The sequence below is a fragment of the Haemorhous mexicanus genome, chromosome 19 (genome assembly GCF_027477595.1).
Source record: "Haemorhous mexicanus isolate bHaeMex1 chromosome 19, bHaeMex1.pri, whole genome shotgun sequence".
Taxonomy (NCBI): Eukaryota; Metazoa; Chordata; class Aves; order Passeriformes; family Fringillidae; genus Haemorhous; species Haemorhous mexicanus.
Genome location: NC_082359.1, coordinates 2,882,354 through 3,004,300, shown reverse-complemented (window position 1 = coordinate 3,004,300; position 121,947 = coordinate 2,882,354). Strand labels below are relative to the sequence as shown.

Genomic DNA, 121,947 nt, shown 5'->3' with positions numbered 1-121,947 from the left:
GAAGAAAGAAAAAAAAAAGAAAATAAGCATTTTAAAGGAATCTGGTTAAAACCTGCCCTCAGAATTCGGTAACGTTTGAGAGAATACGTGAGGGCTGCCCCCCCCGCCCCACCTCCCCACCCTCCCGCCCTTCCCTCAGTCCGGAAAGCGCCGTAGCTGATTGAATACTACGACCTCCAATATTGAAAACTGCTAACAGCAAACACAAACCCAAAAGTTAAAACAGCCTCTAAACAACTCCACTTCTCCCTTCAAGGCAAAAGAAATAACTAAATAATCGAAGGCGCCGTGTGCCATTACCGAGCCCCCGCTCCCGCCCCTCAGCGCCGGCCGCCCCTCAGCGCGCGCGTGCCCTGGTTGCCACAGCGCCCGCTCTTTGCGTACGCGCCTCTTCGTGAATAGCGACTAACGCCGCCGAGCCCCGGGTCCTGCTGCGTCACCAGCGTGAGCACCGCGTTTGACAGCGCCCGCGCTGAGGGAGTTACGTCAATGGCGTAGTTGGCAGCGGGGCGCGTGGCGATGGCGCGGCCGCTGAGGGGACCCGTGAGGGGCCGGAGGTGCCGCCGTGAGGTCCCGCCGGAGTGGCGGCCGTTCTGCCTCGGTTCTCCGCTGAACTGTGGAGTCTCTCTCATCGCTCCCTGTTCTCAAAGTAGTTTTACTTGAACAAAATCGAGGAAAATACCGAGCGAACAAAATGGTGGTCGAGTTAAGGGCAGAAATAGAGCAGGCGAGTGCCTTGGGGTACAAGGGCTGAAGGGACCCCAGTAGTTTTGCACTAGATTTTCTTTCCTAATCTTCTCCAGAATGTCACTATGAACAGTTAGAATGTGTAGGGAGGGTTTCCATTAATTAGTTCCATTACTTAGTTTCAGACAAAGGTACACGGGAAGAACGGATCATTGCAATGTTGTGGCACAATTTAAGGGTGTTCTGGATTGTCAGATGTTATCTGGCATCAGGAAAAAAACTCTGAACAGCTTGTGCTATAAAAGGATAGTGCAGATAGTGAAGTCATTGAGATGTTTTTCATTATGTCTGAGTAACAATTGTAATAATCAAAGTTCTTAAAAAGGATTTTACAAATCCAAAGTAATTCTGACCAGCTGGATTAAAATGCATCACAGGAATAGGTTCTGGTTTGTTGATCTTCAAAATCCATAAAAGAAAAATTGTCACTTTAAAAAGGGAAGGATTCATCTTTCTGCAACCTTTTAGAGCTGATTATTTACTTTACAGGTGATTTACCTGAATTAGATTACACTTCCACTATGTACATGTGGAAGTTCACCTGATTTCCATAGGAAGAACATGAACTTTTCTCAGCATTGAAAGAGCAGGACCAAACCAGAGACTTGTCCCTCAGTGTTACCTCTGTTTTTGGTGGGAGTTGTTCTGTCTTGTCCTTCTCTGCAGCTTGGAATACTGATTTTGTTAGTGGTCATGACGTTAACATTTTATGTATGCCTTCCTCATATCCTTTGTCTATCCACAGAAGCTGCTGGCACTACTGTTCTTGCAATGTTGAGATAAGGAGGGTTGTGATGCCATGGAGACGCTGTGTTCCCAGCCCTCCCTGCTGACTGAATCCCCTTTCAGCTCTTTAAGAAGAGAAAATATGCATCATTCTCAGTATGGTTAGCAGCTTTTTATTTCTTAAATTCTTGTCCTGTAATGGTGTGTCTTATTTGTTAATGTGGTAAGTTGGGATGTGCTTATGTGTGCGTGAGATTTAGATTAAATACATCAAGCATAAGTGAAGATGGCCTCTCAATTTTGAAATAGATCTATGTGGTTGCTTTGGTCCCTCCTGTACTTTGCATTCACTGAGATGGTTGAACTGTGATTTTTGTAGCTTAGTTTGTGAAAGAGCTCTAGGAGAGAAGCACTGAGTCAATCTGTGTACACATGACAAGTGTTTACCATGCTTAGGAGGTGTTGAACTACAACTAGAACATGCAGGAAGCAAGTTAGTGTTTGAAACTCTTACCAACTTGTGGAGTTCTTGTTTTCAGAACTATACTAATAGTTCTGACATTATTTAAGGCATTAGTAGTGCCATTAAATCATTCAAGCTGGCCAGAAGGGCAGGAGCACACCATTACAAGGGTCTAGGCGTCTCGAGGTTTATATGGTCACAGGTAGCATAAGTAGAACTCTCCATATGGTAATAGAAAAATACTGTAATGTTCCCTTCTTTGGTGAATAACCATCAGCTACAAATCTGGGTTCTTTGTGGGGAAGTGTCTGTCTTGGTACAGTTGAGGTCATATTCGTGCCTGAAGTGGTTTAAAAGCAATTTCTTCTCATGGAGAAGAATGTAGGGGGATAGACTATAAGAAAATATAGTGTAGAAAGTAATCTTACTCCTAAGGAGTTGCAGCTGGGCCAATTATCAAAGATCAGGAACAGGTCTGACTTTACCAGGCCACAGCTGTAAGCAATGAGAAGAAGAGTGCTGTGAAAGAGTGGGGTGGCTGGTTGGGAAGGGATCTGGAGCTACTTGGCTCCTCTTTGTGAAGAAGAAAGAGTCAGTGCTCTGAGGAGCTGCTCATGAGAAACACCAAGAAGGTGTGAAACTTTTGTGAAAAGGAGAGAACAGTATGGAACCTTTGCAGTAAGATGACAACAGGAGAATAAAACATTAATTCTAGGTTGTGGACTAGTGATTTTTCTTAAGCATTATTCTTTATGTGTGCTTGTAAGACACAACTCTAGGTTTTTTTCTTCTGTATTTGCTCACTGTTTAAAATTATTGGTCTGCTTTGATGTGCCCTTTAACATTTTTAATCTGCTGTAGGAATGGGAGAGGTTTGTCTCCTGGTTCAAAACCTCTTCCTTTATGAAAATATGACTGTTAGAATAGGAGAGCTTTGTTTTCTCCTGAAAGTTGAAAATTTAAATCCTAATAAAATACCTAGCAAAATCTTTTAGCATCCTAAGTTTCACTCTGGCTTACTAAATACTGTCTAAATTAATGAGATAATTGACAAAACTTAGGTAATGCAAAATGGCTGTGTAGTTTCTTATTCCTTGCCTTTGGTGTTTTGTACATTAGAAAGCAAGATTATTAATGAGCAGAAAGACATTTATATAATTCAGAATGTCTCATTGGTGGCATGCGCATTCTGACTTTAAAGCTGAGATGAAATCAAGTTGAAATGTTGAAAAAATCCCTTGGGAGTTTCTTATAATTGCTGCTATGCTTAATATTAGCACTGTAACAGTTCCCCACTCCATGGGTTTCTTGTCTAATAGGTTAATCCTGCTCTTTGTATCCATATATACAGCGATCTTTGAACAAAATGGAACTGTTGCCTTACTCAGGATTAGGGACCATTGGGTTTATTGAGGAGCAATTTCTGGTCAAAGGAATCTGTATGACCACTAAAACGAGTTTGTTGTTTTAAAACTACTGCTCTGTGTATAGTTCAATTACTGCATCTCCCCCTCCCGGGCTGTGGAAGAAGGGGAGGAAGGGAATTGTTGCAAACCTGTTGCTATGGCCACGTAGCAGGGGCTGGGCTGCTTGTGCGGCTGGAATCCTCTGCATCAGCTGCCGCTCGGTGAGTCCTTCCTTACACTTTGCTACATGATGAAAATGCTCTCTTTAGAAATGTTCTTTTGAATGCCAGTAAGAAATCAGTACCCTAATAAGGGTCCCCTCCCCCAGCAGCCCACGAGGTTTCCTTACATAACCAGATTGATGTAGCTCAGGTGAGACATCTGAATGCATTTGTGATTTTCATGTGAACATTATTCTTTTTTTCATGTCAGACAGATTTCATTCTTTCTGAGCTGATCTTGGATGAAAGTTTGATGTTGTGCCAAGAAATGTGGCAGCTTCATCTTTCCTCCTTTCTTCTGACCACACGAAATCTGGGATCCCTAACATTAATTAACGCCTTAGTGCAGAGGTGTTTGAAACAGTGATGAGCAAGATTTTTAAATTAAACACTGCAGAGTCCTTTGAGGGCTAAACTGCAAGCACTTGGCTTGAATTAAGTCAGTAATTCTCTGCTTTCCCAGGGATTTAGAGTTGGTGCCTTGTAGTTTCAGAAGGCCACTGTTTGCTGCTACAGCTGTGCACACTGAGGTGGTCCTGTGTACATGAGAAACAGCTTTCCCTCCTCACAAACTGAGTTGAAGAACCACCAGTTGTACCAAAAGGAAAAAAAGACAAGACTTGTTTAGTCTTTATGGAGGTAATTCCTAAATGTCCCTGTATTGAGGTAATTTCTGAATATTGTATTTCTCTTTACGTATTTTCAGACTTGTAGAATTTAACTGAACTTGGAGAATGAAGTCCAGCCTAATGCATTTGGTTCCCCCAATGAGTAGAGAAAGAATAATCTCCCAGTTTCCCAAGGTAAGAATTTTTTATCCCTTTGGTCACAGTATGTAGCCCCTGCCACGCTGGTCTATCTTTCCATTGTGCTAATATGGTATTTTAATTTAATTTAGTGTACACTTGTTGTCTTCTGTTAAAATTGCAAATTATTTAAGATTCTTTCAAAGTTTAATGTGACCTCATAGTCCCATTCAGTGCTGATCTCTGTAATAAAAATCCTCATTCTTGTTTCTAACCTTTACAAAAAGTGACTCTTGTGACAGAAGTATTATCTTACAATATTTGGTTTTTCAGCAAAACAGTTATGATTACATGCATAAGAGCTCCAACACTGAGGGCAAAGAGGAACCAGAGCTGACATTAAATTTGCCAAAAAATCTAATTAGAAGTCCTTGGTTAAAGAATTTGAGTCAATTTTCATTTCTGTTTGTACAAGAACCTTCACCATACAGTAGATCAAATGCAGTAGGCAGGCACTGTAGAAGCACAGACAAAATACCTTTGATGTCCCCAAAGACTTCTGTATTTGAAGTATAAAAGAACGGTTAAGGACAGGGAAGGGCAAGGAATTACCACTTGGGTTTTTTTCAGTTGTTCAAAAATCCTTTTAAGAGAGTTCACTTTTTTTCCCATTCGTGATCTCATCCACATATTTTACTTTTAATTTTATGAAAAGTACCACAGGTATTTTAAGCAAATGCAAGGTAAAATATATTTTCCTCATTTTTAACTAATTCCCAGTTAAAGGGCTAGTAATAAAAACAGTGCTTCACACTTATAAGATTGAAAAAACTTGATAGTAATAATGACTTGCTGGTGGTATCCTCCCATCTGTGTTTGTCTTGTGTGTCTTAGATTGTTGGGATAATTGAAGGCACTTCCAGTGGCACAGAATGATGAGCAAATGGATTTGGCCATGAGTGCTGAGACAGTGCTGGACACTGACACTCAGGTGCTCAAAGGATGGTGCTGTTCCAAGAGTTTTAACAAACACAGCTCTGGGGAAACCTTTGTGCCTTCTCACCCAACCTACCCCTTATGCCAGGATAACCCTGTTCTTGATATACCCTGTGAACAATCATTTTATCTGTTTTTCCTTGCCAGTTTGACTTCTTGCCAAGTAGCCATCACTGTTTGTCCCAGCTGCTGTTCTCTCTTTTCAGTGGTACACCCCTGAAGCCTGTCTGCAGTTTAAAGAGCACTTCCATGCACAGGTCAGGACTGCTTGTCAGCAGAGCACTGGAACAGCTGGGTAAGTTTGTAATAACCCAGGTATGCAAGGAACAAAGTATTTTAAATTCTCTGTAGCCTCCTTTCTTCATTGGCTTTCCTCCCCTCATTCCTCCTATTCCTCACTCCAGTATGTTTCAAGGCAGCTAAGCCCCTGCACAGGGCACTTCTCTGACCTGTTCCACAGTACATGAATCAAGTGCCTCTTCTTCTGCTGGGATAGGTAGCATTGAAAAAATGGTGTGGTAGTTTAGAAATGAAAAGGTTTTTAACACCCTTTAAATAAACACTTTGTTCAAAAGATCTTACAGATCCAGCCTTGCTGTGTTCTCTGTAGGTGTTCCAAAGGAGCAGGTAATAAAGGCTTTGCAGGGATATAAAGGCAGCAGCTCTAAGTTTCTTGAAAAATCTGGGAATCTGGTTTTTGTTATTTTGAAGTATACATGCTGAGAAGTTCTCTTGAGAGGTTCCCTAAAACTGGAGCAAAATTCTGGTAAATACATAGCATTTAAAAATCAGAATAAGCTGATTTAGACTCTACTAATAATCTTGAAGTTGTTTTTCTTTCTCTGCATTATCTCTCTACCAGAATTGTTACTATTACTCATTTAATCTCTGAAGCAAGGCAAGAAAGCTAAACTCTGTTGAAATCATCACTATTCAGTTAAAATAAATAGCTGTACATTTTAGTGATAAATGCTTCTGGTTTCAATGTGAAGGATCCTCCATAAAGTGGAGCTCCTATGAATACTGACAATTAGCTCACTATTCCTCCAGCTCTAGAGTTGCTGACATGAGACTTGTCATGATATCCATCTTTAAATGCAACTTATATTCATTTCACTAGGGAGTCTTGCTAAAAAAAAAAAATTAACTGAAAATATGTCACCCTGAGAGACATCAGTGACTCTGTTCCTTTTTTAGAAACACAGTCACTATCTTAGTTTCATGTAAATTTGTTACAAGTGTCTGGACAATTTTCCAACGAAGACATGCTTTATTGAATTGAGGTATTTTTCCCTTCCATTTCCAAGCTGTATTCATTTGGGATTTTTGTTTTTAGGGGTTTTTTTTATTTCTATAGTAAACCAACTCTCTATGTAATTTATTCTGGTAACAGAGTACAACAGAAAAGCTGTATGTTTTGTCTTTATGAATAGAATTAAACTACTTCTCTGTGACTGCTTTGTAGATATGACTATTAATTGGTCATTTAGGTAATTTCTGGGTGGAATGGGGGTAGGAACAGCAGCCAGAGTGTTTTGTACAGTACTTGTAAAGCTTGACAGGAATAACCATTACCTTTTCCTTTTCCATTACCCTAACTAATAAAATATTTCTTTGTCCTGTGGAAAGCTAGTCTGATAAATTCAGCAGCTAATGGCTTTATTAAATACTTTCCTGACAGTCCATCATTGTGTTAAATGGTCTGATCTAGGGAGTTTTCCCCCCCCAGTACAAATTAATGGAACACACACCTCTAAACTATCACTTACTCCTTGGCTTTTCCCTTAAGGTTGCTGATTTTATTCAGTATTTTCTCAGTAACAGTAATCAGAAGCACAGGGGTCTGTGGTCACCCAGTTAATGTTGACTGGCACATACAACTTTTTTTTTCTTTTTTGGACATGTTAGTCATGCAGTTTACCAATCAATTTTTCAGCTATTTAGAAGAGAACTTGGAATCAGCATCACATGAAAGTTGATGTAACCAGAAATAGTATTCAATAGAAGATTAACTCCTTGGTCAAAAAGCCATTCCTTGATATAAAAGAACATTAAACCTCTTAAGCCATTTTTGTACCATTTGCACAGGAGATGTCAATCCAAGTTTAGGTCAACAAATGAACTTAAATTCACTTATCCACCTGGATCTCCTAAAAGAGATAAAGTTTCAATTTTAAGAATGCAGGCTGAGTCACCTAAAGCCCATCTGCTGTATCCTCTGGGAGGACCCAGAGCAAAGAGGATTATTTGCATGAAGCCAGGTTCAGATTAATATTATTCCAGGTAGTCAGAAAATGTATTGGCTCTAACCTTGTGGGTTGTTTTTCCCAGAGGCACATTCTGCAATGGGTTCTTTTATTATCAGCAGTTTCTTATTTCTGCACTTAGGACTTTGTATTGTTAAAGTCAATGAGAAACTTGGGATAAATTGGAATGCAAAGGATGCAGATACACTATGGTCTTATGTGTGAACTTATGTAAAATTATGCCAAATGCATATATTTAAAGTAATTTTAATAGAATAAAATTTGTTCCACTGAATTGAAATTAAGAAAAAAAAAAAAAAACCACCAGACTAAGAAATGGATTATTTCTGCTCTGGAAGGGTTTGGTTTCTTGGTGGCTTTCTTTCTCACTCAGACTGTGCAGATAAACTGAAGTCACCGTTTCATGTGCTCCTCACTTGCAATTTAAAAATCTAAATCAGAATTTTTAGAAGAAGACTGAAATTACTACTAACACTATGTAATATTTTCAAATATTTATAACAGGCTGAAAATATCCAAAGTGGTTGTGGTAGGAGACCTGCATGTTGGGAAAACCAGTCTTATCAACAGGTATGGTATATCTCAGCTGATGTTTGATTCTCCTGTTTCTCAGATAAATGTTATAACATTTCCATTGCTGGCTTTAGAGTAGTGCTTCATGGTTCTGGTTTGAACCTGAAGCAGTACTTTGTGGTTTTGTTATTAAATGAAGACAAAATGAAGTCAAGAGTATGAGACAGTCTCCATACATCAACACAGAAAGTTGTGCTCTAGCACTTCCATCAGTATATGTTACATTCTTAGGTATTTTTATCTAGTCAAACATGATACAGTATTTTCCTAATGAATCCAGTCTAAAGGCTAAACAATCAGTAAACAATTTCAGTGTCTGAGTCTAGGTTTCATTTAGGTCATTATTTACGACCCAAAATATATTCCCTTGTAACTAAAACTGGAAGATGCTTTACCTCCCTTGAGAGCTCAAAAATGTTTTATTCTGAGTCTCATATTATCCTGAGCACTTCCTAGATATATGTGCTTTCTAGTTTGTTAAACAGTGTCTCCTTCTCTTTTTTGTTAGTGTCTTTATGGTTTTGTGTCTGCTTCTACATTATATAGCAAATCCACAGTTAGTTTTTTCTTCATAATTTGCCCTAGACAGTGTTAGTTTTGCAGTTATTTGTACTTGTCTTGCTAGTTTTTCATCCTCTTTTTTTCCATTGCAGATTTTGCAAAGATAATTTTGACCGAGACTACAAGGCAACCATTGGAGTAGATTTTGAGATTGAACGTTTTGAGATAATTGGAATGCCATATAACCTCCAGATGTGAGTTGAAAGAGCATGGTTAAGCATTGCACAGAGTACAGATTGCTGCAGGCTGTAGTGGAATAAAGATTTTTAAGCTATAATACAATTGCACAAAGAATAATGTGATCTGAAGAAAAGATTCTGTCTCTGGACTTGCAGTTTTAGTAGAAATTTTACTCTTGGCTTTCTCGTGCCTAAAGTATTACAGGCTTGTAAATGAAAATTAATCTTGAATGTCTTGCACTATTTCAATGGAGTTCTGTCACTTTTACTCAACATTCAGGAAAGAGAAGTGGAAGCTTTTGTCACAGCCACCAGTGCTGGTGTAACCCCAGTCTGTGAGCAGTGAGCACTGAACTTGGCTGTACTGGGGGTTCTATTCCTGCAGTCATTGAAATTAATGATAAGGGTGTCCAGTGATTTCAACATTAATTATCCATAAATCATAGGCTGGAGTGGTTTTATTAGAATGTCAACCTATTTTTGATTTTCAACTTTGCTTGTCAGACTAGTGGGAATCCTGCCCTTCTTCCACCTGCTTTGGATCTGTGGAGTGGTGTCCCTTTGTGTTTCTGGTGGCCAGCAACATTGTTCTGTAGAGGGCATTATGGAATCATCTGTAGTGTGACCTAGAGCAGAAATAAGATGCTTTGCATGAGATATTTTAGTGCATGAATTTTAAAACCCTTTTTACTTAGGAACACTTTTTTTTGTTGAGATCACAGATGTAAATAGATGGCTCGTAGTATTTATTGAAAAATCCATTTCCCACTGATTTCACTGTAATTGTGTTTGGGAAGTTTTGCCAGGTGCTATCCTTTTGGAACTTGAGTCCCTCTAGAAATCCAGACTCATGCATCAGCATTTTGCAAACTGAAGCAATAAGGTCAGGTTGCATTATCTGCAGTCTTCAGAAGCTGGGTAGAACATTTCCATATGATAAGCACTAGTGCCCCCTCTTGCTGAGAGATTTCCACACAAGATATATTTGCAAGTATCCGTGACTGGCAGTACGAGGCTGCACCAAAACCCAAAGCTCTGTAGTGCTGGCAGTAGCTGAAGGCACTGCATATCATGTTCATTAATGAGAAGGACATTCTTGATTTTATTTAATGGTGTCATTAGTACCTGCTAGACTGAGCTGCAGGTCTCTAATTTATAGTGTAGAGACAGAGATCTTAACTAGCAGTTGCAAGATTCTAACATGGGCTAATACACGACTGAGCTAGTATTAGCACAGAAAATTTACAAAACTAGATTGCCCTAGAAATACATGCAAATTACATAGGTGAAAGAAAAAAATGTTTTAAGGAAAAGACATTACCATGCAGAATACAAATACTTGAATTGTCTCCAAAATGATTAGTATTTTTTAAGAAAAGGTAAAAATTATGTTTGCATGTCTTCATTGCCTAATAGAGCTTTACTGTATTTCTCTCAGTAGTTAATGAATAACATGTTCCAGATGGTGACACCTCCCTGGTATCACATTCTTCTCTGCCTTGTACCAGTCTGCTGCTTCATTAACTTGTTTACTCAGGTTACCCTGGGTTTCATTAACCTGAAATTTCTTTTTTCCCCCCGTTGCACAGATGGGACACAGCAGGTCAGGAGAAGTTCAAGTGCATTGCATCTGCTTACTACCGAGGAGCAGAGGGTGAGAGCAATATTAATTTGATCCTGCTTTTGTTGGGAGGCTGTATTGTGTACAGCAACCTATATCCATATATGCTCCTGAGGAAGGTACCTATAGACACACTGTGGTGGAATGGATTGTCCATTGTTGCAGGGAAGAAGGGATGAAGAAGTTCATGACTTGATGTGTTGTCACATCTGCAAGCTCTGAGTGTTCTGATGGTGCAGTGATAGAAAGTGGCACTTGTGACTAGGGGGAAAGAATTTGAGGTTGGGTGAGATTAATGCTGGAGTTGGAAGTGGATATTTCTGGCTTTCCCTTTGGTAAAAGACAATCCTGTGGTAATTTGTGGTCCCAAAATGAAAGGGTTGATAGCACTGTAGATAAAACATTGAAGACTAAGGACTTAGGTCTTATTGGGTGCTAGAAAAAGAAAAGAAATGAGCAAATGGATAGTCTTCCACTTCCTATGTGTTAAATATGTTCTTACACCTTATACATAAACATTCTCTCTGTTTAACAAGACCGGTTGGAGAGACTTCTGATACAATTTCTAATTTAATTACCTTTTTTTCTGGTCTTGTCTTTTATTGCAGTTATAATAACAGTGTTTGATCTGGCTGATATCCAAACTTTGGATCACACCAAGTAAGTTTCTGTGTTTTGGCTTATCTTTTAAAGCTTTTTACAGCAGGTTTAATTGCCTTCCATATGTAGGTGTTAAGAGCTTGCTGGATCATGAGTGTATTTTCTATTGAGCTAAGAAATTAAAAATGACAGTTACTACTTTGGATTACATAGGGAGGGATTTTTCTAAAGAAAATGCAGAGCATAGATTTGAACTGCTTACACTTGACTTCCTTTAAAGTCAGTGCAGAGAGAGAGGCACTTCAGTAAAAGCTTGATGCTTCCAATGCTAGACATGCGGCAAAAGATGAAGTGCACTCCAAAAGCTCTTTTTTTTTTTTTTTTTACTTTATTTGGTATAAATAGAATAACAAGCTGGAATCTGATGTAAATGATAAAATTGATGAGATGCATCTCATGCATAATGGCTCATTTTTTAGGTGCGCTGTTATCCCAGATTTTTTTCTCTAGTTTTTGTGATTCTGATGGGAGATGGGGTTTTAATTGTCTCTCCTCTTTTTGACAGCCTAAGTATGTGTAGATACAGCTAAACGTACTAGTTCAGATCTGTGTAATGATTTGGTTACAACAAAACACTAATTGTTATGAGTAAACTCAGTCTACTTTTAGTGCAGGCTGCAAAACCCTGCATGGATCTATGATCCACACTGCTGTCACAGCTCAGAGTAGATGTATTTCTAACGTGCTGTTGTGACTGTAATGCAGGTACAGACTTCTTTACAACCTGTACTCTGTCTTATTTGAATGTGTACTATGGTGCTTAGCTCATTTACATAGGACTTTGTAAAATAATATATATATTAGTGTCTCTGCTTGGCTGAAAGTAATTGAAGCCTGTGAACCTGATTTCCCACACACGCACACACTCCCTTCCCTCCTTGACTTGTGTTGGATGACTCAAGAGAAACTTGATTGCCAGAGTAACAAGAATATAAAAGCTTGTGAGACAAGAATCATACAGCCTTCATAGGAGCTGTTTTATAATGCTGAATAGATTATTGCACTCTTTATTCCCCTTTGTATCTAACCCACTATGTGGTTCATACCTTTTCAGTTGCTTCTTGCTTTCTTATTCCTTATCTTGCACCAGGCTTTGCCCTCACCCTTACACTGGGAAATATCCTCTCTGGGTGCTAAAGTGATTGTTGAATTTGTAGTCTGCCATGAGTATGATTTTTCTTTAGTGGGAGACATGTGTTCAAAGGAGTTGGAATAGCTACTGCTCTCTCTGTCTAGAAAAAAAGGCTTTTGACACTCTCACATAAGTTCTTCCACTCACTTTTCTTGTGACCCTTTTATCTATCATATTCTCCTGTACTCCTTGTTCCCTCTGACTGATTTTTTTTTTTTTTTCCAGACAGTGGTTAGAAGATGCATTGAGGGAGAATGAGCCAGATTCCAGCTTCATCTTTCTGGTTGGAACAAAAAAAGATTTGGTGGTGAGTAAATTGAGTGCAGATAAGGAAATCAGATTTTTCCCTAGCTCCTCAAGTGACTTCCTTTGTAAGTCATGCACAATGTCATTGAGATAAAGACCTTGAGTGAAAAACTTAAAAGGTAAATTGAACACCCCACTTGAAATCAATTAACGAAGAGACTCTGAAAAAAATGGGTAGTTAGTGAAATATTTCTTGCATAATGTTTTTCAAGTATATATATAATGTAAACAAACATAGTGGTCTTGAAGGTTTTGTTGTTCTGTAACAACAACATGAAGTTCATAGGTTTTCTTCTTTCTCTCCATTTAAAATAACTGCAGTATGAAATTTAGAGCATTATATGTATTTTTGTTATGCCAGCAAGCCTGATATGCTGGATCTGAATCCTAGAAATATGGAATTCTAAGCTAGATACTCACAACTGAGTATTAGAGTTCAGAGAGCTGTTGGAAAAATTAGAGGGAAATTGGTTTTTAAGGAATGGTGTGTTCATTACTCAGGAACAGGGAAGGTTTCTTACTTAATTGAATATCACATAATTTTCAAAAGAACAGGGTGAATGCAGTCTCTCTATACAATTCTCAGTCCTGTGTTTATCTTTCTGTAGAAAAAAGATTTTTAAAGCTTTGAAAACAAACTTGTTTATTCTTTTACTAGTTGGTCCCACAACTCTTCTGCTGACAGTGATAGGCTGGCAAGGATTTAAAGACCATTAACTGGGCTGCTGACTTGATAGTCCTTTACCAGGGAATGTGTTAGATACAAGGGTCACTTGTTAACTCTTGTTTTGTTTCAGTGCTGTGGGAGCTGAGTGGAGACTTCCATCTAAAGCCAGTACTAAATAGCTGAACATTCTTGCAGCCATGTCTGATTGCCCAACTCGAGGCAGGGTCAGAAAGGCCTCTGAGAAAACTGGAAGCATTGCAGTGTAGGTGCTCTGGCAGTGCCTGTGTGCTGTTACCAGCCCAGGCACACTTGTGTTCAAGCTGTCCCATGTTGTTTGCCCAGTCAGATGCTGTGTGTGAAAGGACAGAGCTGGATGCCATCCGTTTTGCCAAGGAGATGCAGGCAGAGTACTGGTCGGTTTCAGCCAAAACAGGTAAATTACTGCCAAGGATGTAAAAATAGCATAACCACGAGGGCTGATGTTGGAGTTGGAGGAACTTATTATCCCCCCACTGCCAGTTTTTTGTTGTTGTTCTTGTATTTTGTTGCTATGAGAAACTTCAGGCTTATTAATGGCAGATTTTATTTGAGGGTTTGTATGTGTGCTTTCACTGTCGTGTATGCAGAAAGAAATAATCAAGCTGCTTTGCAGTATCTGAGCATGTATAATTCATAGATAGTTACATAAATACACATGTGCACTACTACTCAACGTTTGCAATGGAAAAAGATTACACCACAAAATGAATTCTCTCTGTTGCTGGCTAAAAATAAAGGTGCAGCACAGGGTACAGTATTCCAAAGTAAGAAAATTAGAAATTCTTTCTGCAATGATCAGAATGGGAGACAGATTGTTGGAGAGGCCTGTTCTGTCCTAATATTGAACAGTCAGCTGTTCACAGATGTGCTTGTTATGCTTGATCATCTGTTATGTGCCTTTATAAAAACACATCATTTCTGTCTTGTTTCCTAGGAGAAAATGTCAAAGAATTCTTTTCCCGAGTTGCTGCCTTGGCCTTTGAACAGTCCATGATAAAGGAGCTGGAGAGCAGTCCTGGGCACAGGGCCCAAATTGGGGCAGGAAATCTCATCAGTATGTGAAGTTTTGCTTTTTGTGTGCATTTTTCTTGTTTATAGTCCAAAGGATTGGGGAGGCTTTTCAAGCATTAGAGCAGTTTCAAATACCTGCAAGCATATTCGTATCATTGTCTGCCCAGGTTTTAGCCTACAGGGGTGACTGGGCCTGCACCCAGCTTTTGTTACCCTTACTATCAGATGATATAATTTCTTGTACGTTGATTTTATAACTTTTTTGTTTCCACAGAGCTAGAGAAGAACATTATGGAAGTTCCAGAAGACAATGCTCAAGTCAGCCTGAGCTGCTGCTAACTGTCAAGTGTTTCTGCAAGTGCCACACTTTTCTGCAACAATGCTCTCAAACCAGAAAGAGTGAGCTTAAATTTTAGAAATGAGGGAGGAAAAACTTACCCAAACTTTCCTGCTGAGAGTTCCCTTGCTGCTGCAGGCTCCCTGTGCAGGGTGGTACAATTGTTATGTAAACCTTTCTCTGTGTGGCTCAAACATAGCATCCTTGTCTTAATGCAAGAAGACATTGCCAGTGCCATGGGCTCACCTGCCTGCCAAAAAGGCTTGTAGTCAAAAATGATGTCATTTCAGTGTGTTGTTTTTTGATAATTTTCTAGAAATCTTAGCTAGTGAAGCGGCATTCTCTTGTGGGAGCAAGAAACAAGTGGCAGTTCAGAATGAAGGGTGATATCAATATGGTTTTGCCTTTTAAAACAATTGTGTGAAATAACTCTGATTGCTTTTATGCATTCCAAGTATTTTAAAACTATTTGAAAATAAATCTTTTAAAGTATCAGGCTTGGAAGGACACAAATGCAGACTGCATATTTTCCACTGTGATTTCTCCATCCAGGAAAAACGTTCATTACTTTTTATTTTTCACTTGAGAATCAGAGCCCAGTATTAAATATTTCCAAGCCTAAAAGAAGTCCAGGTAGGAACTCAGTTTTTTAACACAGCTGTCTAATATTTTGAAAAATGTTGCCAGATAAGAATGCTATTCTTTTCCATTTTCTTGAGTAAGAAAGAATGGTCACACAGGTGCATAAAATGGAAAACATTATTTCCCTCTAATTTTTCCAATAGCTCTCTGAACTCTAATACTCTGTTTTATCTAGCTTAGAATTCCATGTTTCTATTATTAATATCCAGCATGTCAGGCTTGCTGGCATTAAAAATAGATATAATGCTCTGAATTTCATATTGCAATTATTTAAAATGAAGAGAAGGAAAACCTATGAATAGTTACAAGGTACTGTTTCTTGGGTTATTTATTCAATCATTGCAGAAACAACAGTATCTTTAAAAATAATTATAACAGGGCTCAGATTTGCGCTGCTGAGAAATAAAGACATTTGTTAATAAATGCATCAATCTGAAAATATTCTGGATTCTCTGCCATTTTTCCCACTTTGATAAGAAATTGGAAGAAGTGGAGAAAAGAGCTTGAGCATGCTTTTTATTACTTTTGCCTTTTGACGTAAGTTAGAGCAGCTTCCTAGAATATGATGAATAGAGATCTAGGAACTCTGTGTCTTTTTTTTATCAGATAATCTTCACTTTGGCAATTGTGCTGCCTGTTGGCAAGGACACAAATGTAGCATTTGGTGGAAAAAATGAATCTGTGAGGGTACAGAAGGAGCTCTTTATCCAAATGTGTAGTATTTCGACCTTTGATGTTCTGTGCAGTTGTTCAGTTCCAGAGTCTGTTTCACAAGGGAGGTGAATTTACACTGTGCTCGTAGCACAGGCTTTGGCTGGGTAGCCATGGCCTTGTGTTTTCTGAGCCTGAGTGAGAGTGGAGATGGTTCACTCTGCTGCAGCAGATCAGGTTAGCTGGGCTTCAGTGCTGACATGGGAGACAGTGTTTACACTGCAAAATGACTCAGGAACAAATCTTAAAAAAAAATCCATTTTGGGTTTTTTTTTTTTTCCCCACCAAGAAATATATCTCCTAAGGGTTTCTTCTGTTGCTGAGCTCAATTATTGTACAAAGTCACAGAGATGCAATCTCTTCAACGGCACGATCATGTTGCCTGGGAAATCAACTGGGACAGTTTTTTCCTAGGGATTCAGCACATTGCATGATGTCATTACTGTTTTGTATCATCTGGAGGTCCAAAAACTTCACATACAAATGTAACACTCTATCAGTCATCAGCTATCATGGGACAATAGCCCAAGTCTATTAAATGATGGATGCTTTGAGACTGGGTGGTTTTTTGTGTGATTTGTTGGGTTTTTTGTTGTAATTTTTTGTTTGTGTTTGGGTTGTTTTGCTTCTTGGTTGGTTTTAAGGGTGTTTTTAGCACCACTGAAACCTCCCCTGCAAAGAACTCCATATTAATAATTTATCATCTAAAATGAATCTTGGATCATGTTGCAAATGATGAGTTGCTTATGAAAGCAAAGGAAACTAACTATAGAAAATAAATTTGTAAGTTCTACCTGGCCAATGTTTTATCTCTGTAAATCCATTCTATCAGCAACTTAATTGACTTTGAAGAAGCCTTAATATTTTGGAAAACACTGTTGAAAAAACTTTATTAACTCTCACTATAGGGAGAGTAAACCACAATTTCTATACCAGTTGAAATCCCCCCAGTGATCATGGCGACAGCCACAGTTTCAGCTTCCTTGTGGAATTTGCGGGTGAGAAATTGAAGTAAGCTTTGGAGTCAGTCTGAAGCAAAGGAAAAGAACAATTGTAACCATCCATTTCCCAAAAGAAGTACTGAAGTTGTGCTGTTTCTTGTCTTTTCTTAGTGAAAGCTAATGTGTTCATGGATGGTGGATGCATTTGTGCTGAGCAAACCCTCTGCTAATGGATCAAAAGCCATTTAAGAAAGCCACCTGACAAAGTTAATTTCTTACTATAAAAGCCTTTTCTTTTAATCTTTAACAGTGTTATTCATCTTTTGAGTTATTATTTCACACTTAAGGTATGATTGTTTATACTTACATAGATCATGGGATTCAGAACTTTCTAAATCCTGTTGGTTCCCAGCTCAGGTTTACATTGTGGTGGAACTGGAGTCCATTCTCCATGAATAAATCTGTCCCCCTCTGTGTTTTCAGTTTCCCATTAATAGTTAGAGGTTGTTCTAATGTAACACACTGGTGAGTGAATGCTCTCAACACTCTGTATCACGTCTCTGAGCATGCAAGTTAAAATGAAATGTTTGACAAATTGTAGGAGAATATGGATTTGGTGATGGAGAGGGTTGATCGCTTTCCTATATGTTTGGCCTGGAAGTAGTTCTCACAGTGAGAAATTGCCATTGTCTGAATTTAAAGAAGGAGAGTTCCATTTTTATCACCGGGTTCATAGAATTATTTAGAATGAATGGGACTTCCCAAGACTTGTCAGCTTTGTCCAACTCCTCCAGGAATGCTGCTTTGTGTTAACAAAAATACGATTTTTTTTAGTTTCAGCCACATATTAATCAGAAACCATGTTTTATTTCTCATTTTAAAAGCTCAGCTTATGTCCAACGGTTTTTTTGTTTGTTTGTCCTTAAAAACCCCCGGTTCTTCCTCGTGGGATGATGCTGAAGAGCAGCTCTCGAGTGACAGCTCGAGAGCTTTACCCAGAGCCAAGCGGCTCCTTCTCCCCACCAGAGGGAGCCCGGCGGTCGCTGCAGGATCAGATCCGTGCCGGCTCGGAAGCGCTTTGCGATCTCTCACCGGCCAGCAGAGGGGATGTGCCGGGAAGGCCGGCCTGAGTTTAGCCCCTGATCGCAGGATTCTCAGTCTCAAATCACAGGTATGTGTCTGCTACCGTAATCTTAAAGAAATTTTCTATCCAGTTAAAATACTGCTCTCTTCAATGCATAAAGTATCAGCAAAGATTCAGAGAACACTCCAACTCCCAGTGGAATTTCTGGAGTTGTGCTACCTCGGTAGATAAAGAGGGTGTAGTTGTTGAACAGTATTAGTCACTAAAAGGTAAGTGTGCACACAGAAATCCCTCATGTGACTCATCACAATTCTTTCTCCCTCCAGAAAGGACACAAATGTCAGAAAAGCAGACCCAAATAGAAACCACTCCAGAAATAAATCCAAATGGTGAGCCTTCAGTAAAAGTTCTGTAGGAATTCAGAACAGATTCCAGTGATGTCACATACCTGCCATTGTTTATAACCATGCTAATTTTATTATTCCTAGAAATACATTGCATGTCAGAATTTTGTTGGTCAAACTGCCACTAAGCAAACAAATAGTATCAATAGAGAAAAGGCAATGTATTTTATTTCTGTGACAGATTGAGAAGTATTGAATGATTTATAGAGTTATTTATTAAACATATAGATTTTATAATGATTTAGTTCATAATCTGTTTTCCATATAGGTCAGCCAAAGCCTGTTATGTGTTAAAAGCTGAGGAAACAAGTGCAGGAAAAGCAGTTAAAGCCAGGAAACAAAACCAAGAGGGATGAACTAAGCAAAAGTGAATATATGAGTAGCCATTTGTGATATAGCTGAAAGTGCCCCAAAATATTTTCATTGGCATATAAAAAAGCACAGAGAGGAAAACTGTTTAATGGATTTTGAAACAGTGCATATCTCAGAGGTAAGAGAGCTACTCCTATGGAGTTGTGCTTTTCATTCCTATGGGATTTTATTAGTTCTTATCAGGGCTACATCCCACTCTCTTTTCTAGCAACGTGTACCAGAAAAATATGCTTCACCACAAACATGAAAGAAACAGTTTTATGGGGGATATGAGGGGTACATATCCTCTTTGTCTGTCCTTCAAACAGGGAAGCTTTGGTTGTTTTTTACCCTTTTTTCAGAGGTTGAATTAGTACATGGAAAGGACACATGCTGTAAGCAAGGTTAAGAAGGAAGTGTGATGGTGTGATTTCAGAACGAAAATAATACCCAGCAGCCAGAATTCTGTTTATAGCATTTGCCATCCTTCACCAAGAGGTGAAGTGCGGGACTGAGTTACTGGTGCTAAATAATATAGAGGACATAAGTGAGACTAATGCCCAAAGAAAGCAGCCTTTATTGTCAGCATCAGAGTTATTTTTAAGTAGCAGTTGCCCATCTCAGAAATCCAGCTTATAATTTATTGGCAAGGAAGGTAGGATTCAGGGACTGACAAGGCTGCTACTAACCAGCACTTACATGAGTGGGGGAAAACGTGACCTTTGAAGGTGAGCTGCAGCAATGCCTGGGGGGAGAGCTTTGCTATGAACACAAGAGAGAGCACAGAGACGTGCTGGTGTTTATACATAATATATGAGGGCATGGCTGTATGGACGGGAATGGATACCTCCCTATGCACACAGGGCTGTGTGTATGGCGTGTTCTTAATCAGTCTTAGCTATGGTCACGTCTGTACGGTGTGAGGATGCCCAGGCCTGCGGCTGCAAGGGCGAGCGGCCGGGACCGCTCAGGACTTTGCCTTTGTCTCATGGGCAGCAGTGAGGAAGGCGCTGGGGCCACCCACCCCCGCGGGTCTCCCGGCCCGGCCGGCCCGGCTGCCCCTTTAAGAGGCCCCAGCGCCGTGTCAGTGCCTGCGCCGGGTCCTTCCCTCCCCTCCCCTTCCGCAGCGCCGCCGGAGCCGGGCCGCGATGGGCCGCCGCGGGCAGCGGGGGCTGCGCCGCCGGGGGGGCTCCCGCGGGGCCGCGGGGCGCTCGGGCACCGCCGGGTAGCGGCGGAGCTCGGCCGGGACGCGCCGCCGCATCGCCGCCCGCGCGGGGACCGTGTGCGCCCCGAGCGCAGCACAATAGCCGGGAGGAGGAGACAGGGAAAGGGGCAGGGGGAGAGGAGGAGAGAGAAAGAGAAAGCACAACACGGGGGCTGGCGAGGGAGCGCGGAGCGGAGGGCTCCGGAGCGTGGCCGCGCTGAGGACCGTGCCCAGGACGGCGGCGACAGGAGGTGGGTGGGGGGCGATATTTACCTTCCCTCCCCCGCCCCGAGCCCGCTCCTTTGTCCACGCGCTTTGAAGTGCTGGGGGATCGCCGGGGTGGGAGCATTGTTGTTCGCCAGCTAACGATCAGTCATGCCGGGGAGAGAGTAGCGAGTGTACGCGGGGCTGGGGCCGGCAGAAGCAGAAGGAGACGGGGAGGAGAGACGATTGCGAGAGAGGATCGCTGCCTGCCTCCCAGTGCCCTGCATGGACCGCGAAAGAGACGCGCTGAGTTGACCCTGCCCGAGCTGTTTCTGCTTCTACATGTGAGATCCGGTTGGTTTTTTCTTTCCACCTTTCTCTCCAGCCTCCTTCTCGTATTCTCCACGTACTCCCGTATGCAAAATGGTGGACCCTGTGGGGTTTGTAGAGGCTTGGAAAGCACAGTTTGCAGACTCTGAGCCTCCTAAGATGGAGCTGAAATCTGTAGGAGACATTGAACAGGAACTGGAGATGTGCAAAGCATCTATCCGGAGACTGGAGATGGAGGTTAATAAGGAGAGGTTCCGCATGATTTACCTGCAGACTCTTCTGGCAAAGGAGAAAAAAAGCTATGATAGACAGAGATGGGGTTTTAAACGTGTTTCTCAGTTGCCTGAAGGGGGTGCAGAGCAGCAGATCCAGGACCTGCATCATCAGCAGGCTGCTGACCAAGACGAATATGAAAAAAGCAAGTCACATCATGGGGAGGAAAAGTTCAAACCCAGGATACCCTCTATGCGGAAACTGTCTACCCAGAGTGATGGGTCAGACCTGTCACCTTTGGACAGCCCCCACCACGGGGAAGGAGAGCAGGACAGGTGCAAGTACTATGGTGAAGAGAAACTGAAGAGAGTTGTGGAAGACATGGAGAATCGCTGTGATACTGATGGCTCTCCTTCAAAACACAGATCAGCTTCCACTCGCAGACTGGTGGGATCTGCTGAGAAGGAGGGATCATTTGAACCTAAGGAGAGAGGGAACAGCACCAGTGTGGCAGCCCTAAGGTCCAATTTTGAGAGAATGAAAAAGGTTAATTCACATTCTTCTGGTGATAACAAGGATGTTGTTGAAAAGCCTTTTTATGTGAACATGGAGTATCACCATGAGAAGGGTCTTGTAAAGGTCAATGATAAAGATGTTTCTGACAAAATAAGCTCCCTTGGTAGCCAAGCCATGCAAATGGAACGCAAAAAGTCTTTGCACTCCCTCCCTTCTAGCATGGTACCCAGCTTCAGTGAGTTCCAGAGGCCTGCCTACAGGGGAAGGTCCTCAGAGAGCAGCTTTGGCTATGATGGAGAATATGAGGATGCTGAACTGAACCCCAAGTTTCTTAAAGATAATCTGATTAATGCCAATGGCAGCAGCCGCTCACCTTGGCAGCCCATGGACTTTCAGCCCTATCAGAGTATCTATGTTGGTGGAATGATGGGAGAAGGAGAAGGAAAAGGACCTATTCTGCGAAATCAGGGCCCACCTGACCAGGAAAAACATCTCACGTGGCCCAGGAGATCTTATTCCCCCAGGAGTTTTGAAGATATTGGAGGAGGATACACTCCTGATTGTAGCTCTAATGAGAACCTTACCTCCAGTGAGGAAGACTTCTCCTCAGGACAGTCCAGCCATGTCTCCCCCAGCCCCACCACGTACCGCATGTATCAGGATAAAAGCCGCTCCCCCTCCCAGAACTCCCAGCAATCCTTTGACAGCAGCAGCCCTCCAACCCCCCAGTCTCAAAAGCGGCACCGGCAGCAGCAGGTCATCGTGTCTGAGGCCACTATTGTGGGTGTACGGAAAACAGGACAGATCTGGCCGAGTGATGGAGATCTGCCCTCTGCAAGATGTCACCAGGACAGCTGTTACCACGGGGATACAGGTGTGTAGCAGCTCTTTGCTTAGTCTTTGAAATGCATCGAGCAGGGAATGGTATCCCGGAAATGAATGGGAGACCCTGGGTGAATCACTGTGAGGGGGCAACTGTTTCACGTGAGAATTCTGTGTTTCATTTGTAGTTTTGCTGGTTTAGGAAGACCTTACAGAAGTGTGTGTCACACTGCATTTTAGGAATTCAGTCTGAATTCCCAGAAGGGTTGATTCAGGCTTCTTTTGAGAGGATCAATGGAGTCCCATGTTAATAATTTCTTAAACTTTCAGTCTGAACACTGAGCTAAGAAGGGGCCAGAACTTCAACAGGTATTCACCATTTGTGGTGAATTCACCGCCAGTTTATTCCCTCCCTCGTATTTGTGTGCTATGGAGTAGTTAAACTCTACCTCAGAGGTGGTAGTGTGCCAGCAAGCCACAACCTGAGGGTTTTGCCAGAGCTTTACCGATAATGATGCTGCTCCCACAGTCTTGTTTTTTCCTGTCTGTATTAATTGCCGTGCTACTTTCTCGTTCTGTCTCGTGTCAGCCTTCAATTAGAGCTGATTGGAGGTGATGATTGTGCAGCTCTGCTCTTGGAGCTTTCTGCTATCTCCGAGTGAAGAAAGAACTTGGAATATCAGGAAGCCCTGAGGGAAAAATGTTAACTAAATTTCAGCAGAATAAAACGTCTCATTTGGGGAAGAATGGGCAATGTTTGAATCCGTTTTTATGTAACTCATTCAGGCATGCAGGTGTGTCTGTGGAATCACAGTGAGTTTATAGGTGGAAGAGGTGTACAAGAATTGTATTAATTCAGATGCAGTTTTTGAATGTATGTGGATGTCTGAACCTATTTAGCAAGGCAAGGCATGTAATGTAAATATTATTTTGTGCTAACACCTGTAGTCTCCTATGCAGTAAATGAAAATCAAATCCAGGAATGAAGAAAATAGGAATGTTTGTTTTGACAGATTTCTTTAATTATAAATCTGTGAGTTCTCTCATGGGTTTTCTTTGTTTCTTTGAATCTCTCATTTTAATAAGGGATTAACATGTTATTTGTCAATGGGACCAAATTCCTGTATTACTGGGTGATTTCAGAGGCCTGTCAGAGGTGTCAGTTTCTCAGGTTGTGAGAGTTTGCTCTATTACTTCTCAGAAGAGTAACTGCTTGAAGGAGATGCCTGGCTTTACTTTCCCTGCTGATTGTTTTTGTCAGCAATACTTCTGGGAGCAACGATGGAGAGAGAACTCTTCTGTGCTGTGCTGCCATTCTCTTATCCTGTTGTGTTACTGGAAGGCTGGACTTGTAGTGGGTGTTCAGTGTACATGGAAGCTCTGCACCTCCTCACAGTGACTTCTCCCTTATCAGACTGGATGGACATCCCTGTTTTCTCTCTGGGACTGCTGCATTCTTCCTGGGTTTTAGGGGAGAGGCTGAGTCTTGTGCTCATTTGAACTGAGCTCAGCCATCTGTCTCTGCTCTTGTTTACTGATGCTCTTTAGATGACTGGGAAGCCTCCTGGCAATTTCAGTTTTTGCAGAAGGAAACAAAGGGGTAAAAATAACAAAGGTTGATAAAGCTTGAGGATAAATTCAGCTTTCAAAAAGGCAGTAGGTAAGTTTTATTTTAAATAATTTAGGTGGGATGCAGTGATAAAAAAAAGGCAGCTGAAAAGTCAGAACACTCACAATTCCTGGATGCACTGGGAAGCTTTGTGTCATGTTCCTAAGGATGACCACACATTGCAGGCAAGGACAGAATGTAACTGATCCCCCTTCTGCTTTCCTCAGCACAGGGGGTGACATGGCAAGCTTAGCAGGAACTTTCACCAGATGGCTAATCAGCACTGTCTTGCACATTAGCTGGTGGCAACTTTTTACCTAACCAAAAAGGCTTATGCCTTCAGGAGGGCTGTGTTTCTGATTAATTTCTGCCGAGCATCATTTTATAGGAGTTTTCTTTCCTTCCCGATTGGGATGAATTTTAATCTGAAACCAGTTGGCAGCACCTCCTTTTCATAAAACAAACAAAAGGCCTGAGAGAGCACTGTGTGATTATCTGGCTGGCTCCCATTCCCAGCTACCCTGCTCTGATGCGGGCTGTTCTCCATGCCCACGTGGTACCAAAGCCATTCACAGATCCAGACAGATTTTCCAGCACCTGTGGTTCAGTCACTGCTTCTGCCAGGCTTCCCTAAAGTTTTGCTTGAACAGAGTGCAAGTTTCAATCACAGTAGGTTCTGGCCAGCCTTCATGTTAATTAGCATCGAGTGGGGTTTATTCAACAGTACTTGACTTCCCTGTGTATTCAGATTGTTGTGTGTTTTCTGGCTTTGCCTTTGATCACTCTTCCCTTAGTAAAGCTGAGTGTGCTGTGGACAGGTGCAGTGAGAAATTTCCATCTGGATCTGTCCCAGTGCCCCTTGAGCTTGGCCAGCAGACACATGCTGTTCTGTCCAAAATATTTCATGACTGCACAGTTAAGTGATGTTTTCCTGATTTTGTGTTACAAGAAAAGGATGTAACTCTCAAGTGGATGGGGTCTGTGCCAGAATTTGAATCTGGGTTTTTGGAGGTGGATTATCAAAAACATTAAAGCAGACCAAGGTATAGTAGGTTTTCAGTTTTTTCCAAGGAGCAGCATGAGAGCTTCAGGGTTGAGATTTGGTAATAGCTGTACTTTCTATTAAATGTACTTAATGAAGCCTGGGCAAAGATATTGATATTAGGATTAATTATGTATCACTAATTTGCCGTAGTGGGAATAGGAAAAAAAATAATCACATCTTGCATTAAGTTTGAATATCTTTACTATGATTGTGAAGAAAGAACAAGATTTTTAAAATTCTGCCTTCTGTTAAACATTAGTTGCAGAAATATACATGAGAAAAGCCACCCATTGTGCATTTCTGCTGATGGTCAAGGGGAAAGTTGCACAGTACTGTTATGGAGCACTGAGATCTTGCAATGGCCTCAGCTGGGACAGTTTTTAACTGACAGCAGTTTGTTAGTGAAGAGCACACTGGAGCTGTTGCTTGGCTTTGGAGCTTGCTGCATAAAATCAGTGTTCTCTCACTCTGTGTGAAATGATTTTATCTGTCTGCATAATGACATGGAAACTTTCTGGAGTCCACATAAATAATATTTACTTGCACAGCTGCCTCCCTCAAGGTGCCCAGGACTGACTCTGCTCACGTGAGAAGACTTGGTGGTGCTCTGAGAGAGTCGTGCCAGGCTCTTTCTCTAGACAGCCACCAACCACCACAGTGCTCAGTGTGAGGTCAGTTTGGGGATATGTGTCATTTAATTCCATTGGAGTGAGGTTTTACTTATTTTAGCCTTTACTAAATGTGGGAGTTCTGAATGTCCCTTTCTGGAGAGCATGGAACGTTCTCTATTTTTTAGTGAGTTTATTGTAGGGAAGGGAAAGAACAGTGGAATTTGTGCATGTGAACTGCAAACCTCACAACTCCTGTTATGTCAACAGAAGGCCATTTTAAACCTCCTGCTTACCTAGAGCTGTAGGTTCTTCAGTTTTTGTGTGCCTTAAATGCCTGACCAGATAGGCAAGCATCTGAATTCCCTGCTTTTAAGGCAAGCTTGACTCTACTTATTTGTAAAGCCCCAAGAAATCATGTAGTGTGTCATCATGGGAGGACCTTGTTCTGTACCAGTTTCTGCAAGGGTTTGCTTCCTGAGTTATTTGCATCTTCGGAGATCTTAGACAAGTTTCTTAAATCTGCACTTCTGTCACCCAGTATTGTATTCTGTGAATTTTAGTTTTGAGATGTAGTTTGAAAAGTTCTTTGTGGGATTTTGCAGACTCCTGAGGCAACGTATTGGTGCTATTGCTGTTGTTCAGAAGCACAACTTCCCTTTGAGCAGCTGAGGCAGCCTTCAGTCCACTCTGTAGAGATTCTTCCTTCTGAGGAGCTGAAATGTAGGAGCTTTTATAATGTGCAGATTGCTCATTAATTTTAAGGCCTGCTGGCCATAGGTCCTGCTTTCCATCTGTGACTTACATTGGATCAATAATGCAATTTAAGTTTTCTTGGCACTTGTTTAGTTCATTTTGCTATTACTTCTTAAACATGTTTTAATTCTTTCCTGTCATCATCAGTGATTTCCTAGGAGCACTGATGCCAAGATGCTGTTTAAATGCAAGCCCCCACCCTGCCTTGCTTTTCAGTGTTTTAGTGGCTTTTGAGATTTTGGAGATTATCAGGATGCTTGCACTACCACTCCCCTCTTCTTAGTCTGGGGGAGTGAAGAGCCCCCTCTCTTTCTCTTCCAGATTTCTTTCCCTACAGCAGAGTTTAATGGAATATTCAGAGCTGCTTTATGTCTCCAGTGACTATAGTGGACTCTGAAGTGTTTGTTTGGTTCCTTCTTCCACAGAGAGTTGCTGATGTTTACCTCAGGCCTACCAGAAATAATAGCATGTAGACAGATTTTATTTTTTCTTTTCTTGTGTTCACCCTAGATCAGGTATTTCTGCAGTCACAAAGCACCTACCTTTGAAATGGGAGTGTAAACCAATCCACATAGGAGTTGTCTTGTACTGGGGAGCCCTGGAGACTGCTGGTGTCCCCTCATCTGCCTGTGAGAAGCTCATTTTCATGGTCCATGACAGGGAGATCAGAGTGGGACTGCCTTTCCTATGGAGTGAGCAGACAGAGCTGTGAATTCTGCAGGTCAGAAAGCTGCTTGTCCTCCCTGCAGCCTTTCCAACAGTTCCAGAGGGGTCTCTGGCAGTGGAGATGAGCTTACTTTGTGAGCTGCCACTGCTGCAAGAGGCCTTGTGCCTGCTGGAGGCTGGCAGTGGCCTGTGCCTGGGCAGGTGCAATGTGTTACCCGTGCAAGCTGGCAGCTTGGGAGTGGTGTAGGAGCTGAGCTAGGACCAAGCAGCCCCAGACCCACAGGATATCTGTGCAGCATCCATGCTGTGCTGGGCACAGACTGCAGTGCTGTGCTGGATACAAAACTGTTGGAGCCAGGTGATTGCAGCTTGGTGGTTTCACAGAGCCAGGGGCTCGAGCCCTCAAGCTTTGCAGTGACTTTTGCAGTGATTTACTTGTGTGTGTAGACTTTAAAGCAGTGAATTATATTGGTGAGTGAAGTGCTTTGGTCTCCTGTGTCTTCTCATCTATAGCAAAGCAGTTAATAGATGTGGTTTTAATCTTGAAGATTTTTATTGTTTAGTGTAAATATACATGACCCCATGTACAGACTTCCAGGGTGCAAAACTGGAACATTATATTCTTAATTCTTATAGCTATGCTATCTCGTGCTAATGCTGAGAAAAAGAAAGCTAAGAGCTTGCTAATTTGTGGAACTAATGGCTCTACCATTTTTCCTAAGTGTTTCCATTTGTCTAAGATCTTTGGTGTAAATATTTGGATAAAATGCTAAGTACTGTGTTCAGTCACTCCTTCATTGACAGCTGCCACCAGAAAGTTTCACTGAGACCTGAGCAAAAGTAATAAAATGAGTTCACTGGAATGGCAAGGAGGCATCCTGAGTAACAGATTTGGGATGAAAGAAAAATAAGATTTAATTAGAAAATTTGCTAAACCTTCAAGTGTGGGTTAGGAAATGCTTGTTTTTGACTACTGGGCAGCATACTAGAACTTTATACTGACTCTTAAAAGGAGTGTTGTGGGTGGGGGGTGTGATTTGTAATCCAAATTCAGCTTTGAAGGCTACCTGAGAGAAGGGCCAATAAAGGAGGCCTAAGCCTGTGAAGGTTTGGGCCCCAGTAACAGGCTGGAAACAGTTCTTCCAGTTCTAGCATGTTTAGCAGTTTGCTCTCTAATGCCTTCCCTTGCTCCCCAACCTCTTAGGGGTAAACAGCCATCATGCAGAGCCAAGGGGGACCTGTATTTCAGCTTCAAGGAATTTTGGAGGTCAGTCCATAAAGGTTAATGAGGTGAGACTTGGCAAGCTGTTTGAGAATTGCTCCATTTCAATTACCACAGGGAAGCATATTGCTGCTCATGAAAATCAGAGTGTTGATTGGAGGCACAGCTTATCTGGAGCTTGCTTTTCCCCAGAGAAACCAAGACCAGCAGTTTGGGGTTTTTTTTTACTGTCTCCTCTTTGATTTGTTCTGCTCAGTCAGATAAGCACGGAAAGAATCATAAGAGTCTGATCCTGTTCTTCCCCTGGTGAAATATAAGTAATCTTTTGCTGGCACATGTAGGAAAATAAGTGATGTTCCAGTCCAGTTTGAATGGCAGATGGATGGAGGGGTAGGCTGCAAGTGACTAGAGAAATGCTGGCATGGATGAGTTTGGGTGAGAGCATATGAATGAAGGACTTCCAAAACACCAATTTGAGTGTCTTGGGTTCCAAAGCAGGTTTTGGCCAGCTCACTGATGACAAAGGGGATTGCTTTCCTGATCATATCTTTAAATTACAAGTGATATGAAAATAACCATAAGCTGTAAGTAAATCCTTGAATGTTGATCTGTCCTTCTACTGAGACAGTTTTACAGATCCATAACTTCTCTAATTTTTTTCCCAAATTGCACTGTATATATTTTAAACAGTAAAATTGTCCTGTGTAGGACAATGTGTTGTATTTCTGTCACAAAGTCTGGCTCAATTTGCAGATCTGTCTGTTACTAAAACAACAAAGCACGTCTCCCTCTCCCTGTCTTCTTCCTAAGTGCCAGAATGGTATCCCTCAGACCCTTTCTTAACCAGGTTATGGCTCATGTAGTAATCAGATTATTGCAAATGTAATTGGAGTCTCTGCTTTAGAGGAGGCTCTGCCCAAATGCGGCAGCTGGAGTCAAGTTAGTTGCCCATGGCTACATGGATACTCGAGGAGTCTGTGTGTGAGAATCCACGAGGACTGCCCTGTAGGAAGAGTGAATTGCTGAAGTTCAGTGTGTTGGTTTATACTGCTGAATTGTGCCTGTTGGTGTTACAGGCCTTTTGCATAGTTGTCACTTTTTGTTATTTTGTTATTTTCAGTCATTTCTCCAATCTGTTACTACTGGGCAAGGTAGTATTTTTAAAAAAATATTTATTTTGTCTTGTGGAGAAGAAAGATTATTTTCCAGAAGAGTAGATCCCCCACAGCCTTCTTTTTTTAAAAAATAATGTATTTTTTAAAGCCCTCAAAACCATCCCATCCTCTTCAGGAGCTTCTGCACAACTTCTGAAGTATCCAAAATCCACAAATTACTTGCAGATTGGTCTATGACAACAGCACAGCAGCAGCTATAGCAGGCTGTTGTGGATCACACATTATTATCTAAAATCTAAGCAGGCAGCCCTGGCAGGAGGAGTTCCTTAATAGTGAGTAACTTGTGTGCTTGGACTCCAGCTCCTCTCCTTGAGGTGTGGAAAAGTGCACTGTGCAGCCTTGGCTCACTGTGTGTGTTTACTTCTTAAGAACTCCAGAATATTCTAGACTCCTCACTGAAATGCAGCTCCTCTCTGCTGGGTATTTACCAGTTACTCTGTTATCAGCAATTACCTACTCCCTTGGCTGCAGAGCTAAGGAAGGAGTGCCCATTTTGAACCCACAAGATGGGTGAGGCTGGAGCAGGCTGCTGCTAGATCAGTTTTAAGAAACCAAATACACACAAAAAGCCACCAAAAAGCACCAAATCCCTCATTTGCCTACAGCCACATCTGTGTGTTCCTTTGAAATGGGCCAGCAGCTTCCTAGGGTAATCTGTTCTGAAGGAAAATACCTTGTTCCCTGGAGCATCAGGCTCCAAATGTATTTGAGCTGCTAAAAAGTGAATGTAATTGGTCTGCTGTCAGCAGGGAGGTGTCACACACAATCACAGCACTGATTTGCTGCAGTGCAGTTACATGGCAGGGTATGACTGCCCAGCAAGGCAGCCCCTGGCTGGGCTCAGGGTGTCCCAAAGGAGTTAGATTGTGGTGCTTACAGTGAGCCAAAGCACAGAACACTTATTTCTGTGCCTGATAGTCCAGCTGCCTCAGCTCATAATTCACTGCCTCATTTTCACTTCTGCTTCCTGCTAACCTAGAGCTGCTCTGGAAATTTTTTTATAGTGGCCTGAAGTGACATTATCACATGAAGTTTCAGAAAATAATACGCTCAGAACAGTAGATCACTGTTGGAAGACTTGGATGCCTTGGATTCCCCTGTCTTTGCCTGTCACTTCTATAAATTGCCCCCTTTGTTTGGATCCTTTTAGGTAGAACAAGTATGGGAGTCCCTTCCCTGGGTAGGACACTTTTGCTTTACCCTCTCCTGAGGTGGTCACTGGACCTATCAGTCTGACAGGGATGAAATCACTGACATTGTTCTGAGAAAACACAATAATGCCTCAACTGCCTTTGAGGGAATCACGTTATTTGGATGAATAAATGTGTGTTTGCCAGCTGTATCAATAACTTATTTAGATTTCTAGATTAGACAGCACAGAACACCCAGTTGCAAAGTTCTATTGCAGTTCTGCCACCTAAGCCTAATTGTGGTGGATACCAAAGCCAGTGCTTAGCTGGGATTGAAGGTGTCTTGTATAGGTGATGGGCATCCTGCACTACATCAGTGGCTGCAGTGAGGAGAGCACATCTTACAGTCCACTCCTTGTTTTACTTTTCTTGGTTTTCTTAGAAAGCTGATGAGTGAAATCTGAATTGCAAGGAGGAAGAAGAATCTGACAAGCTGTCAGATGAAAATAGTCTCTTTAGCCTGTGGACATACACCACTTCTCTAGTCCTAGTATTGATCATCTGTGGCTCCTGATCTGGGGTAAATGGGTATCAGGACCAGAATGTTTTAGTCAGATGCAGAGTATTGTCTCAAGGGCTTCCTAAGCTGGAACAAGTACCTCTCAGCTCACAAAAGCAAGATCCTCAGGGGCCCTCAAGAGCTGCTTCTGACTCTGACAGAAAGCTGGTGCACTTAATGTCAGCAATACATTGGGCTTAAAAGTCACCTGAATAATTGTTTGGGTGAATCTTTTGTTCAGCCTTTTCTCCCCTGGCATCTTTCCCGAGGAACTTAACTCAGGGGAATGAAGTATACTGAATAACTCATTGGTGTTCCCCATTGTCTGCTCTTGCCCTCTTTCCCTTGAAAATTGTGACTGTAATGGGCCCAGAGGCAGATGCTGCTCTAACAGAACTCATGACAAGCATGTGTGTGCTCAGGTGAGGGGCTGGTGTGTGACCAGGAGGATTGTGTTTAGTCCTTGGGTATATCCAGAAGAGCCAGTGTGTGCTCAGCTCAACAGGGAACCCAGAAACCATTTGCTGTCTTACACTTATTCAGCAGTTCAGTTTTTTTCTGGCAGAAGGGCCATTGGCAGACCTGGCTGATGATCCCCATCCTTTTCATGTCCTTTTCAGAGGGTGGGGATCAAGAAAATCCCCTGGTTTTCCTTTGGTGTTTCAGGTGGTGTATTGAGCTACAGGCCTGACTGCCTTCTTGAATTGATCTGTACTGCATGACAGGGATGAGAGACTGGTTGCAGTTTTGAGATGGTTTACATGGTCTGGTGCTCTTGCCATTCAGATGAGGGCTGGGTTCTGCTTCATGTGAAAGCAGAAGGTTTCTCATATCTTATGAATTTATATGAGGCCACAGTGAAGACAATTGTTTTTCACTTCCCTGCATTCTTGAGTGATGTTTTAACACACAGTGCAGAGAGTGCAGACCTGTCACTGCACCCGTTTAGCTTTGGAGAGGCACTTGCTCTGTTTGATTTGCTGGATTTCCTGAAGGTCCTCCTGAGCACAGCTGAGCAGTTCCACCAACCCATAAGCCTTTTCTTTTGTAGTTGTTGAGAACCACACTGCTGTATATAGAAATATTTACATAGGATTTAAACACCACTTTGACCCTTCCTAATCCAAATTGATTTTGCATCTTCTGGATGCACTGAGTGAAATATGCAGTCACAGAGCTGAAGTCAGCTTGCTGTTTCCAGTTCCTCTGTATTGCTAAAAGGGTCAGTGTTGTCAGTAGGAAAAAATATCAGGAAAGAAGGTATGCATTTGGAAAAAGTAACAAGGAAGAAGCAGAAGAGCTTAACAAATTTTGGTTGTTTGGTTTTTTGCTTGTATTATTATTTTTTTTTTTAATAGTTGAAAACACCAGTGGCTACTTTTGAGACCTCTAACAGTGTCTTGGGAAAGACTTGATTGAGGTCTTGCTGATACCAGGAGAATTCTAGTGACTGTTTTGCTGTTTGTTTCTGTGTAACTACCTGAACCAGAATTTCCCAAGATACTTTCATTTTGAAGTTTGAACTTGAGCTCTTGCTTCAAAAGCACTGATAGGGTCTTCACAGGCTTAGATTATAAATGTTTTAGAACTGGCATGCATGCAGCTTGTGCTGTTTCAGCAGCAATACTGATGTGGCTTAGAGCTCTCAGAGCTGTGCTGGGCAGGCAGTTCAAAACTGTAATTTTGTTTTGAAGTTTCTTGTGCCTCTTGGAGAACTGTGTAAGCTGGCCATATGTATCTGCCATGCCTCCTGCTTAGGTGCTATGGAAACAGTAATGTAATTTGGAAAGCATTTTTACTTTATTTAATAATTCTTTTAGCCATGCTGCATCTGCCATCCGGAAGAGGAAAATGGCCTGACAGAGTGAGAAAATGGTATTTACATCAAAACATCAAATATGTTCTTTCCAGTTTGCCCAGTCCTCTGAGCTAGGACTCTATCAGAATGAGTTTTGGTTAGGCAGGGCTTTTTCAGTATTCATGGAGAGAAAAATTTGTCTTTTATGTCTGTGCAGTATCTGAGACACCAGCAGAAGGTGCCTGCCTCTCCACTGGGCCATTGTCTGCAGGCAGCTGAGGCTGTGTCACACCCTGCTGGGATGGGGCTGTTCCAGTGGCACTGACCTGTCCTGTGTGCTCAGCAAACCTGCCCTAGGCCTGACCTTGGCTACCCCAAATTCACTCAGCCTTGAGCACTGACCTATACATAATTTGTTGTGGTCTCTGCTCAAACTGAAACACGTCCTAATGTGATCTAAGCTCTGTTCTGTTCTGTGCTGGTCGGTAAACATCATAAAATTTCTACTGCAGATAAAGGGTTGCACATCTTCCTCCAGTTAGTCTAACATGCTCCATTCCTGAGCATGTTAGAAACCTCAGCATCTCCACTTAAAGCAAAGAAGGAAACCTGATTATCTGTTACATAAATGTGTTCTGAATATTTATGTGCACAAGAAGAATCTGAAGAGGAAGAATTTTTAACTTGAATATTTTATTCTGTATATAGGTGTTTCAGACTGGCTTCAATGTATGTGCAAATGTGCACTGATGCAAAGATACAAGCAAATTTACAGAGTTCTATCTAAACTTTATGAGGAACTTTTCTTTGTAATTAGACCAACATCTGGTTATGGAAGCATTGTGATGCTAAAACTGATTTTCCCATTAATAGACACTTGCCATGTGAGGCTGATGCACATTGAAACAGACTTGTTTAATAGTCTTTAATAACTGGTTGCTTTGTGGTTGTGTTTTTTAGTTTGTAAGGAAACGAGTCATTTGCAAGTTTTTTTCCGAACACATGTAAAGAATGAAAAGAGAACTTAAAAAGAAAAACAGCCTTAGGTTTATAGCAAGCTTTTATCTTAATATAGTGATTTGCATAAATACATTTCCAAGTGTGGTAATGAGGAAATATGCAACTCAGTCTTTTGAGTTGTTGAAACTCAGGGTTTTAGCTGAATTTTGGTGAGCTGTACTGGAATCAAATTTGGTGCATTTCTCCTGGATCATGCTGTAGTTAGTAAACTGAGTAACTTTCTCTATAGGTGTGTGTTTAGCGTTTGTTTTGTATCCATGTTTAACTTTTAAGGGAAAGTACTGTCAAAAAAAAGAGAACAAAACACAGTAGAAAAAACCTGAGTTCTGTGGCTGGAGGGCTTGCCCTTTCACTGATTTCTACAATTCATATGCTTGCTTCCACTATTTCTTTTTTTCTACTTAATTCTGTGTTCACATTAACTCATTCAGTTTCCTCTCTAAGTAAATAAGCCCAGAACCTGGGAGTTTTGCCTTGGCTCTGGTTGCTCCTTATGTGTTAATCTCTGGTTTTTCTACTTCTTCCTTCTTTTGGTTTATTTGCTTGAAATTTGAAGCACGAGCTGCCTTGTCTTATAACATGGATCTGTGTATGTCTTCCAGTATTTTCTTATTATGCCCCTTGAGGCTAAATCTTGATTTAAATTGTCTCTGGTGCTAAAGCCTCATGCTGTGACCTGCTGCCCTGTCAGCCGTGCCAACAACTGCTCATTTCTGGCTTCACGCTGGGAACTGGATCAGGGAATTTATCTGTGGCATTTTTGGGGGTTTTGTTTGGTTTTTTTCTGAGCCAAAATCAATCAAACGAAAATCACAAAACTCACTCAACCAAAGCACAAACCCCCTCTAAGCATGGATCCTAATTTATGCTCCTACAAATGTTGCTGGAGGAGCAGTAACTGATGGGGTGGTGGTGGGGCACAGTGTAATGCCATGAAAGACAATTTACACTTAAAGCCCCAGTCCCCTGTGACTCCAGGGCTGTTAATTCAAATAACAGTGGAACATTAATGCTGAGAAATCTTGTTTAACTTCAGCAATTTCACTCATGACTATCCAGCTGTTTTGGGGTTTCACAAAGAGGTTTGGGGTGTCCTTTGAGCAGAGTACCTCTTCCCAGGAAGATGCCTTGTTTCTGCTGCTGGCAGAGTGTGAATGAGTAAAAGCTGCCTGAGAGCTTGCAGATATTTGAAATTGCTTTGTAGAATAAATCCAAGTGGAATGCTAGGGCTGAAAATGGGAGTATTTGCAGTAACACAGACCTGGTGACATCCTGGTGACATGATGCCTGAAAATGTAGCTCTGTGACTGCATGTGCCTGATGACATCCATTTTCTGTATGAGTGACTCCCTTTCCAGCTGCCTACGTAGGTACTTTGTGGTTTCAGTTATTACATCAGCAAATACTTAGACTGGTTATGACCAGGAGAAAATGGAAGAAAAGATACAATTACTGGTTTTCACCAAGACTTAAAAAGGTGACCAGCTTCTGCCAAAAGGTTGTTTAGGTCATGCATCATCTGAAAGGAGCACAGGAGGGATGCTAGGTCAGCACAGCTTTTAGAGGTGAGTGGACCTCCTTCAGTAATATGTTTGCTTTCTCTGTGTGTGTGAGTGTTCATGGGCTAAGATTGAATGTCATTTTTTATGATGTAATAACTGTAATGAGACATCTGTAAAATTACATCTTACAACTATGTGAATATTTTCCCTTTGTGAGTGTTTTTGGGAAAGTGCAGTTTTAGAGGTCATTTGTAGGCCTTTTTACGTTTGTTTGCTTTGAAATATAAAATGTCATGTCCTGGCTTAATAGTGGAACTAAGATTTCTGTCAGATGCTGTGATTTGCTTAAAAAGCTCAGTCTTGACTAAGGAGAGGGCAAGAGTCACCACCAGGAGAAAATGCATGTAGCTTCCAGTGTTGAAACATCTTTGCAGTTTCTCCGTTCATTTAATTTTGAATGCTTACATGACTCCCAGATAAGACTTCTATTTTTACCTGTGACTGCTGGCTCTGCAGAGATTTGTGAACTCTTCTGAGTTAACTCTGCTGAATTCCTGCCTGTGCACCAGCCAGGTGCTACATTTCTGGCTTCCAGCTTCTTTTGCTTTTTCTGTTCCTGCTCAGTCCACAAACATGGGGAAAAAACTGCCCCACCCTGCTGACTCACTGAGCCCAGAGCAGTCCCTATATTCCCGAAATAGGATTACTATCTGAGGCACTTGGAGCAACTCAGCAGAGCTGGGTCTGGTTCTCTTCTCTAGAACCTTTTAAAATAGCTGATTTCTTGTTCTTGGCTGCTGCTCTGCCTCAGCCCCAAGGTGATTTCCTCAGCTGTATTCATTTAAAGGGCTTTTACAACAAACTGTTGTAGAAATCAACTGGTATGTAGAATAATCCTTTTAACAGGTTTATTCTGATACTCTGTTGGGTGTTTAAGTGGATTTGACTGCATTGTTTAGGATGTCCTTGAAGATGGCTCCAAATGAAACCTGTCAGAGTGTGTCCTGTCTGTGTGTGCATACCAAGTGTGCCTGGGAGATGTCAGCCAGTGCCGTAGGCAGTGGGGAGGAGTTGCTATTTGTAGGGGAAAACTGGGGGTAGCAAACCATTCCTGCTGTTTAACACTGTGCTGTCTACAGCTCAGTCTCTCAGTGCTGCTAAAGTCTCCTTGCTCTGCCAGGACTCAGCACCTTCTTACAAGGGCAAACTCCTGTTCTTTTAGCTGTTCTTCTCTTCTCCTTCTTGCACAGCCTGCAGGTGTCCAGTGGCTCACCCCAGGGACAGCTGTACTACTGAATGTATCCCTTGAGCTTGAGTTGCTTTGGGAGCAAAGGACTGTGTGAAGGCAAATATCAATTATTAATTCTTGGTTTTAAAAATACACAAAGTGACACACTTTTTGTCTTTGATTGGAGTAAACAGCAGTCTACTTTCTGTCAGCAGTGCTGTGCAGCCCTGTTGAAATGCCACGAGTTTTGAGTTCTTGCAGAAAAGTACATCCTGGAAAGGGCCCTGTTTGGCAGTGAAACAGTCAGCAAAATGCCTGGAAAAGAACATTACAACCTTGAGCACAGCCCTTTGGAATGTAGCAGGTTCCTGATAAGGCAAAAATTGGGTGGGTGAATGTTTTTCAGAGAAGCAGGCCTGGAGAAAGGAAGAGTGTTAAGGATGGTAGAAGTCCTGTGCTTAGAGAGTCCTGGGGTTTGTTTTAAGTATATTGAAATATAGTTTTAATAGTATGAAAGTCTGTGTGAGACTTGTGATTAGGGTCAGTTATTTCCTTTTAAAAGGAGAATTTGTCATTTTTTTGTTGCAATGTGCAAAATTGGTGGTTGACTTAAAAAAAGTGCATAAGGATCCTGTACCTGACATGGGAATGGGGAGGAGAAAACTCAGTCTGCAATTTTCTGCACAAAAGCAGAAGAATACACACTGTTAAAACTGGGGGTTTCTTTCCATATATTCTCTTGTACTGCTGTAATGATATGGGCTTATTTGTTCTTGGGATCTGCAGGTGTTTCAGAAATGTGGGTACATTCCCTGTCCATCCAGGGAAACTGAGGGGTTTTTTTGTCCTAGATCATCTACAGTCTGGGATCTTGACCCTGGACTTTAGTTTTGGTTCTAGAACTTACTACCTACATCTCATCCATGATGTGAGGTGGTATCATCAATGCTAAATTAGCTTTGGCCCCTCTCATTTTGCCTGTGGTGCTTAGATCAGTATGGTTTCACCTTTCCTGTCACTGTTTCTGGTAGAGCACTGCTGTGGGTAGGGCCTAAAGGGCCCTAGTTACTGTGCTCTACTGCCTTTTTGTTGGCTTATGCTGCAATATTAGGATGATAAAGAACCATACTGGTGACCACATCTTCTTTTATGTAACCAACCAAACAGCTATTTTTTAATTACTAATGCATGTAAATGAACTGAAGCTATAAAGTAGTTTGTGTCTCATTACCAGACTCCTTACTGGGAAGCTCTTTTGTCTTTCTTTTTTCCTCCCAATGTTTCTGTAGCTCTTGGCATGGCAGAATCCAGGGGTCTGACTTTTGTTCTCTTACTACAGTGCAAGAGACACTTCTTTTGACCATAACTGTTGTTAATTGAATGGTACTTGGCAATACAGAAATTTTGTGGCAGGAGAGTATTTCAGGGAAGTCCAGTCTGTTCTCCCACTGAGTTAGCTGAAGAAATCAACCAAGCCTTTAGCTGGCAACAGTAAAGGAGAGAGGAATTGAAAAAATTCCATTTTTCCTGTGCTACAGGATTGACTGCTAGACTAACCGGCTTTTCTTATTTGCAGTTCTCCAGAGGCAGATCTGTATGTTGGGGTTTTTTTGGGGTTGATGTTTGGTTTGGGGTTTTTGTTTGTTTGCTTTGGAGTTTTTCATTGGTTTTTGGTTTGTTTGTTTGTTGTTTTTTGTGTTTTAACTACTTAGGTACATTTACAGTAAAGGTGATTTCAGAATGACTTACTAACCAGTAAGTTCCTGCCAGAACAGTACTCCCCTAAATTTTAGAGCCTTCCAGGTAGGTCTCATTAACATTCTCTTGCAAGATCAGAGAGAGAAGCTGGCGTAGTCAGCCAAGAATGTCTTGTGATCTGTTATGTATTACCAAGCCTAGAAACTTTCAGTATCTTCCTTGTAGCAGCTTTGCCCAGGTTTTCACTGTGTGGCTGCTTATTTATACCCCTTGCTTATTTATACCCCGATTTTTTCCAAAACTCCATTATTGTGTGCTCTGCTTGTTCTACCTCTTAAGGAGAGCTTTAAAATCTGAAGCTGCTGATGCTCTGAATCAGCAGCTCCCTAAACCAGTTCCCGTGGTAAGTCTGTTTACAGTAGTGTCAAGAAATAAGGTGGCACTGTTCAAAGGAAAAAGAAATACCCAGCCCTCAGGGAATGTATGGTTTGGGAGGAGCAGCACCTACACAGCTCTCTTGACTCTCCTGAGAGCAGCCCTGCTGAGCTGAGCCCTCCTGATGTGCACCACTGTTTGCTGCCCAGCATGGCCTTTCTCCAGCCCAGTGGCACACTTTGCTGGAGAGGACTACACCCTTTTGTAGCTGGTTTTGGGAGGGTATCTGCCTTTCCTAATGCAGTGAAAGGGACAACTTGGTTTACGCATTGGGAAATTGCTTTTGTCTTCAGTGTTCTTGTCCCTTCTGCCTAACTGTGTGGTCTGAGCTGTCAGATATTGAGCTTAGGACCTCCTGATGCTTTGCTATGATTTTAGTTGGTTTTTTCTTCTCTGCTGAAATATGTTCATTTTGCAGTCCCATGAAGTGAAGATTGCTTCTGCCTGGGAGCAGAAATGTATCTTCTCCAGAAGTGGCTGTGGCCATCTCAGGTGCTGACTTCTCTCCTTGTTGACAGTTTTTGGCTGTGGTGTTTTTCTCCTGTCTCAGTGCCCTTTACTATTCTGGTATCCCTGGTGTCTATGTGCCATGCATGATTCAGTTTCATATGTAATTAGTTTCCTCTTTGGTGTTGATTTGTCTATCCTGAGCCTAATTAAACCTTAATTGCTCTCTGATACCTGTGTAAGGATTCTTTCTGTGTATGATTTGCTGCTGCACAAGCCCATACTCCCTCATTAGCCATACCCTGAGCTGGCTTAAAACCAACTTTTATTTCAGAGTCTTTGTGTTCCTGTCTCAGCACTTTGCTTTTTATCTTTCATTTCCTCCATCCCTTGGCCATCATCTGCTTCTGCTGCAATGCACTGTCACCTTTAGGGCAGCCCTGCAGTGTGACTGGGAGAGAGGAGGCTGGGAAGGTTGCAATTAGAGCAGCAGCCTTGGGGAACCCTAGAATCATGTGAATAAGAGCATGTGAACTCTTGGAGGGGGCTAATGGACTTGGCAGAGATGCTTCTGACTCTGCTTCTGCTAGAGCAGTTACTCTGTCCTTCATAGAGAGCTCGTGTGTTTGAGTATCAGGTGATGGATGGGAGTCAGGCTGTAGTATAGAATGTATAAACAGAGAGCAGTGAGCTTTGAGATATCTGAAAAGGTGTTAAAAGAGTAAAACTGCCCTTTATCTACTCAAAGCCTGTTGTTCTGTTACCCTTAACCTTTGGTAGCTTTGTATTTATTGTCCTCAGGGGTCACCATACTTCTGCAAGTTGCAGAAGAGCTGTGCTGAGGAGCAGTAGAGTTATAGGAATACCCTGCACCTGAGTTACTCAGTACAACCTTCTCAACCTTGTGAGACTGCTGCCAGCACATTTGTAAGCAAAGGCTTAAGGAAAGGGCAGCAGTTCTGTGGATTGCATCCTTCTAAATTGTTGCCAGACCCTTTGGGTTTTCTTAGTTTTGTTTTTTTCTCTGACTACCATTTCCCTGGAAATTGCACATCCATACTGAGGTGGTAGGGAGGCAATGTCTGCAAATCAACAGCATAACAAGAAAGAGTATCTGAGTTCTGTTGCTCTGCTTTTGTCTCTAAAAAATACTGTGGCACCATTTCTAGCTCCAACCTACAGGGAGGGGTTTTCCAGAACAAATTGTTGGTGATCCAGAATGGACCAGCCAGAGGGAGGGTAAGTAGCTGTCACAAACCAGGATGAATAAGTTGTTTTTCTGATCCATCCTGAAATGTTTAATCTCTCACAGGTGTCAGAATCTGGGTGTATTCTGGGGGATAAGGTATATTTATGTAATGTCTTGGAGGGTGTGCAAGAGAGGGGCGAGGCTGAGGGGGGAAGAGATGACATTTAATCCCTTGCTTGCTGAACCCTAAAGGTTGGCTTTGTGTTGGTCTGCTCCCCTGCACTTCCCTCCTACTTTAATGGCAGTGTTGAATGACAAATGGAGGCAAAGCAGTGAAAACAGGAAACATAATCCTTTAAAAATAACTGGTGGGAAAGGAGGAAAGAAACTGTAAATAAAGGAACCCCTGCTTTCATGGGGCAGCTCCACAGAACAGCTAGTTGCATGCCAACAAGAAGGAGGTGATACTCTCTGAGGTCACCAGAGACTCCTTTTGAGCTCTTGGAAGGGTGAGGAAGACCTAAAAGCAGGGGAGCTGTGGTCTGCTTTGTGTTGTTTTTGTTATTTGTTTTGGGTTTTAAACAGATTTGTTTGGTTATTTGTTCTGTTTCTTTTTTAAAAGAAGGTTTAGAACCACTTGTCTTGACTACAGTGTGAGGTTTGGCTGGGATGTGATTTATATTCACACATTGTTGTAGGCTGCAGAGGCCCTCAGATTTCTCTGGCTGTGAGAGGGCAGCCTTGCTTCTGTATTGTCATGTGGTCACTGAGAGCAGGAGGGGTGGAGGAGAGCTGGATCTGCCCAGGGAGGGAGCATTCAGAGCTGTGAGGAGCTGCTCAGCAGCACCTGTGCTGCCTCAGACTGGTTTTCTCACTTGGCTGTCTCTGGACCCTGGTTCTTGTTTCTGCTGTGTGAGAGGAGGTGGGAGTGTCACACCTTTATTGCACACCCAGCAGAGTTACTGTTAAGGGGTGGACAGAGAATTCTGGTGGGCACAACAAAAATCTCTGTCAATGGAGCATTTTAGGAGGCACCATGTTACCTGCTTGGCAAGGTTGAAGGCTTAAGATTTCCTCAAAACTTGATTAAAGATGGCAGATAGAGACATCCTACCAGTTCATGTGGTTTATCTTACTGGAGTTTTGATGCCATAGCTTGGGGGGGGTGTTGGATGGAGTGCCTTCAGTGGGAAATTCTTGAGGCTGAATAAAAGTGAAGAAAGCAGAAAGGGGAATCTCTAGTCCACTCTTACACCCTCTGTGAGCAGTGGGTGCTGAGTAGCTTGTGGAGAAGCTGCTGACCTTAAACTGGTGAACAAGGTTCTGCTAGAGCCCAGCCTTGCCAGCTAGTCTTCTGATCACCTGCCTGGGGATGGTAAAAGGCAATTTGCCTTCTGACTGTGCTGATTCCTGTTCAGGAAAGGAAAGAAAGCCTGAAGGGAGCAGGATCCCTTTGGTATGGCACAGGACAGTGAGAGAAAGTGGGACTGTTGAGGGGGATGTGCTTTACCTCTGCACCCCTGTCATCTTTTTGTGGAAGATGAAGATTTTCTTTGCAAATTTCTTTGCTTTGAATGTCACTTCCTGCAAATGGAGACCAAATCCATGGCAGAAGTGCCTGTGGACATGTCTGAAATGCACCCTGTGCAAGTCCCTTCATTGGGAACAGCCCATGGCAGTGCCAAGCTTTGGCTGTGTTCACATGCTCTAGTTAACTTTGGTTTGGACACCTTTCCTGAAGCAAGCTGGGCACAGCTTTCCTTTTTTCCCCCCTAAATCTGTGAGGATGAGGGAGCTCGAGCAGCTCTGTAATATCTCATCTGAAATATAGAGGAAGAAAATAAGTGACATGGATCAATACTTTGAGCCTTTTGTTTCCAAGTGGAGCCCATGTTAATGGAAAAATGGTTCCAAAGCTGTGCCCAGGAGCTGCCAGGTGAAGACTGGCAGCCACAGCTGCCTGGAATGTGGCAGCAGCTTGGATGCTGCAGAGTCTGGGCTCAAAAAAGGGATACAAGAAAGGCAGGTGGAAAAGCTGGATGACTCATCTGTTTATTTCTTATTTTCTCAGGACTTCTGTTAGTGGGGTGTGGATCTATAGTAGTGTTAATTTAACTGTAATTAAGTCAGTGTTGGAGAAATTTGCCTGTGCATATTTTGAGGTAGTTTCAGCCACTACTTGTATGTTTGTATATGTTGAAAGAGTTTGAGAAATACTGTTTGTGACTCTTGCACTCTAGCCTCTCTGCAGCTATGCTTCCATTCTGGACTTCCTCAGAGTGCTGCTGCCCATGCATTTGCCTCATCTAACCCCTGTTAATCCAAGAATTTAGTGCTCAAACTTCTGCTGCCTGGCCTGCCCCTCAAGTTTGCAGGAGTACATGCAGAAAACAGCTGGTGGACCAGCTGTGACAGCATTAAAAACCAGAAGGTGCTGTCAGAGCTGAGCTGATGTTTGTTACCTGAGCTGTGCTGTGGAGTGAAACTCCCTGCTTAGCTTGAGAATTGCAGGATAGGCCTGAGAGGAATGTGATAGATATCTACATTTGAGTATCACTGCTTACCTGAGTTGAGGGGAGTAGCAGTTCTTCAGCTGAAGGAACGCTGAGGACCAGAGGAAGGCACAGAAGAATTTTTGAAAGGGAACACACATTTCATGTGTTACCACTGACTGTGGTAAATGCTATCCAGGCATGTTTCATTGGCTCTCCCATCGTCCCTCCTATGGTTACTCTGCCAATTTTGCTTTTTTTCTGATGTTCTATGGCCCGAACTTGGAGGATTTGGCTCCAGGGAAAGCTGCAGCTTTTTCTTGCTGGTTAGATTCCCTTTCTGTGGCCACCACCCTCCAAAATCACTGCCTTGGGCTCCAGCTGGGTTCTGCTGAGAGCTGTCACCTGCTCAGCTGCTGCTTCCCTTCTCTGGCTTTGTCACTTGCCACTTGTTGTGACCCAGCTGTTGCCTGTGGAATGGGAGCTGTCACACACCCTGGGGTGGCATCTGCTGCTGGCTCTGGGGCAGGACTGGGGCCCTGCAGCCATGTGCCAGTCCTCAGGGCCACTTGGGCTTGTTCTGGTCCTTTGTCCCCTGCACCTTCCTGAAGCCTGGCCGGTGGAAGCTCTGGGTGACTGAGGTGCTGTGTCAGACAGCCTTCCCTGCACTCCTTTTCCCAGAAAGGCTGCAGGCAGGTGAGATTGTACTGTGATTCACATTCTCTTTCTAAATTCTCCAGCCTCAGGTGGACTTGGGATTTCCCCAGCATTAAACATTAGCCCTCACAATAAAAAACTGCAAGCTGGAAGGAAGGGGAGGATGCCAGTACCTGGCATCTGTGTGCTTGTTCTGTTTCCCCGTTTTCCTGAGTCCTTTTTTGTCCTTTGCTGATGCTCTCTCCTGGGTGTGTTGGGGAGAGCCCCCTGCTCCCAGCCCCCAGGGCTCTCCCTGCAGCTGCCAGGGAGGGAGGCACAAAAGCTGCCTGTGCTGCTTTGGGAGACAGCTGCTGGTTCAGCCCTGCTTTAGAAACTTCTGCTCGGCCCAGGTGCTGGGCAGAGACCAACACTGCTGCTGTTTCCTGGGGGAATGGTGGGAATTTTGGAATATTTATCTGCTGTAGTGGGGAGTGACAGAAAGGGATCCTCCACAAACACCCTTGGAAGGATCTCCAGCCTTTTCGTGCCCAGTGTACAAGATGGGATTTCCTCTGCCAGCTACACAGATTAGTTTGTTAAAGAGCTGTGGATTGGTTTTGGAGCACAAGTGCCTTTGTCAAGGGTTATTTCTCTCTTAAGGGGAGGAATTTGCAGTCAAAATTTGCAATTTGAAAGTTCTCTGCATTGTCTCAGTGTATTCTGTCACTTGTAAATATTCATCACCTTCAAAGAGATTAGTGAGGGTAGTTCTGAGCCTTTCCTGACAAACCTACCCTAGAAATCTGTGTTTGTTCAGCTCTGATGAGCAGCCTTTTGGATCAGTTTGGAATCTGTTGTAAATTAAAGTGTGCAGGCAGACTTTGTCCTTCCATATTTGTTTCTGTGGGGAAGGTGGAGGATGTGAGAAGGTGAGAAGTGGAGAGGAGTATGGAAGACAATACTATTTTTGATTGTGATAGGGATACAAAGAATTCTATTGTGTGAAAGCTGAGATGAAGGAGTTCTCTTTGATAAGAGCCCTTTCCTCTGCAGTCTTTGTGTTTAGGTACTGCTGAGACTGTGCCATCTCCAGGTACAAAGGAGTGACTTCAGGACAATGTAAAGTGTGCCAGAGAATTTTCTGCTTGCGTTTTAATTAGAAAACTATCACCTTATTACATGAATATAGTTGGATTTAAAAAGCTTGAGATTGGATAGGCGGTCACTGAAAGCTGTGAAGATGAAACACAACTGTCTTTTCTTGTGTTTGTTTTCACTGATAAACTTCATGCATCTTCTAGCAAGAAATTAATGCTCAACAGGAACAGAATGTCTGGGTCTCCTGAGGTGCAGCCATTCCTGTGACTTTTGCACTGCTGAGGCAATGACACTCAAAATGACACTTAGTATTTGTCACCACAGTTTCTGGTTTAATTTAGCCTCGTTTCTATTTCCCTGGCAAAACACGAGCTGGTTCTTGCATTGGCTTGTTTCTTTCTTTCAACTTGGTGGTAACCACACCCAGAGTTCAAGTCCCAGCACACTTAACATTCCTGATTCTTTAACTGCTGAAATACTGGTCAGAAAATGCCGATCAATTTGTTTGGGGGTGTATTCATTTCTGCCTGAGTCTGAGCTTTCTGGGAATGTACTGGAACCCTAAAAATGTAAATGTGTCACGTACACCTGTGAAATCCTGATAAAGAAGGTTCCTCACAGCTCTGCCTGGCACATTTGAAGCATTGTCTGGATGAAACTCTGTGATTTGAAAAGCCTTGTAGTACCAGCTCTGAAATTCTATTCACTGTCTCATGTTGATTTGTCCATGTGAACATATCAGAAACTTTTCTTGCTCAAAAGACATTGGTCTAGAGAGTGTGACATCATATTTTGAAGTCTGATTCCAGAATGTCTTAATGCTAAATTGTTGCAGCTGAATCAGTATGTTCCCTTTGGATGACATTTCATTAGGGGTGCACTGTCCTCGGGAGACTTTTAGCTGCAAAGCTGGATTTAAGAATGAAAATTAAAGGACCAGCTGTATGGAAAATCTCTATCTTTTGGTTTACATTTTTGTATAATTTCTTTGCCAGACTATCTTTGTCAAGGTCAGATTTTATACCGAAGCTGAAAATTGGTGTGAGACAAGGGTAATTTATTAAGTGAATTGTTACTGAGGCTTTCCAAGTCATGATTTATCTCTGAGCAGGAGGCCAGGCTCCTGGTGCTGGTACAGCAGAGTGGTGTTCCCACAGTGCTGTCCAACTGGACTGGCAAGCTGTGTCCTCTTCTGCCAGGAGATGCTCCTTCCTCCCTTTTGGTCTTCCCTCCTCTCAGGGGATGCAGTTTTGCTGTGATCAGAGCTGAGGCTGCAGAAATACCTACACAATTTCTTAATTCCTCATGTCAGAGCAGCAGCATCTAAAGCATGTAATGTTGCCTCTTTGTGCCTGTAGTGATGTTGAATTTGTGCCTGGGCATGGGCCTGGCATCAGACAGGTTTTTGCTGGAACTGGCATCCATTCTCTTTGGTCTCTGTTGCCTCTGGGGTAGCTGTTCCCAGAACCATCTCTTTGCACTCCTGCTCTGTCAGTGCCTGCTTAACCAGACTCATGGCTTGTTCATTGTCCCTTCCTTTGATGTCCTTGCTGTCACTGTAAGGTGATACAGAGGGAAGGAGGTTTTATCACTGCAGTAATCCTCAGACAGCTGGTTCTGCTGGTGGTGAAAAACTACTTCATACTCTCCAGGAGGCTAATGTCTGCAGAATTTGTTGAATAACTGTGTTATGACTGCAGGCATAATAAGCTATAATTGCAGATAAATGCATGTACAGGTTGGTGACTGACATGATTTCTGTGCATGCATAATGTCCTTATCTGTATTCTTTTGGCTAGCTGTTGGTCTCACTTGCTCCACTGTGGCAAAGTGGAGAGGCTTCTTCCCTAGGAAATCTGGTTTTACAGTGTTCTGATAACAAGACAGACAGACTCCCTCATATGTGCCATAAAAGATGTGCTTCTCATGTTATGGCTTGCTGTGCACACACTATCAAATGTTTTCAAAGTCCTGTGGAGAGTGTTGATGGTTTTTGTGGGGTTTTTTGGAATGGCAATGTGCAGAATATTTAATGGTTCAGCAGTAAGGCCTTTTCACATTGTGTGGTGCATAAAATGTGAGTTCATTTGAAACTCTTGTGTCAGAAAATGCCCAATCTCATTCATTGTCATACCGGGTTTTGACATCCAGGATTGTCTGTGTGCATGATGTAAACTTGTTTGTTTAGTCAGCATAAGAGCTCTGCCCCTGGAAGGCTTTGGCACTATTTAACTTCTTCCTACTTGCTAAATGTGCAGGCCTTGGTTGCAGTGGTTTGGTCTCCTGGAGCATCACAGCTGTGCCACAGCTACCCATGGAAGGTGAGAGTTATCCTTTCTCAGGGCAGTCTGTGCAGAGGCTGATGCAGAGCTTCTCTTCCAGACTCAGTGCAAGAAGGCACTGGCTGCTGCAGAGCTCTGTGCAGCCCCTCATTTCCCTAAATATTTAATTGCATGGTGTAGGTTACCCATGGCTGTGTGTTGGTGTGGTCTTTGCTGTCTGTGTGTGCTGTACAGTGAGCTGCTGGTGCAGCCCCTGAGCTCCCTGTGAGCCCTGGCAAATCTGAGCCCCTGTTCAATGACTTGCCCCAATCATTGCCCCAGGGTTGCTCCTTTTCCTCCCTGAAGGGCACTTTCCTGTTTGTTTTAATTATGAGTGTTTCTTCTTTCTATTTCAAATCAAATGCTGGGGGTTTTTTTCTAAATTGTCAGGTAGTCGTGTAGTACACTGTTAGGAGCCTTTGATTAAACAAAATATTTGGATTTGCTTATCTAAGTGGGTTTTTTTGTTTTTGTTTGTTTTGTTTTTTTTACCTAAACATTTTAAAGAATTGCAGTGGGTTAAAGGATCTGCAGATCTTAGCTGTGCCTGCTTGTACATACTGAGAGCATCTTGCTTTGTGTTTGTGTTTCTGGTGGAGTGGTTTTGTTGTTCTAATTTGGATTATTCTGCAAATTACTTCTTGTCTCAAGTAATATGTGCTTCAAAGCACTGGAATATTTGACTTTTTAGTGTTTGTTCTGACCAAATGTTCCAAGATACAGTCCCACTAGCTTCAGTGAGAAGAACTTTCTCAAATGAATGATAAGAATTTTTTTCTGGTAACAATTTCTTTCCTGTTTCTTGGTCCTGGCCCACAAGTTTCTCGGACTGTTCACTGGGGGGGGGAAACAGTCTCTGAGGGAGAGACCAGACATGTACATTTCTAATATTTACAGTAGTAAATTACTATTTCAGTGCATTATGTGTAGGGATCACCTCAGGAGTTCAGTTCAGAAATGTCTCTGAAGTGCAGACTATGTGCTGAAGATCAGGGCTGATGAGCATCCACACAGGACTTGAGTTAACAGAAGAAACCAGCCTGGAAGTGGAAGCATAGAGAAAATCTTCCTAAAGTGCTGGGCAGCATTTTGATGAACAGAGCACATTATTGGAGTGCAGAAACACTGTCTCAGCTGGTTGACTAAGAGTTTCCAAATGTTTGGTAGTACAGACTTGTTTTCTTGCATCTCTTTCCTGTGACCTTATTTCATGTTCAGTCTAAAGATGGAACTCCAGATTTGTAATGGCAATTGCCATGCTGATAGCTGTCTTCAGGAATGTGGAACACTGGAGAATGCAGCACATGAGCATAAAAGAGAAGCACAGTTGTTGAAATGGGTTTAGGAATTTGCTTAATCTGCTTCTGTATTTCTCCAAATGCTGTCTTCTTTTATTCCAGGGGACAAACATTATCTGTAAGGATGGGCAGGGTGACAGGGGCATTAAAAGTGCATCTGTTCTGTTATAGCTTGAGGTGGTGAGAAGTCCAGGCTTTACAGTGCCATGATGTTTGGAGTACATTGTTTTTGCCTGTGGACAGCAGCATGCACAGTTAAGGGGCACCAAGTGAGTTTTCACCCCCCTTCTTAAATCATACTTTTGTATTTTGGGACAAAATAAAAGGCAGGACTTTGGCACTTCCTGACGTTTGCTGAAGTCCTAGAGCTACAGTATATTTTAAATGCCCCCCACCTCTTCTTTTTTGCTCAGTCATCTCTTTGATGCTCTTGAAGTGATGCTGCTACCTGTGCCTCCCTGCAAAGGATGAGATGGCAAAGCTTCCTCATCTGTTAGAATGTGGTCTTCAAATTCTTTTGTGTTAAAGGCAGTTAATGTGGCAAAAGGCTGGTTTGAAAAGCTTTGCCAGTGAGTGTTGCTCTCCAAAGAATGGCTGTGCACATCAGCTATTCACCCTCAGTTTTCCTAGGGAGGAGAACTAATTTTCTTCCCTGCAGAATGATAAGATTTGGTTACTTCCTGAGTCTAAAATAATGTGCCCCGCTGCTTAAACCTTGTTAGCAAGCTTAGACTTGCTGAAGAAGCATTTGCTTCTTCTACTTCTCAACCTGTCAGGTTTTCAGATTATCCTTGCTTGTGTCCTGCTCCTAGAGCCAGGTGGAAAATAATAAAGCTCCTCTGCTTATCTGTGGTCAGCACTGACTGCAAGGGAGAGCTTATCTCTCCTCCCCATGTGTCCTAGAGGAAGCCAGGCTGAAGCAATGAATCCCATTCCTAACAACAGGAAAACCCAGAATTTGACTTAAAGGGGATGATTGATTGGAGAAAACAAACAAAAAAAAAAAGACCAAGTAACTGGGATTGGTGCCAAGTGGCTGAATCTCCATTTGTGGCCTGCTCAGGTGTGGCAGTGCCCAGCTGCAACCACAGAGCCCCCAGAGCAGCACCAGCAGTATGGTTATGTGTGCTGGAGGTCAGAGCAGCATCCCACAGATTCATTTTTATTTGTTTTTTGAATTTTCATTCTGGAGAAGCATGTACAGCAGGTTTCAGCTCAAGGAAGAGCAGAGACTGGAGGTGTGAGCAGAGGGCTGGTGCAGGACATGTGCAGGAGCTGGCTCAGTCTTTGTTAACCTTCCTCACACGTCAGGGCTGGGACAGCAGATGTGATGTTGTATTCCAGGGCATGATTTCAGGAGAACTGCAGGTTGTGTGGGAGACATGCCCTTACACGATGACCTTCCTACCTGTAAGCTCTCAAAATAATAATGCAGAAGTGTTCAAGAAGATGTCAAGTCAGTTACTGTGTAAGCTTGTCTGAGGACCAGCTGCTGGGACTGGCATCCATCAGGGGGGTGTGGAGGGGTAAAAACTGGAAACAGAATGAACTTGAGACTGAGGAAGATTTTCTTCCATGCCCTTGCAGAATCTTTGACTAAAGGCTTGGTAGTAGAGAGGTAAAAGAGGAGTAAAGTGCAGCATCCAGAAGAGCTTGACTGCAGAATAATGCCTTGAAAGGGATAATATGCAAGATTTTGGGGGTCCTGGATGTATGTAATTCTGAAATTCTTCTGTTGTGTATGACAGTGTGTGTTGCTTGTTCCTATAGTAACTTCAAGCTGTCTAGTTTTCCTTGCCTCAAAAAGCTGTTCCTGAGTGATGCTTTGGAATTTCTCTTCTTTGCAATGGAATAATTCAGCCCTTAACTGTATAGGTTATCCTGATTCACTTCCCAAACCCTCCCTGCTATGAAAAGTGCAAGTGAGAAGCCTAAGAATAATTAGTTACCTGTAGGAAGTGACTTTTGCCCAAAAACCTGCAAATAGATATTTTTCTAGATTGTACATTACAGTTCCGAGTATAGGTAGATATTATCTCAGTTTAGAAATGGAGAAAGTCAAGGATGCTGGATTAGCTGGATGCTAATCTGGCTCTTCCTAGAGTCAAACTGTTCACCTGCAAAACAAAAGATCTCAGCTGTTGTCTTTCTGTAACATGTCCTTAAAGTAATGAATAAAATAGTATATTCAGCACATGTGTACATGTTAGAAGGTTAAAAAGCAACAGAAGAACTTGGGGTGTTGTTTAAAAAGCCACATTTCTAAAATATCCTGCTTCTCCCTGTTACATGAAAGGAATTGCTGTCCCAGATGGTTGGACCCAAAGGGATTTGATACAGAGCAGGATTTTGTGCCATGTATTGTCATAGTAACCATGGTGCCACGCTGTCAAACCTTGCAGAAGAGTTTCCTAGACACCTTTCCAGTGATTGCTGTGAATCACTGACATTTTTTTTTTAGTCAGGCTTTGTACATCTACTAGATGCAGAGAAGTAGAAGTTCATGGTTCCAGTCTCATGAAGAATGAGCTGCCCAGGTGGTACTGGAAGTAGGGATATTTTTTGCCTGTTTCCAGAGCAGTCTGATTGCACTCAGAGAGCTGTGATGTTATAAGCAATTGAATTCAAGTTACTGGAATACTTCTAATTTCCAGCAGTCCTGGAGGCGTGGAAAGTGTCTGCCTTGGATTTGCTGCATGCCAGAGCTTCTTTTCTCCAGCTGTCATTCTCAGAGAATCCACCTTCTCTTTGCCATCCGGTCCTTTTGGATTGAATTCTCTGTTTGTCACAGCTCTTCTAGCCTTCTGTGTCTCCTCACTGAGATTTTTGCTCCTAGCCTTGCAGACAGAAGTGTACCTAAATTAGGCTTCAGTCCTCCTGATTTGCAGCTCTAGCTCAGCATAAAGCTGTTCCCCTGTAAATTAGTTTTATCCTTTGTGGTGGAATTTTGCTGTAATTCTGATGTTACCAGGATCATTTATTAACCACTGCCAGGAGAGGCATTAACTTATATGCATGTATAATCTGTTACAAAGGTGACATTGAATGTGTTCCCAGGTAAGGGAGAAAAGGGTTTCAATTTTTTGAATGGGGTAGAAATCTCTGTAGCCAGGAATTCCTGACCCTTTGAATGGAATACTGAGGGAACATTCAGAAATTACTGGGATTTGTTTGCTTGTGCAGAAGAAAGTTGTTTGATGTGTTTGCATTTGAAGCAAGTGGCTTTGAACTTCTATTTCATACTTTTTCTTCAGTCTTTTCTTCCATTTCTTCTGGACAGTACTGCTGGATGTCTGTGCTCCATTTCTTGCAAAGGATGATATCCCTGTCAGAAAGAAATGTCACTTCTTTTTCCATGAGTGAGCTCTTTTCATCCCTGATTGAGAGCCTTGCTCTGTAGGACCAGGCTCCTGGGCTCTGCTGGTTAAAGAATGGAAGGGTTTTGGCATTGGCTGCCATTGGTATAATGCTCCTTGTACCTGGCATGAGAACAGAGGGACACTCTGGGAACAGGGAAATAGCTTTGACTAGACCTGTTATTTTCATTTAAAGAAACTAACAGGAGGGGCTTGTCAAAGTGGTTTCCTCCTTCCCTTTTACCAAACTCAATAACCATGGACAGTGGAGAGGGAGAGATTTAAATTACCCAACAAATAGATAGGGAGCAACTCCTGACATCAAAGCTTCTATTCATGTCTTCTCCTCCTCCTTGCTTCCCTTAAATAATATATATTTTAAACACAGATTTTGGGCCTATTGATTGAGTTGGTTTTGGTAGGCTCAGAATGGGAATGTGGTGTTTTGAGGCTGGGCACTAAACCACAGAGCTGAGCTCACTGAATGGTGCCTGAAGTTTTATGGCCTTGGCCTCCCTTTGCTTGCAGGCCTCCAGATGTGGAGCACAACCCACACTGACATTCTTAGGATTTCTGTAATGTATGGACAGCATTCAGTAGGAAAAGCAGATTATTAATAGAATTTGGAGGAGGTGGGATCTTCACTGAAAGTCTCCCAAGTTTCTTACCAAGCTGCATGGGGCAACCTGCTGTGCTGGAAGCTTGCAGGCCTGGCCTCTGAGCAGCCATGGGGTGTAACATTCTTCCCAGCATTTTCATGAACCAAGGATAGAGAAGGAGGAATATTCACATCCAAAAACTTTAGCAGCCTTCTCCAACCTTGTGGGCTAAGTAAGAGGAGTTCCAGCTTTTTGGAAGGCAAGAAAAAGCTTTCCATTCTGTTCAGAGAGAAGCAGTGAGGAGAGGCAAACTTGTCATCTCTAGAGGGCAGATTGGAGAGAAAATACTGTTACCAGGGCAGAGGGATATTTTAATCCTGGACTGTTCATGTGCCTGAAAGGTGAGTTTGAGTTTAAATAAGAAGTTGTACATCCAGAGGGAAGCTCATTTTGCAGTGTGGTCATTGCAAGTTTTAGCTGAGGAGTGGATTTTAAACCCTGTCTTTTGAAGGCACAAGCCTTGCCAGTGCCAGCTAGTGCCCATCTCTCCACATTCCCAGGTGCAGGATGGAATTGCCTGTGCCTCCATGTGACAGTGGTGTCTGCTGCTTGGTTACCACACCTGGTGAGGAGCAGCATTGCTCCCTATTGCCCCTGTGAGAATGTGCTTGGGATGCCAAGACCTGCTGCTCTCCACTGAGCTCAGGTTCCACCTGTGCCACATGCCTGCCCTGGAGTGTGGGAGTGTGGCCTAAGCTCCTGTTTTAAGGGCTGCTCTGGGCTTGAGTCCCATCAGGTGCACTGTTGGTAGCTGTAGAATTAATTCTGCCATTTGACAAGGCTCTCCTGCTGCAGTTACTGCATTGCCCTTCATCCCTGGTGAGCTGGGCTGTTGTGGCTGTGTTACCTCCTGTCTGTGCCATCCCTCCTGCTAGGACCATGGCCAGCCTCACGCAAAGAGCCCTCTCTGAGAGTGGCTGCTAGCCAGCAATCCCTTCAGAAGAGTCTGTGTGCTGTGAGAGTGTTGTGCTGCAGATCCCACTGTTACTAAATTTTACATTTCACCCTTGGCTTTTTTCCAGGTCCCATGGGGATGTTGGTTTCCAAGAAGCAGTTACAGAAAAGGAATAGTGGCTGCTCTTTGCTAGGGATCTATCAGGCAGTGCTCATCCTTCCCTGGGAGGAGAGGGAGGCAGCCCTGAAAGGAGGGATCACTTGTTAGGCTCAAATCCTCCTACCAAGACTCAAAAGCAGCAGGGATACTTTGTGGTACTGGATTAAAATAGTCCCTTGTGTGAGCACTGCAGGTCCTGAGGCTCTCACTGCCTTTGCTCCCTTGACCTTCTGGACCTCTCTGAGGCAGAGCAGTGTGTGCATGACTTCAAGGTAACTTCAGGTTTAGTCCCAGACTAAAGCTCCAGGCTTGGGAAGAGGGACCTGGCAGTTGAAGGTCCTGCCATGACTAGTAGAGAACAGGGACAGAGACTGAGGACCCAAATCCTCTGGCTGACTTGCAGGTTATGGGATGTCCAGGCTTTGATAAGGCTCAGCTGTGCTTTTTGGTTTTGCTCTTCTTGTTCCCCTCCCGTTTGTCAGCATCAGGTGCTGATCACAGGAGAAGTGCCTTGTACTAGAGGTACAGAGGGGGCTCCTTGTGCTCCTGCTGGAGAGGGATGTGGTAACCAAAGGCAGGAGACCCATCTGCTTGGCATGCAGCTAGGCCCTGAGTGCTTTAACCTTTGAGATGCAATGGCTGGGCACAAGGGTCAGCTGGCTTTACCTGGGAAGTTCTCACCTTGCTCACTGAGTTTGGCCTTCAGCTTCCTGGAAACTTTGTGTTTAGATTCATTAATACACGTGGATCAGCAGTGCAGGTGATTATGAAACTGTACATTTTTTTCTGAGCTGTTGCATTCAGGAGTAATATGCAAATGGGTGAGTTATGCTTGTTTTGCTTCTCTTCTCCTCATTCCCATCTGTTAAAAGCAAGCCCTTAAACAGAAATGAAGTTATTCCATTGTCTTTCATCTCTACCAGGCTGCTGTTAGAAGACAGCTTTGCCTTTATAAAGTGCTGAGGTCCAGCCCATTTTTATTTTAGGATAGAAGAGACATAGAGGCTTGTTTCACTTCCTGCAGCTCCTGCTGTGTGTAGCCACTTGTGGTCTCCAAGCCCTGGGTTGCTGATGTGAAACTAACAACTTAAACGGTTGTGATTATTAACAGGAAGAAAGTGCCTGAGGATATTTGTCATCTCTTTTGTGTGAACTGTGTTTCTTCCATTACCACTTGATGTCATTCTCTGTGGCATCTTTAACACCTGCTGGTTTTATAGTCTACACTTATTTGATTGAAAGATTCTTGGCCAAGGATCTAGACTAAAATTTGCTCAAATGGCTTCAGTCTAAGTCTTATTTTCATTAGTTACTTGGGCTTGTGAGGTTCCAGTGTGGTCCCAGAAATTGCCCATTTTGACTTACATTCCCAAGAGTCTTTCTTTTTTATTTTTAATGTTTTTGGGTTTAGAAGGAGAAGTTAATATTTGGGGCAGAAAAAGGAGCCCCTTGAAGGTGGAGATTGTTGTTTTATGGTAGTGATGTCCTGAACAGGGTTTCCATTGCCACATACAGCTTTTGTAATTAAATACGTGCCTGCTGTGCTGGATAAGTGCATTTTATCAGCTATATAAAATCTGTACTGGGGCATGCCCCCACTCTGAGGAAGTAAAACAAATCCCCAGGTTAAGGTTTATTTTTCTGGGGACTGTCTGTCAAACCCTGTTCTTGGGGCAGGATCAAACTTTCCACTTGATGTGAGTGGATGCTGTGCTTGAAATAATTGGCTGGCTAGTCCCATATAGCAACTGAGAAGCAGTGTTTCTTTTTCTGCTGTAGTAATATTGACAGGAATCTTGTCTAATCCTATTAATTCTTCAGTATTTCAATCCTATCAAAGTGTGTGAGTCTGTCAGACAGTGCAGTTGTTGTTTAAAATTGCTGCTGAAAATTAAAGGAAGCATTAATGCAGGAAACCTAGTGGTGTGCAGAGGTTTTGTGGAACACAGTGACTGTGCTGTTGAACAGTATCTGCTCTGTGCAGCTTGCAGTCTGAAACGTCAGAACTTCTATTTCAGGGCTGTGGCAAATTGCTTGAAGCTTTTTAGGGCTGGACCAAGCATCAACACAACACGTCTTCCAAGTTTCTGTAACAGTCCCAGGAAAGCAGTATCTAAATATAGTGCTGATGTACAAGTGTTCCTTTCTTTTCCCCTGTTGTGTTTTACTTGCTTCTGGTTGTACGTGTGTTCCATTTAAAGATGGTTAGGCTTTTTGCTGAAGTTTTCACTCAAAATATTTGACTGTCTGCAAACCCGAGATGAAAGGCAAGAGATGAAAATAAATAAATACATTTCCTTTAAAAGGAATGAAGATTTGAGGCAGCTGTGCTGCATGGAGGAGTGCAGCCATCCTTCTGGGCGTGTGCTCCCCTGCTGGCACAAGCATTAGCTGTACACACAATTTACTCAGACCTAGTAGCTGGGCCTGGCTAATCTTTTTCCCTTTCAAAATGGTCCTGTCAAGCCAGAAGCCATGGCCTGGATCCCCTCCCTGTGACAGGAGAGCATAACTGTGAGGATTTCTTCTGTTGACCAGTGATTGATCCCCTTCCAGTAAGCAGTTTATCCCATCTAAGATTTTTGTTTGCTTCCTGCCGTGCCTCTGGACCATAGAAGGAGTTCAGGTTGACATAATTTCTAAATCAGTTCCTTGGGGGTGGGTGGGTTTGAAGTACCTTCCATGGCAATAGAAGCTGCTGTCAATTTCTATATCCCCACCTCTGTTAACTTGAATTGAGTGAGGCCAAAGAGTCATTTAGGTCTGTGTTCATTCTAAGGTGTCTGGTTGAGGTGCCAAGGCCATATGTGTACTTGTAATGCATTTTGGCACCAAGTTCTTTTATCTCTTCCCTGACATAAAGGGCTTTTGGAAGCTCAGTGTCTTGAAGATTTTGGATATGGGTTGCCCTCCATAGAGATTCTCTCTATGTTTGTAGAACTGTTCTCCTCTCAGAACACTGATTGCAGTGTCAGTTCATGCAGAACGTGTCACAGCCAGGGTTTGCACGGGCACTGCTGTGCTGCCAGTGCCAGCAGGCCACCTCCCTGCAGCTCTCAGCCAGGCAAAGGGCTCAGGGGTCTCTGGCTCAAGGGAAGCTGCTTCCCATCACCAGCTGCCCTCTGGGAGCTGCCCGGGCAGGGATGGGGGTGCGCTGGGGCTTGAGACCTGCTCTTGCTACTCCCACATACTTGCCTTTTTAATGCTTTGTTCTCTAGTAAAATGTTGCTTGTAAAGGGGGGAGGGAGGAGATCCCAGGCTATTATCTACTAAGTAGGTCGTAATTCTGGTAAATAATTGATTTTTTTTTTTTTTCAGGCTTGAAATCAGAAGCAGGTCTTAAGTGCCAGTGTCAGACCACTGTGATTATCACTCCTTCTGGAATTTCAGTGCTTCAGCTTGAAGGATAGTTGTCTGGCTCTTTTGGGAGGGGTGTGTCACTGGAAGTAAAAGGAGAAAGTAATTCCAAAGCCATATGGAGAAAGTATTTCTTTTGCTGTGGATTGGTTTTAAAGTTTTCTTTAAACTAGCTCCCATGAAAATTCTCTCCCCCTGGCTTCTGTTATGCTCTGGAATAGCTGCTTGGACTCCTCACCTGTTTTTATGAAGCAGTGGAATTTGGAAATGAAAGTGTTAACAGCAGCAAGCATCATCATTGGCCGTGTGCTCTGTGTGTGACTGTCCATGCTGTACTGCTTAATCTTTTAAAATCTTACCCTGCTGTGCAGACTGCTCAGTAGGAGTCTGCTGTGGATTGCTTGGGTTCAGCCTGTGTTTTGGCAGACCAAATCCTGCTCCCAGATAGCTGGGACAGCTGATCATTCTCCTCCTGTGGGGTGTACATGTAAATGTGTGTGTGTGTTTGTGTACAGACACTTGGTGTGTGTTTTGTGGTTTTTAACTCTGGACACAGAGTGTTTCCTTTACCAGCTTTTTTCACCTCAAGGGAAAGAGCTCTTGTGCAGGGCTGTGGGGTGTGGAGACACACTCCTCTGGAACTCTGTTTTGTGACTTGCCTGGGGGTGAGCCCTCCCTGTGGGCAATCCTTGGCTCATCACCTGCAGCACAGCAATAGTGCAGAGGCTGCTCTGGGGCCTGCAGTGGACAGAGCTGGTTACACAGGTAAGTCCTTCTCCTGCTTTGCCCTCTCCTGCACCAGCTGAGCTGAATTGTAGCTTCTGGGTGCCCTTGAAGAATGTGTGTGTGTGTGGCTGTCACAGCTGTTCAGGCAGCCAGGCTCTGATCCTGCCTGGCTCTGTGTATCCCTGCATATCCACGGCTCCCCTCGAAGTGCTGGGGAGCTGCAGGAGCTCAGTTCTTGGCCTTGGTGCAGAGTTGCTGAGTGAGGCTGCTTTGGGACTTGCTGGGCATGGAGCACTCAGTCTGCTTTGGGAGCTGCTGTCTGAGCAGGAGCTCTGCTTGGTGTGTACAAGTCTGGGTACAGAACAAAGCTCTTGGGGGACACCATCATCTCACAGGTTGTTTTGCCTTAGATGGGACTGATGTGGTCCTGTTTTCCTTTGGCTGGAATTCATTGGCATTTTAGTGCTTCCCCTTGGCGTGTCTTCAAAATCCCTTCTTGGCTCATTCATGCTGTGGAATGGCAGGGCTTAATGAAGTGGTGGTGTAACACATCTGTGTTACCAAAATAAGCTCCCTCTTAGCCCATGTTTTAATAAAATCTGAGCAGCAATGAATCAGGCAATGATGCTGGAGTGTAAACCAGCATTGTTGGTGTCTGATGAAGTGCACCACGAGCTCAGACTGAGAGGTCTTTCCTCTCATCTGCTTTTCAGCTTCTCAGGGAGCTCTGGCACCACTGTGCTGCTTGTTCTTGAATTGTGTTTTTCTAAATTTTTCCTTCATAATAATTGGAGGAGGACTTCTACTTCTAAAAGCAGGTTCCACACAGAAGCACAGTTTGTGAAAAAGGTGGTGTGTTGTGTCAGCTGAGAACTTCCTAACCTGGAGCAGACCTTGACCTTCTTCTTAACCCAGTGGTTTCAAGGGGAAAGAGATGGGGAGAAGATTTTGTTTATTAATGCTGGTAGGAAGCTATGTTCCACCTTCAGTATCTTTAATACAAGAAGTTCCTATAACTACCTTGCCATGATTATGAATGACACAAAAGTGTTTTTTCTTCTCCAGCCAGATGACAGGAAGGCACTGAGCTTGGGCAGCAGCTGTGTTCAGAAGGGGTTGTCAGTGGTGTAGGCAGAACCATCTGCCTAGCGAGGCATTTAGCTTGGGCTGCTTTTTCTAGGCCAAGATAGTAAATCAATAGCTTATTTTTCATAGTGTTACAAGTAAGATGTCAATGGGTAGATTTACAGTGTAAACAGGAAGAGGGAGCTACCTTTATTGGCTTCTTAGTGTCCCAGATGCATTAGTGAGAAAACAAAACAATATTGCAAAAAGACAAAGCCAAAGCAACTCACCCTGAAAGAGGTTGAAGATCTAGAAACACAACAGTGTTCTTATCAGACATTTTACTGTTTCTTTCAAATAGACTTTAATGCCCCCCACTGCCTAGGGCTGACCCTCACTTCCCTTCTCACAGAACTGTCAGTTCAGTTAAACTCTTGTTTGAACAGGCCCTTTCCTGTCCACATGCCAGGACTGTTGGTCTGCTCTAGTTAAATACAGGAAAAGGTGGATATAGAAGTGGGGAGGGCTTTAAAGAGATCATGGGGTGAGAATTGCTCCATTTTGTTTCAGGTAATTTTGTAATCTACTTCTCTGGAGATTCCTGTTGCCAAATGTTTGAAGTGATTGCAAAACTCTGAGACAACTGTGAAGAGCAAAATAGTAAATCTTATGCTGGTCATGGTTGGGATTTTCTTCCATTCACCTGGCAGATGACAGAGCCACCTGGGTGTGAGAGCAACAGCCCTCCCAGTGCAGTCAGTACATGCAGTTTCCCCTTGGGCTTTGTCACTGATGGTTTTTTTTAGAGCTGAAATGAAGGCTGTAGTTTGAGCACAGCAGTCGTGCTGACCTGAGCAGTCACGTTTGCTGCACCCCACCTCTGTGTTCTTAGGCTGCTGCATTGTGTGGAGAGGATCAGAATGGAACTGCTCTGGCTTATCAAATAACACTCTTTCCAGTTATTTTTAGCTTAGCCAGCTCCTGCTGTGGTCTGCCATGGTCCTGCAAATGTGATTTAGGGGACAGTGGGTGGACATGGGCAGGAACCTACACAGGGGGAACTGCTTGAATCCTAAAACTTTAGCCCTCATAATGAAGGCCCTGCTTTTGTTGGGAAATGCTTTTGACTTCCAGGTTCTCTCCTTACAGCAGTGCATGGTTCATGGTTGTTTACTTGTTTGGTTTTGCTCTTGGTGTTTTTTACCTTATTTTTCATGGAGACTTTTTCTCTCTTTCAGTCAGTTTGCACCTCTGATCTAGTCAATGCCAAAGCTCCTGGTGCCTTTGGCACAAAGCCACACATCCTTCTGAAAGTAGCTGCCTGTCCGTGTATCTCTGTGCTGAAAAGTCTCTACATGTGAACAACCAGGCCTAAAATTTGCTTTCTGCCTGTTAGACTTGCAGTAAATGAGGACAGCTCATGGTGCACAATCCTGAGCAAGGAGTGGAAAAGAAAACTGCAAAGGTGTTCCAGTGTGCTTTGGGGTTTCCTTTGCCAAGGACATCCAGTGGCTTGACTGCCAATATGAACTGAACACAGAAACCTTTCCAGCTTGCCTGAGAAAACATGGGAGAGGAATCTAAAGGCATGGATGCTGTAAGGAAAGAGATTCATTTTCTGCTCTCTCTAAGGCAGAAACCTGAGGTTTCATCTGTGTTATGGGGTGTGATGTTGTGGCATAATCACTCAGTGGTAAACAGGAGGAACAGTGAAAAAAGAAAAAAGGTAACAGGAGTTTGGCTGCTTTGGGCCCTGGCCTGCACTGTGGGAGTTCAGGCTCTCTTCCTTGAGTGGGTGGTACCTGTGTATTTCAGCCTCGACCAAATCTCTCTGTCTTGACCTGTTGGCAAGATACTTGCAGCCAGTCATGCTGGGAACATCCCTTGTTTGTGTGTGTGTGTGTGTTTGATGTTTAGGGCTCTAAGTGGGGACATGAAACCTTGTAAGTGCCTAGAAGGACGTGCAGCAGCCACTGGGACTTACACGGGACAAGCAGGCACTGTCAGCTGGCAGAGATGTGCTCAAGTCTTGCCTTCTGCAGTGGCAATGGGTGTAACTTTGTCTCCTAGTGTTAGTCACACCCCACTGCTTGTAGTGTATCCTAGAATTTACAAATGCCTGTGGAGACACCCTGTATTTGAAAGGCCACATCCAAACGTGTAACCTGTTCTCCTCCCAGTCCCAGCTGTGGTTATCGGTTGGACTCCCCTGGCTGGTTTGTGATGTGCACTGGTTGTGCTTCCCTCCCAGCATTTCAGCTGGATTGGAACTGCTCTAAGTGTCAGATGTCTGGGAGAGATGGGAATTCACAGCTCTGCTGCTCCTGCCCTGCTGTGCTGTGCCCTTTGTGCAGGCCTGGCTGGGAGTGAGGTGTGGGGGATTCCTCAGCGTGCAGCACTCTGGGGCTGCTGACTGCACTTGTCAGGAGGGAAGATGAGCTGCAGGGAAGTTGTGCTGGCAGAAGGGAGATCCTTGGAGTTTGCATGCTACAGAGCAGTCGTGTCTGGAGTCTGCTGGATAATCAGGTTAGCTTCCTGGATTTTTCTAATGACTCTCAGTAGCCGTAGTGAGCAGCTGCTTCTGTCCTGTGGGAGGATGCCTTAGGTTTCCCTGAGGTGGAGAATGGCCTCAGTAGTCCCAGCTTTCACCTAATGGGTGGATGATGGAACCTCTCTGCATGGGCATTAGATCTGCATGGATGTTTAATCTGTCCCCACAAATACACCAATGAGAGCAAATGCTACATGTTTTACTAACAGACTGCTGCAAACAGATCAGACCTGTCCTCTAGTCTCTGCATGAACTCTTCATGGAATATATGGGCAGATTAAAGAACTCTGATCTTCTTTTTTAGATGTTTAATGATCTGGGTTTGACACACCTAAAAGATTAAAAGTGGACTGCAGTTAATTCATCTCCTAAAGACTTAAAGGCGCTGTCTGCTATGGGGATAAAGCTCATCTGTGGTGGAGACAGAAGTTTCTTGGAGGCTGGTTAGCATCCATGGCCTGGGATCCCCCTGGGGGAGGGAGGGAGGGTGGAGAGAACCACCAGCTGTCTTGCTGCTTCCATATGCAAGGTACTTTGCTTTCTCCTCCTTGCATCTCAGAAATAAGATGCAGTCTCAATCTGTACATGCACACTTGACTCACATGTGAGTCTCACCCTTCCTTAGCAGACATCGAAGCATTGTGTAAAATTCCCAAGTGACAGGTCTTGTTCCTGCAGCCTCTCCACGTGGTTGAGAGATGACTTACTGGAATGAGAGAGCAGAGGATGCAAACCTGAAATGGATGTTGGTGATTGTGGGAAAATCTGCTGAAATTTTGGATTCACAAACTCCTTTTTTACATGCTGCATAAGCTGCAGTTGCCATTCTAGTGTCCAGCAATGTATTTGGAAACCTCCCTTCCTGGGGTGCTGTTTCCCTTTTGTTCTGTTCCCTGGAGAGGCTTTCATGTCTCCTGCAGAAGGGACAGTGCAGCCTGTGTGAAACTGCTTCTTGTTAAGCTCTGGCTTGGAGCTGATGGCTGTTTCCTGGGTGCGCCGTGTTTCACTGCAGCCCTTGCTCCCAGTCAGCTTGTTCAGCAGTGTGAGGGATCATCCCCTGGACATTTTTGGTGATGGGGTGCCTGGTAAGAGTCTGTCAGCACTGATAGCTGGCTTCACTTCGTGTCTAAAGGAGAAGCTTGGTCTGAGGCCATAGGCAGGCTTGGAGCTTACTTGGGATGCTTTTGTCTTTGATTTTACCTTGTACTGAAGAATGAGTTTACAAATTAGTGGGACTTTTTGTTGCTAAATGAATGGTTTTGTACATGAGGGGGGGCTCCAGGGTTCACTGAACACCCTTACGTGTGGGTGTGCTGTCTTTACGTCGAGAAGAGATAGAAAGGATGAAGAAAATAGTTTGTTTTGAAGCTGTTTAGCATCCTAGCAGAGCCTTTTCTTCTTCCATACAAGAAAAATAAAGTTGTAGGGGTTTGACATGGCAAACATATCTGTTCTTTTTCTTTTGAATTTGATCTTTGTGTCCTGGGGGACAGGCTCCTGGTATAGGTAAACACCATAATTATAATTTGTGCATCTCAGTTTTGTGTGAAATTGTACATACTGAGTGTGCTGTTTCCTGGGTTTGGAGATGATGATTCAGGATATGTCAAAGAAATATGCAACATGTTTAGCTTTCCATAGCTTAGTTATTATATCTTTTAGAGAATGGTGCTGTATTCCCCAGGCAACTGCATTCACAGCCATCCGCACTGATGTACTTCGACGTGTGCTCAGCACTGGGCCTGAGTCCCTGATCCTTCTCCAAGTAGCCTGGCCAGCACTAAGAAATAAAGTAACTTGTTTCTGTATTGTTTATCACCAAGTAAACAGTGATATGCAAAAGCTGGAGCTAAGGTTGGAAGGCACATTAGTAACTTAAAGGTTTCAAAGGAAAAACAAAAATAGAAGGGGTGTTGCATTCCAGTAACTTATCCCTGAAGCAGCCACGTGTAAATCCCAGGAACTGACTGAGCTGCAGCCTGAAGGAAAATGAAGCAGTGTTTTGCTAATATGTTCTTCAGTAGCAGCAGAAGCTATTAAGTGTACCCAGCCCATATCTACTGTGTGTGTATCCTTCCAGTTTGGATTTCTGAGCCATGAACTAGATCACAGAGCTGATCCAGCTTAGAAGGGAAGCGTCAAAGATATTTTTCTTTGAGCTGGCTGAGTTCTTTATCTGGACCACGGGCATCTGTGGGGTTGCAGAGCTAAGGGGATAGGAGGGGAAGGGGCAGTGAAGTGGTTTATGGCTTGGTGGGGGAAACCTAAAACCCTGTTGCTGCCAAGACAATGCATTGTCAACCATGGCCTCACACATTCCCTGGCACAGAAACACAGGGGTGCAAACTGCCTTAGCTCTGTTCTGCTCTGCAGCTGTGGGGATGTTTTTGGAGTGTAGACATTACAAACTTGTGCCAGCCGTGGTACCATTCACAAAGAAGCCACAGTGATGTGGGGCTTTGGCAGGATGTACAGCTCCCTTCCCCCTCCAGGATTCTAGGTATTTACTTAGGCAGGCAGGTCTGAGCTGCTGTGGCTTCACTGCTCTTTTAGCAGGATTAGCTGGGGCACAGCTCACTTGGAATCTTCTCTGCATGCTGCTGTTAAGCCTCTCAAGCAGCTATGGATGTTGTGCTGCTGTGAAAGTATGACACGTGCGTTTGAACCATTGTGTGCCTGTGGATTAGGTGCAGATAATCTTTCTTTTTACTTAGAAGTTAATTTCTTTTACCCTTCCTGCTTTCACATTAGGTCTATGATTTCATATTTCCAAAGAATGAATGTGGCACCCAGCAGGAAGGGTGTAGGCAACAGGGCAAGGGAGCAGTGTTGCCATGCTCTCCCTGAGTGCCAGTGGATTTGTAACTGTAAATTTGTTAGATTCTTCCTTAGCCCCCAGCCAGGTGAAATTTGAAGCGGTTTAGAAGAGGGGGAGGCAAAAGGTCACAGAGGAAAGGAATATTATATTTGAGTAAAACAAAAGAAAATGAAAATGGGACAGAGATGAAAAACAAGATGAGAGGATGGAAGCAGTAACTGAGGAGGGAAATGCTAGAACAGGCTCATATAAGCTGAAGCAAAACAAGGCCAGGCTGTTGCTGTCAGAAGCAAAGGTGGAAGTAAATGCTTGAGTGGGTTTTTGCAGAATGGGTGAATTGATGATGAGTCTTTGTAGCCCCAGGTGGTTCACAGCCCGTTGTGCTGGTGCAGGAGAGTGGTGCTGTGAGAGAATGTCAGAGTGCCAGGGGTACAAACAGCTCCTGTTGTGTGCTGAGAGGGCTCATTTCTGTAAGTCACAGCTGCTGCTCCTCTCTGTGGGATGAGATCTTTTTCAGGTTACCCAGAGAGGAGGAGAAAGGGCTGTGCCTGGCGGTGAGGTGAGAAGCAGAGCACACGTGGAGCTGTGTCCTCAGTCTCTCTCAGGTGCTCTCTCAGCACACCGTGTTGGAGCCCATCAGCCTTGTTTGCCTGCCCTTTTTCTTGTCAGCAGTTATCTGTTGTTGCTGCGGTTCATCTTCCTCTGGCCTTGATGGCAAAGTCATTGATAGTAACTCTGAGCCTGGCCCTAAAATGAGAATAGGAACCCTCTTAATGCTCACCTTGACAGGGACACTGGCTAAGAAACCAAGTGCTCTTGCTTGAGCCCATGTGCTGTCTCCACTTGGCACTAGGGCAGCTGAAGTGTCAGAGCAGGTGAGCTCCTGGCTCTGATCTCTTTGCTCTGGTCCTTTGCTCGCAGGTGGAGGCTGAGCAGGCTGAGAGCTTTGTGCTGGGCTGAGGAGATGTGAATAACCCAGTTTCCCTGGCAACAGTGGCTCTTTCATCTCAGAGACACAAGGCTACCTCTGTTCCTGGTGCTCAGGCTTGTGTAGTGTATCTGGCTATGGCAGTACTTGGCTTTTCTGGGAAAAAATGGCAAATAAAAGCAAGAAGGTCTTTCTGCCTTTGAGATAATTAAAACCTCCGTAGGTAGATTGCTGCATTCAGCAATAATAGAAAGCAGAAGGATTATAACTACTTCTAAGCTTTTTAATGTGTGAAGAATCCCTGGAGGATACAGAAATAAAGTTTTAAATTCTGTGTGGGGCTTTATGAACAGATCTCATGGCAGTCTGTGACACTGATAGATTTGCACGATGACTTATTTTCTTTTTTATGGCTAGGGAGACAAAGTGATTCAAAGGTAGATTGAATCTTGTTGCAAAACTAGGAATAAATATCCCTCTGAGCTGATCCTTCACCTGGCATTTCCTCCAGTTTCAGGTAAAGGTTTTCCTGTGCAGCAGGAGACAGAACACGTTACAGGAGGTAGAAGTGTGAAGCTGGTTTTTATCTGGAGAAAGTGAGGAAGGTGGAAATACTGTTATTCACTGTAAGCCCTTCTGCTAATATATTTTAGTCTGCATTAACTCCCCCACTAACAAAAGTGGAGCAAACTATTCATTTTGAGAGTGAGCACTGGGAGTGAAAAAAAATAATCCTGCCTTAATTTCCACACAGTGACTTGGTCTTGTTACTGCAGGAGTGCAGGGAAATGGGTTTGGATAAGAATAGTTTGAAGAAACTTCTGCAGGAAAAAGGAACTCTTCCTTGAGTGGGCTTGAGGCCAGCAGAAGTGCCCAGTACTGGTGTTCCTCCTTGGATAACACCTGTGTTCAGTTGTCACTGGTGTATCACAGGTTTCTTGGCTTACAAAGTTCCTGTTTTCAGCAACTCCCATTCGAGGTGCTGTTTAGCAAATCAGCTTATGTGGTGTTTTCTGAATGGTTGTGGACTCTGCACACCTCTAACATCTAGACCAACGTTCCTTCCAGAGAACAGATACCACCTTCCCTCTTGTTGCTGTGATTGTGCACAGTCTAACAAGTCTCTTGAGGAACTCTGAGAGCTTGAGCACAAGGTAATAACTCGAGCAGGTGGGTGACATAAAACTCCCTGAGTTTGTTAAAATAACATTGCCACAGTCCTTCAGCAGCCTCAAGGCCTTGTGCCAGGCTGTTACTTAGCTGGGTGGCATTTGGTACAAGCTGAGACAGAGGCTCACATCTACAGTGAGTTTATTGTTGGGGTTTCAGTATATTGTTTGTGTAAATTCCCAGGCCAGCTCTCCCTCCTGAAAAAGCCACATAGATCAAGTTTTATTCTGTTCCACATAAAGTTCACATCTTTTACTGAAATGAGTCATGCTTTTACTGAGTTTACTGTGAGGGAGGAAAGTGGGCTTTAAAATGTTACTCCTCCACCCTGCCTTAGTGATGTATAACAGGATTATTAGTATGCTTGGCAGCAGCTGCTTATTATTTTAGCAGAACCTGGTTATTTGTGAAAACAAGAAATCGCTTCTCCTTGTGTTCAAGTGTATCTGTTTTTCCTTTTTTGATGGCTTTGTCTTCTCACTGGCTTCTGTAAAGGCAGATCTAGCTTATCTCCTTGGGGTTATTTTTCAGTTTGGGGAGAAGGGTGGCATTTTATGAAGAAGGGGAGGAACAGCTCTGCCATTTTGTGGGCAGTGGCCTGTGCATGGCTGTCACTGTCACACACAGGACACTGCTGGCCATTGGCAGGTGAAAGTGCTTCACAGGCCCATGGAGGTCGTGGTGCAGTGTCACTGTGTAGACACCAAGTTTGGCTCCTCTGTGAATATTTCTTTGTGCAGAGAGATGAAAAGCCTTTGAGCTTACGGCAGAAGGAGCTGCTCAGTGTGTGTCCTTGTTACAGATTTTTGCAGGAGCAGTGTCTGTTCACAGCAACTAAAGATGCCATAAGCAGTTTTGGTACTCATTTTTCCTGCAGAAGTTCATTGCTGTCTCAGGCAGTAATGGTTAGCTTGACTCCTCCTCCCACCATCCTTTTCTGCTTGTGTTTAGGATGTGTTGTTTTAGGGCTTTTTGGGGGAGGGGAGATGGGATGTATAGAAGGGAACAGTGTGGTCATTTGTTTAAGGGGTTAAGCTCAAAATAGGAGGAGGGGTAGTCCCAGAAGAGGACCTTTTAGGGTTTTATTTTTGTCAGTAGGTTGGTTCACTTGACATGTCGAACCTTTCTTTCCTACTTTCTTGTTGCTGAGAGGTATGGAGAGAGTTAGATACAGTTCTCCCCTGAGTTATGTATTACCTATCTTACCTAAACTGTCACGGGCATCATCTGCTCTCGATTGGCAGAAAACCCAGAGTCTGTTACCCAGTAGGTTCCTAAACCCAGACTGGCAACTTCTATGGAGCTGGCAAAAACATTTATTTTGATATTAATGCTTTTGAAGGAAGATGTGTGAGAAAGAGCTGTAATTAAATAACAACTAATGCAAGGAAGGGCTTTGTCTTTTAGGACTTAGAATAAGTGAAATGAGCTTTTGGTGACAACATGAATTTGATGACACTTACTCCTCTCCTTGATGCGTGTTTGCTGTCCCAGTGGGTGACCCCAGGAGCTGTGGGGCCGTGCCCTGGCCTGCAGGCTGAGCAGAGCCCGTGTTGTGTTTTGCAGATGCCCCGTTCGGGGGGACCCCTCCGGGCTACGCCTTCGACGCTGAGCGCGCCGAGGAGCAGCGGCGGCACCATGACATGATGCCCTACATCGACGACTCGCCCTCCTCCTCGCCCCACCTCAGCTCCAAGAGCCGCGGCAGCCGCGACACGCTGTCCTCGGGCTCCCTGGAATCCACCAAATCTGTGAGTCCTTCCCTGCCTCCCTGCTCCCAGCAAAGCCCTGCGCCGGTGCCAGGGGTGGGTGGGCTTAGTGGGGACAGACAGGGACTGCCAGTGCTGTGGGACATTGTCACCTGTTGTCACCTTATTGCAGGGTTCCATACTGTTCTCTCCTTAGTGCAAAAGTTTCACACCTTCCTGATGTTTCTCGTGGGCAGCTCCTCAGAGCACTGACTCTTTCTTCTTCACAAAGTAACCAACTGACTGCAGTTCCCTTCCCAACCAGCCACCCCACTCTTTTACAGCACTCTTCTTCTCATTGCTTACAGCTGTGGCCTGGTAAAGTCAGGCCTGTTCCTAACCTCTGACAGTTGGCCCAGCTGCAACTCCTTAGGGCTAAGATTGCTTTCTACACTATCTTTATTTTCTTATATTCTATCCCCCTACAGTCACCATGATATTTTCTGAAAAATCCTCTTTGCCCAGGATTTTCTCCTGGGAAGCTGAGAAGCCTCAGAGAGGAATGAAAACAATAATTATCTGATTGCTGCCTCTGTGTTTGCTGCTTTGGAATGTGGCTTGGACATTGTTTACCAACAGGTGAATGTTTGATTGGTTCCATGTGAATTGTTTTAACTCAATGGCCGATCACAGCCAGCTGTGTCAGACTGAGTCAGTCACGGGTTTTTATTATTCATTCTTGTTAAGCCTTCTGATGTATCCTCTCTCTTTCTTTAGTATAGTTTTAGTATAGCATTCTTTAATACAATATCATAAAATAATAAATCAGCCTTCTGAGAACTTGGAGTCAGATTCTCACCTCTCACTTCGTCCTGGGACCCTCACAAACAACACAGGACATCACCCAACACGACACAGCACTGCCTGGTGTTGTACATTGCACATTTTAGCTGATGCTAGGCTAACTTCAGGGCTCGATGATGTGTGTCACATTCACATTCTCTGAAAAAATCCCTTCGCCCAGGATTTTTCTCCTGGGAAGCTGAGAGGCCTCGGAGAAAAGGAAAACAATTCTTATCTCATTTGCTTCTCCTGTGTTGTGCTTGTCTGGAATGTGTTTGGAGATTGTTTACCCACAGGTGATTGTTCCCTTGCATTCTGCTGGGAGTTGTTTTCACTCTTTGGCCAATCAGAGCCAAGCTGTGTCAGGGCTCTGGAGAGAGTCACCAGTTTTCATTATTATCTTTTTAGCATTCAGTAAGTGTCCTTTCTGTATTCTTTAGTATGGCATAGAATTCTTTAATATAATATAGTATCATAAAGTACTAAATGAGCCTTCTGAGAACATGGAGTCAGATGCATCATTCCTGCCTTCATTGGGGCTTCCCTGCAAATACAATAGTTGTGTATATTTTGAGCCCTTTGTGCATTTTAGTGGAGAGAATTGGTGACTAATTGCAATTGAGAGGGTCTCTAAATTGCAGATACTTTGGAAAGGAGGCTGTGGAACGAAGCACATTCATACGTCTCTGCAGTGAGTTGTCATTGCCTTTCACAAGGAAAAGAAAAGTTATTTTCAGGTTGGTTAAGGATTTTGATCAAGTATGTGGAAGATCTATTTCCACACCCTGTGAAAATGGAATAAAAAGAATTAAAAGTGCCAGCTCTGAAATGGTGACTTTGGTTGGGAGGTGGCCACTACTTGTAATGGGTTTGACTGTGCACTAAATAGCTGTCTGGATCATCAATTATCAGTGATTAAAAATACAGAAGGGCTGCCTTGCCTGACCTGTGGCTTAACAGGGCCCTTCAGTCTACCTTGCTTTGGTTTTGTTTCAGGTTCAGTAGCATGGCTATAGCTTGGAACTTCAGGAAAATGTCTATTTTGGTTTTACAATATTCTTGGTAGTGGGTCATCTGCATGCCTTGATAAAGAACTCTACTCTCCTGTCTTCACAGTCCAAAATGTCTTGGTTTCAGCTTGGATTTGTCTCTTTGGCTTTCAGCCTTTTGTTTCTTTTTATCCTTTTGCAATAGATTGCAGAGCACTTGAGTCCCAAGTTACTTTTTTCCTGAATATTTTTATCCTTTTCAAACTTTTGGGTTCCCCAAATCATTCATAAAGATGTTCAGTAGCACAAAGACAACTGTCACTTCCTTCCTACAGTACTTCAAAGAAAATGTGCCAAACAATCTTGAATTCCCACATTGTAAATGACACTTTGGAATCTCTCATCCAAGTGTTTTAACTTATGTGTTGCCTTTATATTGTTCTTTCCTGTTAATTAAGATATCATGGAAGATAATTATGGATATTTTAGAGCTATCAGTGTATGTGTAAATCAACATCATCACCATTATCAGGCAGTTTTATTTCTCTTGCCTCAAAAGGAGAGTCTGAGAAGTGCCACCAGCCATCATTATACACATGCTCCTGCTCTCTGTTGGTTACTGTCCCAGCTATGCTCACTTCTTCCAGCAGGAGTTCTGGGCTAAGAATCCTTCCTGATACAGTGTCCTTGTTCTTTCTCATTTATAAAATTCATTGTCAAGATCTCTTAAAGCATTATCAAGTAGATATATTGTTGGTGTTTGCTTAATTTTATTTGACTGTAAAATGTAGAATCTAGTTAGCTGCTTGTGCTTTAGTGTATTCATTTTGAGATGCTTTCTTATCTTTCAAGATGAGAATTCTTGTGATATGTAAGAGGCTTTTGAGTGAAGAAATTATCATTAGTAAATTCAAAGAGCTCCAAAACCATTTTAATATTGGCTTGAGATTTTCAGGTTATGTTTCTCATGATGAAGGAAAAAACAGTGTGACTACACATGGCTGAGAGTTATCTTCAAAGAACCAGTTATGACAGTGCCTGTAACTGGAGGCCTGGAGGAGACACTGCCTAAGAGTTAATCTTTATTTGTTTGAATGCTGCCTCATAAGCATTTAACAGTAGTTAATTTAAAAATTACTTTAGTAATGCTTGAAGGCTGCTTCTTCAAAAATAATTTTAAAAATAATTTGCTGCTATATTTTCTCTGACTATATAAAAAGATGTTTCATGGCTTCTAAAAGAAAGAGGTGTCCTAATACAGATTGGACTTCTAATCATGAACCTCAGCTGCTTCACTTGATCCTGTCTGTAATCAGTTCACAGATGACAGTCCCTGGACAGTCCAGGACAAGCAGAAAGAGACTAATTTATATCCAGGTATTTCCCAGGCAAGTTAAGCTCTCAGTCATCATGAGCTGTGAGATGGCTTTTGCTGAGCTATGTTTTCAGCTATAGTGGAAAAGGCATCAGTAACAAAGTTAAGTGTCAGACACACTGCTGAGCCAAACACATGACATGTGTTGGACCAGAAATACCCAGACATGTCTCTTCTGTTTTCTTTTGTACTAAACCTGATTAGCAGAAAACATGGTTTGTTTAGATGTGTTTACTTTTAAAGTTGTCTTCTTGCCCTTTTAACTGAGGTGTCTGCAGTTGCTTCTGAAAATTTCAGATTGTTTTTATGACCGGAGTTTGGAAGTGAAGTGAACTGTATGCAGCACACAATGCGTGCACTACATACACCATGGCAAAACATGAAGGCTGTAAAGTCAAGAACTCTTGAATCATTATGATAACCTTGAATTACTCAATTGTCCCATCTTTCCTGTGGGCTCCTGCACTGTGCAGTGGATACAGTGAATGGTTCTCACTGGATTCAGTATTTCATCTCCAGAGCTGCACCTTTGTTACGGGACACTGCAGGCTCCAGTCTGGGTACAGCAGTGTTCATTTCCATTAAGTACAGATCCAGCTGGAATGCCACACAGGCTTAATTGTCCTGCAGTGTTCCTGGGAGATAAGAGGATGGAATGTTCACTAACCACAGGTAATCAGGGCAGACAGGTTATGGGAGAAGCATCTGCTAATTTGGGGTGTTTAATGTGAGATGTGTAATGTTCTGCAAAACCAGGTTCTGACTGTTAACACAGCTTTCTTCACATTAAAGTAAAATGCCTTTCATTTCACTTTGCAACCAAGAGTTAACTGCACTTCAGTCACATGCCCAGAAAATGGAAAATGTAGCAAACAATGATATTTACTTTTTTTTTTTCATAAATATAAATCTAAGGAATTAATTTATCATCACACAGGCATTGCAGCATTCTGCTGTGATGTTTATCTGCCTCATCCATGAGACCTCTTGGGGACTGCATTTTTGCTAACTGAATATTGAGGGCATTTTGCTTTGACTTATTTTATGGGCTTGCTCTGGGCTTTGTATTTTTCTGCCGGGTGTTTGACTGAGTTCTTCCACCTCCCTAGAGCAGCTATAGCCTGTGGTTGGGTAGCACATGAGGGTTCACCTGCTCTGTCCAGCCACCATGGAGAAAGTACAGAGTGCCAGCAGCAGTGTCTCTTGCTGCAAGAGAATGAAGGGAAACCTCCTGGACTGCTTGTGAAGGAGCTTCCTGCTGTTCCCTCAGTGTGTAGGGTGACCAGCTCCCAGCACATGCTATTGCAAGAACTTGAGGGTTGCAGCTGACTTCCAGAGGTTTGTGGTGCTTACACTTTGCACCTGGGCAGTGTTTTCTACTCCCTCCTACCACCTCTATCTCCTGAGCAGATGAGGAGGTGCTGCCTGCTCTTCCTCCAAACTGTGCCACCCCAGCTACAGCTGGGCTATCCCCATCCCCCCAGTTCCCTGGGCTATCCCCATCCCCCCAGTTCCCTGGGCTATCCCCATCCCCCAGTTCCCTGGGCTATCCCCATCCCCCAGTTCCCTGGGCTATCCCCATTTCCCCAGTTCCCTGGGCTATCCCCATCCCCCAGTTCTCTGGGCTATCCCCATCCCCTCAGTTCTCTGGGCTATCCCCATCCCCCAGTTCTCTGGGCTATCCCCATCCCCCCCAGTTCCCTGGGCTATCCCCATCCCTCCAGTTCCCTGGGCTATCCCCATCCCCCCCAGTTCCCTGGGCTATCCCCATCCCCCCCAGTTCCCTGGGCTATCCCCATCCCCCAGTTCCCTGGGCTATCCCCATTTCCCCAGTTCCCTGGGCTATCCCCATCCCCCAGTTCTCTGGGCTATCCCCATCCCCTCAGTTCTCTGGGCTATCCCCATCCCCCAGTTCTCTGGGCTATCCCCATCCCCTCAGTTCTCTGGGCTATCCCCATCCCCCCTGTTCCCTGGGCTATCCCCATCCCCTCAGTTCCCTGGGCTATCCCCATCCCCCCAGTTCCCTGGGCTATCCCCATTCCCTCAGTTCCCTGGGCTATCCCCATCCCCCCAGTTCCCTGGGCTATCCCCATCCCCCCAGTTCCCTGGGCTATCCCCATCCCCCCAGTTCCCTGGGCTATCCCCATCCCCCCAGTTCCCTGGGCTATCCCCATCCCCCCAGTTCCCTGGGCTATTCCCATTTCCCCAGTTCCCTGCCCACTGCACAAACTGTTGCTGCCCAAGGAGGAGGCCAGGGCTGCACTGGCATTGGTTTTGTCTGTGAGCCAGAGAGGGACAGGCAGCAGAGCTGTTTGTAGTGTGGATCTCAGCAGCCCTTACCTTGTCATTTGTGTGGAAAGGAGGCCTTAACAAATGTTTGTAGAGTCTGACCCTACTTGCTCTATTTCTTCTGGCTCTTCTAAAATCTCAGGCTGGGCTGCTGATGCATGTCCTGCCATAAAAGCAGTGCTTTTGCCAAACTTTGCTCTGAAGCAAGCTTACAGGGACAATGGAAAAAGGAGAAATAGGTTCCACTAATGCTTAAGATGTTTGTTTATTTAACTTAAGAAGAGATTTAATTTTCCCAAACCTTCCTTTCTATAACAGCTGAACTGTTATGATTGAACTTTACAGAAATTCTGGAAACCTCTCTTGGAAAATGTCAGCCCAAATGTTTGCCAAATAAGACAGTGCTGGTAGCTTCAGAAGGTGTCAGACTGTTGGTAAAAAATAGTGAAAATTCACTCCCAGAAAGAGAGAGAATGTGTCTGTCTTTCCCATACAGTGAGGGTGAAGAGCAGAGAAAATACCTGGAAGAGTTGGAGGAGGACAGGGGGAGAGCTTGGTAAAGTATTCTTAGGCCACAGGAAGGTGTAGGGGCAGCTGGAAAATCAGTGAGTGACACCCTTCAGAGGAGAAGAGTCACTGCCAGGGGTTCTGGAGTGGGTAGCTTGCAGCCTGGAGGCCAGAGAAGGCTGGGAGAGGGGGAAGCCTCACTCACTGTCCTCCTGGTGCTGCTCCTCATGTGAGGAGAGGTTGCAGCCCTGGGAAGTGCAGGAATAGGAAAGGCCTTTGAGGCTGCTCCCCAGCAGACACAGGCTCAGGGAAGTTCGTGGGGCTCTGTGCAGGCAGTGGAAAAGCAAAGCTCATTCACTGCCCCAGGAAATGAGGAGAGGCCCTTCTCAGGAATTTAGAAGATGAGTTTGACAAAGCAGATCTTTCCAATTCTTGCATATATCAAAGCAAGGGAGGGAGGAGTGCTGAACTCCTGCTACTGCTTCACTACTGTCTGTTCTCTTTGGAGGAGAAATTGGCTGGTACTCACAGGCTTTCAGGTAGAATTTTCTTTCCTTTTCTGCCATGCATCCATGGTTGGTGCAGCATTGGCAGCCATTGCCTGTCCTCAGATCAGATCCCTTTGTTCCTGCTGTCTGCCAGCTCAGCAAGAGCAGGGCTGTGGCAGAGCAGGTTGTGGATTTTGCTCCTAGCTTGGTCCCAGGGGGATGCAGAGAGGCTGACCTCTGAAGCTACACAGTAAATGGGATTACTGCTCCTCTTGGTACTACTCTTGCCAGCTTGTCCTTCCCCCTCCAACATTTCCTAATCATTCTTTCTTCCTCTCAGTATTTGAATTGGTTTGTTTGTTTTGTTTTACTGTCACTTTCCCCTCACCACCCCCAACAGATGAAGCTTTTCCTTTTTATTCTCCAATTCTTTGCTCCTTAAGGCTCTGCCTGGATGTAAGCCCTTCCTGAGGAGAGCTGGCACACCAGTACTGATGTTATAAATAATGTTGGCTCCTCTCCCTGCTGCTTCCCCTCCCCACATGGAGCATGATTGGCTTGATTACAGAATTTGCCCCATTTAATATCACCAGGACAATAAGACACCTCCAGCAGAAGCTTTCAAACATATTTACACTTTAAAAATTGAACAGAATGTTTTTCTCCTTGGTAAGCTGGCAGCTTCTGTATGAGATTGTGAGCTGTCCTTATGGGAAACCTTGCCTTTGAACACATTCATTGCATGGTGTGTGAACAGCCTGTACCAAAGGAAGAGTTAAAGTGACTTTTAAACACCCACTTTGAATCCTTGATTCTCTTTAAAGAGCTGTGTCAGCAGCAACCTCTTTGCAAAATCTTACGTATTTTGGTTTCTGGAGTCCTAATCTGTGCTCTTCTAACATTTGCAAGAAAACAATTGTTGCTGTTAATTTAAACAAGAACCAGGAAGCCCTGAGTTCTTTAACCAGAGTCAGGAGGAGCTGAATCTGTCTAAACCTTGGAGCTGGTGAGTGTCAGCCTTGCAGTAATTGAACACAGCACACGATGCCAACCTGGTTAGTAAACTAAAGCACTTAGGCTGACAAGCTGTAAACACATTGAGCCCAGCCATGGCTTGGGGCCAGCATGTGCTCTCTGATATCTCCAGATATCAGATATGTGCTCTCTGATATCTCCAGAGCTTCCAGCCCCTCTCCCTGGCCGTGGTTCAGGTTGCAAGATTGCACTGTCACTCAGTCTTTTGGTTTTTAAGGCTTTGGAATAGCAAAAAGCATCCCTCAAATGAGAAGAGAGAAGAGCACCAGGACCTTATGGCCCTGAAGTACCTGTGTAATTTCCTGTAGCCTGCTTTCCACCTTCCTTATTGTTGTGGTGGTTTTTTAATGTAGTTCATGAGGACTGGAGGCAAAGCACTGATGTCTTGTTTGTTCAGATCTGGCTGGGAGCTTGGTCCTCACAGCTCCCACAGCAGGGAGACAGGAATGCTCTGACTGCTGCCCTGGTAGAGTCCTGTAAGATTTATTCTGAAACAAGTGGGTAGAGAGGTAGCCAAAAGATGGCAGGGCAGTGGAGAATGGCTAGACATGGATGCTGGCATCAAAGAGCAGGGACAGTCAGAGCATGAAATACCAGTCAGACTTGTACAAGTGGAAAACAGGCTAACCAGGCTGGGTAGGAAGCATGGGATGGACTGCTGACCACCTGGCACTCCCTGCTGAGTGGTTGGAGTTTGCCAATACAGGCTACTCCCACTTCCTGCTGGGAACATCCCATCTGCACTTTGGTAAGAGGTGTATTTTCCCCATCTTCTGTGGTCTGGTAGCTGTGGTACCAGCTCCTCCACTTGCCACAAGCAGCTCAAAGATTTCAGACTGCTCCCTTCTTGCCAGGGCAGGGGAAGGGAGTCCTCAGCCTTGGCAGGTCTCCCTGTACTAGTGGGAAGCTTGATACTGATGCCCAGGATGTTCCCTCTTAGCTGTCCTGGCTGGAGAGCAGGAACAGAGGGGCAGTGAGCTGTTGGAATCAGTGTTGCTCTTTGTTTCCCTTCTGTGCCAGACACAGGCAAAGCAGAAATGCCCTTGGCCCAGAGTGCATCACAGCTTGGCTGCTGTGGGCAGGATGGGAGGACAGTCCCACAGTCTCTGCCTGCTCACTGCTGTCCTGGTCTGGGTGAGCAGGTGAGCCTGCTCCCAGGTCTGTGAGTGAGGAATGTTGTAATACCAAATAATAAACTGACTCTTCTTCCTCCTGATTTTGGCACCAAGTGAATTTCTGAGTCTTGGAGTACATTTCATAACACGTGTGGCTTAAAAGTACCCAGAGGCTGAAGAAGCACAGGGGCTGCTTTCCAGATGTTCATGGTGCTCCACGCAGCCCCAGCTGACACTGTGAGCCAAGGCCTCCCTCAGCAGGAGCTCTTGTCAGGACACAGCTCCCGGGAGGGAGCAGCAGCAGCAGCACAATGCACAGAGCAGCTCCCTGGTGGTGCATTGATCCCTGACACAGCAGGAGCAGGGGATCATCTTTTCACACTGGAGGAAGCTGTATGTAAATTCGAGGTACTGCATTGGAGATCTCGTAATGTGCCCTGTGATTGTTGGAACAACTCCCCTGAGGGTTTCTTGAGCAATTGCTGTGCAGAGCATAAAGCAGGCAGTGCCTGCCCTGTGTCCTGGCTGCCTGGGGCTGCACTTCTGCAAGCATCACACTTGGACAAATGCCCCTATTAACAAAGGCTTGGGACAAAACTGTGGACTTTGCACAGTGCCCTCGTGGTAATGGGCAGGAAGGAAGGCCTGCAGTGTGTCCTGGGAGATGTTTGTCTCTCTGAAAGTGCATCTCTTAAAGGAGGAAATTAACATTCTGGCAGAAAATGCGTCTGGTCTCGTCAGCTGACGGTGCCCAGCAAGGGCTGGCCTGGAAATTAAAGCTTTTGCTTGTGAAGAGAAAACTGTTCTCAGTGCTCCAGGGAAAACTGATGTGCCACTGTCGTGATGGGGAAGTTTAAGTCATTGAAATAACTTGTCATTGTGTGCTGCTCTTTACAGATGTTACAGACATACCCAGCTGGTTTTTAAATCCTCACCTCCTCCAAGAGAACCTGGTGAAGATAATTATAGTGCTGTGTCAATATTGACCAGTTACCTCATCCTCAGCACTGCAGACTTTGGAGCACTGTTAGTTTTTCTCAGTGCTTCTTTGTGTAGCTGCACTTTTTCTTTTGTTAAGTGTTGTAAGAAATCTTTGGAAACCAAGAGCAATTGTGTTTTTCTTGCACCAGGGCTGCCACATCCCTCCTCTTTGGATGAAGGCAATCTCTGTTAACTATCTTGGGGCTGCCTGTCTTGATTACCTGTGTGTACCATGCCTTACAAAATGGTCCATGAGCTGGACATCCAGGCACTCCTGGCACAGAGACCATAAGGAATGGTCACAGCCCTGTTGAACATTTCTATGCCAGTCACACAGGTGTCCATGGATGCACAGAGTCTGCTGCAGTGTTCATTTTACCATGGAGTTTGTCACTTGTGTTCTTCTGAAGTCTTCTGAACACTGGTGAATTACAAATTTCTGCCTTCTTTCAGATGCCCTTTCAAGATTTTAAAAGGCACTGTGGTTCTTACTGAATGTCACTGAAGGGTGGGCTGCAAAGAGAAGTTCTTCTTTCCATGTAGTACCTAATGTGTGTGTAAATCTTACTCATTTCCTTAGAACAGCTTCTGTCTGCCACTTTTATTTAAGAGGTGGTGGTGGCATTTGACACCTTGCAAAATTTTTATGAAGTAGTTGCTGCAAGTCTTTTAGGCTAGAATGTAGCTTGTGAAATTTAATGAAACTGTTTGAAAATCAGGATGGTTATTGATGAGACAGAATCCAGAAATATCTGGGAGCGTGAGGATCTGTTTCTTTCTTTGTGTTGTGCGTGGGCTCAAAGTCACAGGATGTGATAGTTCCTGCAAACTGAACCTCCAGCCCAGGTACCTCATCTGTACATCTGCAGAGGACCCTAAGTGGAGCTTTTTGGGGGGCAGCTGTAGGGCTGTATGTTCAGGCACTAGAGTGGAGTGTACTGCTCTGCTTCCTGATCCTCCCACTGTGAAATCAAAAGCTGAAGATTCCTCTGGATATTAAGAGTAGGATGGAGCCCCAGAAAACCTACCCAAGTCTCTTGAAAAGCATGTACCCTTTCAGAGCCAACTTCTGACTCTATTCTTAGAGACATTTAACAACTTAAAAAGGCTGCAAGAGTTTTAAAATGCTATTTCTGTGAATGACAGAAATAAAAAGAACTGGGAATAGGACTCTGTAAAAGGGGGATGTTTCTCATTATTTATAACCTTCATTGCTCGACCAATCTTTTTCTAGTTTTTGGAAAGACTCAGTTTCACTTTTTCAGGTAACAGTTTGGAGAGGAAGGATAATTGAAATTCAACAGAAGGGATTACTGCTTCTCTTAACACTTCATGCTAGTCTTCCCCATCAGCCCTTGAATGTAGTTATGTGGGGTGTTTTTCCCCCTCCCTGTAGTTATGTGGGGTGTTTTTCCCCCTCCCTGTAGTTATGTGGGGCGTTTTTCCCCCTCCCTTTCTTCAGTTGTTCTGGTTAAGAGCTCCTTCATGGGATCCCAATAAGAAAATCAGCATGTGCATTCCAAGCCATGCTGATTATTCCATCCTCTCACTAAAAATAGGCATTGTGCTAGGTGGCACTGAAAAATAACCCAGGGAATAGAGGAGAGTGGGAGGAGGAGCAGCCCTGTGGAGCCAGGTCAGGCTGTGACCGGGGCGTGTTCGTGCACACCTGGGGAGGTGCAGAGGAGTGATCCTGTCTGCTCACAGAAACACAGCTTTGGGGAGCTCCTGGGGAAGGAGGGAGGGCATTGCACAGAGCAAGGGCCCTAACATTTGTTTGGGAGGATGAATTCTGAATTTTTAAGTTCCATGTTTTGAATTTTGTGAAGAGGTCTGGGCACCTAATTGAAACACCACAGTTGGATGACTACAGCTGAAAAGTGTAAATAATCTAAATGCTATCAGTTGCTGGTAAATAAAAATTTCTTTAATGTTTTATGTTTGCATATTTCTAGAAAGAAGATGCTGAGCACAAATGGATGTTTTGGTTTTTAGTCTGAAAGTAAATCCAAAAAACAAGTGTGCTCTGGTCAACTGAATGGTCTTTTACTCTTCGTCCTCATTCTTGGGGGTTTTCCTTACTCTCCCTGCAACCTGCTCTTTTTTTTTTTAATTTTTTTTTTCTCCTAAAAAACTTCTTTGTAGAGTGAGCCAGACCTGGAGAAGGGCCTGGAGATGAGAAAATGGGTCCTGTCAGGAATCCTAGCCAGTGAGGAAACCTATCTGAGCCACCTGGAGGCCCTGCTGCTGGTAAGGCTGGGAGCAGATGCCAGTGCAAACACTGGTGCTTGAATTTTCACTGCTGCTTCTGTCCAGAGTTTCCCTGAGCTTCACATACCAGGGGTTACAAGTTGCTGGGTGCAGAAGGCACCTGTTACACCTCCAGTAGAAAGAGGGGCTTAAAGGAAGGACTGGATGTGGCAGAGTTTGGGAGTTGTTAATGTGGCAGCATCCAGGAGCTCTCTTTAAGTATCCTGTGCTGATTATTACGTGTTGCTGTACAGTTGGGCAGAGATTAGGGAAATGGAGTGCAAAGGGATTTTAATTGCAACATTAATATCCAGGGAAAATCCACCTATCGGGGTGGCTGATCCTCACGAGAGAACTTGTTCATGTCTAGCTTTCAGGAATTGTGTGAATGCAGATCTCACTTTTCATTAGGATGAAAACTAGCTCTATGGACGGATGTGTTGCAGTGTGGCAAAGGTGAATGCTCATAGTTTGCATGATAATTACTTTCTTCTTTCCTCATTTCAGCCTATGAAGCCTTTGAAAGCTGCTGCCACCACCTCCCAGCCTGTGCTGACCAGTCAGCAGATTGAGACAATATTCTTCAAAGTGCCTGAGCTCTATGAGATCCACAAAGAATTCTATGATGGGCTCTTTCCCCGAGTGCAGCAGTGGAGTCACCAGCAACGTGTAGGGGACCTCTTCCAAAAGCTGGTGAGTCAGCTGCCATCATCAAAGGTGCTGGTACCTCTCACCCATCTCACAGGAGCTGGAGGGTCCCTCTGGTGACTGCAGAGACCAAAGGGATCAGCCTGTGGCTGGAATAGGTGAGAGGTTTCTCACCTCCTCACTTTGCCACTGCAGTGGAGGCCCTACAGCAAAAGTGGCTCTTTCATTGTCTTTAATTAAAGACTGCAGCAAGCTGTGGTGGTAAAATAAATACAATTTCACATCAATGTTGAATCTCCAGGGTTTCTGCAGAGTCCTCAAAGCATTTCCTTTAGATGGAGATGGGAGAGTGGCAGTATTGCCAAGTGAACTTCTGAACACCAGCAGTGGAGCATTCCTCATTACTGTGGAACTCCCCCACACATCCTTCCCTCTCTCTCTGGTGCTCTGCTCTACCTGGTGCTGATTTATGGTCGTCCCCATTGGCTTTGCTTTTCTGCCACTGTCCTGGCCTTCCTGTTCCCCTTGCTGTTATGCTGATGCAGTCAACCTGCAGCTGAGAGTCCTCCAAGCAACCTCAACAAAATTCTCTGAGTGCAGAAAAGGACAAAGACATATACAGCATATTCCTGAGGCTGAATTAAAATTGCTGAGTTTCTGAGCCAGATGACAAATTGTTTGCATTCTAGGAGGTTTTTTTGGCCCCTTTAGCCTCTCCCCTAGCATGTGCAGAGAGCAGAGGATTAAAGGAGCTGTTTTTTCCTTTTTAGAAAAGAAAAGAAGCTCTGCATTCCTGAGGTGCCTCTGGTTCTCAGGGTAGGAGTGACATTCCAGTGAGGGGTTTAGTGGCTGGGGAGTGTGCTTTACCAGGGTCCATCAATTGTTAGCAGCTGTGTAGCCCAGCATCAGCCCCATCCCCTGTGGAGCAGGGGGAGCTGGCCTGGAGGATGCTGCTTTCTGTACATGCCAGTAGCTCAAGATGAAAATACAGGAATCTGCTTTTCACTGCCAGCATGTTTTCGCCAGGAGGGGTCAAGTTGGTGCCTTGGTGAATAGTTCATGGTATGCAATTTGAGCAGCTGGTTTGAGAGGACAAGCCCAGCTGCTGAAGCAGACACAGAAAGCTGCTGGAAGTAGCAGCCTCACAAGCTGCCCTGGAATTGTGGTGCAGCAATGGGAATAGCACTAATTGGAGAAGACCTGAACATATTCCTTGGCAGGGCTGTCCAGCAGACCTCTACTCACTGCACACCTACTCAGGCTTTTGTTTCAGACCATTTCTTGTTGGTGGCTGATCTTGGGTGCAGGAGTTCAGCCCTTCCCCTGCTCTTACATTCCCCTGATTTTTCTGCATTTGTGACAGAATTGTTGATTTTGTTGGTTTATCATTGGAAACAAAGGAACAAATTGCCCTAGTGCAGGAGGCTTTGAGCTGGCATAGCAGTTTTAGTTTCGGGTGGTTTGGTACAGCAGTGGTGGGAATTGTTGGATGAGATAAAGCTAATAATTCTTGGCAGGCACTGGGAAGCAACTAGATGAGAGAGACAGCAAGAACATCAGGCTTTATAAGGCATCTCCACTGGATGTACATCAAATCTTCTGGAGCAGACTGTTTATTCGTGGTCATGTCATGCAGGCTGATGATAAACACTGAAATATCCAGATGTCCCTGGGGACATTAATTTTCTGTACTCACACAAAAAACAGCACAGTAGATTGAAGTTAGAGATAGTGGATGCAAAGAGTTTTAGAATTCTGTGTGTTCTGGCACAAAGTATGATCTATTTGCAACATCAAATTGACTGTTATTACACCTTTTCCTGTTGAGAAAAAGAAAAGATGCCAGGCATGTGGGAGTGAAATACGCTTCTCATTTTTGGAGAATATATTGTGCATATTTTTTTATAGCTAGAAAGGAAACTCTTTAGAGCTCTTTTTAGAAATGAAGACATATTTAGCAAACATCCTCACTGATAAGCCTCAGAAACAAAAAATGTCCAAAATCAACCATTTCTACCAACTCTTGTTTCATTTTCAGTGGGTTCTTTTTAATTAAAAAAAAAAATCAAACCAGTGCAAAAACTGTGGGAGCATTATTGCTGTCATTGGAAGCTCAGTTTTTAATGAAAAAGATGTCTTTGTGATGACACATTCAGAGGAGGAAAATGAAAGCTTAAAAAGACTGTTCAGGAGTAGCAGGAAATGAAAGAGCTGCATGGGAATGGAGAAACTTTAGAGCTCTGCCATGTTAGCTGGCATCACCCAAATCTGAATGGCATAAGCCCTGCAAATGGTCAGTAATTCTGACAGCAGCTTCTTCACAGGATGGTGCCTCAGTGGCAAATACAGATTTCATTCTCTCTGTGCTGCTGGGGTCATCCCTGGAATAAGTGAGCACAGTTTTCTTCAGCTTCAGTTATAAGTGTGTAATTTTGTGTAAGGGTTGAGATTGGTTTTTAGTCTTTCAGTAAAATGTTACCTAGGAAATAGCTCACTTTTCTCAGCCCTGTTAACAGAGTTTGTGCAGGGAATGCTGTCCTGGGAGTGGCTTTTTCTCTTCCATCACCTCTGGCACAAAACTCCACAGAGAGTGGGGAGCACAATGGTTATGAGAGAGAGCAGGAGAGGGAAGGAGCAGTGGGGAAACTCCTGCTCTGCCTCTTGCACACGTGGTGCAGCAGTGCTGAGGTGGGTGCAGCCCCCTGGCAGTGTCTCCTTGCTGCACCCTTGGCTGCTGCCCGGCCCTGCGGGCTCAGGCTGCCGAGGTGTGCCCAGCCCAGCCTGGCAGCTCTGCAGCACAAAGCCAGCTCTGCACTCCAGACAAGCTTGGAGCCTACCCAGGGATTTCCCAGGCTGGATCTTGTGTTCTCTGGCATGAATATGGCTGAAGTTCCTAAGTCAGCAAACGGGATCAGTGCTAAGACTCTGTGATAATAATGACTTACTACTGCACTCTGAGCCTGTTCCATCCTCTTCTGGACCAATTCCATATTCCTTCTGCTGGAAAAACTGCCATTTCCTGTCACCTAGTGCCCCAGTCACTGCCATCCAAACAGATTGTGCTCTCTTCTGTATTTTCAGCACTCTGCTGCCCTGATAATAATGCTCACTAAGGCAGATATGGGTAATATCTGGATTTGATTTAGTACATCCACCATGCAAAGGCCAACAAGTAGCTTACTGGGGTCACATTTGTGCAGTTGGGCTGAATCATTCCTCCCTGATTCATATGTTGTGGCAAAAAGCTAGCAGCTCCAGTTACATCAATGAGCTGCAATATTAATAGATACTAATCTGGCAGTTTAGAAGGAAAAAATAGATGTCAGGAATAAGGATGTGTCACTCCCATAGACTTTCACATCCTTCCCAAGTAAACTTGTTCAGCATAGGGTGGAACTGGGTGCATGGGGGCACAAGTGCTGGTTGGACAAAGTTGAGAGGTCAGAGATGTCATTCTGGGCCTGCTCAGCATTCTCTGCAGTTGTTTGGTGTGAAAAAAACATGACCTGGTCACTGGATACCAAGACTGACCATCCCAAACTGCCTTCTTCCCCAGCATTTATTATATTTTGTTTTGCTTCCTGCAGGCCAGCCAGCTGGGAGTGTACCGGGCCTTTGTGGATAACTATGAGGTTGCTATGGAGACAGCAGAGAAATGCTGCCAAGCCAATGCTCAGTTTGCTGAAATCTCTGAGGTAATGTCACGGTGTTCAGACACACGAGCTGTCTGGCTCTGACTAATACCCTGCCATGTCACTCCTGTCTATGCTCCAAGTACCTCTGCAGCCCTGACCTCTGGAGGAGCTGTGAGCTCCCACAGACTCCCTGCTTCAGCTCATGTCCTTCACTGGGTTGTACCCTGGGATGGTCACAGACACAGCCTTTGTGTGCTGTCCCCACCCAGGGAATCTGCTAGAAACTGGCCTTGCTTTGAACTTCTCCAGCTCTGTGCCACCTTCATGCATTTCTAGAAGGGAAAGCTCCGTGTGAGTTTCTCAAATGTTTCTCTTGCTAATGATGATTCTGGCTGTGGGATAAAAGCCATCCTTAATGGCTTGCACAGTGGCTGTCAGTGGGATTGCAGGCTTCACTGGCATGGAGAGGAGAGGGTAATTCTCTCATGAAAAAGGCAAGTGTGTCAACCATAAATCTATACTACTATTCTTTGGCTTGCTCTGATTTCCTCCCTGACAGAGGAGTACCTGTCTCAAAGCATTTTGAATATTTTTTAGGCTTCCCAGACCATCAGCTTTCCCTGCAGGGCATGATCTCATTGACTCTTTGTATTGCAGTGATTATTTCTTGAAGAACTCAGTTGCCAAGAAAACATGAACTTCATAAGTGTCTCCTTAAAAACAATCAGATAAATTATCAGAGCTGAGCGCTACCAGGGGCGTTTAGTGCTCTGAGAAAACTCCTGAGTACATTCTATATCACATGTCCCTTGAGACTTAGGAGAAAGAGGTAAAATATGATCTCTCAGTTTTGCTGTTTCTGACAAATAATTCTGAATCATGCCAGTATCTACTGTGTTTGGAATGATGGTGATGGTCCTTCTGCATTTGTGTCCTGGTGAGGATTTTGGAGCTGAGCACATTAATGCATGGCATGGCCCATGGCAAAGAGCAGAGTCACAGACAGTGTTCCTTTGCTGCTGTGGAAGAACCGATGTGTCAAGGTCACCCAGCTCTGAGTACAGGAGTAAGAAGTATAACCTGAGGGTATTGAATGCCAGTGCTGTACTTTATTTATTGGTGCTGGGACAGTGGCTGTGTGCTTAAGGACACAGTGCTTGTCTCTTGTCTGCAGGTGATGTAAAAACTCCCTCATCCCCGTTGCTGTAGGTGGTTCCCTGCTTTGCTGCATGTCTATTGACAGGTGCTCCTAAGAACGTTTCCTTAATTTTTGAGATGTGTGGGTGCCTGTGACATGGCAGTGGTGGATTTACCAAGAAGGAAAGTGCATTTTTCCATCACTGACTTGAACTGTGATAGGGCTCCCCTCCTTTCACACCTAGGCCTTCCCCTGGAGGAGCAGATAGGCTCTTGTGTTCCCATGTGATATTTCAAGGTGATTGACCATCTGCTACATGGGTTTTCTTTTTCTTTCAGAATCTAAAGGCCAGAAGCACAAAGGAATCTAAAGATCAGACAACGAAAAATTCCTTGGAAAGTGAGTGATCCATGGAGAGGAGACTGGTCTGTCAGGACTGTGTGGAGGCTGTTGCCAAACCTCCACCCTCCTTTTTCTTTTCTAATGCTGGAAGGTTATGGGGTCTGCTGGCTCTGCCTGGGAAGTCAGTTCCCTTTTGCTACGTAGCAGAGCTCGCGCAAAGTAGGATGCCTGCATGGGGAAGTGCCTCCTGGCTTCAAACCTCATCAGTGCCTTTGTGCAAAGCCAGCCCAAACACTGGGCTCTTGTGATTTTAAGAGAACATCTGCTACCCAGTGATAGCACAGATACAACCCCAGCAGTGATGGTTTTATGGGGGCATTTAGAGAGCCTGGTCAAGATCAGGTTCCACAGTGCTTGTCTCTGTGCACGTGAGTAGAAGACACCCCATGCTGGAAGGAGCTTCCACACTAATCTTCCTGATATTCCTGCTGCTTTGTTTCCACAGCTCTGTTGTACAAGCCAGTGGATCGAGTGACCCGCAGCACACTTGTCCTGCATGTAAGTAACTGAAGGGGAGTTTTCAAACTTTAGACCCCTGTCCTATTTTCTTTGACCTTCAGATTTTCCATGGAGCTGCAGGACTGCAAAAATAAACCTGTTGAGCTGCATAAGAGCCTTTTCCCTTTACACCAAGGAGATGGAGTCTATGGGTAGGATGCTGCTATCTTTGCAGTGATGTCACCAAGAAGTGCAGGGTATTTTTATCTTTATCTGGAGATAAGGCCTTGCTCTCATCTGTGTGAAGAAGCTGGAGCATCTTGTCCTACAGCTCTGATTAGGGGTGCTTCAGCTCTCCTGCCATCCAGTGCTGCCTGTGACTGTGTTCTCTGTTTGTGTTCCTGCTGTCAGGATTTGCTCAAGCACACTCCTGTGAGCCACCCTGACCATCCCCTGCTGCAGGATGCTCTGCGGATCTCGCAGAACTTCCTCTCCAGCATCAACGAGGAGATCACGCCTCGCCGGCAATCCATGACTGTAAAGAAAGGGGAGGTGAGTCTTCCTGTCTTGTTATTTTCTCAGTTTCTAAATACTGGTTATGTCTTTTCTGTAGAGCTGACTAGGAAGTTATGCTGTTAAGCTGTTTGTTGCTAAGATACAGTTTATCCAATGTCCTTGTTCTCTAGAGGATGTGGTGCGGCTCCCTCTGTTTTCTGTTCAGAAAACAGTTTGGAAACCGAGAGAAGTATGATCAGAGTTTTGTCCTTAGCATTGTTATAATCATTTGTCATACGTAATTCCTGTGATGCACAGTGCCATGCACTAAATGGATTTGTTTTTTACCTGCAAACTGAAACCAAATGGGATGCCTAGGAGGAGAAGAAGATGAGGGAACATCAGAAGTCATGAAAGATTAGGAAAAGTTGTTTTCCAGCATCTTAAGTTTCACCATAAAATTAATTTTCTGCATCTTTATTCTAAAAGAGAGTGTTGTAAATATGACTGGAAAGCAAAACAAATGGAATGGTTGGGAATGCCAGAGAGATGATTGACTCCTGGGAATGTAGTATAACCCTTTTCAGCTCTGTCAGGAGCTGGACTGCACCCAGAAGAGTCTGAGGTGTGCACATCCTTCACCTGCATGCAGTGTTGTGCAAGGAGACCACGGAGCTTCTCTGTGGTGGAGTCTGCATTCCTCAGTGACTTGATTCAGCTGCCTGAAAGTCCATTAAAAAGGGATTCAGTCCCTCCTGATAAAGAAAGAGCAGGACTGGCAGAAGGGTCCAGAGAGGGAAGGATGTAAGAGATTGGACACAGAGAGGAGCAGCTCAGATAGTAAAGGTGTAAGAAGAGCTGTGGCAGCATTCCAGACATGGGCTGATCAGCAGTGACCCAAATTACCCTGTACAAAAACATCTCTTACAAAGCCCAGGAGATTGTTAAGATACCATGAACCTTCATGATTTATTCCCAAATCCTGACAGCTAAACATGCTTGCTTTTAGCTGTTAAACTGATTTTCAGCTGACAAAAGGTTTGCTGGAAGCTGCAGTTCTGGGAATTTGGTGCACTTTGTCCTGCAAGTCTTGCTCATTGTCTCATTTTGTCAACCGAGGACACGTCCAGCTGGGAAAAGGAGGGGCTGAGCAATTGGAGGCTGAGGCAGAAGCTCAGCCATCAGTCACCAGTGCCTCAGTGACAGGGGATGGCCTCGTTACAGTGGCTGCTGATTGAGTCATAGCAGAAAGCACAGGCTAGAATGCCCCTCGCAGGGGAGGGAGCAGTTTGTGTTCTCTGGTTGTCTGTCAGCATCTCAGTGAGGGATGCAGGCTTTGAAAAGTGTCATGCAGAATCCTAATGAGGTGCCAGAGCCCAGGCAGAGGAGGGGGCTCAGGAGGATGATCCTGCTGGTGGCTTTTTGGAGCAGTGTATTTGTCAGAGCTCAGAAAGCAGGAGGGGAGGCACGGCAGGACTGGGCTCAGCAGGCCTGGTCACACTCTCACTGGTCCTGCAGTGACTCCAGGTGTGATGTGGGGAGGGAGGAAGAGAACATACCAGAGGAGAGGGCTGTGAGTGTGCTGGGGGGACTGGGAAGCCTTTGTGCCCTTCCTCACTGCACACAGCTTTTCCTGAGCCCAGGGAAGAAAAGGGCTTGCCTTCCACTCTGGGAATCTGACCATGAATATTTTCTTTAGTCATTTGGCAGCAAAATCCCACTTCTATCAAAGCAGTAGTGCCCCATTTGAACCCTCTGTGTCCTGAGAGTAGGTATGTTCACTCTCCATGTGGTAATGCAGAAACACAAATCTGCTCCCAGTTACTCTGTGTGGGTTAGTGATGGCTGTTCCTTCCTACAAGCTGCTCAGCTTGGGGTCATAACTGGGTTTTGTTTATGCCTGTAAATCTTTCCTTTTCTACTTATCCTTTCCTCCCACTCGCCTTGCTGGTGCTTCCCCTGGGGTGACAGGACAGTGTGTGGATTGCATCTCCTAATTGACTGCTTTCAATGCATAATGCATTTTTTATTTTAATGAATCACTAGCTTGCTTTGATGGCTTTTTTCATTATTTGTCTTCCTCCCATTGAAGTTTCCTTGGTGGAAAGGAAGGAGGGTAAAATAGCCTTTTCCTCTCATGTATTGCTTAGGTGCTGATCTCAGTTATCTTTTTTCACAGTCCTTGCCTTTTATGTGGAATATTTTTTCCTTTTGAGTGTATTGTGGGGAGGAATCAAATCTCCTTTGCCAGCCTCTCACTCCAGCTCTTTTTTGCAGGATTGCTTTGAACTGGGGGAAAGCAGCCAGTTGTTAATCTCCCTAGTGACAGGCTGCTAAGGAGGGGAGTGCAGGTCAGGAGAGAGTACAGGCTCATCAGCACAGTGGTGTTCTGTTTTGCAGAGGTGATTCCCTGCTTTGGGAGCAGTGACTCAGCCTGCCCTGCCTGCTGGGCTCCCTGGGTGGTGCCAGGTGTCCATCCTGCACTTCACCCCACCCAGTTCTCCTGGGCTCCAGAGGCTTTGTTCTAATCTAGACCTATGCATAGGAGCTGGGAGGTTTCTGTCGTGTGGTTTGATTTGCTGGGCTGGATGAGTATTTCAGGTGGTGCAAAGAGATGGGAACAAAGGGAGTAAAATCCCACCCCAGAGGGCCAGAAAGAGCTGCAGAAGGGAAGGCAAGATTGGTGCAGTGAGCCTGTGACAGAGGGTTTGGTCCTTGCTGACTGTAGCAGACTGCTGAGGGCGATGGTACAGAGGAGCCAGCAGAGCCTCAGCCCCAGCCTGGCAACACAGGGGAGCCAGGGGGGCATCTCTGGCCTGTGGGGTTTGTTTCCATTCAGCCTGATCCACTACATTCTCCTTAGTTTCATCCCATCTTTCTGCTTTCATAGTTTTACCATTTTACAGTTTTTTAAGAAATTATCTACAGGTACCCACTTTGCTAACCCTCCAAATAACCAAGCAAATGCATGGAGGAGAAGGGAGTCTAAGTAGCCCTGTGGCTCGTGAGTGGTGGAGACTCAGCCAGCCCTTGGGGCTGCAGAAGAGGCATCTTCTTGTCACAGCTGATCCTTCTGCACCACTGTTGTCTTGGTTTAAATAAGGAATGAGGTTAAGGTTCTGCTGGGGATGGTGCCTTGGGGAAGAAGGAAAACAAATGCATTGGGATGAAGGATGTGCCACTGTTATGTGCAGGAGGGCAGTCATAACCTTCTCTAGTCTTATTAACAGAGCAGCTCTAGGCACTGCATCTTGGGTTTTTTCAGCTAAGCCCAGATGCAAATGACTGTAGTGCTTGTGTCTTGGCCTGCCAGAGGTTAAGGCTGGTGTTTCCTGCTAATTCATTTGTGTAAAGCAGAAATGAATGAACCAGTAAAAATTGCAGAGTTCACTTGAGAGGTGGTGGTCCCTTCCTTGACTGCTGCTCCTCTCGTGCTCTTTGCAGAGTGTTGTTCCAGGGCAGTTCAGACCAACCTGGGTGTGGTGGCTGCCACTCTGCCCTGCCTTGGCCATGCTCTCCCACCCTCTCTGAAGTGTTTGTACTGATGTTTGTGTGATCCCACAACAGCACAGAGGAAAGGAGCCTGGAGTTTTGGGTCACTGCTGGCTGAGTGGCTTCATGTCGGGTCTCATCAGCACTGGTCCAGACACAAGGGAGATGACAGGCAGCTTTTTTTGGGAACAAGCCCAGTAGATCACATCACAGATCTGCTTGTGCTACTGTGCACCTTCGTCCTTGCCCTGGAGAGGAGAAGCTGCTTGGCAAGCTGCTCTACTGTGTTTCTAAATGTGGTTTTAAACTGCAGTCGAGGGACTGGCTAGCATTGCCTTAGGCTTCTGTTTGACTTCCTAGAGGACCAAGTGTGCTAGAGAAGGGAAAGGACAAAGGACGTGGGCAAGGGAGGAGAAGTGCAAAGTGAAGCCTTTGAAAAGCTGGAAGTGAAGCTTAGACACAGCCATGCACAGCATGGGGCCTGGTGCCTACTGCTCCTGGAGGCCTTGGGCAGATGTTGGCAATAGAGCACTCAGAAATTATCTTGGCTGCTTCACACTCTGTCTTACAGCTGGAGCCAGAGAGCTCCTGGTGACAGGAGCTTTGGGAAGAAGAAAGAGGCCATTAAAAATGCTCAAAGAGCAGCCAGTTTAACTCCCTAGGCAGAGCATCCTTTTTTTTTTTTTTTTTTTGCAGTGCTGGTCTTGCAACACACTTACACACACGAGGAATCATTTTCTTCCTACGCTCTGCAGAAAGCCAAGCCACCTCTTCCTCACTGACATGTGCCAATACCCATCTCCTGGCTTTCCCCTCCTCCCTGTGCCTCACACATGTCCCAGCCCTTCCTGGGGCTCTCACCCACGCACGCTGCAGGCCTCTGCTGTCAGCACATGGGATGAGCTCCTTCCTCAGCACACAAGTGGGGAGATGGCCTTTTGTGCAGCTGTGGGTCTGCTTGAGAAGGTTTTTAAATTCCACTTTTTGTCATGTGTCTCAGACAAGCTGGCCACACTTCCTGGAGTTAATCAGTCTGTGACAGCAGCAGGATTTATCATATGCAAACAGCACAAAAACACTGTAGGATGAATAGATGAGCACACAGGTAGTCGTGAGCTTGGTAGCAGAGGAGGGGAAGATGCTTGGTGACAGAGGTAAGAGGAGGGGGAGGACAGCAATAGGCAATCCAAAGAGGATAACCAAGCTCTGGAGAAGGTACAGGGAGAGCTCTTTTGTTCAGAGCACTGAGGTGGGTGGGAGAAGAAGCAGATGAAAACATGCAAAGAAAAGCAGGACCTGGAAAAGAAATGTGGAACTTATATGGCACCAGTACAGGAGCTTTGCAAGAGCCACTGAAGTTAAGAGCACAGACCTTGTGTGAGAGATTAAAGATGATCCTAATTCACTCTATTGTCAAGACTTTTCTCCCACACATCCTGGAACATCTTTCTGAAGCTGAGCTGAGCTCCTGTGCTGGACACCTGCCAGACTTGGGGGCTGTCTGTGGAAGAGAGGGGGTCACTCTGCCACTTTCCTGCTACTGTAACCCTATTGCCTATTCTTATGTTCTCTTGGATGTTAATTTTGTGTTTCTGTAGTCAGTGTTATTTCAGAGTATTTTAGGAAATTTTTAGCACCTTTGGTTACTTGAACAAACAGAGTAACTGTGGGAACAAGGTAGAGAGATGGTTTCCCACATGAGAGCTATTATATGTCAGTACAGCAGGCTCACCCATCCAAAAAACCTTGTGTTTCAGGAGACCCCATTGAACAGGAGACCCAAAGGAATAGCTCTTGGTGGCCCTGGGTGGGAGGAGCTGGCCAAAACAACTTGGTTCCAAAACTGCAGAGCTGAGGTGGCACAGGCCTCTGAGTGGCACAAGCCCTGGCTGAGGGGGCTGCTGGCTCCCCCAGGGTGGGAGAGGATGGGCTGACTCATGGCAGGAGGTCCAGGAAGGTGCCCTTTGCTCCCACACTGTGGGGTTTGGCGGGGATCTGGTAAGCCATTGGGAAATCCTTTAATTGTTTCCCTCTGACCTGCTGAACCTCCCACAAGATGACTCATTTGCAGCAAAGGATGTGCCCCTTTGCTGGAAGTGCCCCTCCTCAGCTCCACGGATGCTGGCAGCCTGGGGCATGCCTGTTTTACCCAGCCCTAATGAAAGCTCTCTTTTCCAGGAAAAGCTGGTAGTGAGGAGAGTTTTCCTGAGTTGATCCACAAATGTTTTCTCCTGTACTCTCCTCCCCAGATGCTTGGGTGCTCTTTTGGCAGTTCACCCCTGCTGCTTGCAGGAGGGACACCTTCCCAACTAGCTCCCATGAGCAGGGAGATAAGAAGGATGAAGGAAGGGTTCTGGGAAGCTCCATGTTTCTCTCTGACTGGAATATATCTCTTTCACCTCTTTCCCTCTGTTCCAGCCAAGCTGAGGAAGTACAGGCTTGTTCTCTTCCACCCAGCTCTCCCTGTGGGACTTTTTGCTGCCTTGGGGTTGCACTGTGTCTGTGTCAGTGATAGGATTTGGTTCCCAGGAGTGCTAACCCAAATAAACTCAGTGCTACCTCAGCCCCACATGAGAATGAGAAGGTTGCTGGGTCATTTGGCATGGAATGTCTGAGCTTTCTGCTCAGGTTTTGGGGAGATGTGCTCTCAGCAGGGTGCTGGGCTGGGGCCCTGGCTCATCTCACACACTGCCAGTGTCTGGCAGAGGCAGACAGAAGGTCAGGCCAGGACTGTGCCCTGTCAGTGCCAGGCAGGGAAAGGACAGTGCCACCTCCTGCTGGGTAGCAGAGATGAGTAAGCTGTGAGAATGTCTTTACACCTACGAACAATGAGCAGAGGTTGAGCTGGCAGCAAGCAGCTATTCTCATTGCTCCAGAGGAGCTGAGCTGATTTGCAGTGTAATTAATATGCATCAGATCTAGAAACCTGAGATTAGGGGTTTGGCTTGCTCAGAAAATATCTTTCCCTGCTTATTATTATTGCTCCCAAATGAAATTCTTTGCAGGAGTGGAGAGTGTTCTTGTGCTACTGACAACGCACCTCCTCCTGTTTGTTTATTTATTTTCAAAGCTCAGTGTTTCTAGTTTCCTGTCTGGGGCTTGCTCTCCCAGGCAGGAGGGGAAGGCGTGCTCAAGTGCCCATCAGCAGCAAAGGCAGGAGTGCAGGCAGGAGTTCTCTCCAAAAACACTGAGAAGAAGCCAGGACGATCACACCCACCTAAAAATAAACACTGACATATGTACAGGCCTTTGTGAGCTGAATCACTGCTGGATGCCAGATCTCCCCAGAGTCCTGCCCAGAGATGGTGCCGCAGTCTGCCAGGGAGCAGCCTTGCTTCCTGCAGCTCTGGGAGAGGTGCAGCTTTTGCTGCTGTGCTCACAGATCTCCTGGACCTTCGTGTAATGGAAGGCAGCACCAAGATGAGCTGCTGACACTGCTCCACGTGCTTTTGCAGGTAGCTGTGGTGCTCTTGTAGCTGCAGACAGGAAAATGCAGGCTCCTAGTCCCTGTCAGGAAGTATAGGGTGCTGTGGGACAGACTGTAGAAAAAAAAAAATGATGTCTGCAAGGGCATTTCTTTGTCATGTGTTCCTTGCCATGATGCCTGCTAGGCTCAGGACTGATGTGGTTTGTTTTAATTTTGGAGAGCCAGGATGGGAAGAATGGTAGGCAGGAGGAGAGGCAGTGTGGGGGGTTTGCACTCCCACACCCTTGGCAGGGAACGTGTTCAGGGTATTGTTAAGTCACGCAACAAACAGAACCCAGGGGCATCACCTGAGAAGTGGAGGCATCACTTGTGGTGAGGGGGTCCTGACCTTGCCCAGGGGAGCTGCTCTCGTGGTGCTGCCCCTGGAGACCCTTCTGTGTGTGTCAGTGTGGGGGTCCTGAGCCTGGGGCTGGGCAAGGCTGGCAGTGAGGCAGCTGGGGAGGTGCTGGTTAGCCCTGGACAGGGTTAGCAGAACTCTCCTGTCTCCAGCCACAGTGCTGTCTAGGCAGATGTGGGATGTCTGATATGTCACTTAGGGATGGCAGAGGAGCATCCTCTTGGCTGGAATAACCAAGGAAGTACAAGTCAGGGAAGAGTTCCTTAGCATACCTCAGCACGTGAGGGGAAGCTGATGGTTCCTGCTTTTACGGGCTGTGAGGTGAGGCAACACTGACAGTTACACATATTGGTGGAAATAAAACCTGCCCAGAGCTGAATGCCCTGACTTCTGCTTGAAAATCAGTGGGAGGTATCTGTTCCAGGTGTTCACTGAGTCCTGCTGATCCTGACAGCACAGTGGAGGACCTGAGCACAGAGCAGGGCATAAAGCTCCTGTCGTGGTCACTGGAAGGAGCACACAGCCACCTGTCTACAGGCTAGCATTCCAGCCTTTTGGGCTTTTAACTATGGAGTCATCTGTACTCCCTCTCCCCCATAAGGGAATTAGGAAAGCAGTGGTTCTGCCTACCAGTGTGTGCCCCTTCTTTAGGAGGCTGTTGAACTCCATGGAACTAGAAGCAGGATTAAAGGCATCAGAGTTGTGCAGCTTCTTTGCATCTTCTAGGTTTGGGGACTCTTTATATGATATATAAAGAAGATTCCAATAGGCACATGATGAGGGTACATCCAGATGGTCCTTTTAAAGCAAAGGCTGATAAGGGACTCCTGAGAAGTTTACCAGATACACATGTTCAGGAATTATCCCTTAACAGCACTTGTAATGAAGAAGCAGCCATGGCGTTCAGCTGTTAATGTTGACAAAGTCGTTCTGTGAATGGGAGAGGAAGGGGTTGAGGAGAGCTTTGCTGTCCCTGCTGGGGTGGCTGAAGCTGATGCAGAGGCTGGGAAGTGACTGAGAAGTGGCTCTGGGAGAAGCGGTGTGTGCTGCTCTCTGCTGGCTCAGGAGGGGACGATCCGCTGGCCGGGATTCAGGGCCTGGAGCTGGGCAGTGACTCACAAGGAACTGCACTTGGGCTCAGGAACAGGTGATGGAGAGAAGCCCGAAGTGTGACCCAGCACCAGGGTAGGGAGAGGATGCATGGCTCTTTCTGCCTTTGGAGAGAGGGCTGCAGCAGGGAGCAGAATTGTCAGCAAGGAGTATTTCAGAGGCTTTTTCATTTTTCTGAATTAGACAAATGTACTGAATTTGCTCTGGGAGGAGTCGAGTTTAAGGACTGTGTTGCCCCAGTGCCAGATTTGGAGTATTGCACTGGAACATGTTTCCTGTTTTTTTTCCCCAGCACCGGCAGCTGCTGAAGGACAGTTTCATGGTGGAGCTGGTGGAAGGGGCTCGCAAGCTGCGCCATGTCTTTCTTTTCACTGACCTCTTCCTGTGTGCCAAGCTCAAGAAGCAGATTGGAGGGTGAGAGTTTCCTTTTGGACTTAGTGCTTTGCACCTCGGCTGCAACAGAGCCCTGGGTTTAGCCTGCAGTTTTAGTTGCATATGGATACCCCAGACCTGGGTAACCATAATGCACAGGAAGTAGTTAGATAAGAAATGATCAGCAAGATAGGAATGTTTACTGTATGAAATCCTGTCTAAGTCCTGACCCCTCAGGAAAGGTAATTCCTCCCATCCCTGCCCTGAGCCTACCTAGGAGAGCAGGAGATGTTGTAGCTGCCTGTATTCTGGACCAATGTCAATAATTTTTCTACTTCCCCTTTCTTTTAATAGGTGTCATGCTTCACTTTTTTTTATTACTAGGGTTGTTAATTTTGGCTTTGCAGCTACAGCCTGTTAACAGTTTTACAGAAAAATGGCAAAAGTGCAGTAAACAGACTATGTGTAAAGCCCAAAGTGCAGTTATTAAAGCAGTTTTGCTGACAATTTTCACTTGTGAGGGGGGAGGAACCATTACCAATGCACTTGCCTCAAATAGGGCTTCTCTTCATTTGGTAAATGTTCTTCCTGGGGAGACATCTCTTATCTTCTTGCCCTCCTCAAGCAAAAAAGTTAAGCTTGCCCTTTTCAAAGCACGTGCTTGTGAGGAATAAACCTTCAAAGGAGTGGGACATTCCCAAGAGTGGATGTTCCTGACAGCACAGGTGAAGAGGGAATAAATGACATGAAACATTTAAAAAGTGAGCTGCTTATCCTGGTGAAATGGCAGTTATGAGGTGTAGTTTCTCTCCCCTGGTTGGATTACACAGAGATTTATATGCATTGGCTCACCTGCCCCACCTTGGCCCCAGCTTGGTCATGAGAGACTCGGGTTCAGATCCCAGGGGGGCACCAGGTCACAGGTGTGGCACAGCTTTAGAACTTTAGCCACACCAGAGACTTCAAAGAGAGAGCATGCAGGACCAAAATTGTCTGCAGGAGATGGATGTGGTTCTTAGGATGAAAAGAGCTAGATAACAAAATGAGTTGCCTTTTTATGTGCTGTACCAGCCCTGCTAGGCTGTCTTGCTGAAAAGCAGCCTGTTGCCAGATTTTTTCCATATGGGAATCACAGTAAAGTTGGGCCAGTATCTGCATCTTCTGCAGATAGATGTAGCAGGGAAGAGCTTGTGGGAAGGACTGGGTGTTGCCAAACACCAGCAGCAGTAAAAGGTTTGGACCTCCTGCCTTTCAGAAAAAGCCAACAATATGACTGCAAGTGGTACATCCCACTCACTGACCTCAGCTTCCAAATGGTGGATGAGTCTGAGGCAGTGCCCAATATCCCACTGGTACCTGATGAGGAGCTGGATGCCATGAAGATCAAGATATCCCAGATCAAGAACGACATCCAGCGGGAAAAGGTAAAGGAGTTGAGCGCCCCAGGGCAATGCAGACACAGGTCTGTGCTCAGAGGAGGTGCTGGGGGCAGCTCTCCCAGGGCTGCACAGTGTGGGGAGCCAGGCTGCAGCAGGCTGTTCAGCAGGGGCTTTGCTCATCTGAGTGCACAGCCTAGGTGATGCTGCCCTGTGAGGAGGCAGAGACAAAAAGACCCTGTGGTTGTACCCAGCAGCTCCTCTATTCCTATGAGCATCCATGTGGAGGGCAGGGATCTCGTGCTGCAGACATGAAAAGGACTGGGAGTGTTATTTGCCAATTTCTGGCTGTTAAATTATAATCCTGCCAGTGATTTTGGTCAGAAGCCATATACTCTTGAATTTTAGCAGGCTCAGTTATGCCTTTCAAGCTTTTTCCTACTTCACTGATGTCAAAGCAGCAGCAAATGCATAGAAAACAGCAATTATGCTGACAGTCAGACATGGACATGGTGTCCTGGCCCAGGCTTCTCTTTGCTTGGAAGATATGTTTTTGAGAGCTGTTAGATCCCAAACCTTCCTGGAGCCTAAAAGAGAAATAAGAGTTTGAACACTGTTGGTATGTAGGGCAGGATATGAATAACATGGATCATGCTGTGGGAAGGTTATTCCCCACATTTCCAAAGAACATGCTTCTGCCTCACAGCCCTGGCTGGCTTTCAAAGAGGGCTTCCTGGCAAAAGTGAGATATTAGGAAGAATTGTGGAAGCTGTTTACTCACCAGCTGCAGGTGTCTAAGGTTTGTGCTTTGGTGCATCAGTGCTAAACAATACACATGGCTGGGTTTGGTACTGGATTTTATCCAGGGAAAACTGTATTTTTAGCAGACTTCTGATGAAAATGGATCAGCGGGTGGTGAGTGGGAGAGTTCTAGGCAGCTTCTACAGAAGTTCCTTAGAGTCTCCTTAGTTAAGGACACTTGGAGGACCTGGCAGTGCTATGGCTGCCCAGTGACATGATGCTACTGCAGCCTCTGGAACAGAAAATACAGGGTACAGCTGGGACAGTGGCCACACAGCTCTGCACTTCAGCTGGGACAGCTGGAATCGGGGAACAGAGCCCAGTCCGTGCATAGAGATTGTGCAAATAACACCCTTCTGAGCAGCTGTGAGTCCTGTGGATCCTATTGACAGCATTTCTCCTGCTCTGGGGCCATTTACCTACTCACAGGGTAGAGACTGTGGATTTCAAAATAGCAGTTTGTGTAAATGGGGGCAGATATGAAGAATAACACATGTCCTCTGCTCCCTCTCTCCCACACCCTTCAGAGAGCCAATAAAGGCAGCAAGGTCATTGAGAGGTTGAAAAAGAAGCTGTCGGAGCAGGAATCCCTCCTCCTGCTGATGTCTCCCAGCATGGCCTTCCGGGTGCACAATCGCAACGGCAAGGTGAGAGCACCCTCAGGGCCAGAGATCCTGGGGGCTTGTGTCTGTGACTGCAGTGCTCCTGCACAGCAAGGGCTTTGTGGCCTCTACTCTGTGTCCTCAAAGCACTTCCCAAGCAGCAGCCACCTCACCCTTGCTGTGCTAAAGGTTATGATGGCATCCTATCAGGCTGTGACTAATTTGTATTCAAGACCAGCATTTAATAACCATAGAAGTGAGTCCCCTGTCTCAGCACCAGTCCTGGTGCAGCATGCCACTGCTTCATTGGTGTCTAGGCCTGTGCTGGAGGCTTTTGGCATTCCTGGTGCAGCTGAACTCCTATTGTGAGGAATAGCACAAGCTGCCATGGGAGCTGCTGCAGGGCCACAGGTGCCCCTGGCAGGGTGGGATTCTGTGAGCTCTGACCGTCCATGGTGGTACCATGGGCACGTTGCCAGAGGCCAGCCTGTCTTGACAGAGATGTGATGCAGGATGAGTGGCAGGAGTGCCAGCAGAACAGTCTGTCCAGCAATTTGCTCTGGGGGAGGGTGGGAGCAGGCAGGCCCTTCCCTCTGGTGCATCAGACTAATGCATACCCTATTTTCTTCTGTGTTCCTGGGTAGAGTTACACATTCCTCATTTCATCGGACTATGAAAGGGCAGAGTGGAGGGAGAATATCCGGGAACAGCAGAAGAAATGTGAGTATCCCTCAGCTGTCATTGGTGCAATACTGTGATCTTAAGAGAGCAGGGCTCCAGAGGATGAGGTGTGGGACAGGCTTCCCTGCCAAAACACAGATCTGTGTTGAAATCCAGAGCACAATATGGATGTCTCCTGCCTGAGGCTGTTTGGGGAATTTCTGCTGCAGCAACATGTGAGGAAGGTGTAGAGAGAGCAGTTAGTAGGTAAATGTGTGTAGTGTAGAGATTCTCCCATTTACCCTTAAGATCAGAGCTCAATGCAATTCCAGGGAATTCCAGGGGGGAAGAGCTGCACCCTTTCCACTGGCTCCATTCAAGAGAACTTCAGTTACTTTTATGGCGTGGTGTTTTTTACTTTGCAAGGAACTAAGAACCCCTCTGTTTCATGTGATGAACCATCCTGAGACTTGGGAGAGTAACTCAATATTAGCAGCAGAGCTGCCAGCAGCAGCAGCAGTACTGCCCTGAGCACCTCAGTGCTGCTGCTGAGCAGTGCCCAGGGGGCACTATCCCCTGTGTGCCCAGGATGAGGGGTCATGCATCCAGCCTCTCCTTGGAATTTTAACTCCTCCCTCTTTCAATCTCCTTGGCAGGCTTTAAAAGCTTCTCACTCACATCGGTGGAGCTCCAGATGCTGACAAACTCCTGTGTGAAGCTTCAGACAGTGCACAACATTCCCCTCACTATCAATAAGGAAGGTAAGGCCTTTGGGTTTTGCTTTCACATGGCGCAGCTGCAGTGGAACTCTCCCCCTGCCTGATTTTGTGCTTTCCCCTAGAACTGCTCTTACTGTTCCCTTTTGCTACAGGTTGCAGGCATCCTGCAGTATACATTAATCAGCAATTAAATGGTCCTTGCATGCAGCTGTTGTGCAAGATATTGGAGCGCCTGGTGGAGTCCTAGCCTGGGACAGCTTTGAGCTGTGTCTGAGAATCCTTTGGAATAACACTAGTTGGCCAAAATTGTGTCAGGGGCCATCCTAAATTACTACTTAATCTGCTAATGTAGACTTAGCCTCTATAATTTACTTTTTCTCCTTTGAATTTCTTCCGTGCTGTCTTGCTGATCCTAGAACTGTCACTGTAAAAGCCCCCCAGTGTCAGAAGGTATTACAGGTGCCAGCTGTGGAACAGTCTCTTGGATTGCTGAAGTGGTTGTTACTTGCTCCTGCCATCCTTGGGGACAGTTCACCCTCTGTGTAATATCAGTCTCATCACTCTCACTCTTGGCTCCACTGTCTATGTAACAAAATCCCTTGGGTTTTTGTACAGATGATGAATCCCCAGGTCTCTATGGATTCCTGAATGTCATTGTCCACTCTGCCACAGGATTCAAGCAAAGCTCAAGTGAGTTGCAGTTCTGGGACACACAGGAGGTACTGACAGGGGGTGGATAAGCCATGTGCTGGGACAGCTGGATTGCAGCATCTGTGGTGATGGTGAGGAGGAGAGGTGTTTTGGGGAACTGAAGTTCTACTCTTAACTCTCAAAAAGATCAGCATCAGGGATTGAGCACACAGCTTTTATTGTTAGGCCTACTCTGTTTGAGGTTTTAAGCAGTGTTTGCTGATTACCCAGCTGTTCTAGAAACAAGTCAGCCCTTATCCTTAATTCTTTCAGCTGTATTTTGTTTTACAATGAAAGAATGAAAGGTGTTCTCTGGCATCCAGAATTTTTGTTGGGAAGAAAGTAGTGTTAAAATCCAGGGGAACGACTTGACAGAAGGATCAAAAAAGGTGTGACAGAGCTTCTTAAGGACAGCTGGGCTGATCAAGGTGATGAGATTTGTATGGGATGGTGTTATTGATACTAATAGAGAGAAGATGGAAATGAAGGCACCTTGTGCAAGTGATTATTGCAAGTTAGGAGATTCTAGATATTTTTTTGAAGTTTTTGTCTTCCTTGTCTCCCCTCCTCAGATTTGTATTGCACGTTAGAGGTGGATTCTTTTGGGTATTTTGTGAACAAGGCCAAAACTAGAGTTTACAGAGACACCACAGAGCCCAACTGGAACGAGGTAGGTTGGATTTTTCTTGATTTCACTTGTTCAGTGTACCAAACATCAACACATGACGGGCAGAAGATCTGCCAATGAAGGAGGTTGCTGCATGCTCAGCACTTGTCCTGTACATCTGCTTCTCAGAAAACACTTTTCTGCCAGGTTCATTTGGCCCTCAGGGCTTGCAGAAGATTTTCTCTTGGATTAGTGGTAGTTAAACAATTTGATACAAATGTGTCTTGTCCAGCGTTTCATCTTTTAAACAGATGCATGCTTGACAATTTTTTTAAAGACACAAGTAAAAATATGTTGAAGGAGATGGTTTTGTTTATTTGTTGAGAGGGGGAGGAATTAGCTATAGACATTTTGCCTGTTTACAGCCAACTCAGACCTGCTGGTGAGCACAACTTCTTACATGGAAGGTGAGCAAATTTGTGTCTTTGAATAATGCTTTGCTGAGACCTGTGAAACCTGACTAGGGCGTGAACCATCTTAGTCTGCAATGTGACCGCGTTATAGGTACAAAATACAATTTCAGCTTTTTTCTAGATCAGTTTCTGTAGGGAGGAAGTTTTGGCCAGTCATTAAGTGTTCTTCTGATGGGTATTAAAGAGACTGTATTGATTATTCTGAGACTGGTGTCCTGTTGTGATGGAGCCATTGCTCTTTCCTTTCCTGGTGCCCTGCAGGAGTTTGAGATTGAGCTGGAGGGCTCCCAGACACTGCGGATTCTGTGCTATGAAAAGTGCTACAACAAAACCAAGCTCACCAAAGAGGATGGAGAGAGCACAGATCGCATCATGGGGAAAGGACAGATCCAGGTAAGACTATGCTCAGCTTGTTCCTGACACCCTTACTGCAAAACATCACAGGACTTTTGAATCCTGCTGTTCGCCACAGAAGTTTTTTCTGCCTTCTGACTGTCTCAGCACTGAAGATTTTTCCCTCAGATAGTGAGGTACACAGTGTGATTCACAGGCAGGAAATCAGCAGCTTTGTCCCTCTTGCTGTGTGCTCTATGCCTGCTCCATGGAATAGCTGCTTGTTTTGATCTCTCCTTTGCCCATTAACTTCAAAACTTCCACACCACTGTATAGGAAGTGCCCCTGGGCACTGGTGAGGATGCTTCATTTGTGACAGGAGAATGCAAGAATATTCTCTCTACTCTGTAAATCATGTGCACATAGGCTGCCATCTGTGTGTGCTGGAGGTTGATGGGTGTGTTGGCCAGGCCCTGGGACAGCCTGCCTGTCCTAGTGACTGCCATGCCCAGAGTGTGGTGTCCATGACAGCATCTGAGGAACATTTCCACTGCTGGGAGTTGGCCTGGGACACTTTGTGTGGCAGATGTCTAATGCAGTGGGGGAGGTGATGATTGCAAAGGGCTGCTGCTCTTGGGGAGCTGCTGTGTGACAGAGCAGTAAAGCTGGATGTAGGAGAAATCAGGCCTTGTGTGGAGGAAAACATGGGGAACATATGTCCCCCATCCTGTTCTAGTTTGTTGCACTGTCTGTCCACAACTTTAGGAGGGTGTTTAAATGCCTGCTCAGAGGACACATTCTTTGTGTTGGAGTGGCTGTTGAAGAGAACAGGGACCCTTCCCAGATACCTTTTCCTTTCTGCCATGTTTAAAGATCTCACCAGTTCCCCTCCATTTAGGTCTGGCTGTTCATCTCCCTGTGGATGACAGCTTTCCCTGCCATCACTGCAGTGATGGTCATGCAGGCCAAGGCCATTGGTGGGATTGCAGAAGCAGCTCAGGGTGAGGGTGGCCTGTGGGATCACATCCCACCTTTGCTCTGGCAGGGTTCACTGCCTAAATGACTTTGGTGAGGCCTCTTCTTCCCTGTCTCCTGTTTTGGGAGAGAGCTTTTGTCTCAGATGCATGGTGGGATTTGGAAGGGAGCTGGTGTGCAGATCAATAAATGCCAGCACAGGCTGCTGCTGTGTGTGTGTCTCAGCTGACCAGAAATCCCTGTGTCCTTTCAGCTAACAAAGGCTGTTTTCCACAGAGCTGAGCAACTACAAAAGAGCAAGTCTTCAGCCCTGAAATGCCCTGGAGATTTGTGTGCTCATAACAGAGAACCCTGAAATCACTGACCTGCTAAATTCTACAAATATGTTACATAGAAAGAGTATAAAAAAACAAATAAAATCTTCCACATTTTTGGCAATTTTTTTCCTTCTCACTGCCATGGGCATTTTTATGCACAGCAATTGTATATTCTGTAAATATATTTTATACTTTAGTAAATAAAATATTCTTTGATGGCAGTTAAATATTAATTGCATCTTGATTCTTGTAGAGAAACCTAGACAGTAGGAAGGTTAAAAAAAATCAATTGGAATGTTTTTAATCAATGTACAAATGCTGCATTCTGTTATATCATAAAAAGCACATGCAAAAGCTCTTCTGATTTCTGTAAATCCCCTTTGCAATTTATAAAGAAACTTGATGAATTGCCAGAATAACCCCTTTATTTTCAGTGATTTCTGTCCTATCGTGGATTTCAAACAGTATTGAATCAAAGAGAAGTCATATGACAGTCTGGTAAGGTTTTGGATTGATAAAAATTGTTAAAGGTTTTGATTTTGGTTTAGTTCTATTTTTGAAGTAAACACCATTTCTCTATTAAGAAACCGTAATAATGCAACAACAAAATCTGATTACAGCCTGAAGGTTGGCTGTTCTCCCAGGTGCTTTTATATCAAATTTTGTTTACCTCAGAATTTGTAGTTTATCCTGGGTTTCTGATTTGTTGTTGCACTGTCATTATTTAACCTAAGTTTGTCTGTCTAATGGCAAGGTCTGTGAGGTTGGGTGAGGATTTCTGTTTCATAAATTCCTTTATTTAAAAACTCTGGGAACATGAAGAGTCGTGTCTGCATCCTCCTGTTGATAAAAGCAGAGAATTTTCTCTGCTGGCCAAATTGCACTGTATTGTTAAGCCATGTCTTATTGTAAATATGCAACTTCCCACTACTGGGAATTCTGACTCACCAAATACTGAGCCTCAGTGATGAAGACAATCAAGGAGACTGGGACTGTTTTGGCTGTAAAAATGTTTATTAAATCTCTCCGTTACATGATGGCAGTGAAGGAAGGAAGGCTGGAAATTGGTCCATGTCACAAGTTTCCAGGAATGGGCAGCAATTTTAATAGCTCCCATTGCTCATACTTTCTTTTCCTATGGAATATTTTATTTGTCTATTTTTACAGCCAGATGCAAGAGCTGCTTCTTTCCTGCCAGTCTGCAAGTTTTTTATCTCTGAAACATAAACCCATGAGGTTTTAGTGTAGGAGAACCTCCTGTAAATGTAGGAGTGAAGTCCTGACCAGAGCAGTGCTGGGTGTGCAGTGTTGAACTGACTGGCACACATGGCTGGGGGCTTCTGTGCACCTCAGGCATGAGAAACTATTCCTGAGTACACTGTGAAACTGCAATTACTGGGGGAGCTGGAGGAGGACAGAATGGACATCACATGATGGAGGAAATGTGAGGCTTAGTTCAGCTGTGGCCATAAGCCCCTCTCATTGTGAGCACCCTGGGCTTTTCTTTGGGTTGTTACCTTGCAGTCCATCTTTGGTCCTTGGCTGGCCCTTTGAATTTTGCACTTCATGTGGCAGACACATCCCCATGTTTGGAGTGCAGCAGCCTTTTGTTTGGTGTTGAGACTGCACCATTGGGTACATTTGTCAGCAGGACCAGCCTGGACCTGGGAACTGTTGAGTGAGTGAAGTGACACCTCACTCTGTGATCCAGCTCCTCCCACTGGTGCCTCCTAGAAATGCCATTTCCTTTGCTGTTTTCTTTTTCTGCATGATCAGCTCAAGCTAAATATTTCCTTCTCCCTCACAGCAGTGCTGGAAAATCAGGGAGGATGTGACCTTAGCTCACTCATTCTGTGGAGCAGCACCATTCCCTGCTGCCTTGCAGAACAATTACTCTTATCTTAATTATCTGGGATGTCTCATAGCAGTGCCCATGGCTATTTCAGGCATTAAGTTGTTTTCCATGTAAACCAGATTGTCCCATGCTGTACCTCCCAAGTGTTAACTTGGAAACCTTTTACTCACTCGAGCTTGTTTAAACAGTTTGCTGAAGCAGAACATTGTCCCAGCAATGAAAATAGGGGGGAAATGAAGAAGGCAATGGGTCATGCCTAAAGGGTGATGGTGGGAAAGATTAACCTGTCAGTGGGGAGCTGTGAGAAGAATGGGGTTATGGCAGGACTGGGAGTTCCCAGCAGCAGTGAGGCTCTGACAACATGTATGTCACATTAGTTACAGTTCAAAATTGATGGAGTGTAAAGTTGCCTGGGAAATTTAAAAAAGGGAAGAAGTAGTGTGAATGTACTGTATATATAAAACACTAACCTTAATGTTGCACAGTCCATGCTCTTTCATTTCCACTGAGGCTTCTTTGTTTTTCCCTCCTTCTGCATGTTTTCTCTTCTCTCTGGGGAAAAAGAAACCATGATCAAACTCTCTGTGGTGGTTTCCTAGGGCAGAGCATAGACACCCTTCCTAGTGCCTGGCTTGCACTTGCCAGAGCAGCATCCCCAGTTTGCCTTTTTCCAGTTCTCAGCACACTGCTGTGCACTCAGCCTTTCCTGACTGCTGTTCCCTGTCTGAATTCAGTGCTGAGCTGCTACAAGGGCCAGAGACCTGCACTCAGAAACCCCTGTGGTGCTGAGCTGCTTTGTTCTGTTGTGTTTTGGGCAGGATACAGAGAGGTGTTGGCTTGATTCATTAGTGACTTTGGGGCTGTAGCTTGCCACTGCAAATAGCAAAGGTCACAAGGGACTGGAGGGAGCAGCAAACAGACAGAGTGGTTGGTTTGTATTTTCCTGTTCAGCATGAGCTTTTGGTGAGGGCTGTGCAAAGAAGGCCATGCAGTGCAGTCTGTGAAGGTTTTAGCAGGTCTGTCCTATTTGCACAGAGCATGGAAACAACACAGTGGCTCTGCTTCAATGGAGATGGGACAGGTCACTCAAACCAAGCAACAGTTTGGAGGAACTGTGCAGAGGAGCAGTAAATTCCACTGTCAAATGCAGAGGCAGCAGCTGCACAGTGCCTCCCCTGCCTGAGCTGGCACGGCTTGCTCAGAGCTGCCTCCCTTTGCCATGCTGGCTGTGGATTGCATTCTTCTACTCAGTGTTCCTTCTTTCAGGTCACTGATCTCCAAATCAGGCCAGAAGACAGCATGGCCCCATTTGTCCTCTGTGCTGGGGGAGCATCACTCTTGCTAGCTCATTGTCCTCAGTGTGCTCTCTCCCTGCCTGCTCCAGCTGTCCTTTCCCTCTGTTGCTCTTGCTGGTCTCAGAAGGTCAGTCATCTCTTGGGACCACGACTGAAGCTTGATTGAAGTCCCAGTGACAGTTCTTGGTTTCCTGTTGACTCTGTTATGTCCTGCTGTGACTTATCAGACTGTTAGACCTGATCTTCCTGTCTCACTCAATGTTGCTGAGAGTTTATTCAAGCTTTGCTCTTTTTATAGCTTCCATCATTTTGCTTTGTTATTTAAAAAGCACCTTGGAGGAGTTTGGGTTTTTTCCCCCTTAATTACTGTTGCCATTGCCAGTGATTTATGCAGGGTTGGCTGGGTCAGCCAGCCCTGGTGCCTGCTGTCCCTGGCTGTCCCCATTCAGTACAAGGCATTTTCCAGCAGGAGTCAGCAGTAGGAGGGAGTGCAGGGGTCCTGCCAGCTCTGCAGGAGAGTTCAGAAACAAGGGAGCAAGAGGCAGCAGCAGGTACGTGGAGGTTTACTCATAGTCCTGGCTCAGCCCCAGCAGTAACCCAGCAAGGAAAAGTCTTTGTGAGTTCTCAGTTCCAGCACTCTGCTTCTCCTTGTTCTTTGTAGCAGTGTCAAAGTTACTTTTGAGAGAAAGGAGGATGCTTTCATTTTTAACAGCTATTTACTTGATTTTGTTTTGTGCCATGGCAGGAATTCCCTGGTCATTACTGAGACATACCCAGTAATACCTGTTAGCTTAAATAAACCATAACTGGATTCTGCTGGACTCTTCCTTTGAAGTTTTTGGCAAATATTCAAACCCTCTTTCCCTTTTAGTCTTAAACTATAAATAATATAACTCCCTGCTATAAATAATACACTCAGTGACTCCATTCTAAAAGCATATGGAAAACTGGTTCCCAGCAAGAAGATTTGTTGTGACTGTGTCCATCAGCAGGGCCATTTTGGCAGCTTAACCAGATGACTCCTCAGAGCTGGAGATCAAGCTTTCAGGAATACTTAGCATGGTTGCTCCTCATAGGAAACCAGACACTTCAGAAATGGTTTCCTCTTGATTCTGGGAAAGAATTCAGTTGTTGAAAGAAATCAAGCTTCCAGCACGGAAGTTCAGGGTAGAACAGCCTAGAAACTGGCCAGCTCGTAGGGCCCTTGGCCAGCCCCGCGGGCGGGGCGGATCTGTTCCGCCGGAGTTAAAAGCAAACCCCCTTGGCGAGCAGTGCTGGGTTTGGGGTCGCTGAGGCACTGAAGCCAAGCACTGCTGCCCATCCTTTGCACAATCCCAAAATGTGGGAGCTGCTGGTTACTGACAATTCCTTACAAGGGCTCTTCAGGAATTTCTGCCAGCGTTGCACCTACAGGAGCCGGTCCAATTCGACAGGGAAGCATGTGTGTGCTGGCAGCATGCCGCTGTGGGCTCACGTCCGTAACAGAGCGCGCAGGGATAAGGTTGGCCTCGCTTGTTCTGTTGCTGCTTGGGGTCCCTGCAGTGGGAGGAAGCAGGGAGGAGCTTTGCTCTCTGCTGCTTGCCTTTCTTTGGGGACTGGGGAAGGGTTAGGTGGGGGCTCGTCTCAGTAGCTGTCAGCAGCACTGGGCTGCTCTGTTGATGATCTGAGTGCGACCATGACCATGTCTAAGCTCTCCCAGAATTTCCTGTAGCTGCCATTGTTCCAGCATTTCCCTCCCCTGCCAGAGCTCTCTGGCCCTGCACAGAGCTCTGTGAGAGGGGGGAGCTGTGCTGCAAAGCAGCTCTGGTTATGACTGCCTGTTTGCTGACAGCAGTAAACTCAAAACAGAGTTTGCTGCAGTTGCCTCCTCCTGGTCTTACCGTGCCTCTGTGTTCAAGAGCAAAGTGTTACAAAGCTGTCTCAGGAGACACTGAATTCTTGCTTTGGCTGGCTCTAATGGCTGATCAAGCCCCCAGGCAGAGAGCTCCTCCTCTCTCTTGCCAGTCTCCCTGGTGTGCCACTCCTCAGGCCTTCAGATGTGTTTGGGCTCTCCCAAGGCAGTAGTGGAATTGCTGGGTGACATTCTAGCACTTAAGTCAGGTGCTCCCCAGCCTCACAACTGTCCACTCAAGATATTAAGCAAAGCTGAAAAGGAGAGATTGGAACTTGTTTCTGTTTAATGAGTGCTTGCAATAGCAGGGTCTGATGTTCTTCCTGCCTCTGTGCTCAAATAGAAATGAAAAGGAATAGGCTGTTTGAAGCACAGCTTTCCATGATTTCTCAGCAGATTCAAATACTGGTTGTGCTCCCTGAGGTTGCCTTTATTGTTGAGCAGACACTGCTCTCATTTTGCTGGGTTTTCCATGGGTATGAACCCTCATCAGCCCTGTTTAGAGAACTGCACAATATCCAAAACCTGCTTTCCCTGAAACCAGGGAAACTTTGGAGTGTTCCATAGGTTTTCTTATGGAAAAGAAATAACAAGGTAAAAGTGATTGTGCTCTGCTCACATGCAGAAGCCTTCCAGGCTAGCTGGTTTCTCTGAAGTCTGTTCCTAGCTCATGGGTAACTTCTGTTTTCCAGCTGGACCCGCAGGCACTGCAGGACAAAGATTGGCAGCGCACAGTCATCTCAATGAATGGGGTAAGTGTGGCAAACAGAAATTAGCTCTGCTTCTGTACCTCCTGTGGGCTTTATTTCATTGCTCTTCATTGCAGCATGAAAAACAAAAGAAAATAAAAGAAATAGTTAAAAAAGTAACAGCTGTTCTCTGTGGTTCAGGTGGAAGTGAAGCTGTCAGTGAAGTTCACCAGTCGGGAGTTCAGCCTGAAGAGGATGCCGTCCCGCAAGCAGACGGGCGTGTTTGGGGTCAAGATTGCTATTGTCACCAAGTGAGCTGATGGGTCATGTTTCTCCCCATTGTGTTTCAGGAAGACAGCTGGCCAGTGGGGTGCACCTGCCTGTGTCCCCTTGAGGGGTTTGGCAGTCCGGCCTGCTCCACTAGTGTAGGAGTGTACATGTGGCTGCAGACTGGAGATGCTTTAAAATCTCTGAGATTTCTTTTTTTGCAGAGATAAAAAACAGTGTGCAGAGAGGCTGTTTACTGACAGCCTATCACTCCTCTGAATTCCGGAAATCCCCCTTGCACTTGCCTTCTCTGTAGTTAGCTGACATGGTCACAAATTTCCAGAGCCACTGAACAGTGATGTTTCCTTTCCATAATCAAAAATGTTCAAGGTCTTTGGATCCCATTGTATTATTTTAACCCCTGATCTTTTGTCATGAATCATTTGCCAGCAGAAGCCTGTTTGTTCTGTTGTATGGTTTGGGAAGTGTGGTATTTCCTCCCCATGGAATTGCATCAGTTTGAAAGCAACAGAGTTGCTATGTATCCAAGGGCTGTTTGGGACTCCTCTAATTACCTGGGGAGTGTCACAGGCTCCAGGGGCAGTGGGACCTGGCCAAGAGCTCAAGTGCTCAGGGAAGCTGCAGAACAGCCAGAGCAAGGCTGAAACAGAAAAGGAGTTTTTAAAGGAGTTTTTCAGCTCAGTCCTGACTGCCTGCTCAGACTTCCTACAGCTCCATTTTCCAGAAGAGGTTTGCCCAGGGAAATGTCAGGGTGCTTGGAGCCATCCTGGCTGGCTGGGGAACAGGCACGGAGGGGCTGGGCTGAACTGAGCTCTGCTGTCTGGCTCCCTTCAGGAGGGAGAGGTCGAAGGTGCCGTACATCGTGCGGCAGTGCGTGGAGGAGATCGAGCGGCGCGGGATGGAGGAGGTGGGCATCTACCGCGTCTCTGGAGTCGCAACCGACATCCAGGCTTTGAAAGCTGCCTTTGATGTCAGTAAGTATCCGTGTCTGATTTCCCCTTTGCTCTCTGAGAACCTGCCTGAGCTCCCTGTCAGGTGGCTGTGCTGCTATTTTTAATCTTATGTTGCCCAAGAAGCACTAAGTGGAGATTCTCACTCAAGGAAAATATTTTTAACCCTGTCTGCATATTTTATTTACTGATATAATGCAAGACATAAAACAGGATGGATCCTTGTACCAAACTGTGCTTTTTTATTCTTCCCAGCAGAGATGAAATGATGGCTTTACCTACCTTCCCAAATCTTTGTAAATGGCAGACACCTCTCTGGGGGAAAACATCAGCAATCAGAAGTCATAATTTCTTAACTATTGTGAGGTGTCTAAATTAATAGAAGTCCTTAAAATAAAGAATGTTTTGTGAAAGCCAATGTTCCTTAGAACTAGGAGGGGTATTTATGAAACTGGGGTTGGGTGGTCAGGACTTCTCTCCCTAACTCTAGTCCCATCTGGACTGATGTGCACAGGCTTAGAAAATTAGATCACTTTGAGCAACCTTTGCAAAGCTCTCTTTGATCTTGAGCAGAAAAAGGCTCCTTTCTGGTGCTACATTTCAAAGAGTGGCCTGTATGTCCCAAAAGGCACCTGAGATCAGGCGGGTGACATGCTTCCAAATTGCTGAGGTACAAAAAGTGAAATTTTTTCCTACTTCCAGCTTCCATGTGTTGGTCCAAGAACTGTTCAAGCCACACTCCAACAGTCACAAGATCTGTGCCAGACACCCAAATTCACCCTCCCTGCACTTTTCCTTCAGTTTCAAGTGAAATTTCCTTCGTGCTTTTTTTTTCAATCACCCTAAGATATTAAAAACCACTGATGAGTCACTGCTAGTGCAAGTAAGGGTCTTTCACAGTTTGAAAAACAACTTTTTTCATTTCTGTGAAATACTGACTTACACTGCTTATGAAACCAATGCTGATTGGTGTTTAGTTGAGGGAGAGGGGCTGGTTTTGTTGTTCTTAATAGTAACAAAATGGAAATATAAACCCTGAATTGCCTTAGCTACACTGAGTGAGGAGTTAGAGACTCTCAGAAACTCTTAGTCTAAGCTGTTAGAGGCAGGGAATTGGAATAACAACTGCTGTCAGTAGTAAAAGTTGAAATGCATATAAATACAGTCAAGTAGGCCTTGTTCAGATCAGGCCAGGTATGCTGGCACAGCACAGCTAGCCCTGGGAGGGTGAGGTTCCCTGGCTTGATGTAAAGCAATGAAGTGTTTGCAGTCATTTGTACAGTGCTTCTCAGCTGGAAGGTTGCTCATTTAATCCAGAGAAATGTAAACAGGAAAACTCCCAGCTATTTGGGCAGAGACGAAAGATAAACAGACCCAAAGCGAGGGAAAGAGTAAATGCAAGGCCAGCAGTTCCTTTACCCTTCCTCTACTCTCCCCTCTTGCAGATAACAAGGATGTGTCAGTGATGATGAGTGAGATGGACGTTAATGCCATTGCAGGCACCCTCAAGCTGTACTTCCGGGAGCTGCCAGAGCCCCTCTTCACAGATGAGCTGTACCCCAACTTTGCTGAAGGCATCGGTAGGTGCAGCACAAAGAGCCCCTGGTAATGGACACTCTTCCGTAGGATGCTGCTCTTAAAGCATCATAAAACCTGGACTTAGAGTGTTGGACAAAAGCTGGAACAGGCTGTGAGGGGAGTGCAATGGAGCTCAGAACGACAGTGCCTTCCCACGTGGTGCAGTTTGGGCACCTGCCATGCTGTTCTGCAAGCTGCAGAAGGACAGGTTCAGGACAGAATGCCAGCCTGCCTGCTGGGGCCCTGCACACTCACTGCCCAGGCAGGCTTCAGGGAAGGCCCCTTTGGAGGGGAGGGGGATATGTACCTCATCTTATCTTGATGCAGAGAAAAACATCAATGATTGAAAGCCTCAAAGCATTTGAACTGCTTTGAAAAAGAGAGAAAAGGATTCTTAATGCATTTGTGAAATAAAGGAACGAGATGTTGTGGGGTATTGATGTGCAACTCTGACCTTCCGGCCTATAATGATGTAGTCACAGTCCTTTTGGGACCATCCTTATTGGCTGTTCTGGGACATGGCTCAGTCAGTCAGATTGGCACTCGCTGCCTGTGGTGATGTCTTGTTCTCTGTCTTGTAGCACTTTCAGATCCTGTTGCAAAGGAGAGCTGTATGTTGAATCTGTTGCTATCACTTCCAGAACCCAACCTTGTGACATTCCTTTTCCTTCTGGACCATTTAAAAAGGTAATATGTGGTTCCTTCAGAAATGCATTTAATGTGTAAAGCATTGGCTATTTTGAAAAGTGAAGCCTTTTCTTTAAATACCTGCTGAATCACAGAAATGAGGAAGTATTTGCTGATCTGCTGGGAATGTTCATCAGATAACTATTGTCTCATACTCAGTTAGTGAGGTAGTAAATCCTGAATTCCATTTCCACTCATACTGAAAAAGGATTAGGACTGGAGGAAAAGAGTAACAAAAGAGTCAGGGCTTATCTATCGCAAATGCAAATTTCTGCTGCAATGTCACTGAGACTGCACCTGCATCTGGATACACAGACCAGGAAAGGTTTTTGTACAAACCATGAAGATTTACCTATATTTAAGGTCTAGGGAACCTTGTCTCAGAAGGTGTCTGAAATCCAGCATGATCTATTTTTTAAATTCCAGCACTTTGCCTAACTGCAGTTGTCAGTTCCTTTTGTAGTCAAGTTTTCTGATTTTGTATATGGCTTTGTAATATGGTTGTACCTGTTGAAAAGTATTGCCATGCATTTGACATTAATGCAGTAAGCTGGCTTAATGCTTGCCCAATGTGTTGATTTGCATAAGTGTGTTGCACATACCAGAGACTGTCCCCGGAGACATGAAAGATCATTTTGTGATTGAGAGTCTGGATTAAAATCCAGGAAATCTGGGCTTTAGTTGTGTTTCTGCTGCAGACTTTTCTGCCCTTGGGCAAATTTTTTAAACTTTGTGCCTCAGTTTCTCATTTATAAAACTCAGATATTTATGAAGGTCTGCCTTGTGCATTGTTTCTTCTCCCAGGGTTGCTGAGAGGGAAAGTGTCAACAAGATGTCCCTGCATAATCTTGCCACTGTCTTTGGACCAACACTGCTCAGACCTTCGGAGAAGGACAGTAAAATCCCTGCTAACCCAACCCAGCCCATCACCATGACTGACAGCTGGTCACTAGAAGTCATGTCCCAGGTAAAATCCTGAATGTGCCATTCCAACTTGTGAAGACACTTTCTGGGAAAGCACAGTCCTGCGGCAGGCCTGGCTCAGTGACCCCGCTGGGTTTTCATGGTCATTTTTTTGGTGAACATAAAACGACTTTTGCCCTCACACAGACATTTTAGACTGTCTGTAGAACAGTGTTCCTTCAGGCAGGTCAACGTGCACCTGTAAAAATATGGTTTTTCATGAAGGAATGTCTGTGTGTGTGCTCCTGCATGGAAAGAGTTTCTGGGGAGCTATGTCCCAGCACCATGCTGCTGGCCTGGGATAAAAGAATTGGCAGTGTTTCCACAATACTCCTCAGCACTTAAACCATCTTCACTGATGCACAACAAAATTCTTTGGCCACTGCTGCCTTTGAAGGCAGAGGATTGGAGCACGGAGCCTGTAGAGTCTGTGTCACTGAGTCAGACTGGTTTGTATTTCTCCATTGAATAATGGCAAATTCTAGACTTAACTTTTTCAGTGCTGGAACCTCCAGCATGATTTTTCCGCCTGGAATCTAAAAAAAGCATCTCTGAAGCATGTCAAGTTCTACTTTTTCTACTGCTGTTCTACAGCATATTAAATACACAGCTGCTAGATGTCCCAGAGAGAGCTGTGTCACCAGCTCTCAAATAGCCAGGATGAGAATTAATTTTTACAGGGATTTAGTATTACTTTGTCATTTCTCTTTCCAGGTTCAAGTTCTTCTGTACTTCCTGCAACTAGAGACTATCCCTACCCCAGACAGCAAGAGGCAAAGCATTCTCTTTTCTACAGAGGTGTAGGTGCCTGCGGTACCAACAGGACACAAACTGCTTTTGGCATAACTCTGTCACCCTGGGAAGAAGATGACTGGTGTTTCCTCAGACTGGCCTGTTCCTGTGCTGGGGAATTCTGGCCCTCAGTGCTTCTGCAGTTTGTTACAAGCTGGAGAGAATGGAGAAAAACCTCCTTGTGCTGGTAGAACCAGAACTGACCAGAGATGGAGCTGTGCGGAATCTCCACTAGAAGGAGCAATAGACACTTGGACAAATGCACCACAGAATGTGGTGATTATTCTTGTTAGGAATGTGACAGAAGGTATTCCTCATTTTATGGATTTAATTTATCATAAAGAAACTTCAAGATTTCTACTGGACCACTTGATAGGACACCCCTTTTTGGGAGAGGGGACGTAAAGGATATATCACAACTGTGTCTTTAATAACTGCTGTTTTTCAAGTACTGTTTGAGGCCACAAAAATAGCATTGCTTTGCAAGAGGAAGGAGAAGAGAAGGGTCTGGGATCTAAAATTCTCTCCACAGAAATTCAAGTCTTGATTTGAATATGGTTCTAAAGAAATCAAAGAGTTTAATGTACAGCTAGAACTGTTGTCTGGTTGGGGGCTGGGCTTTTTATTTTGTTTGTATGGTTTTTTGGCTCACCCAGCCCTTCCCATAGAAATGTTTGTACACCCCAGGGAAGGAGATGCCCTGCTCTTGCCTATGTTGCACTTCTGATGGGTTTTGTTGGGTTGAGGCAGACTCAACAAAATTAAATAAATAAATACAGTAAATGAAAGAGAGGCAGGGAGAATAACAGTTAGTGATTCTGTTGTTCATTTGCTTATAAAAGCAGGGGCACTATTATCCAGGAAGGATTGCTAAATTCCTTATACCCCACCAAACTTAATGAAAATTAATTGGGAACACTATTGATATCCAACACTCCAAAGAAAACACATTATCTCTGCAAAAGTAATTAAAGAATTTGTGGATTAAAAAAAAAAAAAAAATCAACAGCTCTCAGTTTGGCTGGCTGCTTACTCCAGACTTTTATCAGAACACCTTTTTCTTTTGACACTTGAATTTTTGGAGGCTTTGTACATTGTTTCTACAAGAGTCTTTTTCTGATAGATACAAACACTCTGAAAAAATGCCAGAATGTACTTTATGGACAATCTAGCAAGTAGCATGCATTGTGGATTCTCCAGAAATTCCAACTCTGTTTTAATTAAGAGCAGTGGAGAAATTTCTGTGGAACTCCATCTAGCAGTACAAAAGATCTGCCCAAACACCAATTTTGAATTTCCCTCCCTAAATCAGTTGAAGCTACAGAGGTGGAAAAGTCAGCAGGATTTGTCCAGGGAATTGAAACTGCAGAATCTAATTGCTGGTATGCAGAGCCAGTATTCTGGCTCTGAAGCAGGTGTGCCAAACATCCTGGGGGTGGGAGCGATGTCATTGTCCTAAACTCTTCCAGCCCCTGCCACTCCTACCCAGCTATGCAGCACCCATTTAGTGGCATCTGTCCATCATCATCCTGGCAAGAAGTACAGCTGGAAGATAAGGGAAGGGATAGGCACAAAAAGGGGAGGGAGGGACAGATGTTGAAAGATTGGTAGGGTCAGGTTGTCAACATCATTTGCAGAGAAAAATGACACAGAAAGCAACTCCGCTTGTGCTGAATTGCACATTTTCTGATGGGTGATCTGCAAACTCTCAATTAAAAAAAAAAATAGCAAAGGAGTGTTTCAAGCAAATAGAATAAAATTAAAGGGAAATGATTTTGTAGTCACTGTAATTCTGACTGCTGCAGAATATTAGAAATTATTGTACTGTGAAGTTGCGAAATCAGAGAGGAACAAATATAAATTTCAATTTTGTGAGTATATCAATATTTTGCATGCTTTGTAAGGATTCTTATAGGAATTTAATATTGCTTAGTATCCCTCCCTCCTTAGGTCTGGGAGCAAACCTCTTTGTAATGTAATGTACAACTAGAAATTCCTTCTCTCTTGTATGTATTTCCACGACATTCCAACTTCTGAACCCGCAAAAAAGAAAAAACTGTCTGTAGTAGGAAGTGCTTTTTGGGGGAGGGAGGGAATGAAGGCAAGGAAACTTGAAGGCTTAAGATTTTGATTTTTAAATTTTTATATTCATTTTTTGCCTGTTTGAAGGTAAAAATTGGTCACGATCCTGCAAAACCATTGACTTGAGCCATGTGGTGCAGAGCAGTAAAGCATTCTCTGTGCTTGTTTCTCTGTATTTGTTCTCCCTTTTCCCCAGCAGCTCTCCAGCAATCCTTGCATTCCTGCCTGCTCCCACCTGGGGGGATGGACCTGAGGCAGGAGCACTGCTGGTGACTTCATGGAAAAGGGAGAAAAGCCAAGCTACACCTGGTGCTGGGTGATAGCCTTTTCCTTTGGGTGTTTGCAATCTGTGGCTGCTCCTTGCAGTGTTGAAACTGGAAAGTAATACCATAATGACTGTGCCAATTTACTTTTGCCCAACTTTTTAATTTTTATTTATATAGGAAGTTAATTTTAATATTAGATTACAGATCTATAGTATGTAACCATAAGAAAATTGCTTTTGCTTTGGTTACTGTGACAGGTTGTTGCTGTCAGTCTCTCATTACAATGCTCAGTTCTAATGTAATGTTATCTAACATGCAGGCATGTGGATCAGGGAAAAAAAGTTAATTTAACTTAACCCATTAATTATTTCTGTTAAGTATGAATATGTTTTCCCCAAAGCTGGTAATTTTGGGCTGGAAAAGATAGTGGATCATATTGCTGATGATGAAATAATGGACTGATTTGAAATACGAGAATTGATTTCTTGAATTTCCTTTAATTTTGCAATTCATTTTTTTTTCCAATAGTCTTATGTTTTCAGAAATTAAGTATTTCCAAAAAGCTTTTATGTTTTTTTCCCAGGGATGTTGGTTGGGTTTTTTTGTTTGTTTGGAGGGGGTTTTTTGTGTTTTGACTTAATTTTTTTTTTTTTAATAAGCCTTATTGTACTTAGACAAAAAGAGAAATGCAAAACTTGGCTTCAGAAAAGGCCTTCTGATTTCTCCTCTTATACATTCCCTTGAGTTGTGTCAGAAAATTGAACTCTTTAATTTTCTATGTGAAATGGTACAATATAAACAACACAAGAGCAAACTAGCAAGAAGTTACCCTTTATGTGTGCACTGGGAGATTTTGCTCCTTCAGTTTCTGATGTATTGGAGAGACTTTTCTACAAATGTCACTTTCAGGAACAGGAATCTGAAATGTTTAAATTTTCAGCTAAGGAAGTTCAGGTGATTATCATAGTCTGTGTCTCTCCAGTTTAAGGAGGGGAATAAGCATCAGTTTCTTGGCATTTAGAAACTACCTTAAAATTCTTGTGGGTTTTTTTAACACTGAATAGGTTTTTAAGTAAAATTTTTAAAAGTTAAGTAAGTGAAGGGAAAAGTTTTCAAAGGTGGACAAAAAATAACAGTTACTAGCTCAGAGTCAGCTTTGTGTTTGTGTGTGCTTTGTATAGGAGGGAAATGTCAAAAACCAAATTGAAATACATCCATTCAAATGCTGCTGGTGTTCTTTATTCTTGCACATTTTTAACAAGTTGAGGCAGTAGCTGAGCTATTTCAGGCTGTATTTTAATGCTGCTATTTTTCAGTGTATAGCTAAGGGCAGAATCCAGCAGTGGGGTGCCCGTCCTTGCCAGTGCCCACTGCCCGCCTCGGCTCCGGCAGCGCGCGGCCCTCGTGCTGTTGGCCCTGAGCTGGTGGAACCACAGAGGATATTTATGGGAGGTGCAGGATTTTTACAGTTTATTCGTTTTACCTGTTTAAAACTGTTTTATGGTCGTTCCTGTTAGTTTTCTATGAGTTTATTTAAACAAATGGATTGTTCCTTAAGGCAGACCTGGATCTCCAGATTAGTTTGTCACCTGTGTTACACTGGAAGGCATCACGATGTGTTCATTCACCTTAATGTGCCGTTCTTTCAAGTGTCTATAAAATATAAACTGACCAATGTGGTTTTAAAAATGTTCAAAGTCTGATGGCAAAACCCCAACCTTCTCCGATTCCTCACTAGGTAATCCTTTTGTTTCAGTGCTTGGTCACCTACTGGGATAATTTTACCAGATGTGGCATTCTTCTTATGGAAGTTTTAGTATAAAATGGGAAATGTTTTAGGAAAAAAACTTCCCCTTTCTGTTTTTACTTTAATTCAAGATGACAGGGACTTGTAATAACAAAAGACCAATACATTTGTGCAGGAACTTGGGGGGATTTGCTTCTGTTCCTTGAAGATGAAAAATCTGAAAGGGCAATTCCTAGATACAATCAAATTAATCAGATTCTCGTAGATTGTCACTTGTTTATGCCCTCTTAAATTTCTGCTCCAGGGATGTTTTTCTTTGCAGACTTTGCTAACACTATCCTACTGCTAATTAGTGAAAAATAAACATGGTACCATTCCCTCCCTTTAACACAGGGCCTGTACAAAGTGAGATACTGGAGCCTTGGACTAGTATTAGCAATTATCCATTCTGAACTAGGATGAAACAAATGTTCAAGTGTGTTCTGTGAACTTTCTAATTGAATAGAATTAAATGCATGGATTGCCCTTAAAATCAACAGGAGCTACAAAGGAAGCACTTACAGTTAATAGACTGTTCCTTAACAAACATTAGGGAATGAAACCATCACAGATGGCAAAGGGAAGCAAAATTAGGAATTGCTCAAGGTTATGTTGCTTGGGACTAGAATGAAGCTCTCATTTTGAGTTACAGAAGGTGGCTCATGCCCTAGATAACTGAGCAAAGGCTCTGTTGCCAGTAAATAAACATGAACATGGGAATGCCAGGAATTTATCTACAGCAGCCTCACAGTTCTGATGTGCTGCAACCCCTCTTTCTTGCTAGTGAACATTCACAGTTCAGTGCTAAGAAAGCAAAGCTTATCACTTGCTCTCTACCATTTCTCCCTGAGGCAGCAGCTATAGTGCCTGTTTGTTAAAGTAGGTGAAACGACCACAAGAAAGAAAAAAGCTCCTAAACTCCTAGAACCACAAAGTTGGAACTGTTGTTAAAGCTAGAAGTCTGGTTTTGGGCTGGAAGGATAAAATGTCACAACAGCTGTAATGACAGAGGGGTTGGGGCAGTAGGACCAAAGCAAACCTGAGTGTATGTGTTGCCTTGAGTCTCCCTTCCGTGACCATACCATTAGATTTATGCCTCTCGGGTCAAGCAAATGAATAAATGCTCCTTTTGAGAATTGGAAAATTACTAAATTACCTAGTTTGCCTCCACTGTTCATTCTCTTGTGTTACCATCTCACAGTGGCATTGCTGGAGACCTCTGCAAAACATGCAGCAGTTTTTACATCATTTTTTTCCCCCTGCCATGTTTCATCTCACAGTGAGACAGACCCTTCCTTTCCCAACAGAACCACTTCACATCTTTCTGCACTGTAGCAAATAGCACACTGAGAGGTTCAGTTTGTAGCAGAGCTACAGAGCAGATAATTCAAGTATTTCCAGTCTTCTTATGCAGAGTGGACTATGTAGTGCTAAAGTTCTGGGCTCACGCAGGGCTGTATTGTGAGCTAAGTAAAATTCTATCATTTACAGCTGTTCAAGCATATTTGAAATTATTATAATTACAGAGTGCCCAAGCTTAGCAGAAGTGTTTGCTCTACTGCTTTGTCTTAATCACAGTCATGTTCAAATCCTCTTGTCAAAAATGGTTCACCAGAATAGAGAAAGTTTTATTTTGTGCTAGAGCTTTTGCTTGTGTAACTGCTGTGGTCTTTTCCCCTGTGGTAGGATGTTCTGAGAATCTGAGATATTCTACGGATGAGCTTTTTCTCTAATCTGCAGAATGATTTATACCACATGGCATTTTATATCCCTGTGGATGTCCAAAAGGGCAGGCTTGTGTACAAAGCAGCTTCCTGCCTGCAGGGAGGCTCCAGCAGCTTCCTGGAGATGACCCCGGGCGAGGGTCACAGCGGGTCTGGCCCAGCAGTGAGCAGAGGCCTGGCTGCTGCTTGGGCCCTCCCATCTCCCTGGGCCAGCTGGATGAGGCTCAGAAGGCAGCTGTGAGTTCCTTCTTACTGCACCCAACCAAGTCATCAACTGCTGACCTAGAGTAGCTCAAAATTCCTCTATTTTAGTCCCATTTTGGAAGAAACGGGGGCAATGCTAATTTGGGATTATACAAATAGCTGAAAACCAATCTATAGCTAAAACCTATTTCATATATAGTAGATGGTAATGTAAAAGCTGCTATAGCAAAAGGTCCTTTCTCCACAAGAGCCTTTTCAACTCTCTGCCTTCTTTACTGCTTCTTACAGCCTAAAAGAAGTCTTGTCTTGGGTTTCACAGTCACATACAAAACTTGCAGAATCCTGGATTAAATTTAGCTATGCAGGGACCAATGTTTCAGGAGTACTACGAGTGATTACCAAGGTAGCAAAAAGAGGGCAAGGAGTTGTTGTGTTGGGATAACTGAAAAGCATCTCAATGAAATAGTGAATTTAAAATGATCTCACAGCAGGACACTGAAATGTTGTCCTGTCTGTGTCTGTCCAGCAAAAAAACCAAAACAACTCAGCCTTCTCTTGCCTATGTAAGTTCTGTAGTTTGTTCTTATCTCTAGTATTATAAGTGTTTATAATCCATGAAGAATTCCAAGGAAAGGAGTTAAGACTATTTATTTAAATATAAATACAATTAAATTATATAATTAGTCCTAAATTATCAGATGCAGAAGACAAACTTGTTATTGTTTGGATAATTTTGGGTTTCATCAGAGCTAATACTGTTGGCATTATTTTAAACACTACCGTGTTAGGGAGTCAGTTTTTGACATTCTATCCTGCTGTTGGTAGTGCTTCAGTATCTCATAGTGCTCAGTTTTGGGGAAAGAAAACCTAATCCTAATAGTTTAATATGGAAAGGTGTTGAAACCATACTGCTAAACATCTCTCAGTTTAGGTCCAAAGAGAAGGGGAAAGGGAAAAATTGTCATTTGGATTTTTTTTTTTTTAACTTTCTGAGACATGTGTTATGAAAAAGGGATCCAAGAACTGTATTTGGGGGAAAAATGTCTTAAGGCATTTGTAGCCTTTCTTTGTACACAATGTTAAATAAAATCTCCTGTATCTATGTTGTCAGGTTCTTTTGGTCTTATTTAGATAAAAGTGGGCCTAACTACACTGAATGTGTGAATTGCATTCAGCTGAGTCTGGGGGCATGGAATTGACCACTGCTGTTTCAAAATAAAACCTGTTTCTTGTTTTACAAGGTAAAAGCTGTATCACCTAAAATGTAGAGGTTAATACAGAGAACTAAACTGAAACAACTTGAATGTGTGGAAATAGTTTACATGGAAGGTAGTGAAAGAGCTGAGCAAGCCAGTCCATGTTCAGATCTGTATGAATCCTTTTGTGGGAGTTCTGCTTCAAAACTCAGCCTGTCTCAGACTTGGTCAACTTTCCCCTTGTGTGCAGAGCACTTGAACTGTAGTTAGTATTTACTAAGAAATGAGCTCTGGCCTCCAGTTCTTCAAACACTGCATGAAATTAGTGGGATTTTGTAGGAATCAGTGTGGAAACTGAATCAGTTATTTAAATCAAGTTAACTTGGTGCTTTATTTAAACATTGTTTAAATTATTAATGTAATTAAAGTACATTTATGTTTGAATATAGTCCAAATTTAATATAATATATAAACCTTTCTACAATAAAAAGATACCTGCTTGAAAGCTCTCTAGCCCATTTCATTAAGTGTGGCTCACAAAGATTACAGGGTTCCATTGCAATACTGAAGTAGATAAAATGTAACTGACTGCATTGTTTAAAACTACACTGAGTGTCATGCTTAACCCTGAACTGGGCAAAGGAGGGGAAACTCAATGACTAATACTTCTGACCAGTGGTGTGACTATATAATATGAAATAGTTTTCCATTAGCTTCAGTGTGGAATTCTGACAAATGGTTCACCCTCTCCCAGAAAGTGAACCCTTGAAGTGCAGCCACGTGGAAGAGCAGCCTCTGGATGAGCCTGGAAGGGATCGTGTCCTGCACTAGGCACTCTGCACCCACAACCAGCCCCTACCGTGTCCAGCTCTGCTGACTGCCAGCCTGCAGCATCCCAGCCACTCCTCCTGGATGCTTTTCCCCGACTCAAGGCCCCAGGTGAGGCTGGTGCAGCCTGAGCAAAGCAGCCGGCACACACCCGCGGCACCTGGAACGAGAGGGAGCAAATGGAACCCAAGGCTGGAGCAGGATGAGAAAGAACATGAGGATAATAACCACGGATGTTCTGTGCAAATTGTTCCACCTGAGCAGGTGTCTCTCCATTTTCCAGACATCCCTGAGGCTTGGACAGGCTGCCCTGGGGCAGCAGCTCCCCGGAGGCCTGCGGGATACAGCTGTCGGTGTGAGGCAGGATCAGCCGTCCCTGCCTGACTCTGGAGAGACATTTGTCTGCTCTTTGTTAGAAGCCTCCAGTTATGGAGGTTCTGTAATCCTCTGGGGCAGGCGATCCCAGAACTAATCACAAAGAGAAAGCTTTCCTAGCGGACAGCTGAACCA

At 44.4% G+C, this 121,947-nt stretch overlaps 2 protein-coding genes across 2 annotated transcripts; both read left to right on the top strand.

Annotated features, from left to right (window-relative positions):
• The first annotated feature begins 4,297 nt into the window (after positions 1-4,297).
• RAB36 (RAB36, member RAS oncogene family) lies at positions 4,298-15,674 on the top strand. Its single transcript, XM_059863467.1, has 10 exons — positions 4,298-4,366; positions 5,512-5,600; positions 8,077-8,142; positions 8,799-8,900; positions 10,475-10,539; positions 11,115-11,166; positions 12,524-12,605; positions 13,614-13,704; positions 14,245-14,364; positions 14,596-15,674. Exons 1-10 carry the CDS (start codon positions 4,298-4,300, stop codon positions 14,658-14,660), a joined length of 801 nt encoding a protein of 266 aa, XP_059719450.1. The 3' UTR covers positions 14,661-15,674.
• A 4,388-nt stretch (positions 15,675-20,062) lies between these two features.
• On the top strand, positions 20,063-120,515 carry BCR (BCR activator of RhoGEF and GTPase). The gene is made up of 23 exons (XM_059863497.1): positions 20,063-22,132; positions 67,263-67,447; positions 79,152-79,256; positions 79,764-79,949; positions 83,492-83,599; positions 85,016-85,076; positions 85,525-85,577; positions 85,929-86,069; positions 94,731-94,852; positions 96,066-96,234; positions 97,515-97,634; positions 98,234-98,309; positions 98,906-99,010; positions 99,584-99,658; positions 100,231-100,328; positions 101,000-101,131; positions 108,097-108,156; positions 108,295-108,404; positions 109,216-109,355; positions 110,777-110,911; positions 111,491-111,596; positions 112,401-112,563; positions 113,274-120,515. The coding sequence occupies exons 1-23, from the start codon at positions 20,623-20,625 to the stop codon at positions 113,361-113,363; spliced, it is 4,050 nt and encodes a 1,349-aa protein (XP_059719480.1). The 5' UTR covers positions 20,063-20,622; the 3' UTR covers positions 113,364-120,515.
• Positions 120,516-121,947: the final 1,432 nt, after the last annotated feature.

Coding starts and splice junctions, on each gene's coding strand:
- RAB36 (XM_059863467.1), top strand. CDS start 4,298: ATGAAGTCCAGCCTAATGCATTTGGTTCCCCCAATGAGTAGAGAAAGA. Junction 8,143..8,798: donor AAAACCAGTCTTATCAACAG/GTATGGTATATC, acceptor TTTCCATTGCAG/ATTTTGCAAAGATAATTTTG. Junction 14,365..14,595: donor TGGGGCAGGAAATCTCATCA/GTATGTGAAGTT, acceptor TTGTTTCCACAG/AGCTAGAGAAGAACATTATG.
- BCR (XM_059863497.1), top strand. CDS start 20,623: ATGGTGGACCCTGTGGGGTTTGTAGAGGCTTGGAAAGCACAGTTTGCA. Junction 79,950..83,491: donor GGGACCTCTTCCAAAAGCTG/GTGAGTCAGCTG, acceptor TGCTTCCTGCAG/GCCAGCCAGCTGGGAGTGTA. Junction 99,011..99,583: donor CCTCACTATCAATAAGGAAG/GTAAGGCCTTTG, acceptor GTTTTTGTACAG/ATGATGAATCCCCAGGTCTC.